At 44.0% G+C, this 144,179-nt stretch overlaps 3 protein-coding genes and 1 pseudogene across 6 annotated transcripts; 2 read left to right on the plus strand and 2 right to left on the minus strand.

Annotated features, from left to right (window-relative positions):
* Positions 1–291: 291 nt before the first annotated feature.
* BICRAL (BICRA like chromatin remodeling complex associated protein) lies at positions 292–79,579 on the minus strand. 4 transcript variants are annotated; one of them, XM_047102541.1, is made up of 12 exons: positions 79,564–79,579; positions 39,690–39,735; positions 37,901–37,949; positions 37,744–37,812; positions 33,493–35,172; positions 16,040–16,145; positions 15,083–15,183; positions 13,282–13,343; positions 12,365–12,510; positions 10,958–11,052; positions 8,587–8,689; positions 292–4,166 (listed from the first exon to the last, which is right to left on the minus strand). In XM_047102541.1, exons 2-12 carry the CDS (start codon positions 39,728–39,730, stop codon positions 3,403–3,405), a joined length of 3,216 nt encoding a protein of 1,071 aa, XP_046958497.1. In that variant the 5' UTR covers positions 39,731–39,735; positions 79,564–79,579; the 3' UTR covers positions 292–3,402. The 4 variants fall into 4 exon arrangements, with proteins under 4 accessions (XP_046958497.1, XP_046958496.1, XP_046958495.1 ...); XM_047102540.1 differs by lacking the exon at positions 79,564–79,579 and adding an exon at positions 40,594–41,659; XM_047102539.1 differs by lacking the exons at positions 39,690–39,735; positions 79,564–79,579 and having other exon boundaries at positions 37,901–38,124.
* Positions 50,766–52,969, minus strand: LOC124528750 (60S ribosomal protein L36a-like; annotated as a pseudogene).
* Positions 79,580–109,376: 29,797 nt separating the features above from the next.
* TBCC (tubulin folding cofactor C) lies at positions 109,377–112,095 on the plus strand. The gene has a single exon (XM_047102616.1). The coding sequence runs from the start codon at positions 109,909–109,911 to the stop codon at positions 110,941–110,943; it is 1,035 nt and encodes a 344-aa protein (XP_046958572.1). The 5' UTR covers positions 109,377–109,908; the 3' UTR covers positions 110,944–112,095.
* A 14,801-nt stretch (positions 112,096–126,896) lies between these two features.
* Positions 126,897–144,017, plus strand: PRPH2 (peripherin 2). Its single transcript, XM_047101351.1, has 3 exons — positions 126,897–127,477; positions 140,594–140,840; positions 143,741–144,017. Exons 1-3 carry the CDS (start codon positions 126,897–126,899, stop codon positions 143,951–143,953), a joined length of 1,041 nt encoding a protein of 346 aa, XP_046957307.1. The 3' UTR covers positions 143,954–144,017.
* The last annotated feature ends 162 nt before the right edge of the window (positions 144,018–144,179 follow it).

A 144,179-nucleotide genomic window follows, 5' to 3' on the forward strand; every position in this document is an offset into this window, starting at 1 on the left:
CCATTTTTACTTCCTTCCTAAAGGTCCCACGTGACATCCTTAAGGACCCACGTGACAAGAATAGGGCTGGAGGCCCGACAAGTACATGACTAAACTTTCTCACCGACCAACTCTGTTGAATCTGGAACTGTTTGGAAAGGCCAGTCAATGAAAACCCTATCCCCTCACTAGTTAGGCTCCTGTTTGGGAACAGTAAATCTATTTCAGTAGAACTCCTACTGAACGCTTACTTACCTTTTTCTTCTGGGAAAAGAGCCATTCCTATTTGCAAAATCAAGACAATCACAGTTGCGCGTTTTCCCAAATCTTTGGCTGTATTGCAATGGTTGTTTCATTTTGTAATCTCCAACTAAACATTTCCTAACCATGGATTAACAATATAGTTACTGACTGGTTTCTTTTAACAGTATTTATCCAACATAACAAAATAAACTGCGATTTGTTATACTTTTTTTTACAAAACATTTTATAAATATTTTTACAAAATGTATACAAAGCAATTTCAAGTGAGACATACTATACAAATGAAGGTATTTAAGCAAATAAAGCCCACACCACACTGACAGTGAGTGACGCATCCTCTATAAGTCAAGTCAGTCTGTAAGGCCTCCCTAATCTAACAAAATCTACTAAATTCTTCAGAGCTAAAATAGTTCTTTTTCGTAATTGCCAGTTTAAAATTTGCTTTATCTTTAGGCAGTACTTAAGGACACAAAATCAAATGCTTAATAACAAATGCACACTTTTCCACAACAGAAAAAAAAAAAAAAAGATGATTTTTTGTTACTGAGTACAAGTAGTTCTAAAAAATTAACCTTGACTAATGAACCTGAACAACTCAAAGCTGGCCGTCCGAGGCGGAGCCCTCTGGCCCTTAGCCAGAGGGGGCTCCACATGCGAGTTATGACCCATGTGCGCAAAACCTAATCACAGGAGTAAAATACATTTCGTAATCTTCATTTGTCATTATCTAGAATCTTTCCTCCATAGAAAGTAAACTTACATACAAGGACACAAAAATTTACAAGTTTCATTTTGGTAAATTAGGCTCTCCATTTGCTAGACAAGTGTTAGGGCTCAAAAGACCCTTTGAGATGGTATACAGAAAGGCTGGGATTGGGGTAGCAGGACAGGATGGGGAAGAAAGGGAGGTGATGAATGTACATGAAGCTTATCTTTTAAGAATTCCACTGATTGGCAATAATTAACGTAACTCATCAGTAGCCTACGTGAAGGCTTCCGGGTAGAAAGTTCCACCATGAGAAGAATTTGATTAGAAGGGACCACCTTTAAGTCTTGCTAGGAATGAGGGGAGCATGAGTCCTAAGAGAAGAAGAGCCTATAAAATCATGGGGTTCAGGGCAGGGTGTTACCCCAGGCGGCCCAAACAGAAAGTTCCAACTGGCAATACCAACTTATCCTTCTAATATGTTACAATACAGGAAAAAAGGGGAAATCTGCAATTTGGACGTTGGCACAAATAAGGAAAAAATGGGAACCCTAAAATGGCCCAGATTTTCCAAGTTCTATTGGCCGGCGGGTGGGGGTGGGGAGAAGGAACTTCGCTTTTATGAAGGCTGGCTGGCTGAGAGAGGTTTCTTTGAGTGCAGGGACAGAGGGGCAGGGAGAGAGTCTGGGTCTTCCGTTGCCGTGTTTTCCAATAATCAGAAGCCTTCCTTTCCAACGCAGGCCAATCTGGAAAAGAAGCGCCCAACATGATGACAATGGGGTCATCCCCATTCTGGCAACAGCCAGAAACAGGTGCTGGCAACGCGTCAGAGTGGAGACCAGTGGGTGCAACCCCTCAAGCCAGAGAGATCAACAGGATAAATGAGAGAGTGCGTGCACATGGGAGGAAGAATGGGTGGGTCCACACTGTCACCAGAATGACCTGATCTCAATAGCTCAGATACATGCACGCGCACGTGGGGCAGAGTGCATACGAAATACCGTTATGTCACTTTCCCAATGACAGGAGAGAAGGGCTGGTTACAATGACACTGGGAATGAAGGTAACAGCCGAGATGGGATGAACTGGGGCACAAACACAAGGAAGGAAAACGGGGAAAGCTCCCTGAAAAGAAATATAAATAAATAAAGCAGTAAGTCATGTTCACTAATAGGAACACGGGCCACACACAGACCGTGACAGGGCATGTCCTTTGGCTCTCAAGTGGGAATCCCGTGTCTCAGCTCTTTTCTTTCAGTGGGGGGCTGGCTGGTAACTTTGGTTTGTCTGTGTTTTGGTAATGATTGCTGCCGGGGGGTGACTACTGTTCTCAGACAAGAAGCATAAACAAGGCCAAAGTCCCCTTAGAGTTTAAACTGAAGTATTACAACACAGTTTTCAAATAAAAGTGCTTTGGACGCTTGGCTATTTGTGGGAGAGGGTGCGGAGAGGTTAAATGAAAGGAAACCCAGCAACAAAAACGTACAGCATACGTTGACTATATCCAATTACAAAATGCAAAACGCTTGTTTTTTTCTCAATAGTTAACATATATATGCTTTTACATATATACATAGTATACTCCTCAAGGCTCTCTCCCGGCCTCCCCTGTACACTGTGCCACTTAACTGGTTTCCATTTTCCTTTATTTCAGCCTGGTGAAAATTTTCTCAAGTCGTGCCGTTGCAACTAAGAACAGAGCATTCCCTAGATGAAACTCAACACGCGTATGCCGAAAAGCATGAGGTTTTGCTCCAGGAGCATCGGAAAAGCACTCAGACGATGAACAAGGAAGCCCTGCGAATGCCCTGCTTGTGTGCTACTGGCTGCTTCCTCGGGGCTGTGGGGTCCCTGGCGGAGCAGCCGGCAACTTACTGCTCAGAGGTGGCCCGGGGCGGGGCGTGGGGGGTGGGGTGGGGGGGACAACCGTGCGGTCTCCCCTCCAACAACAACAACAAACCCAAAACAACGAAATTTGGAGATGCAGTGGGACATTCTTTCACAAAGTAGCTTCTATCAGTCCTGTTTGATTTTCTTTAATAAGTCTGTTCTTTTCAAATGACTTAATGATTGTCAGAATTTTACCGAGGGCCAAGTGTACTGTGATCTCAGTGAGTTATGGTGTTTTTTTTTTTTAAAAAAAAAATAGTAATAATAAAACAAGTAAACAAACACACAAAGAAAATGACTATAAGCACTTTCGTAACACTTGAAATGTGTAGGGCCTATCAGACTGCTTTCTAACAAGGATTAATTTCACGAAAGGATCTCCCTGTAACCACCACGAGTATTGCTCTTAAACAAAGAATGGGATTGAAGATCAGAAAGAATAACCTGTGATGAAAGGTCAAGCAGGCTGGAGACAGGAGAACACTTCCATTTGCTTTTGCCAGGAAAGAATGTAACTTGTCCGGGGCGGGGTGTCGGGGCGGGGTGGGGGAGGGCTGCTGCTATTAACACTCTAAGATACTATTTACAGCTGCTTCTAAAATGGAGTCGGTTTCTACAATGCCTTCACTGTGGTCCGGGATGAACTTTTCCAGGCAGTTTTCCTGCGAAGCCATTGGAGAAAAGTTGGGGAAATCTAACTCAACAGAGCCGCTAACCGTGGGGTCACTCTGGGGCTGCCGCCCAGCCTTTTTGAGTTCCAAGATGTTCTTAAATGTTGTTTCTAAACTCTTAGTGAGCTGGAGGTCTGGCTGGGGCTCGCCCGACCCTTTCATGATGTCTGTGTGTAAAACTTCATTCTTTGGAGAATTCCTCAGAGTTTTGTCCTGGAAGGAATTGTTACACGTCATCTCCAAGTGAGAATCTACTAGGATGCTTGAGAGTTTGCTCTCAGTACCGTGATCTGGTCTGGATGAGGTTTTCCGGTGCCCTTCGGGGCCGGGAGAGCACTCGCTGGCCTTCGTGGACTCTCTCCGGCTTGTTTTCTCTTCGGATGCACTCCGGTACTGTGCTAAGCCCACTTTGTCAAATTTCAGTGCTCTGCCGAGGCATTCAGTTTTTTTAGAAACGTTTCCTTCTGCGGAGACCACGATGTGATTAGGCACTAGATGAAACTGGTCATGATTCGTCGGTTCTCGGCTTTGGGCCTTGGCTGTCAGGTGCAGAGAGCTGGGCGCTTTACTGCCATGCTGGTCACTCCGGCCAAACTGTGTCTCATGAGCAGCTTTATCAGGTTTGAAGGAACAACAGAAATCAGCCTGAAAACCCTCTGGGAACGGGAGCAAAAAAGAACACTATTGAGTGAATGAGACAGGAAGAACTATATGGCAGACCCCCAGTGGGTCAAGTGCAAATCCAGCCGAGCCTAGCAAACCAATCTTTCATGTCCAGGAACACGCAGAAGCACCGCACTTGAGGGGGCTTCCTGTGAAAGTAACCATGGCTTCCAGACAAGAAGCTTAAACCTCTTTGAAAAAGTAGCTGCTTGGTGGGTGACAAATGGGAAAACCAAACAGGCAAAACCTCCACTTTGTCTTGATATCTTAGTGTTCTCTCTCTCTCTCTCTTTTTAAAGTTTATTTACTTATGTATGTAAGTAATCTCTATACCCAACTTGGGGCTCAAACTCACAACCCCAAGATCAAGAGTGTTCTGATCCAGCCAGGCACCCCTCTTAGTGTTATCTTTAGCTAGTTTTTTAATTACTGCTCTGAAATAGTCTGAAAACAGAAATTAGATGCTAGTATCAGCTTGGTTTCTCCCTTGGAGCAGAGGGCTGTGGAATGAGGCTTTAGGGCAGGGTGGGAGTAGATAGAACTACTTCTGTCTTTGGGTGATGGCATTTCGGTCCCTATAGACACATGTAAGGGGACCTGGAGTTATAGCTGCACTTTGCCAGGACCACAAAACAAATGGTCAACACATTTCCAAAATGACACCTGCTTGGAAGGACAATGATGTATGGAAGAACCAGGTCTATGAGTAAGCATTGGACTGTGCCAGCCTTGAAAAGCCCAGGATGACACGAGAAATTTATGAGGATTTAGGAGGTTGAGGGCACGGAAGCAGACTGCTGTTACAGAAGAGGAGAAAAAGTGAAATAGGGCTTTAATGACATCTGTAGAATCAAAATGTGAATTTCTTCATCAAATCACAAAATACGAGATGTAGGGGATACAGGCTTGAAATGTACAAAGAAGACTCCAGGGGTGCCTGGTGGCTCACCTGATGGAGCGTCCAACTTTGATTTTGGCTCAGGTCATGATCCTAGGGTCGTGGGATTGAGCCCCGTGCTGTGTGTGAAGCCTGCTTAAGATTCTCTCTTTCTCTCCCTCTTCCCCTCTCCCCTGCTTGCACTCTCTCTTTCTCTCTAAAAAAGTTTAAAAATAATATTTAAAAGGAAGACTCCAGGGGCGCCTGGGTGGCTCAGTCGGTTAAGCATTGACTTTGGCTCAGGTCATGATCTCACAGTTTGTGAGTTCGAGCCCTACATCAGGCTCTGTGCTGACAGCTCGGAGCCTGGAGCCTGCTTCGGATTCTGTGTCTCCTTCTCTCTCTGCCCCTCCCCTGCTTGTGCTCTGTCTCTTTCTCTCTCTCTCAAAAATAAATAAACATTAAAAATAAATAAATAAATAAAAAAAGAAGACTCCATCCGACAAACACTGGCTGTGCAGGCACAATACAGAGGGGGGTGAAGGTGACACGCAGGTCTGGGGGGCTGTGACAAAGTAGGAAGATTTATCCATAAGCCCAACTTATCAAAAGGCAATAGGAGATTTCAAGTTCTAAGAAAAAGAGATAGAATTATATCCTACATCATTCTTTTCCTTTTTGGAAAGATTTGAGGATTCTCCTAAGTACACAGCATTTCTTTCAGACGCTCCCTTCAGACTGAGTGTAAGGATCATTTATTCTCTTTAGAAATTTCATGAGCCACATCAGACACAAGGCAGAACCTTAATCTTTAACAACTGGAAAAGAAGTTAGAGGAATGGAAATAAAGCCACTGGAAAATAATAGTCCAACAGTAGGGGAATGGAGTAGCTAAATTCTCAAATTAAAGTTACAAAAAATTTATTAGATATTATTTTGAAGACTCTAGCAAATGATAAGGACTTCAGATATGTTAAATGGAAGCCAATTAGAATAACAAAATCATATTTAGCATATGACATATGGTTATAACTATACATAAATGATGCATGCAAATAGGAACCGGAGCTGGAAGGAAACTTGGAGAAATAAAAACTTTTCTTCTATAGGATGGTGCAAGTATGGGTAAAATTTATATTCCATGAACTGTGATAATGATATTTGATTTAAAACATTTCAGGAGCGCCTGGGTGGCTCAGTCGGTTGGGCGCCCGACTTCAGTTCAGGTCACCATCTCACAGTTCATGGGTTCGGGCCCCGCGTCGGGCTCTGTGCTGACAGCTCAGAGCCTGGAGCCTGCTTCAGATTCTGTGTCTCCCTCTCTCTCTGCCCCTCTCCTGCTTGCACTCTGTCTCTCTGTCTCCCCAAAATAAAAAAAAACATTAAATAAAAAAAAAAAAACATTTTAGAGCCCAGGGGCACCTGAGTGGCTCAGTCTGTTAAGTGTCCAACTTCAGCTCAGGTTGTGATCTCACAGTTCATGAGTTCGAGACCCACATCGGGCTCTGTGCTGACAGCTCAGAGCCTGGGGCCTACTCTGGGATCTGTGTCTCCCTCTCTCTCTGCCCCCCTTCCCCTTGCACTCTCTCTCAAAAATAAACATTAAAAAAATTAAAAAAATTTTTTTTAGAGGCCAGAGAAAAGGAGGATTCTTATTTATTTGGAGGATTCTTTTTTTTGTTTGTTTTCCTAAGATTTTATTCTTAAGTAATTTCCACACCCAACATGGGGCTTGAACTCACAACACTGAGATCAAGAGTCACGCTCCACTGACTGAGCCAGCCAGGCGCCCTGGGAGGATTCATTTTTATTTTGTTAAGAAAACTTTTTTTAAATGTTTATTTTTGAGAGAGAGAGTGAGAGAGTGCAAGCACATGCGAGCTGAGGTGGGGCAGGGACAGAGAGGGACAGAAGATCCAAAGCGGGCTCCATGTTGACAGCAGAGAGCCCCATGTGGGGTTCCAACTCATGCACAGTGAGATCATGACCTGAGCTGAAGTCAGACGCTCAACCAACCAAGCCACCCAGGTGCCCCGGGAGGATTCATTTTTAAAAGGCAGATTGTGGGTCAAATCTAATGGCATTCTGTAGGGACCAAGGGCAGGCCACCCCAATAACACAATGGCATACTGATTATTTTGGATTAAAACTACTTAAAAAAACAGCTTGTACAAGGATACTCTGACCCTCCTTGGCTCCCTGAGAGCAGGAAATAAATCCCCCATGTGAAAGGTGCCCTCCCTGTACCAAGAGGCAGAGAGATATCCTCATCACCAGAAACATGGAATTCAGGGCCAAGAAGGATGTATGAACAACCCTTGTTACTTTTCACTAATTTACCACTCCAGTCCAAATTCTGTTTTGAATTCCTTACTAAGTGAAGTCCCAGAGTTAAGTCTCTTTATCGTATCAATTCCTCAGAGATTTATTGTCTCTTTGTCTAAAAAGTAGAAAAACTGCCTGCCTTGGTTACTCTTTGAGTCTCAACTTCATTATTGGACCTTTGTACACATATAATAAAACTTTTTTGGGGGCGCCTGGGTGGCTCAGTCAGTTGAGCCTCTGACTTTGGCTCAGGTCATGATCTCACAGTTGGAGGCCCGCGTTGGGCTCTGTACTGACAGCCAGGAGCCTGGAGCCTGCTTCGGATGCTATGTCTCCTTCTCTCTCTGCCCCTCCCCACTTTGTGCTCTGTTTCTCAAAAATAAATGTTAAAAAAAAAAAAAATAAAACTTTTGTTTCCTCCTATTAATAGGTCTTATGTAAATTTAATTCTTAGCCCAGCTAGAAAAACTTTGGACAGAGGGAAATTTCTTCCTCCCCTTCAACGAAATTAGTGGGAAACTGACAGAGTGAGAGAAAGGTACTTAAATGGAGCATCTCAATTTACAAGCTTGTGGGCAGGGACCCTACAATGCCTTGCAAATAGTAAGACAACTCAGTAATTTGCTGAGGCTTAAATGCTTTGGGGAAGGCTTCTGACTTAATTTTGTTCTCAAAAACTAGAAAAAGAATGAGAATTTTACATTTATAATGGGGGAAAATAATCACGTAACAAATGTCAAATTCCAGGTTGGATTTTCTAGGCTATAGGCCTTCTTAGAGTATGCCTACACTGCTCTCATTCTGTTTTTTTTTCTCCCCAGAATTCATTTTATTTATTGTATTGTTATTATATAATATTTTAAAGTTTAAAAAATTTTTAAAGTTTAAATTAATTTATTTTGAGAGAGAGGGAGGGTAAGCAGGGGAGGGGCAGAGAGAGAGGGAGGGAGAGAGAGAATCCCAAGCAGGCTCCACACTGTAAACTTGGACCCTGATGTGGGGCTTGAACTCAGGAACCATGAGATGATGACCGGAGGTGAAATCAAGAGTTGGGTGCTTAACCACTGAGCCACCCAGGCATCCCCTCCAGAATTCATTTTGTACCTTCAGGTTTTGTAACCAGAGGTGGTTCAGACAGACTCCCCAAAGGCCCATGGCCCGGACCCCATAAGTCCGTCCGTCTCCTCTACTTTCCCTCTGATGTTTCTTACCAGGGTCTACAAGTGCCAGACGCTTGTCTCGGGACAGAGAAGCTCTTTCCTCCTGGTTGAACATTCTATCGATCATCACCATCTCAGCAGAGGGATTGATCCGCTAAAAACGAGAGAGTCCGGTCATTTCAGATGCCTTTTAACAAGTGCAAACATCCCACTGTGTCTTTGAAACAAACGAAGCAACCAGACATGAGGATTTGGTGTTTAGGTTCTAGTCATGTGCCATTTAGTCATATTTTTTTAAAGAAATCTTTTTCTTTAAATGTTTATTTATTTATTTTGAGAGAGAGAGAGAGTGCACGCACATGCGAGCTCAGGGGGACGGGGTGGGGAGGGCAGAGAGAGATGAGAGAGAGAATGCCTAGCAGGGCTCCGTGCTAACAGCACGGGGCTAGATCCCATGAATTATGAGGTCATGACCTGAGCCAAAATCAAGAGTCAGACACTTAACTGCCTGAGCCACCCAGGTGCACCTCTGTTTAGTCACATTTATCTTTATCATGTAGGAATGCATTTTTTAAAATTGTATTTTGGGGGAAAAGGTGATTTTCACATTGATACAAAATTCAAAAGGTACTAAAGAGGATGTGAAAAATAAGCCTGCCTTCTTGGCTTTCCCTGCCTTTCCCTGGGGGCACCTGCACCTACCAGTGTTACTAGACTCTTCTAGACTGATTTTATGCACACACGTGCATTGACATTCTTCTTTATTTCTGCACACAAATGGTAGCAACTACACACATTGTTCTGTATCTTTCTTATTTCCTTCTCTGCTTACTAATATGTTAAAAGTCTTTTCATTGCATGACCTTTTTTTTAAATAGAAGATAATTTGACCAAATAGGTGGGCCTTTCCTCAAAAATGGTACTCTTTTTTGACATCTCAGCATTTTGTTTCTGAAATGGTCGTTAAAATGAGAACAACTATTTCAGGCTTTGGAGGCACAAATTTAAGTAAATATAAGTAAGTAAATATATATATATATTAAAAAAATTTTTTTTAACGTTTATTAATTTTTGAGAGAGAGACAGAGTGCAAGCAAGGGTGGGGCAGAGAGAGAGGGAAACAGAATCCGAAACAGGCTTCGGGCTCCAATCTGTCAGTACAGAGCCTGACGCAGGGCTCGAACCCACGAACTGTGAGGTCATGATCTGAGCCAAAGTTGGACACTTAACCCCCCCAGGCGCCCCAATGTGTGTGTGTGTGTGTGTGTGTGTGTGTGTATACATATATATACATATATATATATGTATACACACACATATGTACATATATATACACACACATATACGTACATATATATGTATATATATGTATGTATATGTGTGTATATATATATATATATACACACACACACATAGTTAAGTAAACATAAACACACATGTATTTACACTGTACTGTCTATGTGCATAATGTAGTTCAACTAAGTTCCCAAGGGACATTTTCAAAGTTGATTTTAAATTTAAGACTGCTTGTAAGAGGCCAATTTATAGGTTAAGGCTGATACGATTTTAGAATTGTTTCTAAAATCTCAGAAGAGGTTTGGTCTTTCTACCATTTCCTGAGGCATCTTACATTTTTCTCTAATTAACGGATGCTTTAAAACTAATTTTAGTGTCTATTTAGGGAGATGAAAAGACTCTGGAATTAGACAATAGTGATTGTTGCACAACCCTACAAATATACTGAAAACCATCAAGTTGTACATTTATATTTATTTTTGTCCACAATTATGTTTTTTACTAGGCTTCATGTCCAGCATGGAGCCCAGCATGAGGCTTGAACTCAAGACTGTCAGGTCAAGACCTGAACTGAGATCAAGTGTCGGACGCTAAACTGACTGAGCCACCCAGGCGCCCCCAAGGTGTACGTTTTTAAATCGTGCAGGGATTTTATGGCATGTTCATGATCACTCCGTTAAAAACAAGATAAAACCAATTTTAACATCTGTTGTCACCTTGTCTTTTCAGATGTCACTCTGAACAACCTTCGCCACATCTCTGGGCTGGTGAGAGGTGGCTGGCAGCATCAGAGTGTGGATGGCGGCTGGGGGGTGCCCAGCCAGACCAGATGGTCCCGGTCTACCTTCTAGCTCTGTTCGTTACTCTGCAAGCTCACTGGCTGTGGAATGTTAGGCAAATGACTTAGCCAAAGCACTGGTTTCCTCGTTTGGGGCCAGGAAAGCCACAGCACTCACTAGGTGGGATCGCGCGTGGAAAGCGCACCAGATGCCAAGTGCTGTAGTATCTGTGCCTTTTAAACTATGCTGGGAAAATGTAATTCCCTGAGGTTTTTTTCTCTCTGAATTAGTAGCTGTGACCTGTAGAGTTTTAAAAAAACAACTATGCGTGGTAGCAGCATTTTTACCATGGCATCTTCTAGAAGCAGGCATCTGTATTTGTTAAGCATCGCTTGGGTCCTTTTTAGGAGCTGAGTGGCAACTGTTTCAAATTCATTGTCGACTTAAAAAAAAAAAAAAAAAGGAGAGAAAGAGAGAAAATGGTAAGACAGTGCAAATCACCACTAGGGCTTTTCTTTCTTAGGCCCGAAATGCATTACTCTTCCATTGCTCAAACCTGTCTTGTCTGTGACAGTTTTCTCTTCCTAGATTAGCTTTCCTTGTTTAAACAAGCTTCTGCGCTGCTTGTCTCATGGTCCATTGTTACTTGATCAAGCAAGTCATTTCAATACTAGCTTATGTTAACTTAAATCAGGAAGCCAAAAGCATAACGCTTTTAACATCACCTATAAAGGAAAACCACGTAACACAGATGTGCAATAAATATCAATGAACAGAGAATGATCTGCTGGTCTAGGTGGCCGTACCCCCTCTCCCTTCAATGGTATGAAAGACGAAAACAGTTGAAACAACGCAGTCCTGCTGTCTGGGGTGGGCCGACTGGTTTTTATGTGAGGACACAAACTAGTTCATGATATCCTGCAGGTCATGGTGCAGTGGCTCTGGCCTTGCCTGCTGGTCTCCAAAGGTTTCACATTTTCTAATCACTCCGAGTCTTCACATCCCTGTATAATGCGGGATCTGGACCCTATTCCCGGGAACTCCCAGGGAAGCTCCCAGGGGACTGACAGGGACACCACTATACTCAGATCAGAGACCCCAGCCAGGGAAGCAAGACCAGTGGCAGCCGAGGGAGGGCTTCAAGCAGTGGAAGGGAACTACCAGAGTCCAGGCTTGGGGACGGTGGTGGGAAGGGTGGCGGGGAGGGCGGGTCCAACTCCGTTGTGCATCTGTGAGAGGCATCGGAATGGCGGGGTTCCAGGTTGGTAATGGGGCTCCCAGCCTTAATCTTTCTTGCCAGTTTCTTGACATACAGCAATGCCCTAGACTCACTTTGGAATTCTTCAAGGAATGCTTGTGAGGGCTAAAGTATCTCTCTAATTCATAAAACTGGTAGTAGCAGCTAAGGGTATGCAATCTGCCTCAATACAAGAAATCACTGGCTAGAGTACCTGCTTCCGAGCCATCCCGCCTGCAGCCAGTAGTCCAGACAATGCTTTGGACTCACTGCCCCCAAATCTGTCAATAAAATACTCTGACATCTGCATATCCCTTCACAGAATATTGAGAAGAGTAAGTCACATAACCCTGAACATGGACTGGGAGATTGAGTAAATTGGGAACAAGTTAGGTCTGTGATTAAAAACACTAACGTGCCTACTGTCTGGGAGCTACGTGGCTCTCGCTCTTCTGTGGGGCATCCATAGGATGGTGTCTGGTGTCACAGTGGCACTCTGGGGTTACAGCCTGTTTACCTTTCTTCAAGTCTTCCTCAGTGGGCATGGAGCCCTGGCACACGTGGTAGGAGAGTAGCCTCTGCACCGCATCACTTAGTGATCGGAACTGACTTTTATCAGGTGTCACAGCGTGGGCTTGGTCCCTCTGTAACTGCTGGAGAATGCTTTAAAAGAGAAATTGCCCATGTCAGTGGAGATCCATGGTAGGAAACCTAATTGCGATTTGCATGCAAAGAAATTAAGACCTACAGGAATGTTATTATTCACAGTATGGCAGCTCTGTTTTTTTACTTCATAGGCATTTACCAAACCATGCTTCTCCTCAGAGACCCTTCAGCCAATCGAAGGGTATGTGGCATGCTGGAAAGACCAAGAACTATTCTTCTTAAGAACAAAAGAGCCAACAGTAGACTCAAACTATATATGATACGCAGCTGACCCTTCAGCAACATGGGAGGCTGGGGGCACTGACTCCCCGCAGAGTCAGAAACCCACAGAGAACTTGACTTTCCTCAAACTTTACTAATGGCCTCCTGTGGACTGGAAGCCTTACTGATTACACAGTCCACTAATATATAGTTTTTATATTATATGCATTATACAGAGAAAAGAAAACGTTATTAAGAAAATCGTAAGGAACAGAAAATACATCGATAGAAAATACATTTTCTGTATTTATCAGAAAAAAATCTGCGTATAAGCGGACCTGCACAGTTCAAATCTGTGATGTTCAAGGGTCACTGCATTTATAGGTCCTAATAGAAACAAACTATAGGAAGTTATTTTCAAAGTACATTAAAAAATATTATATACATTACATACACACACACACACACACACACATATACATTATAACCTGACTTCTGTTGTATATTTATTGAAGGTTAGGAACCTAGAGAAATGATCAAAATGAGTCATTTCCAAGGGTCACTTACAAAGCTCCTTTAGTTAGTTGTTTTGTAGCAGGCCGCTTTTGTCCTCCTGAATGACTATCCACCTAAAGACAAAACATACCTCTTATTACTCCCTTTTGTAGAAACAATAAGCAGAATGTAGTTACATAAAGTTATGTTACAGATATTTTCAATTCCCTATCCAGAGCATATTCTTTTTTAAATTTTTTAAGTTTATTCATTTATTTTGAGAGAGAGAGAGAGAGAGAGCGCACAAGCATGAGAGATGGAGAGAGAATCCCAAGCAGGCTGTGCACTGTCAGCACAGAGCCAACGTGGGGCTTGAACTCACAGACCGTGAGATCATGACCTGAGCTGAAATCAAGAGCTGGATGCTTAACCAACTGAGCCACCCAAACACCCCTTTGTTTCGATTTTAACTAAAAACCTTTGTTTTAATTTTTTATTTTACAGAGAAAGAGTGTGTGAGTTGGGGAGAGGGGCAGAGGGAGAGACAGAGTCTTAAGCAGACTCCATGTTCAGTGCAGAGCCCGATGTGGGACTCAATCCCAACACCCTAGGATCATGACCTGAGCTGAAATCAAGAGTCTAACGCTCAACTGCCTGAGCCACCAGGTGCCCCTCAAGTACATATTCTAAGAATGGGGACTGTACGCTGCTAAAAAAATAAAACAAGCCAGTCCACAGACCCATGTAGCAAAGTCACACCGTGTCAAGATTATGGAAAGCTGTACTATCAGTTCCCTGGAAGGGATTGTATTTAAAGCCTGAATCTCCAACTCTATAAATGCATCATTAGATTTTTGAAGTATATTTGTGGGTACCAACTCCATGAACATCTGAAAATCCATTAGCTATTACAGTCAAGGTGTGTGATTTAGTAGGGAGTTTCTCTCTTTTTTTCCTTTAAGTAAACTACACCCCAACATGGGCTCAAACTTATGACCCTAGATCAAGAGTCGTATGCTCCACTGACTGAGCCAGCCAGGTGCCTTTCTTATGTCAATGTTAAGGGAACAAACATGACTTATGTCAGAATCTGAGAATTGAACCAGATCCTTCACGGAGTATTCCAGGCGGGCCCAGACTATAACAAGTTTCATTAAACTATGAATTGGGGTTTGATTGAGAAGAAACTAAGGGCTCAGCAAGCTGAAAAGAAAAATATTTTTCCTTCCTTTTTAGATCAGTGGTTGGGTTAAAAGACCACAGAAACGGACTATTTCATATATTCCTGGTTGCTACAGCAGAAAAATAAAAAACTCTTGGTATAACTAAGAGGAACAGATCTACTTCAGTTATGATAATGAGTGATACCACTGAATAGTAAACTACATGTTTTTAGTGCCTACCATGTATCGGCTACTAGTATATTATTATGATTATCATTATTGTTTTAATGTTTATTTTTGAGAGAAGGAGAACGCGAGCGGGGAAGGGGCAGAGAGAGGGGGACAGAGGATCCGAGGGTCCCCATTGACAGCAGTGAGCCCAGTGCGGGGCTCGAACTCAAACTGTGAGATCATGACCTGAGCCAAAGTCGGATGCTCAACCGACTGAGCCGCCCAGGAGCCCCAGCTTCCAGTCTATTATTAATTCATGAGGAAATGACAGTGCTGTAATGTGAGAAATAGAAGAGACACATAAATCCCATAAACATTAACAGAAATCAGCCTGGCCTGTCGGGAAGATCTTCAGTGAGCAAGCATACTTTTGTGTGTAGATGATACCAGGCGGCAACCACCAAGCTGGAGATGACACAACTACATTTCCTCACAATTATGCTCAACCTTAGGAAGAAGCTATGCAAATTGTCCTCTACCTGCACAGCTGGCTGGCCAGGAGATGATCCAACTACCTTTTCCTGCTGTGGCTGTGCGGTTCCTAAGGACACCGGTATAACTTTGCTTCCAGAATCCTGCCCTATTAGAATGAACACATAAGACAACAGAAACAGTCAATCGGGCCCCTTATATCACCCCTAGAGGCCAATGGATGTGGGTTACTGAATGTTCTGAGAAGGATTTCTTTATCACGAATGCTTGCTCTGAGGACGGTACATTTATCTACAGAAGCCCTAGCGGCAGATGTCAGGATTAGTAAAGCCTACGTGGTAATAAATAGAAAGTAGATACATAAATCAATGGGAATAAATAAAAGCTGCCAGTGCTACAGTTTCGAATTATCGAAGGTCTGAGGAACAGGCCTCGAGCCAGTCACTACGGCAGTATTACTGGACAGCCAGCCAGGATTACAACACCCCAAAATGCTCACGAACGATGTAAGGGATGGGAGGCCCAAGCAGGAGGCTGATTACAAGTGTTCCTGCTTTTGTCTTTTTCAGTATTTACTGAGCAGTGCAGGTATTCAAAGCTTTAGAAGGCACGGAAGACATAGCCCACAATATTTTTAGTCTTGGCGGGGGGGGGAGGATTCCAAATATATATAAATAAAGTGACATGAGGATAGTTACAGAGTCCCTTGTGCCATAGGACACTGGATTTTGTTGTTTCCAAGCGGCACATTTCCCCCCAAATTAAGTGCATCATAATTTAATTAGAAGTGTGTTTTGTTTTTCTTTCTTAGTAGTGTATAAAATGAAAGTGGGGATTGCAACATGGTTTATCATTCGGGGGGAAAGGAGGCAGAAGGAACGGTCAGGGTGGGGAGGAGGCTGAATGGGAAGGGCTACATGCAGGGTGAGGATGGGAAGAGAGTGTCCTCTGGATTTGGGGAGACAGGGGACGGCTGAGGGGAGATTACTGTGAAGGCTCCTGACCTGGCAGTGCGGTGTTCAGGAGGCCAGGGATCTGTGCTTGCCTCAGGCCATCTGTGGTCTTGGAAGCGGATATGGGGGAAGTCTGATTCAAACCTTTTTTCTGAGCCTGCGAAAAATATTGCCAAGAGGAAAAGTTAATTTCGTGACTAAAGGCTGTAACAGATTCCTCAAAACACCAATTAGGCCAGTTAATGCCTACCCGGCATCACCGTCAGGTTAGATTACAAAACAAAAGCAGAGTTTTCCGTCACTCTCCCACCACGCTGGGAGGACCGCCAGCAGCGCCCTTTAAAACGCTACAGGCAAGCCGAATTTTCTCAGTGCCATTCACGGGGATGCTGAGTTGATGCCAGACTGCTTTCTTGCCCCGGGACTGTGGTGCCCAGACACAAAGGCAGAGCCAGAAGCTCACTTTCTATCCGCGGTAATTTTCTAGCCTGCAGGGACAATGATCCCAACTACCAGAACCTATGGGGGCGGGGTGCTGCACGGACTCTGAGCACCTGGTCAGGGCCCAAGTGCCAGCCCCAAACCTACTGCGAGCACGCACTGCTGTGTAGATGATCTAGAGTACGTGCCACCCCTGCCACCGGTATGGCTCCCGTTCGCATCATGTCAACATCAGGTGTAACTGGGAAATGTAAATTCAACTGAATATTAGCCTGAGGAAAATATTATTCGGAAAACTAATCTGATGTTTTAAATGGGTGAGTGCTTCTTTTCTATAAATGAGGACATGAACTGGATGAAGTTTAGGGACTGACAAGTTCCTTTTAGCTCCCAAAAGATCTGTTATCTCTATGATCCATTTAAAGGAAGATGATAAAGGGCTTTTAAATTACTCTCAATTTTTAACCTTCTGTGTCATTACTGCTTCATAGTGCAATAAGTTTTCAGAGTTTTTTCTTCAGTTTTATATTTTCTATTCTATCAGTGGATTGAGAATTTAGTGCAGCCATCCCCACAGGGGACTCAAACTATGACCTTGGCCTGATTAAAATGTTCCCACCAAACATTCATATGTGGGCACTCACACAGTCTTTAGCAATGCCTGACCATTGGCCAAGTAAGTTCATGCTGATATTTCTATTCTAAGCGATCAATTATCTATTTGGTTCTCTCTTCTAATATAAAAATGGAGAGGGATTTCTTTTTAGAGCTATACATCCTTTCTGTGTCCTTAATGTTTATTTATTTATTTTTGGGAGACAGAGAGAGAGAGAGAGGGGGGGGGGGAGGGAGGGAGGGAAGGAGGGGCAGAGAGAGAGGGGGAGAGAGAGAGAGAGAGAGGGAGGGAGGGAGGGAAGGAGGGGCAGAGAGAGAGGGGGAGAGAGAGAGAGAGAGAGAGAGAGAGAGAGAGAATCCCAAGCAGGCTCTGCACTGTCAGTGCAGAGCCCAACACAGGGCTTGAACTCACGAACACTGAGATCATGACCTGAGCTGAAGTCAGATGCTTAACTGACTGAGCCACCCAGGTGCCCTGAGAGGGATGTGACATCACCCCAGAAGGAAGAGGTCACTACAAAGTTGGAAACGGTCACCTTGCTCATCCTTCCATTAGCAGGGAAGGTCAGACCTACACCATTCTACACAGACAGCTAATACATTTTTAGTAACAAAACCGGAGGGGAAATTTTCCAGTGTTCACAGCATTTCACCTAGAACATAACTCTGCTCTCCTAGTGTTGGTAGCTGTCCACACGGAGGACACGGGGAGGTCTGGGGAAAACGGTGAGCACCCTCTCAGATATTTCCAGGGGATGAACACTAAGGGCCACCTTGAATAAAAAACAAACCGATAAAAGTTGGGAAAATATGGCTTCACAGGGCAAAGCTATATACTACGTGGAACTCTGAACTAACCAGACCACCAAGAATAGATGGATCAGAGTGAATATGTTCCTGTGACCGCAGTCCTTACGGTAGTGCTGTTAATACACAGTTTTGGAATTTTTCCCAATGTGCCTAGTTCGCACAAAACAGAAGAATGTCAGTCATCCTTACTGCTTTAGAGTATACAACTTTTTTTTTTTTTTTAATAAAAGTGGCATTACCCAGCCTGATCTTCCACCTTACTTATCAGACATGACCTAAAATGATTCACAGGTACTAAACAGATGAACAAAACAAAATTCCTACAGCAGCACCTGGGCGGCTCAGTGGGTTAAACATCTGACTCTTGACTTCCGCTCAGGTCCTGATCTCATGGTTCGTGAGATCGAGCCCTGCGTCGGGCTCTGCACTGGCAGCTTGGAGCCTGCTTGGGATTCTCTCTTTCTGCCCCTCCTCTGCTCATGTGCTCTCTCTCAAAATAAATAAATACACATTAAAAAATAAACAAACAACCCCCCTGCATACATAAGCGATAAAACTATACAGCAAAGCAAGAAAGAGATCACCAGGAAAGTCAGGAGAAGGGCTGTGGTTCGGAAGGCATATAGAGGGGGCTGGTTTCTGGGGCTACTTGGCAATATTCTATTTCTTGAGTGGTTACGTGGATGGGAATTTGCTTTTGAATTCTTTGTTAACTGTTTGATCATGTCTTCCACATTTTTTTTCTAAATGTTTGCTCTTTCACAACACAGAAGAGTGAAAGGGAAAAAACCCCAGAACAACCTCATGTCCAAGCCTGAAAATGTAAGTACCGTTATGTCTAAAAACAAGGAAACTGGGGCGCCTGGGTGGCTCAGTCGGTTAAGTGGCCGACTTCGGCTCAGGTCATGATCTCGCGGTCCGTGAGTTCGAGCCCCGCGTCGGGCTCTGTGCTGACAGCTCAGAGCCTGGAGCCTGTTTCAGATTCTGTGTCTCCCTCTCTCTGACCCTCCACCGTTCATGCTCTGTCTCTCTCTGTCTCAAAAATAAATAAACGTTAAAAAAAAAAAATTAAAAAAAAAAAACCAAAAACAAGGAAACTGTCTGAAGGGGACCCTCTCGTTTGAGCACATGTTGGAGTGTTTTGTAGTCCCCTTGCCCACCTGTGTGGGTGCCAAGCATTGGCATCAGTGCGTTTTCATCTTACCCCTGCCTGTGTCCTCAAGTACGCCTTCCCTCGGGAGGAGGACGGTCACTCCAGTTGTCCCACTGTGGGGTAACTGCACAGGTTGGGCTGGGGCGGGTAGGGCCAGGGTGGTGTTAGAGTCAGAATGCATGGGGGGAGCCTGGCCTGGACCCTGCAGTGGCATAACCTCAGTCTAGCTGGTCTGTATGTTCGGAAAGCTCCGTGCCTTAGGGACCACTCTTTCTCCAGAAGTTCGCCGCTCGCTCCCAGTCTATATATTTTCAGGGCTGGACTTTGGTCTGTCTGGGTCACTGCTGTATTCCCGGCACCAGAACGGGGCCGGCACCACAGTGAGCGCACAGCAAACAGTTATTCAGTAAACTGTGTGAATGAATTCCACTGCAGTGTATGTCACGGGGGTCCGTCCCTCCTCCCAGCCCACCCCCCAACCCCTCAGGATCCATCACCTCTCTCCTGTTCCCCAAAACTTCAGGTTGCCCACAACTGACCATCTTTTCCAGAAGTGAAATTTACCACCTGTCCTGTTTCCTGAACTCTTAGAGAAGCCTTGCTCTTTAAATACATTTTCTTGACAAACAGACTGTTTAAGGATACTTTGTTGAGAACTTGGCTCTAAGAAATCTGCTAACATCAGTATACATTTTAATGCTTTAGATCCTATGGATTATCTTTGATATCATGTAAACATACAAAGAACCCCAACAAATCAAAATATTTGATATGTCAACCTCCCCTTCTGGGGTGTACTTTGAGAGAAACCAATTACAACCTAGCAAGACAATATTCACCTAACAACAGGCATTTACTGAATGAGGGAGACCACTGGGGGGCTCTGTCCAGCCACACTCCCCTCTGGGAATTGTCCTATTGCCACAGAAACGGGTTGGAGCCAGGAAGGTTGGAGAAGACACAAAGGTGTGTTACCTGCCAGAGGCATTGAGGGTTAAACTTCAGGAAAGGAAGGAGCACTTTTTCTCCCATCTAAAAGTGCCAAGCTTGGGGCCCCTGGGTGGCTTAGTTGGTTGAGCGCCCAACTCTTTTGATATGGGCTCAGGTCATGATTCCAGGGTTGTGGGATTGAGCCCCATGTCGATCCCATGCTCAGCATGGAGCCTGCTTAAGATTCTTTCTCTCTCCCTCTGCCCCTCCCTGCTCTTTCTGTAATAAACATTTTAAAAATAAAATAAAAGTGCCAATCCTGCCAATGGAGCAGTTTATCCACCCAGAGGGGTACCTTTTTCTATTTTGGCTCAGAGGGGCACTTTTTCTTAATTTGAACAAAGGTCCCGTATACAGCAGTAGAGTTCCTGTATGGTCACTTCGTGTCACCCATGGCCCTGCTCCTCTGGCTATGGCTTACTGAGCCACAGTGGGTCATTAAGCTTCTGCTGGGAATTTTGAGCGGTGGTGGGGAATGGATACCCAAAGGCAGTGGCTCTCAAATGCAGGTTTATAGACTAGCTGCATCAAGACCACCTGGGGAGCTTCTGAAATACCAAGTTTCTGGGTTCTAGCCACAAGATGAATTTAAAATTCTTCTCTGTCAAAAATAAATAAACGTTAAAAAAAAAAAAAGGGGCGCCTGGGTGGCTCAGTCGGTTAAGCGTCCGACTTCGGCTCAGGTCACGATCTCACAGTTCGTGAGTTCGAGCCCCACGTCGGGCTCTGTGCTGACAGCTCAGAGCCTGGAGCCTGTTTCCGATTCTGTGTCTCCCTCTCTCTCTCTGTCCCTCCCCCGTTCATGCTCTGTCTCTCTCTGTCTCAAAAATAAATAAACGTTAAAAAAAAAAAAGAATTTAAAGTTCTTTTATTTATTTATTTATTTATTTATTTAATGTTTATTCATTTTTGAGAGAGAGAGACACAGAGGATGAGTGGGGAGGGGCAGAGAGAGAGAGGGAGACACAGAAGCCGAAGCAGGCTCCAGGCTCCGAGCTGTCAGCACAGAGCCCGACACGGGGCTTGAACCCACAAACCGTGAGATCATGACCTGAGCCAAAGCTGGACGCTCAAGTGACTGAGCCACCCAGGCGCCCCAGGAATTTAAAATTCCAAAAAGCTCTCCACTTGATTCTTATGCACTGCTAAGTTTTGGAAACCACTGCATTTGCATAGGAAGCCGGCCTGAGGTGGCCATTTTGGTGGAGAAGAGTGAGAGAGAACAATGAAGGACAGATAAAAGGCCACGCTATCTTGAACAGGCTGAGGGAACAGCAGAAAGCCTGATTTCTGACCTTATAAGGAGCTGCACTGGACTTCCTGAACGTTCTCCTTTTTTGCTAAATGTGTTAGGGCGAGATTGTTTGTTTTTTAGAAAAATTTTTAATGTTTTTAATGAGAGAGAGAGAGAGAGACAGTGCTTGAGCGGGGGAGGGGTAGAGAGAGGTGGGGAGACACAGAATCCGAAGCAGGCTCCAAGCTGTCAGCACAGAGCCCGACGCGGGGCTCGAACCCACAAACCGTGAGATCATGACCTGAACCGAAGTCGGACGCTCGACCCACTGAGCCACCCAGGCGTACGGTGAGTTCCTGAGAGTTGCAACCCAAAGTACCTCGATGAAGGCACCTGGGCGTCGGCTGTGTACAGGGCACCATGATCAACCACAGAGAAGGCGGCCGAAGGACACCAACACGGTCTCTGACCTCTGGGAAGTTCACCATCCAGAACTAACCCAGGCCTACCCCAACACGGCTCATCAGCATACTGTAATTATGGCCTCTATCCTCACCTGGGCCCTCACGCCTGTGTGGTCCTTTCTTTCTCCCAGCCAGCACCTTTGCTCATTTTCCACTGAACGCTATTTCACTGTCTTCAAACCCGTAAGCCAGGTGCAAATGCGTTCAACTCTACCACCACAGCCACACCCTTCCCTGCACCCCCACTCGACCTTTCCTTGCTTCTGTTGTTACAATGGCACAGGCATCCCTCCTCTTTTCTACAAAGAATCCCACCAGTGCCCTGGAATTCATGTCCATCTCCTTCCCAACCAGCTTTGAGAAAAAAAGCTCAAGCCTTCCCCGTATCCTAAAAAACGAATTCCCTCGGCCCTACATCCTGCAGCTATCAGTTACCTTCATTTTTCTGAATGTTGTGTGTGCTCATGACCACACCTTCCAGTCTCTCCCTGGTCTACTTCAATCTTTCTGGCTTCCACACCTGACACTCCATGGAAACAAGTCTTACCAAGGTCAGCAGCTGCCTCCTCATTGCTAAAGCTGTCAGAAACATCCCAATCCTTACCTCCACTGGCTTCTCAAGTGATGCTTCACTCTGTGGACCTCTGTCCTCCTGCCTGTAACATTCTCTTTTCTTAGCGTCCAGAATGCTGGACCCTATTGGTTCCTCCTCTCTGGAACCTTCTGAGTCTCATCTGTGGACTCTTCTTTCTCCTAATCTCCTAAGTAGCAAGGTGCCATGGGGTTCTCTTCTGGCCACTTTTTCTTTATTCACACACTCACCCTGATCCATTTCATCCATTTCTACCACTTCAGTTACAATGGATATGGTGGTCAGTCTCATTTGCGTCCACATTTTGGTCCTGTGCTTTGGTAGCTGTTTATCATACACTTTGGTTGTCCTACAGGTTTTCAGGCTTGGCAAACATACCCTACACTGAACTCATAATTTCCCTTCAAACCACAACTCCTTCTCATGCTCTCTATCTCAGTGAACCTGGTGTCACTGTCCAGAGTATCATTTTTATCTCTCCGCTATAGCCAGTCAATCAGAAGGTCTAACCTAATTGTCTTCAAACCACTCCATTCCCACAATCTCTAGTGCCACCAGGCTAGTGTAGGTCTTCAGTATTTCATGCTTAGATTATGACACCAGTTCCTTAACATGCCAGATCAAGGTCCTGTATGATTTGGTCCTTGCTTACCTTTCCTGCCTACATCTGCTGTATCTCATCTGAACTTGCTTTGCTGTCTCCTCAGTATCATGGTCTCTTCTCTCCCTAGGCTTTTGCACTGCTGTTCCCACTGCTGGAACATTCTTCACTCAGGCCCTTGCTACCTGGGTAACTCTTCTTTCCCTTAGTAGGTCTCCGTCAGAAGTCACTATCTCAAGGAAACCTTCCCCAACCATCCCATCTGGGTTAGAGGTGTCTTTCTTGAGCCTGGAGCTCTGATTACTTATTTTTTTTTTTTTTTTTTTATGAAAGAGAAAGACAGAGCATAAGCAGGGGAGGAGCAGAGAGAGAGGGAGACACAGAATCCAAAGCAGGCTCCAGGCTCTGGGCTGTCAGCACAGAGCCAACGTGGGGCTTGAGCTCATGAACAGTGAGATCATGGCCTGAACTGAAGTTGGACACTCAACCAACTGAGCCACCCAGGCAGTCTGGTAGACTGGTAATCTGGTATATTACTTCTACCGGAGTGTCTAAAACAGTGCTCTGTGGCTGTCAGCTTATCTGTCTGCCTCCTGCTCTGCAACTGACTGGTGTAGCCCTGGGAGGTTCTAAAATACTGTTGAAGGCAGGAATGAAGGAAGGAAGGGAGGAAGGAAGGAAGGAAACATTTAACACAGTAAGTGATTATGCACCTGTTGAGCAGTATGAACGAAAAGTGCAGAGAAGAGATCTGGGGACACTGGAAAAAGGCTTCACTCTTTTAGAGGCTTTGGGTGGAGGCCTGAAGGACAGGATGCATTTCTACCTGTTAGGAAAGCGTGTGTAATGAATGCCCATGTCAGTAAAGACATGGGGCTCACAATGAGTCTGGCCAGTCAGGGAGGTGGGGAGGAGGGGTCAGCCTCACTAAAATGGAGGGTTTTCGACTAGAGAAGCTTAACTAATGGCCAGGGGGTTGTATTTTCTCCCGTGGCGATGGGGAGTCTCAGGTCACCAAGCAAATGTTTTAGGAAGATTACTGTGGTGGAAATCTGCCTTTAGGAAGAGGCAGAAGGCAAATCAATCACCCAGATAATTGCTACATTTGTCCACATATTAGGGTCAGATTGGGCCTTGGAAATCATCTAAACTCAGTGGTTCTCCACCCTGGTTGCTCTTTAGAATCACTTGGGGAGCTTTTGAAAAATGCTGATGCTTAGAGTCCTTTCTCCAGACCGTTTAAATCAGAATTTATGGAGGAGAGGCCCGGGCATCCATATTTTTAAAAAGCTCCCCAGGTGATTTGATCGCATAGCTAGGGTTCCTCATTTTAGAGAAGAGAAAATTAGGGCTCAGAGAGTTTAAGACGCAAACTTAGTTCACAAAACCCATCCCTGGCAGAGAAGGACCTACAAGCAAGCTCTGACTGCTAATCCAACTCTTGTTTTCCCCATTACATTGCAGTCCCTCTTAAAGTCTAGTTCAGGGCAAGGATGCAGAAAAGGAGAGAAACAGAAAAGAGTACAGTATAGCCAGCTAGCAGGTACAGTCTGCTTCGCTAAGCAATTTGGCCATGCTCTGAACCTCTATCTCCTAGACTGTGAAGTGGAAACAGTATCTACTTGTAGCCCCAAAGTAAGGATTAGCAGTAATATGGATAGCCCCTGGCATGTACCAGTTGTCAACAATATGATCGTTATTTTTGTTACTATTGGAAAGAATAGATGTGAGACTTTCAAAGACCAATCTGTAGGATTTAGTCATTAAAAGTATAGAAGGAGAGGAAAAAACACCTAGATTTTGAAGTCTGGGTGTCTGAAAATCCAGTGGTTTCACAGTAAGGTTGTCAGGCTGAGCTGGAGGGAAAGGAAAGCAGGGAGGGGCAGGGAGGGATGGGGGGGGGGGCTGGGTGGTCACTATGGCAACCAACACCTGCAAGCATGGTGGGTGCTGCCCTGGAAGAATTTACAAGCTACTAAATCTGGTAGTGATCTGCAGAGATTTGGACTTAAATTAACATGTTTACTTGTGTTTGGCAGGTTAAACTGTTGTAAACTGCCTCCTTTAATCACTGACTTTTTTTTTTAAATTTTTTTTAATGTTTATTTATTTTTGAGACAGAGAGAGACAGAACATGAACGGGGGAGGGGCAGAGAGAGAGGGAGACACAGAATCGGAAGCAGGCTCCAGGCTCCGAGCCATCAGCCAAGAGCCCGATGCGGGGCTCGAACTCACGGACTGCGAGATCGTGAGCTGAGCTGAAGTCGGACGCTCAACCGACTGAGCCACCCAGGCGCCCCGAATCACTGACTTTTGAATATTAATCTGTTTACAAGAAAGTTTAAATCCTGTAAATTATTCTCTGCATTCAGGGATTTCAGTTGACAGGACTCTTTGGAGAAATGGCTGATTCTAGGTCTGACGTAATAGGTTTAGGTAATAGGAAGACATGCCCACAGCGTCTTGGGCCACGAAATTCTCAAAGTAGATGCGGCCGTGTCAAAAGTATAGAAGCCGTCTTTAGCAGGCCTCCACTGACCACATTTGGGACATTTTAGGCATCAAAAAGAAAAACAATGAAAGCAACAGAATGCAACATTAACCACAAAAAGAATGCATGATCTTTTAGAGACAGGCACTAAACTACCACAGATGAACTTCTATGTCTGGATTAGCCTCACAATGATGTTGGGCAGGGGGTGGGGGAATTTAGCTGGGGATGGATGAACAAGCACAGCCATGAGTTGGTAAGCACTGAAGCTAATTGTGCACAGGGGCTCACTGCACTATTTTGTTTACTTTTGTTCATGTTTAAAATCCCCCATAATAAAATGTTTAAAAATGAAAGCAACTCCCCCCGCCCCAGACAAACTGAGTTCATAGTGTTATTCAGAAAAAGAGAGACAGAGAGAGAAGGAAAGAAAAAGCTCTTCTTTCTGGAAAAGTCCCAGCCAATAACTATAGATAGGAGAATACCATTAGAAAATCCCCATTTTGCAACCACCGATGTAATTAATATTCCGGTGAGGCTCAGAGTCTCAAATCACTGGATGAGAGACTGGGAAAGAGGATAGTCACAAGGTCCCAAAGCACCATCCTGGAGATCATTTCTGCTTTACAAAGGGAAAAAATGTACCTTTGAATACCTGGAGGAGAAAAAACCTAGCAGAAGCCACCTTAGCCAAGTGATCACACCAATAATAGGACAGCTCAACATTCTGTGTCTTGCCGAAACTGTTTAGCTTGACTCTGATCGTGAAGTCACAATCAGAGACCTCCACACTAAGGCCACTCTACAAGACAAATGATCTGGGTTGCTGTGGACTAGAGATGTGACAACAGATGATGTCAGTGCTCTCTGGATTCTGGAATGAAACACTGTTGTAAAGGAAATTATTGGGTCAACTGGAAAAAATCTGATACAACTGCAGTGTATTAATGTTAACTTTTTTGGTTGTGATATTGTGGCTGTGTTGAAGGCGGCCTTTTGTTCTTATTAAATAGCTGGTGAAGTATTCAGGGGTAAGGGGTCATGACATTTGAAACTTATTTCAAGATGGTTCAGAGACAAAAGTGTGTGTGTGTGTGTGTGTGTGTGTGTGTGTGTGTGTGTATGTGGGTGGTTGTGGGTGTGTGTGAGTGTGTATGTAGAGACAGAGAAACACAAGACACATACAGGTGAAGCAAATGTTGCAAAATATAAACAACAGATGAATCTAGGTGAATGGGTTCACTGTACTCTTCCAAGTTTTCTGTGGGTTTGGGAAGTTTTCACAATACAAAAGGCGGGGTGGGGACTTAAGTTCACTCTACAAGAAACTGGTTACATTGGTTGCCTGCAGGGAACTGGATGGCTGGGGGACAGAAGGAGGGAAATTTTCACTACAGTATATACCTTTCTGTACTTTTTGGATTTTAAACCAAATACATGTATTTTCTATGCCAAAACCAAATAAAATTTATATTTAGAAACTTACTCCTCTGTAGAGTTAACTCTTACAGGATCAAAACTTGCTGAATTAAATTTCCCTAAATAGACAAACATGGAAGGTCCCTGGGAATGGTGTTGTTATTGTTGTTGCTGTTTTTAATATTTATTTATTTAAGTAATTTCTACACCCAACGTGGGGCTCGAACTGACGACCCTGAGATTGAGAGTTGCATGCTCTTCTGACTGAGTCAGCCAGGCGCCCCGGTGTTTTTGTTTATTACAACATTCTATAAAGTAATTTATACAGAAATTTTACACGGAAATTGTAAAGTAAAAAAGAGAGTCACTGTTAAGTGTTCCTGGATGTTCTGGGGGTTTAAAATTGAGACAACACCTCAACATTACTTTTCTAACTATGCGGTCTCCAAGGCTGTGTCCTCCTTACTCCAATACGCCTGATGCAACTGACCTAGTTCCCAATACTTTTTGGCATTAAAGGTCACAAAAAATTACTCTGGAGCTGCCAGTGGAGGCTTCTTGTTACCTCTGGATAACTGAAACTTTTGGGACTCAGACAGACTTTTTTTTTCCTTATCAAGGCATTATTTGTTACACAGGGGTTAAAGAGAGATCATGCCGTAGCTGATTACATATCATTAATAACAGCAAACATAAAACAGATCAACACATACTGATATGAAAACAATCCTCAAGTTATGGAATTAAGTAAAAACACCCATGCCGTGTTGCAGAGTTAAGCAGACGTCTGCAGTTATTTGTGCCCGTCCGTATGCGTAGAGGCTCTCTCAGGGAGAATACAGAGAAAGAACCTAGACGCGGTGGCAGGCTTTCGGAGAGGAACTTGGGAACTGGCAGGAACACTTACTTTTCACTCTCAACTCTCTTGGAACTGTTTTTAAGTTTTTACCAGTTGCACATTTTACTTATTTTTTTTTTTAAACATTTATTCATTTTTGAGAGACAGAGAGAGACAGAGCGTGAGTGGGGGAGGAGCAGAGAGAGAGGGAGACACAGAATCTGAGGCAGGCTCCAGGCTCTGAGCTGTCAGCACAGAGTCTGATGTGGGGCTCGAACTCATGAACTGTGTGTGAGATCATGACCTGAGCCGAAGTCGGATGCTTAACCAACTGAGCCACCCAGATGCCCTGCACATTTTACTTATTTTTAAAAATGCATAAATGTTTTGATAAATGCTGTCCAGATATCATGTCTCCTGTGTGGTGCAAGTTTTTAAAACTAGAAGAAAGTGAGAATAATCTATAAATCCACTATCCAGAGAACTGCTGTTAATGTTCTATTGTATTTCTTTCTAATGAAATTTCTGGGTGTTTTATAAGCAAGAGTGTTTTCTGTTTTCTAATTCAACATACTGTCTCTCCCCATCATTTTTCTAAGAGTGAAAACAAATTATTTATTCAATCTTATACATTTATTTAAAAAAAATGTTTTTAAGTAAGCTCTACACCCATGTGGGGCTTTAACTAATGACCCTGAGATCAAGTTTCGTATGCTCTACTGACTGAGCTAGCCAGGTGCCCCTCTTTATTATACATTTAAATGCACGTTTTAAATATTTTAAATTTAAATGTACACTTAAAAGATTATTTTGTAAGTCTTTCCCCAAATCTTTAAGTTATTTTTTGAAAATATTTTATTTTTTTAAAGATTTTCTTTTTTGGGGGGCGCCTGGGTGGCTCAGTCGGTTAAGCATTCAACTTTGGCTCCGGTCAAGATCTGATGGTCCATGGGTTCAAGCTCCGCATCGGGCTCTGGGCTGACAGCTCAGAGCCTGGAGCCTGTTTCAAAATCTGTGTGCCTCCTCCTTTCTGTTCCTCCCCCACTCAAGCTCTGTCTCTCTCTCTCTCTCAAAAATAAATAAACATTAAAAAAATTTTTTTAAAAAGATTTTTTCTTTTTTTTAAAGCAATCTCTACACCCAATGTGGGGCTCAAATCTACAACCCTGAGATCAAGAGTCACAAACTCCACCAACTAAACCAGGCAGGTTCCCCTCAGAAACATTTTAAATAGCTGCATAGTTTTCATCACAGCCAATCATTCTTCTATTATTAGACATTTTTTATTTTATTTTTATTTATTTTTGAGAGAGAGACAACACAAGCAGGGGAGGGGCAGAGGTGGGGGGATAGAGGATCCAAAGCTGACTCTATGCTGACTGCAGGAAGCTCGATGTGGGGCTCGAACTCACGAACCCCGAGATCATGACCTGAGCTGAAGTCGGACTCTTAACTGACTGAGCCACCCAGGTACCCCTAGACATTTGGGTTTTAAGAAAACTTTTTAGCAACCAAAGTATAGAAGAGTATCTACAGCATGATATACTTGAATAAGAAGGGAAGGGTGGCGGGCACCTGGGTGGCTCAGTTGGTTGAGTGTCTGACTTTGGCTCAGGTCATGATCTCCCAGTTGGTGAGTTTGAGCCCCACATCAGGCTTGTTGCTGTCAGTGTAGAGCCTGCTTTGGATCCTCTGTCTCCCTCTCTCTGCCCCTCCCTTGCTTGCACTCTCTCTCTCTCAAAAATAAATAAAAACATTAAAAAAAAGGAAGGGAAATTAGACCTAACACATTACATATATCAGCTCATTTGTGTAAAAATAAATGTAGGATAAATAACTAGAAACGAATGAGATCAGTGAATACAGAGGGGGCCGAGAACTGGCAGGAGAGGATGGAGGGGTGGGAGAAGGGTGGAGTGAGGTGCTCAAGGTATACTTTCTGCAGAGCCCTGACTTTTGGGGCCATGCTAATGGGTCACACTTTCAAAAGAAATGAAATAGATATAATCAATAAGGGTGGTGGGGAAAGACTCCTACAATTAATAAGCAGGACTATATTTCAAATGAATAGCATAACTACACCAAGGGAGGAGGGAAAAGCACTAACCCAACTAATTTTAGAACACAGTATTTTGACCATATGCCTTTAGGCTAAAGACAGAACTGTAGACTGATGCTGAAGTCTCATTAGTAGGTTTGTTTTTTCACGGTGGTATGGTGTAGCAATTCTGAAACCATTTTCTGTGTACTCTAGGATTGAGCAAATAGATATACCTATATCTATATATCTGTATCTATATACCTATATCGATATATCTGTATCTATATATCTATATCGATCTATCTATATATCTATATCTATATATCTATATCTATATATCTATATATCTGTATCTGTATCTATATATCTGTATAGATATGTCTATACCTATATATACCTATATATCTATATAGATATATTGTGGAGTTGCCTTTCTCACTGTTAGAAAAGAGGAAACATGGGAGATGTTTGGAAATGGAAAAGAAAGAGAATTGAATAATGAACCCAGTGGTCCCGGATTAGAATAGGAAGTATCAATAGGAGCTCATTGCTTTTAATACAGATTGATATATAAATAGCTACAGATTTTGGGGGTGTGTAAATATATATAAGTCCCAGGTCAGTAGCAATGAACGTGTAGTGCTCAGGTCATAGTTTCTAAATACTGCTCTCCACTAGAAGGAATGAGGCTCCTTAAATAAATGATTGGTTCCAGGGCAGAGTCAGGAAAATAAAAGATAAACACGGAACATCTTGTTTTGCCAGAAATTAAAGAAAGTGCTCAAGGCACAATGGAAATGTGTCAGAAGGACCAGCAGCCAATTTGGAGGGGTGCCCAGTGGCCATCAAAGTAACTTGAGCATCAAGATAAGTGACTACAACAATTTATAACCCCCTGAGTAAAATAAGAACCTCTGAGTCCATACTGATATAAACAAACATGTAAGTAAAAGAGGAAAAGGAAATGCTTTCTTAGAGAAGAATGCCAACAATTAATGTAGAACATATGATGGAATCAGAAAATCTCTATTTAGTGGCTATCACAGCAATAGCAGATTCCATAATAATGGATTTGATCAGGAATTATCAATGGAAACTTAACGTATGTGCAAGTTTGATGAGTGACTGGATACGGACATGGTGTCAAAGTATCTCCTAGAAGAAACTTATTAAGAAGCATCGGACACCATCTTAAGCAAGCGTTCAAAGTTTACACCACCGGGAATGGGACAAATCCACATGATGATGATGTATCATTTCTGCGGCAGTCCTATCAAAAATGTATGACCTGGATCTAATCATGAGGAAACGGCAGAGAAATGTGAATTGAGGGACATTCTACATAAAAATTGGTTTGTACTCTTCAAAAATATCAGGGTCATGAAGGACCAAAAAAGATGGAGGAAATGTTCCAGATTTAAAGACATGATGACACAATTAGACAGTGACCCGGAACCATAAAAACAAAACAATATAAGTTTTCCCCCTTTCGCCATAATGGGCATTCTTGGGAAAATCAACTAAATCTGGATAAGGTCTGTAGATTAGGTAAAAATGCTGTACTAATGCTAATTTCCTGGTTTTGATAACTGTACTACCTATGGTTATGTGGGAAAATGTTTCCATTTTTTTCTTTCTTTTTTCTAAAATATTTATTTATTTTTGAGAGAGAGTGTGTGAGTGGGGGAGGAGCAGAGAGCGAGGCCGACACAGAATCTGAAGCAGGCTCCAGGCTCTGAGCTGTCAGCATAGAGCCCGACGCAGGGCTCAAACTCACCAACTGTGAGATCATGACCTGAGCTGAAGTCGGACGCTTAACCGACTGAGCCACCCGGGCATCCCAAATGTTTCCGTTTTTAGACTGAAGTCCAAAGTATTTAGGGCTAAAGAGGCATCGTGCCTACAATTTACTCTCAAAATTGTGTGTGTGTGTGTGTGTGTGTGTGTGTGTGTGTGTATGGGGGGGGGCAAGGGGAGAGAGAGAGGAGGATAAAACAAATGTAAAAAGTTAACATTTGGGGAATCTTGGTGAAGGGTATATGACAATTCTTTATACTCTTCTTGCAACTTTGACTTTTCTAGAAGTCTGACATTATTTCAAAACACACCCACGCACAACCTCTGACACTGAAAGTAATACACTGAATGTCCTTGATCATAAATAATCTTTGTTTCCCTAGGACTCTTAGTGGAATGACTAAGTCAAAGGTATACAGTTTGAAAACTATCGATGTACCCAGCACGGAGAGGTTTTTGAGTACATCTAAATATGGAGGAGGGGCGCCTGGGTGGCTCAGTCGGTTAAGCGTCCGACGTCGGCTCAGGTCTGATCTCACTGTTCGTGAGTTTGAGCCCCACATCGGACACTGTGTTGATAGCTTAGAGTGTGGAGCCTGCTTCGGATTCTGTTTCCCTCTCTCTCTGACCCTCTCCTGCTCATGCTCTGTCTCTCTCTCTCTCAAACATAAATAAACATTAATAAATAAATAAATAAACATGGAGGAGCAAGGCAGTGGAAATGGAGGACGAAACAGGGTCAACCACAGAGGTGAAGGCGGGGTGTGGAGCTGGAACTACGGACAGTGCTCAGGATGAGCGTGAATTAGAAGCTAGAGGAGGAATTCAAGGATCCACAGACAGGGGTTCAGGACCAAAGCTGATGACATTTGAGACGATTTTTAGAAACATAATCCTTCTGTGGGTTTACCAACTGCCCATGGTAATTTTGGATCCCTCCCTCTGTATACATCCCTCCCGTGCAGGGCAGTTACCCACTGATGAATCGTACTGAGTCCCTGAGCCTTTCTGACTGACACCCAAGAAGCAGTCACAACGTCTCCACCCAGTCCATAGCTACGTGACCTAGTGGCTTACTATATGATGTAAGTAAATAATCTACCATAAGCTTTCATTTTAAATGCCTGTCATACGTTTCATCAAGTATATGTATTAATTGGCTCTCATCGAGTATTTGCTATTTGCTGTTAGGGACTACGTTAAGTGCTTTGTGTGGATTATCTCATTTAATCCCCCCAATAACCCCATGGGAATATATGTCCATTTCGCTGATGAAGAAAATTAAGTCTAGAGAGGTAAGTTAAAGTAAGACTTGCTCTATGTCATAAAGCTTAGATTCAAATCCATAAGACTGACTCTAGAGCCCCACTCCAAACCACAATGCTATGATGGATGAAAAGTATTAATTAAGGGGGTGTCTGGGTGGCTCAGTCAGTTGAGTGTTCGACTCTTGATTTCGGCTCAGGTCATGATCCCAGGGTCGTGAGATTGAGCCCTGTGTCGGGCTCCTTGCTGAGTGTGGAGCCTGCTTAAGATTCTCTCTCTCCCTCTGTGCCTCCCCTCCCCCCTGCTCACACACACTCACTCTCTCTCTCTAAATTAAAAAAATAAAATAAAAAGTAAAAAACAAATCTTTCTAATTAGGAAGAAAAAAAGGCAATCAATCACAAGTTGAAAATTGTTAATGAAAAAAAGAATTGTTAGTGAGGGGCGCCTGGGTGGCTCAGTCGGTTAAGCTCAGTTCAGGTCATGATCTCACGCACAGTTTGTGAGTTCGAGCCTCACATCGGGTCCCTCGCTGATAGCGTGAAGCCTGCTTGGGATTCTGTCTCTCCTTCTCATTGCCCCTCTCCTGCTCTCTCTCTCTCAAAATAAATAAATAAACTTAAGAAAAAAAAAAAAGAGAGTTGTTAATGAATACATTGGGAGTTTAGGATGAAAATTATATTCTGTGAAATACACATTCCATTTTCCTTTTCTGGAATCATCCCAACATTTGTGCGATAAAGCAAATGTACCTGACAGAAGAACTGCTGCTGGGTTCCCGCTCCAGGGGTGTTACTGAAGGTGCTGGTAGATTTGGAAGAAGAAACTGGAAGACGATGAGACGCACTGACCGGTACTGGAGTCCTGTTTGGCTGGGTCAGCTGATCTCCCGTGAAGTTTGATCCTGATGCACCCGACTGAACCGCAGACCCAAGACTAGGATGGGCAGTGCTGGATGAGCTGACGACAGGGAACCGACTAGGTCCTGACATGTTGGTCACCGAGGGCATGGTGGTGAAGCCAGGTCTCCCTTGGGACACGCTGCTCTGCCCAGGTGACAGGTGTAATACGGTTGGTGACGCTTGCTGCAAGGGCATCTGTCCACCAACAATCTGAGGAGAGGCATGATTGACAATCACTGGGCTTCCAGAGGCGGCAAACGTTTGCCCAGACACCAACTGGACGGCGGCATTCTGGTTGTTCAGCATCTGTCCAGAATATGCTTGGTTGGTCCTGAGCATGTTGGAAGAGTTTCTGTTCAACATGACATGCTCTGAGGCCACTTGGCCGGAGATGAGCTGAGAAGGTTGAGTCTGAAGCAGTTGCCCATTTATGGTCTGGACATGATGTACCGAGTTGGAACTGACAGAAAGGCTTGTGGGTATGAGGAACTGACTTTGGGGTGTGTGAGGCTGGCCCATGGGAGAATGAATAACGATACTACCCCCAGCGCTGCTCACTGCCTGTGAGGTGACTGGTTTCCTTGTGTTCTGTTGGTTTACGATGTTCACAGACATGTGCGGACCAACTACGGAGCCCTGGGGTGAGCTGGCGGAGGCAAAGGAGATCCCTTGTTGAACGTGGTGCTGCTGTATTCCCAAATTGTTCACATTGTACGTATTCTGCTGACCCATCTGGATAGGCTTTGGCTGGATATTGATCGGGACTTTATTTGAATTTGGTGCAAGACCCCTCTGTATGATGATGTTATGCACAGGTAGAGACGTCTGAAAATTTGTGCTGTTAAATGGAACGGTAACAGGCTGTGCTACGGGACTGGAACTGGAGCTCCCAAACAAGGAGTTGCCATTGGGAGTCTGTCTGTGAACCAGGAGTCCTCCACTCACATTTGATGGGGCTTGCTGCCCGCTGCCCTTCAATATGATTTGAGATCCGTCTAGGTTATTAATAGTCATCATGGAGGGTTGATTACCAAATGAGCCAATTAGCTGTATCTGACCCGAACCGCTAATCTGACCGCTATTAGACAGATGTTGGCTGGGCACACTGATCCCCACGTGTTGCATAAAGCCATGTTGCACCCCCACCGTATTGCTTGCAAATGATGCTCCAACAGGCACGTGAGTCACCCCTATAGGCTGCAGCGTCTGACCTGAGTAATTCGAAACATTAGAAGCCTGAGTAAACGATGCTGATGAAGAAGGATGAAGCTGGGCTTGTGCAAACTGTTGGCTTGAACCTATACTGGCGTCCAAATATGCCTCTTCTGCCAATGTCTGTTCAGTGATATTGGCCTCCTGCAGGGATTTCTGAAGAATGTCGAAAGGTTGGTCCTCACTGAGATCGGGAAGAGGAGAAGACTCAAGTTCATCTTCAAGAAACTGAAGGCTACTTGAAAGTGGCAGTCCATCACTGGGCCCTTCTCCAAGCTGGTTGCTTACGGCTTTGAGGGATGACTTAGGATCAGCATTCTAAAAAACATACACAAGTATGTTACCTGGCATATCCAACCTTTGAAAGAAGCTCTTAAAACAACACAACACAAACCTCACTTTTGAATAGAATAAAGCCTAACAGGCACAGCTCTTCAAAGTGCTCAGCTTATTCTGATACTGAATTTCCTTCGTGATGACGTTTAACATTATTTCTGTAAGCGTACACATTCAGCGCTCTGGTAAATTAGTTCATAGAAAATAGATACATAACAGGATCATACTGATGACTACCTGGAGTTTAGCTCCATTTTTTCAGATACTGACAAAGGCTTTATTTTTCAGGACTGCTCCCAGTCCAGGGCTTGAGTGAGACTCGGCCCAGGGTGTGTAAGCATCCAAGAAATAGCCATGTCTAGTCCTTTGCACGACAGGAATCTAAGTGAATTTGGGGAGTTCTGGGTACTGTTCTGTTAGAGGTCCAGAAGGTATCCCATATTCAGCCCTGTCATTCCAGGCTTCTCAGAACATGTCTAGTTCTATCCCTACCACCCCAGGCAAGACCAGTCCAGACGAAAACAAGCTTCCCACACGAGTGAGCGGTCATTCGATTTCTTAGAAGGAATCCGCTTATTACGCCGCTTTCAAAACGATTTCAGTGTCCTATTCAAAAGTAAAAGTCCATCGACATTTTAGTCATCAAGCACCCACTTGTGTGTTAGTTTCTGTCCTTAAGGAATCCTTAGGAATGGGCATTCCAACTAGAGACAACACAGGCATATGAAGAGAAACGAACATGATAAATAAGACATACTCCACTGTCTACCAGTTTTTCTTGGGACATGTCAAAATTTATAAAAGAAAAGATACGGAATCCACAGGTAGGGATAACACAAATGTACTTCACACTACTGAACTTAAAAATGGTTAAGATGGTAAATTTCATAAGTATTTTAATGCCACTGAACATTTAAAAAAAAGATGAAGAAAAAAAATTAAAAACAGGTCAATGCAACCTTGCAAAAGTGTAGAGATTCTCATAGATGATGGGAAGAACTAGGTAGAAAACCGAAGACTAGATCATTTGACCCTCAACCCTCAACAGTTGAAGCAGGACCAATGCGGTAGGACTTGAGGAGTCCTCCGAAAGGAAATGGGGAAAGCAAATGAAAGCAAGGAGATGTTTTTTTTTTTGCGGAACAATATCTAGACAACAATGGATATCTCCTGAATGGTCATACACAGTTTAATGTTTTTACAATGTACAAATTAACAGGCCATAAGTTTAAACGGCCATCCTTGAAAAATATTTCTACTGAAAAAAAAAATTTCTACCTCACCTCCCATGATGTAATAGAAATTCCCAATAAATACATACTGGCAGTCTGAAAAGTCAGAAGTCATACTCACACGGAAGGGGGAGAGTTGGTAAATAAAAATCATTCACGTCAAGGGACAGGCTAAATATCTACCTTATGTGCTTAATGGCACCACATAAAATTATTACTCGTTCAGAATGAATTTCAAAAGTGCTACTGATTCACAAGCCTTACAGGAGATCAGTGTTGTAACTTCAAAGCCACCTGTAGCATGTGGATGTGTCATACATCCTATGATCTGACACACTCAAATACGTGAAAGAACTCTGCACTCCCAAGGGCTTTCTGAATACCATTCCATGTCATAGATGAAAGAAAATAAAGGCCCTGATGATAACTTAATCTTTATTGAGCACTGTACCAAGTAATTTCCCTGGACTAGTCAATTAATGTTAACCAACCTAAGAAGTAGTTCTGTTATTCTCCTGGTTTCATAAATAAGGAAACTGAACTCTATAGAGATTTAGTGACATATCCAAGGTGACAGGGCTAGGAGGTAGCAGAGTGAGGATTCACACTTGGGGCAGTCTGACTCTGGGCTACCATCCATGATGGAAGAAGGCACTTGATTAAGATAGGCTTGAATGTAGTCATCTGGACATAGTCTGTAGGCAGGACTTCCCTATCTCCCAGGTCAGGTTTCTTGTCTGGACACTCCTAGAGCTTGAGAATATGGAATACAGAATTGGTGATCTGAGGAAGAATCCTAGCTCTCCAATTCCTGGCTGTATAATTTTGAGCAAGTACTAAACTCTCTGTGCTTTAGTTTCCTCATCCATAAAATAGAGATCATAATAGAACCTACTTCTTGGAGTTATCACGTGGATTAATGAGGTTAATCATGCTAAACGGTTGGTGCCAAGAACATACTAAATGCTCAGTAATTTTCAGTCATTAATTTTTTTTCTCGTTTTAAGATGAAAATGTTTGGTAAGTAACGACAATGAAGAGTAATTTCTTTAAAGCTATGTAACAAGTCCCTAAACATCCTAATATGGCTTTCTTAGGTTATAAGTCAGGAAAATGGCAAAGTAAATCTCATATAGTTTATCTTAATTGACTAAGTTAAAAGGAGACAATGTCAGCACCATTCGGTAGATTTCCTTCCATGCCAATTATAAGAGACAAGGTAATAACTCCCATCAGGATCCCAAGGCGATTAAAGCCTCCAGACACAAGGCAGCAAGGAGGGAGAAACACTTGACCACTGAATTCAGCTTCCAATACTCACACTGGAGTTGGCGAAAATTGAATTTGAATTGGCTGCAGAATATCCTGTGCTAGTTGAGTCATCATTGCTCTGCAAAGGTACAAATTCAATAAGGTGATTACTTTAACTGTAAAGAAGGAACAAAATTTATATCTGTGATGTTCTAAGTATTACTTACAGATTTATTACTAGGTCCGTGTAGAAAATAGTTCAATGCTTGTGGGTCTCTGGAAAACAACAACAAGGAAAGGAAATCAGCAAATAAATACATAACCTGTATTTAGGATTCATTCTCACTAGGGTCAAAAGAAAATGACATAGCCTGAGTAAAATTCTCTCCCTGTTTTTAAACGATTTTATTAGTTTTTTTGTTTTGTGGGTGTTTTTTTTTTTTTAGTTTATTTATTTATTTATTTGGAGAGAGAGAGAGAGAGGCAGTGAGAGTGAGAGAGAGAGAGAGAGAGAGAGAGAGAGAGAGAGAGAGAATCCCAAGCAGGCTCCATGCTATCAGCACAGAGCCTGATGTGGGGCTCAATCTCATGAACCATGAGATCATGGCCTGAGCCAAAATCAAGGAGTTGGATGCTTAACTGACTGAACCACCAAGGCGCCCCTATTAGTTTTTTGGTTTTATTATTGATTTTCCTGATGTTGTTCCATTTCCTATTATCACTTATTTCTGTCTCTGGGATTTGTTAGAAAGTAAATTTAATAAAGGATAACCTAAGTATGAACCCTATCATATCCAAATATCTTTGTTAATCTATGTTGATTATTTATTTATTTATTTATTTATTTATTTATTTATTTATTTAAATGTTTATTTATTTTTGAGAGAGAGAGAGAGAGAGAGCATGCACGTGAGAGCCAGGGAGGGGCAGAGAGAGACAGAGATCTGAAGTGGGATCTGTGCAGACAGCAGAGAGCCTAATGCAAGGCTTGAATTTGCAACCTGTGAGATCATAACCTGAGCTGAAGTCGGATGCTTAACCAACTGAGCCACCCAGGTGCCCCTTGATTTTTATTTTAAAAACCCACCCAGCTTTTTTATTTTTATTTTTTTTAATATGAAATTTATTGTCAAATTGGTTTCCATACAACTCCCAGTGATCATCCCAACAGGTGCCCTCCTCAATGCCCATCACTGACTTTCCCCTCCCTCCCACCCCCCATCAACCCTCAATTTATTCTCAGGTGTTTTTTAATTTTTTTTTTTTTTACATTTATTTATTTCTGAGAGACAGAGAGAGACAGAGCACAAATAGGGGAGGGGCAGAGAGACAGGGAGACACAGAATCCGAAGCAGGCTCCAGGCTCTGAGCCATCAGCACAGAGCCCAACACAGGGCTCGAACTCATGAACCATGAAATCATGACCTGAGCTGAAGTCAGACGCTCAACCCTGAGCCACCCAGGCGCCCCTACTCTCAGTTTTTAAGAGTCTCTTATGGTTTGCCTCCTTCCCTCTCTAACTTTTTTTTCCCCTTCCCCTCCCCCATGGTCTTCTGTTAAGTTTCTCAGGATCCACATAAAAGTGAAAACATATGGTATCTGTCTTTCTCTGTATGACTTATTTCACTTAGCATAACACTCGCCAGTTCCATCCACGTTGCTACAAAAGGCCATATTTCATTCTTTCTCATTGCTAAGTAGTATTCCATTGTATATATAAACCACAACTTCTTTATCCATTCATCAGTTGATGGACATTTAGGCTCTTTCCATAATTTGGCTCTTGTTGAAAGTGCTGCTATAAACACTGGGGTATAAGTTTAAATTTTAGGTAATCTACTCCCAATGTAGGGCTTGAACTCATGCCCCTGAGATCAAGAGTCACACGCTCCAGTGACTGAGGCAGCCAGGTGCCCCCAAAACCCACCCAGTTTTAATATGCTAGCTTGGTAGGTTGTTTTAGTACGGCAAACCTTACACATCTGATTCACCCTGGTTCTGGAATGAGCATCTTACCCAATAAGATCAAGGAGACACGAGTCGTCGTCATCATCCATGACAACTACACAAAAGGAATAAGAGAACGCTGGTTAGAAAGCAGATTAAAGCCAGTCGCGCCAACGCCACACAAAAATACACTCTATACTTTCCTAAATAACTGTGTAATTCATGGAAGCTTTTTCTTTAACTGCTTGTTTTTAATGGGAGTTTTTTTTTTTTTTTAATTTTGTGGTTATTCAAGAGACTAAATATTCAATTTAAGTTGTTTTTATTGAACACAAATCCTTAACTTACAAGTCAAAAAGGAATCTAGATAAATCAAAGATAGTTGGCGGCAATCCTTCCCACACAGATTCCCCAAAGGGACCGTAAACCAGGAACAGGAACTTCCTCAAAACATATCGTGCAAAAGGGGAGAAAATAGTATTTGTTTTAGAGAAAAATCTCATGCATCCAAGAGGTGTTTGAGTTTTATGACCGAGTGTTTCCAAACACGGTGAGCAATGTGGATTTCTTGCCATAGTTTGGCTCTCTTTACAGAAACAGAAAAGCCGGTTCTCCCTACTTTTCTGAGACAGAGGAGACACCATAGCTCCAGGCTGGACTGCTACAGGCTTTGGCTTTGGCTTTGCCCTGGAGGTCCCAGGTTCCTCCCCCAGGAGCAGCAGCAGCACCGCCAACCCTTCAATTCCAAACAATCTACATCCCATCACTGGAATCTTTAAAGTGGAAAATCTCAACCCTCAATTCACCCCCCGGCTCCCAGCCCCCAGCAAGCTCCCTCTCTCCCCAGCCACCGCCAGCATCAAGCTCAGCCAGCGCGGTGACTGTGCTCCGGGCTGAAATGGTAACAACCGGACAAATTCCAAGAGCAGTTCTCCCCCTTTCTCGTCCCTCCCCCGAGATCCGGTAAACTTACACTAGTGATCCGACACCTGGCAACACTGCTTCGCACCCATTTCGAGCCATGCGTGGAATAATTTACATCACGGAATGCCGGGGCCAAGAGTTCTGGAGCAGTTGGAAAGGGCAGTTGTGAACGGCAGTTGGACGGAGGAATGAAATCCTGAAGAGATGCCCAGAAGAGGGACACGCCCGAAGAAGGCAGAAGGGATCATTTCTACTCAGTGTTTTTTCCTTGGTTAAAACTGCCATCTCCTCTCCAGCTCCCCCAGACCTCCCATCCTCTCAGTCACGAGGCCAGACAAGTACAAAACTGGCTCCTGCCACATGGAAGGAAACTTGCTCTCCCCAGGAAGGGTCTGGAAGGGGTAAGTATCCCCCAATGTGAGACCTTCCCACAGGGGGGGGATTTGTTCAGGTGCTGAATGGCCTGGGGGTGACGAGCAGGCGTCTGAGTGGAACTCTGGTGGAGAGGCGAGATGGTGGGTGACACAGGAGGAAGAAGAGGGGGAAGGCCGATCCAAGGGTAACATCCAGGCTAAAGTGTGAAAAGGGTGGCAGGCAAGGTGAAATGTGCTTTGAGGCCTCAGATGTGGAGTTACTTAGGAACATGCTAGCAAGACCAGACTTCTGAGAAGTGAAAATGCCACAGCTAGGAAAAGCAGGAAAACGATCATTAAATAGATACAGAGAAATCTGTGGGAAGCCTCCCTTAAATCCTGATATTTTATGTGGTAGAACTGCATCAGCCACAGCTCATTACTGGGCCATGAGCTCGTCTCCCAGACATCACAATCACGTGGAATGAATTAGGCAATTAGGACATATCATGAAGCCTATAAAGTGGATATGATTTATTATTATTTATAGTGTCCGTAGTTTCTGGAACAAACTAATGAAAATGTAAGGGAAAAATAGCCTATACCACAACAACCTTTCCCAACTATCCCAGCTTCCCTCACGACTTCACACCTGTACACGTTCCTCTAGCGGAAGAGACACCCAAAGGTTAACAAACTGAGAAAGGATGTCAGCGCCGGTCACTCTACCAAGGTGTCACCACCACTGGGACTTTCAAGCACTGAGAACATCTGCTACCCCAAAGTTCAAAGTGACCAGCTACTCCTTGAGTGGCGTAAACAAGAGAACACTTACACAACTTTGGATGAAAGTAAAAGCCATTGTGCATCCTCCCCTATCAAACTGAAGGGGCTGCTCCAACACTTGACAGAATGCTCCCTGGGGACATCTGTCCTAGTCAGTGGCATCCATCCAACCACACAAGCCTCTGTCGCTAGCCCCCTGTGGGTAGAACTCCACGAGCCTATTTTATAGTCAGGGGTACCCGGAGAATTCCACTTTTTAAAGGGCCATCCTCTTTTCTGACTTTAAAGAGTTTCAAATTAAAAGAGATGACTCTTATCGCTATGTCCCCAGCTCTGCACACTGCCAAAGCACAGTCATCCCACGTCTAACCCAGTAGTTCCTTTCCCCAGGAGGACACATGGTCCACCAAAGGCAATTTCCCAAAGGAGAGGTGTAGAAATTGACAATTCTAGTGTGGGAAGACAACCTGAGGATCAGAAACTAATGTCTCCAAGGTAAAGAGTTTAGTTTTCTTTGGATAGGTAGGCTCCCCCTTTCCTTCTGGACTCTTGCTGAGGCTCTTTCCTCCGTAAAGTAACAACCCTGGAATCACTAGGTGAAATTTAGAACGCTCTGTGAAAGAGAAGTCCCCCTAGGTCAATGGTTAAAAACTACTTCTTGGCCCAACACACTTGAGGGAGACACACTCCCCTCAGTAACAGCAGCTGATGACAGGAGGATTTGTCACAGAGGGAAGGGGACTGTCTTACAGAATCCTGACAGGCATCCCAACAGGTCAGAAATCACTGCCTCAGACACCTGATTACACTCTTTTTATGTTTTTAAGTTTATTTTTATTTAGTCATTTTGAGGGGGGGGCGGAGAATGTGTGCATGTGTACAAACACGGGAGGGGCAGAGAGAAGGAGAGAGAGAATCCCAAGCAGGCTCTGCACGGTCAGCACAGAACCCGACCTGGGGCTTGAACTCACAGACCGTGAGGTTATCACCTGAGCCGAAATCAAGATTTGGCCACTTAACTGACTGAGCCACCCAGGTGCTCCGGATTACCACTCTTAAAAAAATTAAAGCTAGTATTAAAATTGTCCTTATCGGAATCAACACTTTGAATAGTGGCTTTTAATCAAGAGGACACAGTATAAAAGTGATATTTTAAATCAATGGGGGAAAGGTGTTAGCTGTATGGAGAAAAGATCGGAGATCCATAATTACATTTTATACAAAAATAAATTCTAGATGGATCAAACAAATAGGGGCAGAGAGGGGAGGAGAAGCTTAAAGTACTGAAGAATACATGGGAGAAATAGTTTTTTTGTAATCTTAGAGTAGGGAAAGTCTGTCACAAGATACAGAAGTATAAAAGAAAAGATTGACAAATTTGACATCAGATTTTTAAATTCTGCATGATAAAGGAAAAAAGTAAACAAAGTCAAAGACTAAAAAAACCCAAAAAAACATTAAGTGGAAAAAATACTTCCAGTTCATATCACAAAGGGCTTTTCTCCCTAATACACAAATACCTTCTATAAACACAACAACAACAAAAGAAAAACAGGGACACTTGGGTGGCTCAGTCAGTTGAGCATCCAACTCTTGATTTCAGTTCAGATCATGATCTCACGGTCGTGAGACTGAGCTCCGTGTCTGTCTCCTTACGGAACATGGAGCCTACTTAAGATTCTCTCTTCCCCTAAAAAAAACAAAAAAACAAAACAAAACAAAAAGACAGCTACCCTGCAGAAAATCAAACATGAACCATCAGTTCACTAAAAAAGGAAAGTAGCCCCTAAACATATAAAAATAATCAACCTCTCTTTGAACATGAGAAATATAAATTAAAATTTCAATGAGATACTACGACTTATCAGACTGGTAAAGATAAAAGTTTGGTAAAGGACCATGATGGTGAGGAAGTGGGGAAACAGCAACTTTTATGCTTTGCCAGTAGAGTGTAAACTCCATAACCTCTAGGGAGAATAATTTAGCAATAGCTTTCAAAATTTTAGGTGCACAAATTATTCTACTTGGCAAATATTTTCAGGTATTTGTCCTACAGGTATTTTTTGCACGTGTGTAAGAATATCCAGTGCAGCGTTCTTGGTTTTAGCAAAAGACTGCAAAGACCTAGATGTCACAGGTATGGGGTTTCTTTTTGGGATGATGAAAATGTTCTGGAATTAAATCACTGAACTGTACCACCCAGGTGCCCCTGCCTGGTACATTTTTATTGGATGCCAGACATTGTTAATTTTGTGTTATTGAGTGCTGGATAGTTTTGGATCCCTGCAGATATTTTTGAACTTTGTCTAGGACAAAATTAAGTTCTTATTAAATCATTTGATCGTCTTGAGGCTTGCTTTTAAGGTCTGTCAATCCTTAGGGCTAGTTTTGCCCTATCCTGAGGCAGTACCCTTCACTTGATGGCGTACCTTGTTGATGTCTCATGGATTGCAAGGATTTTCGCGCTCTCACAGGTGGGAACACAAACCATTTTCTGCCCTGTGTGAGCTCTAAGCGTTGTTTCCTCTGATCCTTTTGGGTGGTTCTCTCCCAGGACTTGGGTAGTTGTCCCTCAGCCCCCATGGACTGACCAGTCATCAGCTGAGGACTCAGGCGTTTTCTGTCTGGGTAGCACTCTCCTCTCCGGTACTGTGCCTTGTGTTTGAGCCACTTTCCCCTTCCAACCACATCAGTTCATCCCTGGAAGATGATCAGACTCCATCTGGGGTCCCCTTCCCTACGCTGTGGACTGGCAACTCTCTCCAGACAGTAAGCTGGAACAATTACAAATACGGCTCACCTCATCCGTTTTCCATTTCTCAGGAGTTGCTCTCCATGCTGCCTGATTTCCCATGTCTCAAAACCACTGTTTAATATATTTTATCCTATTTTTAACTTTTTTTAACGCAGGAAAGTAAATTCAGTCCCAGTTTCTCCATCTCAGCCCTACAACGGCTATTTTTAAGGTTTTGAAAAAAAAATCACGTTAGGAGGTAACGACAGTTTATTTGAATTCATTAGTACAAATGATAAGTCAGAGTATATTGAGGAGGGGGGAAGAGGAAACTAAATCAATCGTACAGTTTTATCCCATGCCTCCTTTTGTTTTCTACCCTGCAGAATAGCTTAGGGAAGGAGGAAAGCTGCTTCTTTAATCTGTATCTTTAATAAAATTGGTCACTATTCATTATTCATTTAGTAAACATTTAGCACCTACTATGTGCCAGGTACTGTATTAAGGCTAGGAATATCAAATGAGCATGCCATAAAATGTAATAATAAATGTAAGCACACTTAAAGTTAATAAATGATGATTTATTTATTAAATAAATTAAAAATAATAAATGTAAGCACACTTAATATTTTTGTAGGACTGTAAAAGCAATGCTGAAAAGTGAATGACTATGTTTTAGCGAACAATTTTCCAATGAGTGTCATGATCAAAAAGTTATGCCATAAAATAACCATTTACCCAGGGCAAGTAGCTTGTTTATGTCAATTAAGATATAAAATATTATTTTTTGGTGCACCTGGGTGTCTCAGTTAGTTAAGTGGCCGACTTCAGCTCAGGTCATGATCTCATGGTCTGTGGGTTCAAGCCCTGCATCAGGTTCTGTGCTGACAGCTCAGTCTGAAGCCTGTTTCCAATTCTGTGTTTCCCTCTTTCTCTGCCCCTTGCCTGCTTGCTCTCTGTCTCTCCCTCAAAAATAATAAACATTAAAAAATTTTATAAAGTATTCTTTTTTTTTTTAGTGTTTCTTTAATTTTGACACACACACACACACACACACACACACACACACACACACACACAGTGCAAGCAGGGAAGGGACAGAGGGAGATGTAGAATCTGAAGCAGGCTCCAGGCTCTTAGCTGTCAGCACAGAGCCTGATGCAGGGCTTAAACCCACAAGCTGTGAGATCGGGACCTGAGCCAAAGTAGAATGCCTAACTGACTGAGCCAACCAGGCGCCCCCCTCTCTTTTTTTTTTTTAAAGCCTATTTATTTATTTTGAGAGAGAGAGAGCGCGCGAGAGAGTGCGAGCTAGTAGGGGAGATGCAGGCAGACAGGGAGAGAGAGAATCCCAAGCAGGCTCCGCACTGTCAGCACAGAGCCAGACGTGGGACTCGATCCCACAGACTGGCAGGTCATGACCTGAGCCAAAAATCAAGAGTTGTATGCTTAACTGACAGGGGTGAGCTGCCCAGGCGCCCCTAAAGTATTCTCTTTGTACTCCTTTTACTATATTGTAATAGTTATGGGCTATTAAATTTTGTAATTGCAAGACAGTGTGAAACTTTCTGCCATGGTTTCCGATTTTAAGGCACCCACTTTCTTTTGGAAGGGAGACATTCAATAATTTATCACAATGCAATGTGAGAAGTGCTGAGAGTTTTGGCAGGGATTCTTAAGCTTCTTCAGGTGAAGCTCCTGGGCTTTTTTGTGAAATAATATGACATTTTACTAGAAAAGAAAACATGACTGTATTTTCACAATTATACTCATTTGCAATACAAAGAAGCAATCAAACTCAACACAATGGGCTCTGAGTTTTTCAGTTATTATTCAACAAAGAACTTCCTTCATTTTGATGTCTTCTAGCAGCAATGAAGAGAAGACAGAAAAGACTAAGAAATATTATTAGAAGAACTTGGGGATTAAAAAATTCCTCCATCAGAAAAGATGACCATTAAGTAGGCAGTATTGGGCCCTGGTTCACCTCATGAAATGTAGAATTTGAAGGCTTTAAAAAGCTGCTTTAATTCCTATTTAGAATGAGGCAGGATGGAAATAAACCTCATATTTAAGAAACCCAGCCAGCTAAACAATGTGCCCTAAGGTGGGGGGAAAGAGTGGCCGACCTCAGGGGGTCAGGGCAAAGTCTGGCAAGGTTTACAGAGCAAGGGACATATCGGGGAGAACACTGAATTTGGAAGGCAAAGGGCTTGTTTTGGATACCTGACATTAACTAACTGTGTGATTACCGACAAGCTCCAATCTCTCAGGGCCCATTTGTCCACCCCTAAATGAAGTTAATAGCCACAGCTATGATTTTTAAACTTTGTTCCCTGGTGACCTAGGATTCTCCAAGGTGTCCAGGAGCTTTCTTGGAGGCCTAAATATTGGTGGTGGAGACACTGATGTTCCACTTCTCCCCCTTCAATTCTTATTTAGCTAGGAGAAAACACGTTTGAAAACCTTTTAACTTCTCCAACTCCTAGAATGCAGTGGTTTTTGTGTGTTGTGAAAGAATGACCATCAAGAGTGGTCAATCTGAAAATGAAAACCCAAGGATCATGGGGAGCCTGGGTGGCTCAGTTGGTTACGCGTCCGACTTCGGCTTAGGTCATGATCTCACGGTTCGTGAGTTTGAGCCCCACGTCGGGCTCTGTGCTGACAGCTCGGAGCCTGGAGCCTGCTTTGGATTCTGTGTCTCCCTCTTTCTCTGCCCCTCCCCTGCTCATGCTTGCGCGCACGCGCGCGCGCGCGCGCTCTCTCTCTCTCTCTCTCTCTCTCTGTCAAAAATAAATAAACACTAAAAAAAAAAAAAAAAGAAAACCCAAGGATCCATAAAAATCAAGAATCATGATTATTTTAGCAACAGAATAGTGATATTGTTTAATAAACACATCAAACTTCTTTAAGATAAATTCCAACACAGTGATAATAACCTTAAGATTACTGACTATAAAATCATTAACCACACAAATCAGTGTTTCTCAAGCTAGTGTCTGAGAAAATAACCTTGGGTGATCTGAGATCTCAAGTGTGAGAAACATTAACAGATTCTAAAATTGTCCAGAAATATATACACTGGAGAACTTCGGGGCTCAGAAAAATTGTGCTAACCGTGTTTACTAACGGCCTCTCAAAATTTCAAGATCCACTTAAGAATCCACAGACAGAAGACCTGTATACACATTGACTGATGCAGAGATGGTCCCAGGGAAAAGCTTTCCAGGCCTCTCTTTGTCATATTCTTTCAGTCTCAGCTGCCAATTTTGCACCAGGCTGGGGGCCCAGATCCCAACAAAGGAGGTTATCAAAAGAGCGTTGGCTGAGTCCCAAAAGTCTTTGCTGCATCTAGATTCAGAGCTGAGGTGGTTCAAGAGATACCAAACTCAGAAAATAACAAAGCCCTCCAGCAATGAGGGGTGCTCTGAACTCATACTGCATAGCTTGTAGGAGTGTTAAGTTATGGCTCAATTACAGTGGATTAACACACTAGACTGACTTCAAACTTAAATGTTACTAATAGACTATCACCTAGAAATTAACAGCATAAGACAATATCATAGAGCTATCCTCAAAAGCAGGGATCTTGTCATATTCATCTTCATATTCCCAGCAAAGAGCACATAAACAGGTATAAGAAACACTAAATAAATATTCATTCAGGGTTTAAATATAGTGTAGCTGCATTTTATGCAAAGACTGTGTTCCCAAAGACCTCGCATGATTAAAAACGCATGTAATACTAGTCAAAAAAAATTTTTTAATCTTTATTTATTTTTGAGAGAGAGAGGAAGCGGGGGAGCAACAGAGAGAGGAGACACAGGGTCCAAAGCAGGCTCCAGGCTCTGAACTGTCAGTACAGAGCCTGACACAGGACTCGAACTCACGATCTGTGAGTTCATGACCTGAGCTGAAGTCGGATGCTCTACTGACTGAGCAGCTCAAGCACCCCAACATAATTCTAGTTTAATTCTAACAAACTGACAAATTCCTAGAGAATACCAACATTGAAATTTTGTAATTCCTGGTGGGACTTACAGATATATTACATTCTGTTAAGATTTTTTAGATAGAATAATGAAATTGGGGTTATATTTAAAAAAATCATCCTTTAGAGATCCATATTGAAGCAGGTGTGAGTTCAATTACTATGATGTCTAGGATTTGCTTCAAAATAATATAGACTAAAGTTGGTTATTATTCTTTTTTCATGTTTATTTATTTTTCAGAGAGAGAAAGAGAATGAGCAGGAGAGGAGCAGAGAGAGAGGGAGACACAGAAGCTGAAGCAGGCTCCAGGCTCTGAGCTGTCAGCGGACAGCCCGATGTGGGGCTCAAACCCATGGACCATGAGATCATGACCTGAGCTGAAGTCGGATGCTCAACTGACTGAGCCACCCAGGCGCCCCTAAAGTTGGTTACTGAAAACATTGTGGGGTACCTAGGTGGCTCAGTTGGTTGTGTCCGACTCTTGATTTCGACTTTTGATGGTCTCACAATTGATGGGTTCGAGCCCCATGTCAGACTCCATGCTGAAGGTGAGGAGCCTGCTTGCTCCCTCTCTCTGCCCTTCCCTCTCCCCTCAAAATAAACAAACATTAAAAAAAAAACAACCAATGGAGTCCTCGTACACTAAAACTAACATAACGCCATATGTTAACTACATTGGAATTAAAATTTTTAAAAGACATACGAAAAAAAACCGAAAAGGAAATATAGTACACCAAAAAAAAAAAAAAAAAAAAAAATCAAACGTGGAATCCTGTTGCTCCAGCTCCCGCAGAGATTCACCAGTAATTGGGGGTTACTATGGAGTTTTCTCCTTGACCCTCTGAGGTTGGTCACTCTTTCCCTCATATTATAACACATACTCAGGCAAATTTCAGGCAACCTGGGGAACCTGTCCCCAACTACAGTCAGGTAGGACCTGCAAACAAGGGCCTCTGGTCAGCTCAGAGACACAAATTGAGGCTGCTTACTCTCCAAACTCAGAGAAAGGGTTCAGTTTTTTGGTAGTTTGACTGAAGGGAAATGCTGTAGGTGAAATCTTACTTGGGAGCATATGACTTAAACCACTTTCAGTATCATTCCTTCCACTCCTTCCCATCAAATACAGGTAATTCCTGTATTTCTCCATACCTCTCTATCCCGTATTTACTCATTTACATTGGAATGTCAGCTCTATCAGGGCAGAGGTTTGCATCTATTCCCCAGTGAACCTCAGCATCCAGAATAGCACCTGGCATACGTATTACAAAGCCTCAATAGACTTTTTCTTTCTTACCCCTGGCTTTATTGACATATAGTGGACAAATAAGACAGTATAGGTTTATGGTATACAGTGTGATGATTTGATACATGTGTATATTGTGAAATGATGACCACAATAAGGTTAGTTAATATCTCCATCACCTCACATACTTGCCAATTTTTTTGTGTGGTAAGAATATTTAAAATCTACTCTCAACAAATTTCAAGTATATAATACACTGCAGTCATCATGCTATGCATGAGATCCCTCAAACTTATTCATCTTATTTTTTCTAAGTTTATTTATTTATTTTGAGGGAGAGAGAGAGAGAGAGAGAGAGAAGAATAGAGAGAGAATCCCAAGCAGGCTCCACACTACCAGCGCAGAGCCCAATGCGGAGCTCGAGCTCATGAACTGCGAGATCATGACCTGAGCCTAAATCAAGAGTTGGTTGCTCAACCAACTGAGCCATCCAGGCACTCCCTTCCCCCGACCCCCCCTTTTTAAAGAACTTATTCATCTTATAACAGGAAGTTTGTGCCCTTTGACCAACATCTCCCCATTTCCTAAACCCAGCCTCTGGCAACCAATCACCAACTGAGTATGCTTCTGCAAGTTCAACTTTTTTACATTCTACATATAAGTGAGATCATATAGTATTTGTCTATGTTTGTGTGACTTATTTCACTTAGTTTATGCTATGCTTTCAATGTTCATCCATGCTGTCACAAATGGCAGGGTGTCTTTCTTTCTTATGGTTGAACAATATTCCAGTGTAGGTATATGGGCATGTGTGTGTATAAAACAACTTCTTTATGGATGTATCCATCGGCAGATACTTAGGTTGTTTCCATATCTTGGCTATTGTGAATAATGGTGCTGTGAACAGGGGGTGCAGATATCTCTTTGGGACAGTGATTTCATTTCCTTCAGCTATATATCTGAAAGTGGGATTACTGGCTCATATGGTGGCTCTATTTTTAATTTTTTTAGTAACCTGCATACTGTTTTCCATATTGGCTGCACCAATTTACATTTCCACCAACAGTGCACTAGGGTTCCATTTTGTCCACATCCTTGCTGACATCTCTTGTTTTTTTTTTGCCATTCTAGCAGGTGTGAAGTGATATCTCCTTGTTGTTAGTGAACATTTTTTGAAATGAACCTATCATCCTTTCCAGTATGTTGGCCACAAGATGGCAAAAGCTCCAACAGGATCAGGCACCCCAGGCCCTTCTCGTTGAAACCTACTTTAGTTTTCCAAGAAAGTGTATTTTTTTGAAGACCAGGTTATTCCTATGGGAGAACAATCTAAAGTGGAAAATAATTCTACTTAAGCCTAGAATGCACAATGGGGCTGAAGTCATTTCCTGCTCTTCCCCTATATGCTATTCTAGCCAAACTGCCACTCTCCTGCCCCCAAACACAACGTGCACTCCCCCCACCCTTGTCCAGGTGACAATTTTCTTACCTGGAATGCTCTTCCTGGTAGCTTGAACCTCTGCGAATCCTTCTCTGACAACCTTAGGATTCTCTACCTAGAATTCTAAAAGCAACCACCATGTCTTTCGACACTGATCAGACATTACTCTCTGTGATTATCCTCGCTACGCCTATCTTCTATTCTCAACTAAAGCACAGCCCAAATTTAAGTAAAAAGAGTCTACAGTGCTTTGAGAAGACTGATGAAGAGCAGCTAAGACACCCATCCCGAAGCTGAGCAACTTTTAGACTGCGTCGTGTTTTTTGGCATCAGTGAACTGGAAACACTGGCTCATTACAGTAGATTCTAGCCGCTTTTTTTTTAAGCATAAATTTCCCCACAAAGGGAATTTTATTGAGGGCACTAGTTTACCTGCCTCTCAAAAGACCAACTGCAACCAAATGAAGGGAACATAACCTCAAGGTTTTATTGTCTTCATGATGTAGCAAAATAAGAAGCTTAGAACTGGATCCCTTGGCCCTTTCTCTTATCTCCTCCCTGTTCAAAATGCTTGCATCTCTTCATAGCCAGCATTCTCTTAGATCTGGGTTGGGTTCAACACATCCAAGCCTCCGCACAATCTTCTTTTGTAGTTTGAGCCTTTTTCTGGAAAATCGGCTTAGTTTGCCCACTGTAGCCACTGTTTCCTGTCATAACGCCACTTTCCCTGGGCATAAAGAGGATCTTTGCCTTTCTTGTACTGGGTCATTTTGTGGGGTTGGTGCTCACCCCACTTCTTGCAGAAAGTGTGGTGGGTTTTAGGAACGTTCACCATGGCTGCAAGAACGCTACTGGCACGGAAAGAAAAAGCTCTAGCCTCATTTTGAATCCCTGCCCACCCTACCCTCCCTGTAATGAAGGGACCCTTGGTTCTTTGCCATCTTGACCATGTCCCCCAAACGATCACATCACTTTTTAAATTCTTTCGCTTTGCACTTATCTTTTTGAGAAGACAGACCTTCCTACCCACCTCCAAGTGGCCAACTGACAATGCCTGCCTATTTTTTAAGGCTTTGAGTAAAATTATACTATTTTTTTTAAACCCCCAAGCAAAATTAATTGTTTACTTATTTGTATCCCCAGAGCACATCTGACATGTTACTAGCATCTGACAGGTGTGTTGACAAAACTTTGTTTTTCTGGTCCCCTTGTTAATTTACAAGTTCCATGAAAGCTGGGGCAGTTTCTTTCCATCTTTGTATTATCTGAGTTTTGGACAATGCCTGATATAAACGTGTCTAGTAAATGTCTTTTACTTTATTGAATAACTTTACTAAGATTTTGGTCTAAAAAACTAACTTTTCGACGGGTGATGTCAGTTCCTTATTATTTAGTTGCCAAAAATATACAGCTAGGCTACCCATGAGCACTTTCTCGCATCACAAAGCACAGGATTTGGGATGCAGTGTGGAGCATCCAATGTCCAGGATCTACTGGCTTATGCTGGGCCCTTACGTGTCTAGACAGCCATTCCTGCTGCGTAGAAAAAGTCATGAGAAGTCAACTGACTCCCCATCTCTGCTCCAGATCAGATGACTCAATCTCTGAGGCATAAGGAAGTGTCATTTTTTAAGATTCATAGGACAAAAGGATTGTGTATCCTTCCATAATAATCTATTTAGTATTAAATAAACTTCCCTAAAACAGGGATTTGTGTACTAAACATAAACAGAATAATTCCTTGGAGTTCCCAAATTTTTAGCACAGTCATTTATTATATTAATAATAGTTGTGTTCCTTAAAAGACTCACAAGTAAAAGTCTAAGTTGAAGAGTTTCTGGCACAGCCTTGCATGGCTTTTGAGAGTACCAACACTAGACCTTACAGGGAAGAAAAACAACTCAATAATATGGGGAAAAAACAGATGCCCTGCCAAAAAATGTTGTTATAATTTACTATGTTTTAAAAGAGATTGAACATTTTAACGACTATGGAAAATAATATACAGGAAATTATTGAGAAATGATACAAAGAAATGCTGCTAGGGGCGTCTGGGTGGCTCAGTCAGTTAAGCGTCCCACTTGTGATTTTGGCTCAGGTCATGATCTCATGGTTCGTGGGATCAAGCCTGGGTCGGGAATCTCTCTCTCCCTCTCTCTCTGTGTCTCCTCCCCACCCCTGCTCACGTGCATGCTCAATCTCTCAAAATAAACAAACATTAAAAAAAAAAAAAAGAAATGCTGCTAGCCTGATTGCTATTAAATATTAAGTAAAGTGAAATTGAAACTATCTTTATGATAAATCACGATACTTCAGTATATAGAATAATACATATTAAAAAGATAAGTCAGTTCTCTTCAGTTATACTACTGTTTCAGTTAAAGAATTCTTGTATTTTACTTCCAAATAAAAGGCGAATTTCTGTTTTAATCATCGACTGCCACATTTATTACTTTCTTCCACTAAAAACAGTCATTTAGAGCCTTAGCTCCAACAACAAGCTGACTTAGCAAAAGGAAGCGATGCCAACATTGAAACTAACCACCCAGAAAGACGAACGAGTATCAACCAAAAACACGTTAGCAAAAATTTCAGGAACAGGCATTAAAAAGGAGAAGAGCCAAAGGTAAGTCTTACTTACATCCTCAGATTCTCTGTCTCTCTGTCTCTCTCTCTGCCCCTCCCCTGCTTGTGCACGCACTCTCTCTCTCCCTCTCTTTCTCAAGATAAATAAACTTAAATTTTTTTTAAAGTTTTATTTATGTAAGTAATTTCTATGCCCAATGTGGGGCTCAAACTCATGACCCTGAGATCAAGAGTCGCATGCTCTTCCCACTGAGCCAGCCAGGCACCCATCTTTCAGAGAACAGCTTAAAGAAATAAAAGTAAAAGCCCTACCAATGTGACTTTTTCTACTTTTAATAACAACGGGTATTACTGTGCAGTACCAGTCACAACAATAGTAAAAAAGACTGCTTTTTGCATTCCAATCCTACAGTCAAGAATTCACTGAAATACAGCATGGTAATAATTAAGCTATTAAAAAGTAAAAACTGCTGAATCTTTTTCTGTATTTCCTCAAAATAATAGGATGCCATTGTTATCCATTAGTGTAGTTTGTAGGTACTGTTGTCCCTATGTGTGGAACTGCTTTTAAAAGATACTTTGAAACGGTAGTAATTATAAGCAAAAAATATTTTTTATTAGCATTCTGGTTAAAGTTATTTTGCAAACTCTTGAGTCTCACTGCTCTCTCTCAATGAGTAACATTCAAAATATTTTGGTTTTATGGTATGTTCCAAGAAAAACAAGCCCTATAAAAACAGCTAACAATATTTAACAAACAAAATTCCATTTTACGAAGTCAATGATGTTAACCAAGGAAGAGATGTCCAGGGTCCCCTTTAGTAAAAGTAGATTCACAAGGACGACGTGTACACAAAATAAATTTTTTAAGGGGAAGAAAATGAGAGAAATTTTTTTAAACTTAAAAATGATTTAAGGGGCAACTGGCTGGCTCAGTCGGCAGAGCATGAGACTCTTGATCTCAGGGTTGTGAGTTCAAGCCCCATGCTGGGTGTGGAGCCTACTTAAAAAAAAACAAAACCCAAAATGAACAAATATTTTTAAAGAAGGATTTAAGAAAGAATATGAAGAAATATACTGTATTACTCCAAGCAAAATTTCAGTTTCTACAAAAACTTTTAGAGGCTGAATTAGGGGCGCGTTGGTGGCTCAGTCAGTTAAGGTGTCTGACTTCAGCTCAGGTCATGATCTCCTGGTTCCTTAGTTTGAGCCCCACATAGGGCTCTCTGTTGTCAGAGCAGATCCTGCTCTAGGATCCTCTGTCTCCCTCTCTCTCTGCCCTTCCCCCACTCATGCTCTCCCTCCCTCTCTCAAAAATAAACATTACAAAAATAATTTTTTTAAGAAGCTAAATTAATCTCATTTTTCTACACTCCATTTAAAAGACATAAACTTCCATCTAATGTAAATTCTTTTATAAACCCTAAGAAATGCCATGTGAAGGGAATTTATATTTGTACTTATTTCTATCAAAAGACTACAAGGAACAGAGTTTCAGTTGGAGAAGATGAGAAAGTTCTGGAGAAGGATGGTGGGGATGGCTGCACAACAGTGTGAATGTACTTAATGCCACAGAACTATACGTGAAATGGTTAAAATGGAAAATTTTATGTTATGAAAAAAATTTTTGAAATAAAAAATAACAATAAATAATAAAGCATCCATGAATATTCTAAAAAAAACAAGGCCATAACTAGTGGTCCACAACCAGTTGTAGATCTATCATCAAAAAATCTTTTTAAAAAAAAAATGTTTATTTATTTTTGAGAGAGAGACAGAGCATGAGTGGGAGAGGGGCAGAGAGAGGAAGAGACAGAATCCAAAGCAGGCTCCAGGCTCCGAGCTGTCAGCACAGAGCCTGACATGGGGCTCGAACTCACGAACAGTGAGATCATGACCTGAGCCGAAGTCTGACACTTAAATCTCACTGAAGGGAGATGAAGGACCCAGGGCTCATCGGCTAAAGTTAACCCTAGAAGCAGTGGTGTGAAAGAAGTTGAGGCACTTCACCCCACAACTACTGACAGGTACCAGATATGGCTGTGGGAGGAAATCCCCCAAAGGAGGGAGGAGGTTTCTTGACCCTTTGTGGGCCTTTTGGCTGTCTGGTGAAGGCTATGGATCCCTTGCCAGAGTAATACTTCAAAGTTCATAATATATGTAGGACTTTAAAAAAAAAATGCATTCATTTAAAAAATAAAAATAAAAAACACATTTATAAAAATATTTAAAAATTGTGATACAGTTATATATGTGATTCTTCATCAACGCATTCTTACAAGATTTAGTGGTGAGTCTAGTAACTACTACCTTTTGGAAGATCGTAATTTTTTCAGGTATTTGCAAATGTAATGGGACAAAAAAATATTTCTAATAGTAACAAATTCCCAGGCATTGTTAATTCATGGTTTGGGCTGCCTTCATTCATAGATTTAGGAAATGATACATTTCAACTGGAGTCTAATGAAAGTAACATGCAATGTTCTTCATATCCAAGTTCAGGGTCTCCCCTCCCCACACTTCTATCCACAGATCCTTTAGGGGTCGGTCCATAGAGCCTGTGCACTGCTAGGGCCCAGGGCACTCGTTCAACATGTGAAGTGAATAAACTCAATGCAGTAACAAAACACAGTGGGATTCTAAACATCTGAATATCATCCACAAGCTATTTTTATACTTGCTAAGCACAGTCTGGTCATTTCTAAACACTGTTTGATGTAATTTTTGCAAAGACGTTGAAGGTGCTGCCAGATACACAGGATGGTAGCAGCAAGCTGGCAATTCCAACTGTGCAGAAAGGACACTCTCCAGCATCACCAAAGTTATCAAAAAATTCCCTGAGTAAGGAAGTCAAGTAAAGCTAATATTTTGTATGCTTAGTGGAGAGCAACAGAAACACATTTTACAACTTACAAGCACAAGACTGCAGTGGAAAAGCTCATCAAAATTCTCAACCTTGGACCAGTGTAAAACACAAAGGCAAATTTCATGATAAACATGCAACCGTCTTTTCTGGTAAGCTTCGTCAAAATCCATATCTTCATTCTCCCGAACATCCGAAGTGGAAAACAGTTACATAAATAAATCACGTACTTTTCTAGTTTTTATATGAGTGCTTAGAATTGAATGGACCTCTGAATTAACACCCTTTTGTGTACTCACCTTTTTTTTTTTTTTAATAGAGGGAGAGCTCGAGTGGGGGAGAGGGGCAGAGGGAGAGAGAGCGAGAATCTTAAGCGGGCTCCATGCTCAGCTCGGAGCCCAAAGTGGGGCTCAACCCCACAACCCTGGGGTCATGACCTGAGCCAAAATCAAGAGTCAGAAGCTCAACCAACTGAGCCACCCAGGTGCCTCAAAATATATGTATATTCTTTTTTTTTTTTTTTTTTTTTGGAGAGAGAGAGTGCTTGTGAGTAAAAGTGGGGGAGAGGTAAGAGAGAGAGGGAGAGAGAATCCTAAGAGGTTCCATGCCCAGTGTGGAGCCCAACGTGGGGCTCAAACCCACAACCATGAGATCACAACCTGAGCTGAAATCAAGGATCAGATGCTCAACCAACTGCACCATCCAGGCACCCCTTACTCACTTCTGGGCTATTCTACTATAGATTACTGTACCCTCAAATAAGGGAGTCAAGTAACTTATGGACGGCCTCCAGTGGTCTAAGAACAAAATACTAAATTTATTTTTAAGGCCAACTCACTGTGCGTTTTTTTCTTTAATTTAAAACCACTTCATTCTCAAAGTAGCAGTCACATGTACCAGAATTGAGTGATGTTAGGGGAAACTGTATAACTGATTTAGAACACAGTCCCATCTTCTAAGACATTGGTGCCTACAATACAACCCTTTTCCTTAGGGAAAACATAAAAACTTTTCATTTGGCTTGACCCTATCTTATATTACTTTTGGGTTATTTAAAATAGGACAGACCTGGGGTGTCTGGGGGGCTCAGTCGGTTAGGTGTCCGACTTTGGCCCAGGTCATGATCCCACGCTTCATGAGTTCGAGCCCCGCCGTTGGGCTCTGTGCTGACAGCTCGGAGCCTGGAGTCTGCTTCGGATTCTGTGTCTTCCTCTCTCTCTGTCCCTCCCCTGCTTGCACCCTTTCTCTCAGTCTCCCAAAAATAAATATTAAAACAATTTTTTTTAATAATAAAAAATAAAATAGGGCAGACCCGCCCGAATAGACATTTTTCCAAAGAAGACATATGGATGGTCAACGGACACATGGAAAGATGCTCAACATCACTCATCACCAGGGAAATGCAAATCATAATCACAATGAGATATTACTCCACACAAGTCAGAATGCTGGCATCAAAAAAGACAAGAAATAATAAGTGTTGGCAAGGTGGAAAAAAGGGAACCCTCACAAACTGTTTGTAGGAATGTGAATTGGTACAACCACTAAGAAAAACAGTATGCAGGTTCCTCAAAAAAGTAAAAATAGAAATACCATATGATCCAGTAATTCCACTACTGGGTATTTACCTAAAGAAAATGAAAACACTAATTGGAAAAGATATATGCACCCCTATGTGTATTTCAACAATATCTGCAATGGCCAAGATAAGGAAGCAACCTAAGTGCTCACTGATAGATGAAGATGTGAGATATATATATATACACACACATATATATACACACACACATATATATATACACACATATGTATATATATGTGTGTGTGTATATACACATATATACACACACATATATATACATACATATATATATACATACACATATATGTATATACATATATATGTATATATATGTGTGTGTATATATATATATGTGTATATATATATATATATTATTTTTGAGAGATCAAGAATCAGAGCATGAGCAGGGGAAGGGCAGAGAGAGAGGGAGTCACAGAATCTGAAGCAGGCTCCAGGCTCTAAAATGTCAGCACAGAGCCCAACGCAGGGTTCAAACCCACGAACCATGAGATCATGACCTGAGCCAAAGTCAGACGCTTAACCGACTGAGCCATCCAGGCGCCCCAAAGATGTGATATATAAACACACACACACAACACACACACTGGAATATTACTCAGCCATAAAAGAATTAAAAAAGAGATCCTGCCATTTGTGACAACATGGATGGACCTAGAGGGTATTATGCTAAGTGAAACACATCAGACAAAGAAAAATATATGATTTCACTTATATGTGGAATCTAAAAAAAACAAACAATAAACCAGAAACAGATCCATGAATACAGAGAACAAAGTGGTGGCTGCCAGAGGGGCAGGGGTTGGGTGGAAAGACAAAATGTGTGAAGGAGGGTGGGAGACATAAGCTTCCAGATTATATAATGAATAAGTCATGGGGGGTAAAATATACAGCATAGGGAATATAGTCAATGGTACTGTGATAGTGTTAGATGGTGACAAATAGTAGCTAAGCTGTGGTGGGCATAGCATAATGAATAGAGTTGTGGAATCACGACGTTGTACACCTGCAACATTGTGTATCAATTATACGTCAATTAAAAAAGGTAAGATAGACCCGTAGTTCTATTCTTGACATTATTCAGTATCATTCTTTTGGACAAATTAGAATAATTTTTTCCTTGAGGATGCAAGCTGGTGCAGCCACTCTGGAAAGCAGTTTGGAGGTTCCTCAAAAAACTAAAAATAGAACTACCCTACGACCCAGCAATTGCACTACTAGGCATTTATCCACGGGATACAGGTGTGCTGTTTCAAAGGGACACATGCACCCCAATGTTTACAGCAGCACTATCGACAATAGCCAAAGTATGGAAAGAGCCCAAATGTCCATCAACGGATGAATGGATAAAGAAGATGTGGTTGGTATACACACACACACACACACACACACACACACACACACACACACAATGGAGTATTACTCGGCAATCAAAAAGAATGAAATCTTGCCATTTGCAACTACGTGGATGGAACTGGAGGGTATTATGCCAAGTGAAATTAAAGAAAGACAAATATCATATGACTTCATTCATATGAGGACTTTAAGGGACAAAACAGATGAACATAAGGGAAGGGAAACAAAAAGAATATAAAAATGGAGGGGGACAAAACAGAAGAGACTCATAAATATGGAGAACAAACTGAGGGTTACGGGAGGGGTTGTGGGAGGGGGGATGGGCTAAATGGGTAAGGGGCACTAAGGAATCTACTCCTGAAATCACTGTTGCACTAGATGCTAATTTGGATGTAAATTAAAAAAAAAAAATTAAAAAAAAGACACAAATTAACTTGCCCAAGATTAAAAAAAAAAAAGAATAATTTTTTCTTGCTTCATTATGTCTTCAAAGTCGTGCCTAAAGAACACCCTACTTCCCTCTCTAAATATTTAAATTATTAGATTTTGCCTCACTGAGTAAAATTATTCCCCTATGAAGATTTGTCATTATTTAACTTTTCCTTAAACTTTTTTTTTATTATTATTATTTTTTAACATTTATTTATTTTTCAGACAGGGAGAGACAGAGCATGAACGGGGGAGGGTCAGAGAGAGAGGAAGACACAGAATCTGAAACAAGCTCCAGGCTCCGAGCTGTCAGCACAGAGCCCGACGCGGGGCTCGAACTCACAGACGGCCAGATCATGACCTGAGCCGAAGTCGGACGCTTAACCGACTGAGCCACCCAGGCGCCCTGACTTTTCCTTAAACTTCTAATGATAGTTTGCAACTTTTGTTAAAGATTCCCTTAACATCCATATGTTTTTTCTTGAAGAAAGCACGTTAAGGTAGCATGATATATTAAGCAGTACCATTATAATTACTATACTAATAATAATGAGCACTGGATTCAACGATTACTTATTTATTAGGTAAGTCTGTCCTGCAGGGCTAAACAAACATAATAATATGTCCCAGCTTGCGAGTAGCTGGTAATCTTATTAGAAAGGCAAGAGCTACATCTGAAATAATTTTCCAAATTACAGAAAGCATTATCAATAACCAAGAAAATAAACATACTAGCATGGGTATTTACAGTAAAATTAAGTCCCTTTTATTATTAGTTGATATACCAAGACACATGAGATAATAAAAACTGTAATAGCAGCTAACATTTACTACTGGCCTTCCCTCTGCTAGCATTTGACACAGTTCTAACCCTTCTAACACAGTCCTGCCAGGTACGCACTATTATCTCTATTTTTACAGAGAATATAAGATGCTTGCCCAACACTGCAGAGTTTGTAAGTAGCAAGACAGAGGTTTGAACTCAAATCTCTAATTCCCAAGAGATACTGCTTCTCATCTCTGTGGGTGGAAACATGATTTTTGGAAGGTTCAATTTCTAGAAATGTTTCCCATACCAAAAGATAGCAGTCGAGAATCTTAACATTTTCTCCCACGGCAAAAAAACCTCACTATTCCATCAATGAAAATTCTACAATTAAAAAAAAATTTTCATATATATATACAGTATATGTATATATACAATTTCATATATATACTGCAAATACCCATGTATGTGTATTTATATATACACATACACAGACTTCCTGGTAATTCATCATGCATATCAGACCTCTTGTTTTTTAAAAGTCAATGTTTCATATGTTACCATTGCCACAGAGCCCTCCTTTCTTACCCAACTCCACCCCCAACACCTATTAATTCCTGGAAGGTCTAGAAGAGCTCAGCTATCAAACAGAAATATGAGTCACAAGTGAGAGCCACATATGATTTAAAATTTACTAGTAGCCATATTTTTAAGTATAATTAATTTTAATATATTTAGTCCATAATATCAAAAAATATTTTGACTAAATGGAAAATATTAATATAAATACATTAATAAAATATTTTAATTTTTAACCATTCAACATGTAATTAATACAAAACAAATTAGACATTCTACATCATTTTTTTCAAAGTCTTTAAATCTTAGAGTACATCACAACTGGTGCCAGTCATGGCTCAAGGGTTAGTAGCCATATATGGCTAGTGGTCACCATATTGGACAGTCCCAATCTACAGACTTCTGTAGAATTTAGTTAAGGTAAAACACTTGCTCACAGGGCCATTTTCCCCTTGTTAGCTCTTGTGGATAGCCACAAAGTGGAACTTTTAAGAACAGCTATAGTGATAGGAATAATATTTACCCTAATTATTTACATAGGGTTTCCTAGAGGTTTTGCCAATTTTTTTTTATGCAAGAGGTGAAGGGAAGGGAGTTGCCACAGCCCTTATTTTCACCAGAATATAACCCTGCCCACCATACATACATGTGCAGATTTAATTTGAAACAGGAAAAAAGTTGATCATTAAATATCAGTTCCAAAGATAACCCTAGTCTAGCCATTGAGCTGAAGTAATCCTAATCTTCTAAGAAACAAAGTTAAATTTTACATGCTTCTCACATATTTAAATACCTTAATATATGTTTCTAAAAATAAGTTATTTCTGGCTCAGTGCGTAGAGCATGCAACTCTTGATCTCAGGGGTTGTGAGTTCAAGCCCCACGTAGAGCTTACTAAAAAAATAAGTAAAATAAAAAGAAGTTATTTCTTTCTGTTTGTGTCAAATGACCATAATTATTACATGGGGAAAAAAATCCAAAAATTATTTGAGAATAAAAGCAAGCAATTTGCTAAAAGGAAACTAAAGCTGATGCTGAGAGCTTCTGGATCAGGTATCCTCACAGAAGCCTCACATCTGGCTCACATGCCCATTTTTATAAACCAGGAACCAAGACTTGCTCTTGGCCCGTGGTTCTCTAGCACCTGGGAGGTTGTTAAAAGTGTGAATTCTTGGGCCCATTCCAGACCTACTGGATCGGGAACCCAGGGGGTGTTAAGCCATCTGGGTAATTCTAATGCACACTCAAGTTTGAGAACCACTAGATCAACATGGAACTGGTACTTAAACCATCTGTTTAACTCCAAAAGTTGTGTACTTTTTAGAAGTTTTTTGTTTTTGTTCCTGGTGGGAAGGGGTTGGGAATATCTGCGTGTGTGTGTGTGTGTGTGTGTGTAGTAAAATACACATAACATAAAATTTACCATGTTAACTATTTAAAAAATATTTTTTAATGTTTCTATTTATTTTTGAGACAGAGACAGACAGAGCATGAGCAGGGGAGGGACAGAGAGAGGGGGGAGACACAGAATCCGAAGCAGGCTCCAGGCTCTGAGCTGTCAGCACGGAGCCTGATGTGGGGCTCGAACTCACGGAGTGTGAGATCATGACCTGAGCTGAAGTCGGACGCTCAACCGACTGAGCCACTCAGGCGCCTCCCGCATGTTAACTATTTTTAAGTGTATCGTTCAGTAGTATCAAGTCCATTCACATTGTTGTGCAACCATCTCCACCACCCATCTCCAGAAGTCTTCACCTGGAAAACCAGAAACTCTGTCACCCATTTGACACTAATTCTTCATTCTGCTTTCCCTCCAGCCCCAGGCAACCACCACTGTACTCTCTGTCCCTATGAATTAGACTCCTCTAGGCATCTCATAAAAATGGAATCTAGAAGTAGAATCTAATTTCACTCAACCCCTACAGCCGCAGAAAAGTTTGGAAAGTACAGAAATTTCTAAAGAGGAAAATGAAAATCACTTATGATACCACTGCCTAGAGGTGACTGCTAGGGACTGAACTGTTGTCTCTCGCCAAGCTGGTGTTTGAAACCCTAACCCCCTGTATGACTGTGTTTGGAGACAGGGTCTTTACGAGGTAACTGAGGTTAAATGTGGTCATAATGGTAGGGCCTTAATCTGATAAGGCTGGTGTTTTTATAAGAGGAAGAGATACTGGAGCTCCCATGAAGGCGCAGTGAGAAAACAGCAGTCTGCAAGCCAGGGAGAGGGCCCTGCCTAGCGATCAAATTGGCCGGCACCCAGATAGATGCTGGACTACCCAGCCTCCAGGACTGTGAGAAAATAAACTTCGGTTGTTTAAGCCACCCATCAGCCTATGGTATTTTGTTACAGGCTCTGGAGCTGACTAATGCCGTGGAACATGATTTTTCAGTCTTTTTCTTTAGTACATTTTTATTTCTTAGGTATATTTTTATACTTAAATGAAATCAAAGCCCATATGCCTTTTTTCACTTTCCCAGCATTTTCTAAATCTTGTGTTCTGCAGAATTGTGTTCAGCAGGACCTTAATTTTTGGAAACTGGGTTTTAAAGTGACGTCAGGTTTCTGCTGCTAAATTCTCAGAGGATATTCTATACTAAACTGGGAATGTCAAGATGGGCATCTGTTAGATTTGATCTCTAAATGTCTGGGGAGGGAAGGAGGAAATTCTGTATTATATCTCCTGCTGTTCTGATCAAAGTATACTACTGGACAACTAATAGGAATTTCAAGGGGGCAATGCCCAGTTTTGGAAGGAAATACTGGCTGACAGGAGCAATTCACTTCAGGCAAAATGTTCATTTCATTTCCTAAAGGAACCATTCATTCACTGATTGTTAGCAGATTAGTCTAATGAAACACTGCTTTAATATTACTTTTTATAATAACTTTTACTATTTTTTCAATTTTTAAAAGTTTATTTAGAGAGAGAGAGGCAGAGAAGGAGAGAAAGAATCCCAAGCAGCCTCCATGCTGTCAGTGAAGAGCCCTGCGTGGGGCTCAATCTCATGAACTGTGAGATCATGACCTGAGCCGAAACTGTCTGACGCTTAACTGACTGAGCCACCCAGGCAGGCGCCCCTATAATAATTTTAAAAAGCAGTGATAGCTGACACCCAAATGGGTTAGGCACTATATAAATCTTTATACGATGATCTCACTTTATCCTTACAAACTTCCTCTGAAAGGTAAATTCTCAATCCAGAGGGAGAAACTGGGCACATTCCCTCAGAGAGGTTATATAATTTACTCAAGACAGCATAGAAAGGGGGCCCCTGGGTGGCTCAGCCGGTTAAGCGACTTTGGCTCAGGTGAACTCGCCTGTGAGTTCAAGCCCCGAGTCGGACTCTGTGCTGACAGCTCAGAGCCTGGAGCCTGCTTAGAATTCTGTGTCTCCCTCTCTGCCCCTCCCCCACTCATTCTCTGTCTTCCTCTCTCTCTCTCTCTGTCAAACATAAATAAACATTAAAAAAGAAAAAAAAAAGTACAGAAAGGAGAAGAGCAAGGGTTGGAACTCCAATCTGTCTGGTTCCAAAGCTATTATTTATCACAATAGTCTTTTCTTTTTAGGTCTTGTTTGAAAACCTTTATGGTTTTGAATATGTAAAGGAAAAATTCATCTACTTTGACCTTGCATTTAGTGCCTTTCACAAACTGATCCCAAAGTCCCTTCCCAGCCATCCTTTTTTTTTCTTTTACAGACTTCTAACTCCATCAGAGAACTTTCCTGTCCTGCCCCTTTCTTACACTCCTCACCTAATTTAGTTCTTTCCCACCTAAATTTCTCTGCTTATGCCATCTTTTCATGGTCAACAAATCCCTTTAGGCTCCTATTTCCTATCTGTAAACCTTGACTGCTCGTTCTTATGCTCCACATCCATCAAGAAAGCCCCTTGGTTATACTTCCAAAATAGGTCCAGAATCCTCCACTGTCTACGTCCACTGTCACCCCCCTAATACAAACCATCATCATATCCCATCTGGTCTCTCTGCTTTCACTCTTTTACTCCCTCCAATCTATTCTCATCCCAACCTCCTGAGTAATCCTTTTAAAACATAAGCCAAAACCCTCCAATGAATCCTCATTTTCCTCACTATAAAAAACAAAATCCTTTTCTGTGCTCAGCTGTGAAAACCTGCAATGCCTTACATGATGGCTTTCCCTGTCTCCACCCCTCACCCCCAATTCTATCCTTTGCTGACTTGCCATGCCTTGAACTCACCAGGCATGCTCATGTCTCGGCCCTTTGCACTGGCTGCTCTCTGCCTGGAATGCTGTGCCTTCAGATATCCTCAGGCTTGCCCCTTACTTCCTTCAAGTTTCTGCTCAGTTGATCATGACCTACCATGACCACCTTCCCATCCCCCAGCACTCTACACTTTCCTTAACTTGCTTTATCCCCGCCTCCCCGCCCCCCCCCCCCATTACTTACTACAGTGCTTATCTAGGTTTATTGTCTGTTTTCCCACCAGAGCAGGGCCTTGGTCCTTTGCTCATTGAGGGATCTGGGAGTCTAGAATGGCACCTGGCACAAATTAGATGCTCAGTTGATTGCTGAATGAATGAATGGATGGATGTTCTCACACACTTTAATCAAAGGCTCTCTTTTGCTCTCACTTGTGCTACTCACTTGGTACTTACCATATACTGTTGTGTATTTTTCTGGGTGCCCCTATTATCCAACTAGCTATATTATGTATTCCCATAACCTCCAAGTGCTCTGTACAAAATTAGCATTTAACAAATATTTGATGATGAAATATCAGTGTAGTGCCTTTTTCTTTCACAGTAGACAGTAATATTTTTAAAAATATTCATTTTTGACATTCTGCTTAGAAAAGAAACACTCTAGAAGGAAATTTTAGAAGAAAAATTTAGAACATATAATTTTTAATTAATTTAATTTTTTTAAATGTTTATTTATTGTTGAGAAAGAGAGAGAGAGAGCACACAGGCACAAGTGGGGGAGGGGCAGAGACAGAGAGGGAGACACGGAATCGGAAACCGGCTCCAGGCTCTGAGCTGTCAGCACAGAGAACCCGATGGGGGACCCGAACTCAGGAACAGCGAGATAATGACTTGAGCTAAAGTCAGACGTTCAACTGACTAAGCCACCCAGGCGCCCCTAAATTAATTTTAAAAGGATTAAGTATTTTCTACACACACACACACACACACACACACACACACACCCCAAATCCATGTCATGCTCTGAAAAGAAAATATTTGCTTAGTGACTTTCATCTTTCATGGCATCTTATAACCTGAAGACATTCTTGAGAGTCAAGCACAAGGTAATGTTTTGATAGTTAGGTAATATGAAACACAGAACATATTTAAAAAAATTTTTTTTAACGTTTATTTATTTTTGAGACAGAGAGAGACAGAGCATGAACGGGGGAGGGTCAGAGAGAGGGAGACACAATCTAAAACAGGCTACAGGCTCTGAGCTGTCAGCACAGAGCCCGACGCGGGGCTCGAACTCACAGACCGCGAAATCATGACCCGAGCTGAAGCCGCTTAACTGACTGAGCCACCCAGGCGCCCCCAGAACATATTTTAAATGATAGTTACGAGTTGGGAATTTATGCAACATGTGACAAAAATAAAAGGTTAATGTCATGTAGGTTTTATGTCACAATTTTTGATCTAATAATAGAAAGTTCTAGCTGGGGGGTATTTAACTCATGAAGAAAATGCATTTTAAAAAACAACTTACCTATATTCACATTATGCAGGTATTTAAAGTGTTCATTTACATGAACATTTGAGCCTATCTCTCTATATTGTGCATCTTGTGTTGCATATCCAACGTGTGTACTTCTGAAAAACAGTTTAGACAGCTTTCTAAATAAGCTGCAGACAGGCGCCTGTGTGGCTCAGTCGGTTAAGCATCTGACTTCGGCTCAGGTCATGATCTCCCAGTTGGTGGTTTTAAGCCTCACGTCAGGCTCTGTGCTGGCAGCTCAGAGCCCGGAGCCTGCTTCGGATTCTGTGTCTCTCTCTCTGCCCCTCCGCTGCTCACACTCTGTCTGTCTCTCTCAAAAATAAACAAATATTTAAAAAATTAAATTAGCTGCAGATTTTTTCCTCACCTTGACTGCTGCACATGCATAACTTCCTCCATGAGGATTGAAGGGGAAGCTCTGTAAACAGACTCCTGCACGACTTAGGGTAAGTTCTTAATCGATTATTTGTCTAATTTAACCGTAAAACTTTAATATGACCATGTAAATGAAAAAAACATGTACAGTAATATATTAGTACTCAGAAGATACCATCTCAAAAAGAGAAGCACATTTTCTTTGGTAAGTATTTGGTATTTTCCATGGCATAATGTCCACTTTACATTGCTAAGTATGTAAAGGTCCTCCCCACCCCTTTTTTTCAAACAGCATGGTTACCCAAATTTCATTTCTCTTTGTATTATTCTCTCTGGACATTTACTTTCAGATTGTTTTATCTACATGATATATGCTGTAACAGAAAATAATATGCTGTGACATATGAAGTCAGACAAACATGTAAAACAGTAAAACAAAAAAGCCATCTTGAGGTCTATGGATAAAAGCAGCCCCAAACATATCTAGTAAATATTAATCTTTTAAGTGTGATCACACCCAGAGAAAAGGGCTTGGCTTCCATGGAGCTCTCCAATCCTAAGATTCTCACAGATCTGGTGAATCAGAATACAGATAGGAAGAATAAAGCGACCTATTTCTAAATATATTTCTTTGCACTTCTAGGAAATGCCAGAGTTAAATCTAAATATAGCAGCATGCATTTTTATTTTAAATCCTGGAAGAAATACTTCCAAATCAAAACCACATGAAAATAACTTTTACGCTCAATAATCAGGAGGAAAAAAAATGTGATTTTTTTTTGTGTGTGGGTAATAGTTGTCTATACATGGAAAGAGTTACTTCTAAGTTTTAAGACAGTTCTCACATGAAAAGAAAATCCTAGTATTCTACTTCCCAGGTTATGTCTAGTTTAAAAAACTAAAATTTTCTCTAGTTTAAAAAACTGAAGTTTTCTAACTTTCATTGCCGTGAATTTTAACTTTGTAACAACTTTGACAAACACAAAGATTTTTAAATTTAATCTCTCAAAATGGCATCCAGGTTTCTCCAGTTCTGTTTATGGAGAAATGATTTTTTTTAAGATTTTATTTTTAAGTAATCTCTACACCCAATGTGGGACTCAAACTCATGACCCTGAGATGACTGAGCCAGCCAGGTGCCCTGAGAAATGATTTCTGAAAAAAAAAAATTATAAACTACCCTATTTTATATTCACAAAACTATCAGTTATACTGCACTGAAACTAAGCTTATTCAACAACTATGACTTTTTTTTTTTTTTTAAATTCAGAGGAAATGCTTAGGGCTTGAAAACTTATTGCTAAAAATACACTGATGGGGGTGGCCATAACATTGTAAAATATTTTCTAAGGAGCACTAAAAACTCTAAACTAAAAACTGAAGAAACCAGATAAGCTGAATTATCTTTTTAAAAAGTACAAGGAGGGGCGGCCTGGGTGGCTCAGTCCATGAAGCATCTGACTTTGGTTTCGGCTCAGGTCGTGATTTCACAGTTAGTGAGATCGAGCCCCACGATGGGCTCTGTGAGGAGTAGTGCCTGCTTGGGATTTCTCCCTCTCTCCCTCTCTCTCTCTGCCTCTACCCCACTCATGATCCCTCTCTCTCTCTCTCTAAATAAATAAACGTTAAAAAAAAAGTTCAAAAGGGGTCATTTTGAAATATACTGCAAGCAACTTTTATGGGTGGTTGATTCTAATACGTACAATAGCAGCCTTATTACTCCTTAGTTATGGTCAAAATATTTACGGACCACATAACAAATTTTGAGATTCTCTCCAGCGTGACACTTACCACAAGATGTTGAAATTCTTCATCTCCCCAACTTAGGCTTACCACTAATAAGCAGTGATAAGAGTTGGTTCTCAATGGGCAAAGGAGGAAAATTCAAGTTAGTTCTTGCAGCCTTGCATGAAGAACTCATGTGCTACCTCAGAGTGTTCAGTAAGCAGCATGCGGCTCAAGAGCTGTAGATCTCAGCCCTGGTGAACTCAAGAACCCACAGGGCGAGTGTTTCACGATCTTTTACTCCTGTTGCCTATCAGGGCTAAGCCTTTTGGAACAGTCAAAAAGGAAATAAAAATTCCTTTTGACATGTTATCTTACTGGCCACACTTAGTAAATGTGCCTTATGTTGAACCTTACAGTATGGCCTCTTTAAAAGAATGTTTCCTTAAAGTGAATCACACTTTGAACATTTCATTTTTTAATGTTTATTTTTGAGGGAGACAGAGCATGAGTGGGGGAGGGGCAGAGAGAGGGAGAGAGAGAGACAGAATCCGAAGCAGACTCCAGGCTCTGAGCTGTCAGCACAGAGCCTGATGGAGGCTTGAACCCACAAACTGTGAGATCATGACCTGAGCTGAAGCCGGATGCTCAACCGACTGAGCCACCCAGGTGCTCCTGAACATTTTAAGTACTTCCACCCCAAATCTGTACTTCTAATTACTGTGCTTGTATTGACATTCTAAGCACGGGTACAACTCGAGCTGCACCGTATCATGCTTAATTAAGGTCCTAAGTGTTCTCTTTCCCAATTAGGATTTTTTTTAAGTGAAAGATATGATTCATAATCTCTGATTGCTACCAAATATAGAGCTAAAACGGTCCCCATGTTTGACTCACCTTACTGTGCAAATAAAAACCTAGTTATCTGCAGAAGGGGCAGAATAAGAGCTCTGACCTAGAATTGATCACCATAAGAGATTCTGGTGTTTTTGGTCGCAGTTTTTATTTATCACCAAAAACACTACTTTTCCCTAGTCCTTCTACTGAAATCAAGGTCATCCAATTTTAATATATTAAAATGTTCAGTAGGCAGTCATCTGTCAATTAAATCTATACACGGGCTTAATACTGATGGCAAAATGTATGATGCATGGGTCTACAGTATACATTCAAAACCCAGCTCTGACCCTTAGTAATGGAACCTTGGGTAAGTTATCTATCCTTTGTAAACCTCAGTTTCATTATCTCTACAGACAAAACCTACCTCCAGGGTTACTATGAGAATTTAATAATATTAAAACATCAGGGCCGGAAATAATGTTAAGGTTTAACAAATATTATTTCTCTTTCCCCCCTATTTTCTTCCTTGTGAAAATGTTCCAACTACAGGTGAGGACAGAAAACATAATTTCTGATGATACAAGGAAGCATCCTGGATTTTGGTTGAACTGAGATAAGCCTTTGCTAGAAAGACAATACTTTTCATACCTCATTCCCTCACATTTTCACATTCACCCTTTTTATTTCAGGTAATAGAAGTGTTTAATGTGTTTGCAAGACAGCCAAAGAACCCACAAAACCAGAAAATGTTCAATTTTACAACTTTATTAAAAATTTATCATCAAGTCACAACCATATGAATTAAAGTTGATAAAGATTAAGGGGAAGGGGAACCTGGATTTAAGATCTAGTACAGTGAGGTCTCAGGATCTTTTCCTGATTGGATGCAATGTGAGGTGAGGAAAAAAAAATAGATCAAAGCCCCCATAGCCGCTTCCCCCCCAAGACCTCTTTCTTCTACTTTCCCATACAACATGCGGACAGCCCCGGAACTCTCCTGAACTGCACTACAAACGGGCAAGCCGTCCCCAGCAGAGACACATCCTGGGCTCCAACTTCCACAAAGTGAGGTACACTTACAAGGTCTCCATGTTAGGGCTTTCCTTTAAAGTCCACAACCCATTCCTTTCCTGTCAGCTCTCCCACTTCTCCACACTAATTGAACAACCCTTCCCCCTCACTGTATTTTCCACTTCTACTATAGATCATATTGACCACGGAGAGATGGATCTCCTATGTTAGCTTAATTCACATTGCCTCATTATAGTCAAGTCCCATTTCTGGTACCCCCCCCATCTGATACATTCCACAAATTGACTCCTTTTCTCCTTAAACTCCGAGCCTTTTGCCTCCACCCCTAACAAATGACCTTGCTATCTTTCCAGTGGAGACCACAGACATCTATTTTGAATCTTATCATCTACCCCATTCTTTTTCTCGAATTTCACCTTACTATTACTTATTCTGTAGGCAGGTTGAGGAACACAGGACCTTATGAGAAGGTGAATGAACGTCACTCAAAGAATGCAGAAAGGCGTGGTTGAAGGGAGTGCCATTTGGTTTTGTCTGAATCTTTAAAAAATGATTTTCCCGGGGCACCTGGGTGGCTCAGTCGGTTAAGCATCCGACTTCAGCTCAGGTCGTGATCTCACGGTTTTTGAGTTTGAGCCCCGAGTCAGGCTCTGTGCTGATAGCTCGGAGCCTGGAGCCTGCTTTGGATTCTGTGTCTCCCCCTTTCTGCCCCTCCCATGCTCACACTCTCTCAATAATAAACGTTAAAAATTTAAAAAAAAATGATTTTCCCAATACTTCCTTTCTCCTTCCTCAGCCCATAATCTGCTTTTTCTCATCACCCACAGAGATCAGAATGTATAAGGCACTGTTGATCTCAACCAATCTCAAAAACCTTTCCTTTTGGTTCCTATCATTTTACTCTACCTGGACTGTCAAACATTTTAGTCAACAAATGTTTACCAAATGCCTGGCTTCTCTGGTTTTTAAAAGAATGTTTATTTATTTATTTTGAGAGAGAGACACAGCAGCATACAGGCAGAGAGAGAGAAAGAGAGAATCCCAAGCAGGCTCCACACTGTCAGCACAGAGCCCAATGAGGGGCTCAATCCCACGAACCCGTGAGATCAGGACGTGAGTTGAAATCAAGAAGGGGACACTCGACTGCCTGAGCCACCCAGGCACCCCATGCCAGGCTTGTTTTAAATGCTATGCTGAAGGGTTAGAATAAGTCAGTGAACAGGTTAAGAAAAAATTTAAAATTTCTTGGTCCCACTCCAGAATCTCTAGGTGACTATTTTGCACACTCAAGTTTGGGACCATGATAAAGTGGAGATACTCTCCTTAAGCCCCGGTAATTTCAGATACAATTTTTAAAGCTACTGTCTTCCATAGAAAATACAGTATTTTAGGAGCACCTGGGTGGCTCAATCGGTTAAACATCGGACTTTGGCTCACATCATGGATGCTTTGTGGGTTCAAGACCCTCGTCGGGCTCTGTGCTGACAGCTCAGAGCCTGGAGCCTGTTTTGGATTCTGTGTCTCCCTCTCTCTGCCCCTCCCCCACTCACACTCTGTCTCTCTCTCAAATATAAACAAACATTAAAAAAAAAAAATGCAGTACTTTGCAAATAGTCCAAGGCAGTGTGCAAGTAACATCTGCAGTTCCACAAATGTTTAGATGTTATTTTTATTGCGGTAAAATACATGATGTACTGTCTTTAAGTGTCCAGCTCAGTGGCCTTCTGCCCATTCACACTGCTGTGCCATTGCAGCTATTATCCAACTCCAGGATTTTTCATCAACCCACCTTTAAATTCTTTCCCCATTAACTCATTTTTTATTAACCAAGAACAAGTCTCATGGTTAACTTCATGGCCCCCACCCCCATTCTCTTCTCTTGCTTTCCTACCCAGCTAACATTCCAAGGTTCATTTTAATTGTCCCCTGAAACCACCTTTAAGTCCTAGTTTCTCTCTGCTGCCACATGTGGGGGTGGGGGATGGGGTAGGGTGTAAAACTCCAGTCCCGGTCAAACCAATCCCCTGCCTGCTCTTGGCTTCCCTTGTTAACAGCTGGATATTGCTGGCAGAAAACTACACAACTGGATGGACCGGTTTCACTTCAAATTCAGAGGCGAGGCACAGCCGGGCAGTCCTGTGTGCAGCAATCCTACCCGCTTCCCAGGGACTTAGTTCACAATCCTGCTGTCCAAGGTGAGGCATCCTTCTCACCTCAGACCATGCACACCCCTTCTTCCTCATTGCTGGTCTTGACTCAGACTTCACTGAGAACACAGATCATAAAGCCGTGTATTCCATCCCCAATTTATAAGCGTCTTTGCGCTGTGCCCATATTCTCTGCCTCCTCTCCTGCCACTCTGCAAGTCGTCTTAACTCCTGTCAAAGGCAAACCCTCTTGTGTTTTGAATAGCTTCTCACCTTCTCAAGAATTCTGCTCCTTTGGTAGTCTTATCTCTCTTCTGTTAGTCACTCCCTCCCTCTTAAATATTCCCATTAGTCTATTTAAAAATGCTCTTCCATTCCCCACCATTTAAAAAGAAGCACTTCTTCAACCCTACCTCCCTCTCCAGCCACTGCTGTGCTGTCGCTCTCCAGACTTTACAGCAAAACTTCTCCAAAAGGCGGGCTACGGTCACCCCATCCCATCCTCAGTGCATTCTGATTTGGCTTCCATCCCCATATGCCACTGAAACTCCTTGTCAAACAGCCACCTCAATGTTGACAAATCCAAGCGGTCATTTCTCTATCCTCAGTGCTCTCAGGAGAATTTGGCAGAGAAGACCATTCTCTCTCTCTTGAAAAGAATAATCCATTCTTCCCATTTAATGGCCCTCTCAGTCTCTTTTGTCCAACCTTCAGCCACTGGAAGCGTTTTAGGGTTCGATGTTAAGACTTCTATGATGACAAATGATCTCAACTAGTTCCATGACATACTGTTCGTATGCTAGTGACTCCCACAATTTATGTCCACTCCCATCAGCTCAATTTGAATATTCACTGCCTACTTGACCTTCCATTTGGAGGTCTTGCAAGTATTTCAAAAACATAACAGGTCCCACACAGAACTCGTTACCCACCCTTCCTACCTGTTCCTCTTCCAATCTTCTCCAACCAGCAAATGGCACCATCGGCCACCAAAGCTTAGGCTAGAAACTTGAAGGCCTCCTTGATTCCTCCGTCTCTACAGATAACTCATTAAGCCAATACTTCTGATTCCACCTTCAAAATACATCTGAATCCCACCATCTACCCTGCACTATCCCCACTGCCACTGTGTTTGCCTAAGATACCATCAGTCTTGAGCCGGCTACTGCAATAGCCTCCCTGTCTACTTCCCCTCTTGCTCCATACAGCAGCAGTGATCTTTGAAAACAAAAACAGCAGCTCAGTCGTTAAGCATCTGACTCCGGTTCAGGTCATGATCTCACGGTTTGTGAGTTCAAGTCCCACATCAGTTGGGCTGGAGCCCTGCATTGGATGAGCCCCACTTCTCTCTCTGCCCCTCGTTCACTTGCACCCTCTCTCTCTAAAACAAAAACAAAAACAAACCCACCAAATAATAACAACCACTGTCCCAATGAAAGCCCTTCAATAGATTGTTATTTTGAATAAAACAAAACCCCAAACTCCTGGTACAGCCGAATACAGGAGGCCCTAGAAGATCTCTCAACTCTTATTTCATTCTCCTCTTGCTTCTCTCTAACACCCATGCCCTTCTGGGCCTTCCAGGTCTTTGCACTTTGTTCACAGGTTAGGACTGTCTCCCCAGCTTCCACACAGCGAGTAGTACAAGCTCATGTTTCAAGCCTCAGCTCAAGTATCACTCTCTAAAGGGATGCCCCTTGACTCTCACTAGCCAAAACAGTCATTCCCCACAACACATTCTTATAGATCTACCAGCTTAACTTTTTACTGTTTTTCTAATCTCCAATTATCATGACTATTTGTGTTTAACTTACTTCCTGTCTTCCCCACTATACTCTAAATTCCATGAGGGCAGAGATTTTGTCTGCCTTGAATCCCACTAAAGACCACTTTAATTTTTTAAGTTAACTAATTTATTTTAAAAGTAATGCACCCAATGTGGGGCTTGAACTCACAACCCTGGAATCAAGAGTCATATGTTCTACTGACTGAGCCAGCCAGGCACCCCCCACTAAAGGCTACTTTAAAATGAAGAAGCTGGGGCGCCTGGGTGGCTCAGTCGGTTGAGCGCTGACTTCAGTTCAGGTCATGATCTCACGGTTCGTGAGTTCGAGCCCCACGTCGGGCTCTGTGCTGACAGCTCAGAGCCTGGAGCCTGCTTTGGATTCTGTGTCTTCCTCTCTCTCTGCCCCTCCCCTGCTCATGCTCTGTCTCTCTCTCTGCCAAAAATAAATAGACATTAAAAAAAAAAAAAATAAAATAAAATAAAATAAAATGAAGAAGCTAGTCCGGCACCTGGGTGGCTCAGTCGATTCGTTGAGCGTCCAACTCTTGATTTCGGCTCAGGACATGATTTCATGGTTTGTGGGTTTGAGTGGGATTCCCTGTCTCCCTCTCTCTCTCTCTGCCTCTCCCCTGCACATACTCTACCTCTCACAAAATAAATATTAAAAAAAATAAAATAAAATGAAGATGCTCCTCCTCCTCTCTGAGCAGGTTTATTTTAGATTTCTTCTCCTTTCAAGCTTTACTGGGTTTTAGTCAAAGAATATAATTACTTTGGCATTTACCATGAAACACAAAGGGAGAAAAAGCACACTGGACATTCAAAGCCTAGACCTCCACCCGCCCACTAGTCTAGACTGGACACGGACTGCACACAGGTGCTTAAGAGTCGCTCCTTATAAAAACGTTCAAATGTGTAAGGAGAGAGAAATGTGCGCATAAGATAACATAATTTTGACATCTGCATCACAAAAGTTTTTAACCATTCCCCCTAGCAGTTATTAAACACAACAGTGACTAAAGAAATAAAGAAAGGAAAGCACAGAACAAGTACACATGGCTCTTGCTCCAGAGAAGTTAATGATTTTTATCGCTTAGTTTCCTCCCGTTTTGGCCAGGTCAGCTATTCATCACCTGCTCTGGATGTTTCTTCCTGACCTTCAGTGTCCTGAAAGCCTCCTCTGTTCTTAAAAGGTCTCATGTTTAGAGTCACTTCACCATCCCACTTCCCAAAACCCAAAAGATATCCTCCGAATTCAAAATTCTGAAAAGAATCCTTTCCCCCAAGGATTTATTTCTAGGTCCCTCCCCCACCCCCGAATCTTTTCTACCCTATTCCTCATTTCTATATCAATCCTAGATTCAATTCTATTTTTGTTGCACAGCTGTCTGGACTAAACTAGATGGCCCAGCTAGACCTGGAAGCCTGTATGTTATATAACTTTTCAGCAGAAGGAGATACACATTTGAAAATATACTGAGATTTTAAAGTCTTAGAATACCTAAACCTTCTTTCTGTAAGAAAAGGTTCAATAATTTGATAAGTGGCAGCTAGAGGAGAAAAAAGAACGAGCAATAAAACTGTGTTGAAACTCAAAGCGATATGGGCCTCACGTTTCCATTCAAAAAAGAGCCAGCAGCACAGCACGCGGTATATAGTATAGCGATATTCCAAATGCTTATCTGTGTCACAGTGGAATCACCTGGACAGCTGTCGACTAACACAGACTCCTACATATTTGCTGGGTGGGCCGGAATTTCAAAATTGGGCGTTAGGGACAGCAGGAAGTTGAAAGTCAGAAGCTTAAAACTGAGATTGTGTAACACATCAGATGTTTTGGGGAAACCAACAGTAACAGAAAAACCCTACTGGCCCTAACAAATCACGGGGGGCAAAGGTGAGGTTACAAATCTGTATTTAAACATATCTCGCTCCAGTTGCTTTTGAAACTCGGATTTGGACACCATGTGTGTAAAGCCAAGAACATGGCTTTTGGGACCCAATGTCAATTCTACCACTTAAAACCGTGAGACCAAGAACAATTTGTGTATCTGGGTGATCATCTGGTATAAAGAGATAATCAAATCAACACTGCAGGGCTGATATAAATAAGAATTAAATAAAGGACCAGACACACACATGGAGTAGTGTTCAATATATGGTAAGGTCTTATTAAAGGGGATAAACCGGCCACTATATAGACTGTTTATAAACACAAGGACGCACTTACTGGTGCCCCATGTTACTTTTATCCACTAGAAATTACTTACTTTCCATCTCTGTGGACTCCTAGGGAGATGAGAGCTTTAGACTTTTTTCCTCCTCCCAATAATCTTTTCAGTAACAAAAACAGTTAAAACCCACACGCATCTCTTAATACAGACCTACGACACGACAGATAAATACTTAAATGAATGATTTTAAGGCAACACTCTGGGGAGTCAGAGAACTGAGAAGCCTTATTATATCGATGAGAAAGAGATGACCCAAAACGGTGCGGGGTGGGTTTGTTTTTGTTTTTGAAAGGGAAAGAAAAAAAAAAAAGTCTAAGCGTTTCAAAGAGAGTTTAATTTTTCGGATCAGAGTTCTGAGAACTGTTTTAAATCACTACCATTTGGAATGATTAAAATGAAAGCCAACAAGATGTTTCAAATCACTGGAACCCATAACCTTTTCACAGTCTGACTACATAAATGTCTCTCCAGGACTGTTTTAAAATAAAGCAACTAAAGAAATAAAACTAACGTAGGGTGCCAATCGAGAACCGAGTCACTAGAAGGCAGACACTGTCCTCGACTCTTTCTTCCTGCAATTTTGTTACCTGGTTTGACTCTACTCTTCAAAACTAACTGGAAGAGGATGAAGGAAAAGCCTCCATGCCCTGCCCTGCCCTCGGCCAGGCCAGGGAAGACAAAGCCGTGCAGTTTTAGGCCCAAGAAGAGCTAACGAGAAGCCCCCCCTCCCCTCCAAATTTGACCGGAGGGGGTCTGCGGGCTCAGAGAGGGAGCCCGCCGGCCGCAAGGTCCGACCCCAAGCCCACTTCTTCCCTCCAACACAAGTGCTAAGGAGCAGGACGCCGCCGGCCCCGGTCCCTTCCCGCTCCGGGCCGGCCTCCTCATCTTTTGGGTCCGGGGGCACGGGGAAGGCCAAGGCTAGGCGGCCCCGGCCTCGGCTCCGGCCCCATTTGCAGAATTCTGCACCCCAAGCGTGGCTCCCCGTCGCCCTCGCCCTCCCGGCGCCCGGGCCCGAGAAGCGTCCGCGAAGGGCGCCGCCCGCGCCGCCAGGGAAGATGGCGCCCGCGGAGCAACTGCGCCACCAGCCCTGGCGACGGGCCAGGCCCAGCGCCATCTTAGCGCCTTCCAGCCGCAGCCCACCCCCCCCCTTCAAGATCCCGCATTCGGGGCGACTCGGGGGGCGCGAACCGCGTCGGGCCCGCGCGCTCTCGGCCAAAACAGTGCCGCCACAGCCTCTCGTCTCTTCGGTCCGGCCGCGCGGGCCCGACAGAAAGTGCCTGGGTGGGCCTCGGGTCCTCGGCGCGGCGCGAGGGCTGGTCCGGCCCGGCCGCGGGTCCTCGGCGGAGCTCCGGAGCCAGGCGGCGAGGCGACCGGGAAGAGCCAGTCCCGCCGGCGGTCGCGCGCGCAGGACCGGGCCCCGGCTGGGACCGGCGGCCGGCTCCGAGCTCTCGCCGCGGCCGCCCGCAGAAGCGGAGGGAAGAAGCAGCCAGGGTGAAAAAGGAACCCGGTCCCTGCCGCCGCCTCCCTCCCCACCCTCTCCCCTCCCCCTCCCGAGACGCGGGGTCCATTTTGCCGAGAAGAAAGAAAATGCGATTCACACCCAAGAGCTTCCGAGAGAGAAAAGAAATGAGGGGGGGAAAACCGAGGGGAGGAGATTGGAAAAGCTTATTTTTCTTCCTCGCCCGCCGTCACTCCTGGCCCTCCCTGCCCCCTGCTCGCGGCCTCGCCGCGCCGTCCTCCCCACGGCGAGCCCGCTCCCTCCTTCCCGGCTCCCGGCGGCTCCGGGGGGCGGAAAACACACTCACACTCGCGCACACAACTAATTTTAAACCGGCTCAATCAATGAGTCATTAAAAGGCTTCCCTCCCCTCTCCTCCCCACCACCAACCGCCACGCCACCCCCCTTCCCAGGCTCTCTCCCTCTCCCCGCTCCAGAAATTTGCATCCGCGGAAAAGGAAAAAAAAAAAAAAAGGCGCCGGGCCCCCACCCCGCCGAGGCACCCCCAGCCCAGCCCCGCCGCCCCCTGCCCGCCCGCGCCCCCGCCCGAGACACTGAACTTGGTCTTCCCGGGGCCCGGGCGGCGCTGGGAAAGGCATAAACACTCGATTCCCCTTTTCTCCGTGTCCATTAAACATCCACCCACCACCACCATCACCCACCCACAAACCCACCCCCCCCAAAAAAAAACACAGCCTTAGCCAATAGCTCTCTGGGCTGAAACCTAATATCCTGGTTTTGGCAACTCGGTGTTTAATTTGCTCCTCTTTCTTTTCTGTCTGTCTGGAGATAGATCTCCAGCCCCCCCTCCCTCGCTTTCCCCCTCCCCGAAGGAAAGAGGCAGAGGAAGGAGGTTGTGTGTGTTTTTTTTTTCTCCTTGAAATTTTTATCACAAAATTATAATACACTCAAAGGGAAACTCACCGTCATGAAAAAGCAGTGCCTTGTCAACGGGGTTTCTGCGCCATCGCACCAGGGGCGGCGGCGGCGGCGGCGGCGGCGGGCGCGGGGCGCGGGGCGCGGGCGCGGGAGCTCCCGGCCGAGCGGCGCCGGCCACACGCGCTCCGCTCTCTCTCTCGCTCACCCCCGCGCCGGGCGGCGGGCGCCCGCTCCCCGCGCCCGCCCGGCCTTCATGCTCTGCGCCCGGGCAAACCGCTCGCCTGCTCGTCTACCTCCAAACTTCGGTTCTCGCCTAGCAAAAAATGTGGAGATTAGGGGTTTTTTAATTAAAAAAAAAATTTTTTTTTTTTCCAAAATCAAGCTCCCAAGCTGTCAATTCCTGTTTCCTTTGGGATTCTTTTTAACTTCAGAAATGTATTGGTTTATTCAAGAAACAGGTTTATTTGGCTTTTTTTTTTTTTTTTTTTTTTTAAGATCTACAAGATGCGTGCTATTCTTTGCAGGCGCCCTGCACACACACACACACACACACACACACACACACACACACCAGTTTTAGCTCGACGGGGGAGGAGGGCGCTGGGGGGTTAAAAACAAAACCCACAATATTTGTCTAGAACTCTGATTAGAACCAGTAAATACTTTTTTTTTGCATATACCTTTTTTAAAACTAAAACAACACTTTTACTTAGTTATTTGGCAAATAACTGATTCATTCTAACTTTTAAATGTACTAGGCTTTCCTTTGCAACACCCTCTCTTCCCATTCCGGAATGCTGTGAAACCTTATCTGTGATATCTGTAAGTCAACATTAAAAAGAAACAAAACACAACACAACTTTAGCGGCCAAGATGAAGGTCAGGAGCTGATTAAGTCACTCTCAAAACATCCAGTTCCTACTGCCTTCTCTTTATGTAGATATCCTTTATTACTACATTTGTGGAATTTTCATTAAATGATTCCCAGTCTTAAAAAGGGAGCTACCCACTCTTTTAACACTCTTTGGTGCAAGTATAATTACCACCCGTTTTTAATCTCAAATCTCAAACTGTTGAGACGTCTCCATAAACCATCTAGCCTTCAGAGCGTTTATGTAAATGTTAATTATGATAGTGTAGATTGGGAAGGGGTGCCTTTGTGTCTAGGTTAATTATATTTACCTTTCCTGTAAATGCCCACAAAAATACAGTGGGGGTCTCGTTCTCTTTTAAATAAACATCAAGGGCAGGTAAACGATGGATTGGACGAGAATGTGATTTGGATTTTTAAAAACTCCATATGTAAGCCCCAGAAATGTTCCAAATTATTTTAAGTTAGTTTGTAATACATAGAGCAGTGGGAGTCCTGCGGATAAACAGAATATTCAGACCCATGTCCCCCAGATATTTGGTGAGTTTCAAATAACAATTATCTCTAGATTTAAATTAAGGGAAACTGTTTAGTTTCTATACCCCCTTAGAATTAAAAAACATAACACTAGTGCACCTTGCTTGCTTTTATAAGGATACTGTAACTAACCTATATTGCACAAGATAAAAATGTAAAGGTTGGCATACAATGTTGTCATATTCAAGATACAAAATCTTTTTAAAAAACAAACCACATCTTGCCCTAGTAACTGCTGTTCTGTCATTCACAATGTATGCTTTGTATTTGGACATGCCTTAAAAATATATTCAGTGATTTAGTATCACATAGTATCACCGAGGTGTTTTCTCAGAAAATGTGCTTCACATTCAGTCAGGGCCTTCCTGGAACAGTAGTCTTTGCATAAATTAGCATATTTCTCTACACTTGACAGTTGGACCAACCAGTTTTCTAATTGGCTTGGGAAATTTTTAAACATGTTTTAAAGTGCCCTTGGATTGGCTGGAATTTAATTATAATACCCATTTCGAAGAATTACATTTCAAAAGAGTTCATGGATTATTCATGGCAATTAGGGCCTACCAAGCAAGTTCTACAGCTGTTGCTCTACAGTTCCAATGAAATATTAATGGATTTCAGGAAGCTATTCTCCCGAGTCACCCAAAACCCCAAAGAAACACAACTTTGACTTTAAAAGATCGCCAAACAGAACTGAATTTATATACTTATAAAGAGTATGGGGCATTGCAGGATTTTTAAAGAATGTCCAAAGTATAAGAGCACCGACATTTCCTGAGAGCCTACTAAGTACCACCTACATACTTATATACATTATTGGCTAAACCTTCACACAAGCCTGTAGAGTAAGGTTTAATTGTCCTGATTTTGCAGCTAAGGCTCCCAATGATTTCAGTAATTTGCCTGGGGTCATCAATCTAATAAGGGCTGGTGGGGGACCCCAAGTCAGGTTGATGCTAAAACTCCCCCCTCTTCAAGGCCTGAAAAAGGATCTTGGGAACAAACACCCCTTCCTGTTTTAAACAGAGTTCAACACTGTGGCATAGGCAGAGGGGACAGCCCTCTAATTTGTGACAACATACTTTGAGAATGCCAGCTGTCAAATCTAATTTTAAATTTTGGGGTGTGTTGCAAAATCCCAGAACAGCAGTGGGGAGAATCTCAGATTCGCCAGATCACCACCAAAATGGACATCGTTAAATAATACAACAAAATAAAAAACTTTATTTTTTCCCATGTGATTAAAAAAATTTTTTTTAAATAAGGGATATGCCTTTATACATAAAATTTTAAACTGTGGTTTATATCAACAGGATTTTGGTATCCGAATGTACGATTTGGAAGCTTTTTAAGAGGAAAGTTCTTAGAGTGGCTTGACTATATACAAATCACTTTAACAGTACTGCCTGCAAAGTATGTACAATTTAAATGGTCATTCCTGTGATTCCCATCTCTGTGTGTGATTTAGAAAGAAGGGCAAGTGGACATAGGAAAAAAAAAAAGGAAGAAATTAAATTATAATTGAAGTGTTCTAGCATGTGTTTGTGCCTCCAAATACACGTCATAAAGAAAGACTCCATGTCCGCATAATACAAGGTGAAATACATGTCGTTGTTGTTGTTTGTATTTTCTCTCCAAATGCTCCCCTTGGTTAGTGGGCCATTCTCAGAAGGGGAAGAGTGCAAATGCTGAGAGTAAGTAGCAATATGCATGACCAGATGTGTCCTGATCACAGAAATACCAAAATGTATCAGATGAGTTAGTGCTCTATAAAGTGTTTGTGAAATAAAAATTTTTAAATGGTCAATGTGTATAAATAAGGCGTATACCTTTATTTGTACCTCTAGAAGTACTTATATTCTGGGGCTTAAGCACGTTGGCTCTGTACTCAGGCTGACCTGGGTTCAGATTCTACCTTTGTCACATCCGAGGTATGTGGCTCTGGGCAACTCACTTCACCATTCAGAGCCTCTACTTCCTCATCTATAAAATGGAACAATTATAATCATGTCTGAGAGTTATTTTAGGGATTCAGGAACTAGTGCATGCAAAATGTTTAGCATGGTAGCTGAAAGGTATGAGAGGTCACAATATTTAGCTAATACCATGTTGCCTTATTTTAATTATGTATCAGTGATTTATTTTAGTACGTACCATGTAATTTCCCAACGGCCATCTCCTATGATTCAACCTAATCTCTCTCTCTCATGTTCCTTCCTGGACGGGGAGCTCCTCAAGGGCTTACTATTCTCTGAAGGCCTAGCAGAGTACTTTGTACGTAGTTAGCTCACAATCAGTACTTGTGGGATAAAAGAAAAACAGCCCAGTCTACAAGATGCATTAGAACACATGAAATCAATCTATAACTAGAGACCTATATATCAAGGGAGTGCAGTAAGTCTCCTAGAACCACATAAAACCACTGCCCAATGGATCACAGGCAGAAGAAGCCAATGGTTCTTCCTCTCCCTCCTCCCACTCCCCACCACTCTCAAGAGTTAGAGCTCTATCACCGCCACTTTTTAGCCAAGTGATCTCTTTGCCTACTTTTTAAACTTCTCCTACCTTTGTTTCTTCATCTGTAACATGAAGGTAACATACCTATATCTCAGGTTGGTGGAGGGACAGTTAAATGATGTCAGGTGTACAAAATCCTTGCTTTAGAACCGGATATGTAGTGGGGCGCCTGGGTGGCTCAGTGGTTAAGCATCCGGCTTGGCTCCTGATTTTGGCGTAGGTCATGATCTCATGGTGCTTGAGATCGAGCCCCGTGCCAGGCTCTGCACTGACAGCTCAGAGCCTTCTTGGGATTTTGTCTCCCCCTCTCTCTACCCCTTCCCCGCTCATGCATGTGCATGCACTGTCTCAAAATAAATAAACTTTGGAAAAGAACCTGATATATAGTAATATCCAATAATAGTTACCATTATTCTTGTGACTGTTAATACTATCATTAGAAGTAATGTGGAACTGTTTTCAAAGCAATCCCAAACAAGCAATTTATTGGATTACAACTGTTTTCAAAACCTTGCCTACATTATTTGATACATGAATATAAACACTTTAAATCATCTTTGTAGAGACTAAGGCTATTCTAGTCATGACATATTTCAAGCTGGTTATTTTCCTTGACAGATTTTAAAAAGTCTGAACTCCTACAAGCTTCTAGTACAAGGATAAGGAGTATAACAGAACTGTAAAAAAAAAAAAAAAGGCATTCAGCACTCCCACTGGCCTTGCTGTCTTACACATCTAGCCTGCTTCCCCACAGAGTATGTGAGGGGGAGGACAGTCATCAGGTTAAGGAGGACATCACACGTGGCTGGAAGGCATGGCTGGGATGTGTCAGTCACCAACTCCCCAGCCTCTCTGGTGCTCTGCCAGCACTCCTAACCTCTCCTAAACAGAGCATTCTTTCCCCACCACCAGGCCCAGGAGGATGGTGAACCAGAGAGGCAGTAGAAGAGGAGTCTCATAGGCTTTAAGTTGCTGCTTTAAAGCACCCTCAGTGGGGCACCTGGGTGGCTCAGTCAGGTCACGATCTCACAGTTCGTGAGTTCCAGCCCTGCGTCTGGCTCTGTGCTGACAGCTCAGAGCCTGGAGCCTGCTTCGGATTCTGTGTCTCCCTTTCTCTCTGTCCCTCCCCCCCCCCACCAAATAAATAAGTGTTAAAAAAAATTAAAGCGCCCTCAGAATTTGATGAGAAAGTCAGCCTCTAAGATAGAGGGAGTGTAGACACTGTAACCTCCACAAAGTATTTTGATTACTGAAGAGTCACATTCTTATTTGAGCGCAGCAAAGTTAATCAGGCATTTTTAGAGCCCACATGCAACACTCTGCAAACCATACAATTCTCTCTCGCCTAAATCTTTTATTATTTATTTATTTATTTATTTTAAAGTTTATTTCTTTATTTTGAGAGACAGAGAGAGAGAGAGAGAGAGCATGAGCAGAGGGGCAGAGAAGGAGAGAGAGAGAGAATCCCAAGCAGGCTCCGTGCTCTCAGCACGGAGCCCAATGTGGGGCTTGAACTCACGAACCATGAGATTGTGACCTGAGCTGAAATCAAGAGTCGGTCGCTTAACCAACTGAGCCACCCAGGCACCCCTCGCCTAAATCTTTTAAATACTGCTTCCATTCTCCAGGTATTTTGATACCCTGAGCAAAGGCGTAAGTACTTTTACACCTGCAAACGTGTATACATCCCTCACTGTAAATCATACCGGTCAACCAGCAGTTGGGCGTGTATGTATCAGTCCCTTGTGAGTTAGATTAACTTGAGTCCGCTCTAAGACAATCAGAAGGTTGTTCAGAGACAGGCAATCAGAGCAAAGGACGGATATGCTCTGAAGGTATAGTTCACATGGGGCATGGTGAAAACTGAATTGTCCCTGCCCTGCCATGGGCACAAACCAAAACTCCAGTAATCCTCTCCCCTTCTGAATGTGGTCTCTCTAGTCTCTGTGTTCATAGACCAACCCCCTAGATATTTTAGGATTATTTACGATTCCTTCTCATTCTCTTACTTCCCTTAGCTCATGCAACCCACCTCCAAAATCTCCCTCAAATGCAGCCCTTCTTCTCCAACTGCCTTCACCTCACTTCAGGTCCTCATCTCTGTCTCGCTTGGCCTCCCCATGTTACTTCCTTCCATTCAACCTTCTATCTAAATTACTACAAAAATCACCTCTGCAAACCTAGCACTGGTTTCGTCACACCCCCATCAGCACCTCACTGCCCAGGGAAGCGTATTAGAAATACAGATTCCCAAGGCCAAACCCATTACCAGAGACTTGGAATTTCTGGGGAGGGCTGGGGTGTCAACATTTATATTGTCAAGTGGTCCATTAGTTACTCCACCTGCCTCCCAGAAGCACCTGCAGCCTCTCGTCTCCCAGGACCCTGCAGTGCAGTCATGGGGAACATCCTGCCCCAGAACAGACTTGCCCAGTGTGGGCGTATACTTTTTCCTCTGTAAGGAATGCCCTTCCTCTTTGGGGGCACGTCCACCATTCTCCAAAGACCAGCTCAAATGCCACCTCCTCTGGGGGTGACTTCTTCCATCCCCTACAAGCAGTGGCTTTCAAACATCTGTGCCTGACACTCCGAAGAAATAGATCTCACATTACCATGCAATAAATATGTAACTAAAACAAAGGTTTTGGGAAAAAATATCTAAATTTACCATGGAGGATGCAGCTTGATACACAGTGGATCCCTGAACCACAAGGGTTTGAAGAGCATGCACGGGTCTACCGATATGCAGATTGTTTTATTGTACAGCACTGTAAATGTGTTTTCTCTTCCTGATGAATCTCTTTCCTTCCTTCCTTCCTTTTCTTTCCTTTCTTTCATTTTATTTTTAAGTAATCTCTACACCCAACATGGGGCTTGACCTAACAACCCCAAGATCAGATCAAGAGTCACATGCTCTACAGACTGAGCCAGATGGGTGCCCCTCTTTCATATGAATTTTTTTTGTTATTATTATTATTTTTTAGAGAGAGAATGTGAGCAGAGGAGAGAGAGAGAGAGAGGAATCTTTAAAAAATTTTTTTAATGTTTATTTATTTTTGAGAGAGAAAGACAGAGCATGAGCAGGGGAGGAGCAGAGAGAGGGAGACACAGGATTCAGAGCAGGCTCCAGGCTCTGAGCTGTCAGCACAAGCCTGACGGAGGCTTGAACCTACAAACTGTGAGATCATGACCCGAGCTGAAGTTGGACGCTCAACCGACTGAGCCACACAGGTACCCACTTTTTTTTTTAAGTTTATTTTATTTTGATAGAGTCAGAGTTAGCGGGGGACGGGCAGAGGCAGGAGGGGGCGGAGGATCCCAAGCAGGCTCAGGGCAAAGACAGCACAGAGCTGGATGCAGGGCTTGAACCTGAGAACTGCCAGATCATGACCTGATCCGAAGTTCGACACTTAACCGACTGAGCCACCCCGGCACCCCCCTTGTAGATTTCTTTATAAGATTTTCTTTTCTCTAGCTTACTTTACTGTCAGAATACAGCACGGTAAGGGGCCCCTGGGTGGCTATCGGATAAGCGGCCCACTTCTGCTCAGGTCACAATCTCACTGGTTCATGAGTTCGAGCCCTATATCGATCGGGGTCTCTGATGTCTGCACAGAGCCCTCTTTGGATCCTCAGTCTCTCGGGGCGCCTGGGTGGTGCAGTCGGTTAAGCGTCCGACTTCAGCCAGGTCACGATCTCGCGGTCCGTGAGTTCGAGCCCCACGTCGGGCTCTGGGCTGATGGCTCAGAGCCTGGAGCCTGTTTCCGATTCTGTGTCTCCCTCTCTCTGCCCCTCCCCCGTTCATGCTCTGTCTCTCTCTGTCCCAAAAATAAATAAACGTTGAAAAAAAAAATTAAAAAAAAAATGTTTAATAATGTCCTGGGGCGCCTAGGTGGCTCAGTCGGTTAAGCATCCGACTTCAGCCAGGTCACGATCTCGCGGTCCGTGAGTTCGAGCCCCGCGTCAGGCTCTGGGCTGATGGCTCAGAGCCTGGAGCCTGTTTCTGATTCTGTGTCTCCCTCTCTCTCTGCCCCTCCCCCGTTCACGCTCTGTCTCTCTCTGTCCCAAAAATAAATAAACGTGGATCCTCAGTCTCTCTCTCTCTCTCCCCTCACCCCCACCCCCCACTTGCTCTCTCTCTCTCTCTCTCAAAAATAAACATTAAAAAAAAAACACCTTAAAAGAATACAGCACGTAATACATATAACATACCAAGTATGTGTTAATTGGCCGTTTATGTTATCAGCAAGGCTTCCCATCAACAGTATGCTGTTAGTGGCTACGTTCTGGGGGGAATCAGAAGTTATGCATGGATTTTTGACTACACACTGAAGAGTGTGGGGGAACTGGTGCCCCTAACCCCTATGTTGTCAACTGCATTTCAGTCTAGTCTCTTTTAGAAATGTTATTAGCTACCAGGGCGCCTGGGTGGCTCGGTCAGTTAAGCCTCCAACTTCAGCTCAGGACATGATCTCACACTTCGTGGGTTCGTGCCCCGCATTGGGCTCTGTGCTGACAGCTCAGAGCCCGGAGCATGCTTCAGATTCTGTGTCAGTCACTCTCTCTGCTCCCCCCCACCCCCCGCCCTCTCTCTCTCTCTCTCTCTCTCCCAAAGATGAATAAACATTAAAAAAATTTTTTTTTAGAAATGCTATTAGCTACCTTGTAAATGGATTTCATGATCTACTAATAGAGGTGACCCTCATTTGAAAAATATTGCTGGGAGTAAATGACTCCCTTCTCTCTGCACGCAATACATACCTCTATTATTCTACTTCTCATATTCTACAGTAATAATCTGTTTACGGTCTGTCTTCACCCCTCACTTCCCTCCCCCAAATATGCACACACCATAACCAAGTCAACATATCCTTGGGCAGTTACAGCCGTTGACAAATGCAGAAATGAGAATACTGGAGAAGGAATAATTTAATTACTTTTGCTTATGTCTTTTTTTTTTTTTTTTTTTTCTGGTTATGGCTCACAGAATGGTCTATCAGCATCTCCCAAGAGGCTGGACCTAGGCATCTTACTGGCATCAACCCTTAAGTCAAAAGAAAACAGCCACTGTGTTTCAGTAGAATTTAACCAAGGTGTAGATTCTTTTTCCCCCTCAAAAAAATAAAAACCACGTAAAGGCAAAACCAACCAGAAAATATTTTGTCAGGTTGCTACCCTGCCAAGATAGTGTAAATGTGGGCAAACAAATCTCTTTCTTAGATACTTAGAAGAAAATATTCAAAAACCTCAAAACCCTCCTTCCATACCACTTCAGAAAGGAAACCCTCCCCACCCCACCCCCGCCCCCACCCCGCAGGGCGGGTGCAGATAGAGAGATCTTTCTATCTGTGCTGCCTGAAGCTCCATTTCTCACCAGGCTGTCCCTATCAACACAAACAAATGAAAAAAGCATCTATTAAAAAAAAAAAAAGAAAGAAAGAGACCTGAGCAGCTAAAATGAACCGCGGCAATGAACCCCAGCGGCAAGTTCCGGTGCAACTTGTACCTGAGATGGACGCGCGGGCGAGACTGTGGCCCCCAGGGGGAGGGATCCTGTTTCTGCAAGCATGCGGCTCCATCAACAGGAAACCCACGTGCGCGACACCCTCCACCTGCACATCGCTCATTTGCAACATCATCATTTGTGTGATGCTAATTTGCTCCATGTCTTTCTACCTAAACATACTTTGGAGAGACTCCATGAAAATACATTGTAGACTCCGGGGCTGGCCCTAGAGCCGGATGGATAGTTACCAAGTGAAATGCTCTAGGGGCCAGAGGAGGGAGCGGGCAATTCTATCCAAGAAGAGAGGGGAAGAGGAGACACTTTAAAGCCTGGTTTTAAAGGATGAGTAAGAGCTCTCTAAATAGGAGAGAACTCCAGGGAGAGGAACTTTATGCTGGGGGGCTTTGTAGCTCATGGCAGGGAGTCTGGACGACTTTTCAGCCTGTTGCTTTCCACACTGCAGGTCACAATTCAATAGGTTGTAGAATTCATGAGATTGTGACTCGCTTTCAGAAAAAAATGAAACAGCCTGGAATCGAAAATACCTGAATATATCACAGGTAGCGAGGTAAACTTTTTTGTGAAATTTGTTTTCATTATAAATGCATCTATTATATGTGTTGGTTTGTGATAAAAAATAAATACGACATGAGAGTACAATGTACAGCATAGGAATATAGTTAATAATATGTAACAACTTTCTACGAGGACAGATGGTAGCTGGATTTACCCTGGTGATCGCTTCATAATGTATATAAATGGTGAATCACTGTGTTGTGCACCTGAAACTAATATAATACCATATGTCAACTACACTTCAATTAAAAATATATACAGTAAAACCTTGGGTTGCGAGTATCCTGTTCTGCGAGTGTTCCGCAAGACGAGCAAACATTTCTAGTAAGTTTTAACTTGATAAATGAGCGAGGTCTTGCAATACGATTCGTACGTGACAGCGAACATCACATGATCACAACTGAGCCAATGGTTCTTGAAATTCACGTTGATATACGAGTGCTTTGGATTACAAAGCATGTTTCCAGAATGAATTGTGCTCACGAACCAAGGTTTTACTGTGTATATTTCTTCTTGTGGCGATGATTAAAATTTCTCATTATTATTATTTTTATTGCAGTATAGTTGACACGGTGTTACATTAATTTTAGGTGTACAACACAGTGATTTAACAACCCTGTATGTTATGCTATGCTCACCACAAGTGTAGCTCCTACCTCACCATACAATGCTCTTATGGTGACCATTGACTGTATTCCCTATGCTGTGTCCTTCATCCCTGTGACTTATTCTTTCCATAACTGGAAGCCTGTATCTCCCATTCTTCTTCACCCATTTTGCCCATCCCTCCGTCCCCTTCCCCTCTGGCAACCCCCAGTTTGTTCTCTGTATTTATGGTTGTGTTTCTGTTTTTTGTTTCTTCATTTGTTTTGTTTTTTAGATTCCACTCATAAGTGAAATCATATGGTATTTTGTCTACCTACAGAAAAAAAAAAGTATTTGTTACTGTGGTGGTGATTAAAATCGAAAACAAAAACAAAACCTGTTTAGGCAAAAAGGGGACCCACTTGAGGATGGTTTCAATAAGAGACTGATATGAACAGATTTGAATTTTATGAGGATAAGTATGCTGGCAGTGTGAAAGATGACTGGACAGCGGGGAGAGCTCAGGGGACACGTGGTGGTCTGTTTTTCTAAGGCTTCCCCACACTAGACAGAGAGCCCCTCATGGATAGAAACTCTGTGTCACACAGCTCTGAATTCCTAGCACCTGGCACACAAGTAGATACTGAATAAATGTCTGTTGACTGAGTGTGGTAACTAATCTTCAAGATGTCCCCAGGTAGACTCACCTCTTAGTATTCTCACCTTTATGCACCCCGCCCACCTGTACCACGGTGACCAACAGAATAGGGCAGAAGTGATTGTTTACCACTTCTGAGGTGAGAATATAAAGGCGGCAGCTTCTATCTGAGGTGCTCTCTCTGGATCACACATTCTGGGGGAAGCCAGCTGCCATGTCCTAAGGACACTCAGTCTATGGAGAGACCCACATGGCCAGGAACTGGGGTCTCTAGCCAACAGTCAGTGAGGCACCAAGGCTTTCTGCCTATTGTGTAGGTAGATCATCTCCCAGCCCACCCTTCATGTTACTGCAACCCCAGAGACCAGCTTGACTACAACCTCATGAGAGACCCTGAGGCAGAAACTCCCAGCTAAATGGTTCCCGGGGGTTCACTGGGATATAATAAATGCTTGTTGTTTTAAACTGCTAAATTTTGGGGGGTCCTGGCTGACTCAGTTGGCAGAGCATGTGACTCTTGATTGTGGGGTTGAGTCTGAGCCCCATATTGGGTGTACAGATTACTTAAAAAATTTTTTAAAAATTGTTAAATTTTGAGGTATTTTGTTATACGGCAATAGACAACTAATACACAGAGTTATTCATAAAGTCTGGCAGAGCTGAACATTAATACCAGAAATGCTAGAGTTATCCATTATTTACCATCATTTTGTTTTTTTGTCAAAGAATCTATCACATCACATCTTCAGCCTAACTAGATTGGGGAAAGACCCAGGACCAAACCTGGACCAATCGGATCCTCTCTGCTTGTATTAATAGTTGGGACACAGAAACTGACTCAGCTGTGGGGAACAGACTACATGGCTGGAAAGACTAAGGGTCAAGGCCACCATTTTGGAGCAATTGTAATGGGGCCCATGCAAGGGGATGGGAATAGGAAGGTCGGTGTGTCAGGGAGAAGAAGAGATTCTCACTGGGTGTGGAGGGAGGGAAGAGGGCTGGAGAAAGTGCCTGATGATATTCTTTCTTCATTTTTTTAAATGTTTATTTATTTTGAGAGAGAGAGAGAGAGAGAGAGAGAGAGAGAGTGTGTGTGTGTGTGTGTGTGTGTGTGTGCGTGCAAGCTGGGGAGGAGCAGAGAGAGAGAATCCCAAGCAGGTTCCGTGCTGTTATCACAGAGCATGAACCATGAGATTGTGACCTGAGCCGAAAAGAAGAGTCAGATGCTTAAACGACTGAGCCCCCCAGGCACCCCTGCCTGATGATATTCTAAGCCCCACGAGACCTGGTTGCCTTTCTAGCATTTGGGTTAGAAGACTTTCCTTCCTTATAATTATTCCTCATTTTCCTTGTGCGCCTATGCGTGAGTTTCCTTTTTTGCAACCCAAAAGATCCCTGACAGGCTACCCACCAGCCTCTCTGCAGTGCTGGCCAGGAGAGCAGTGCCTCCAGCTGCAGCAGGCCAAGTATCTCTCCAGAGAAGGGTAACAACCCGCTGGAGACTGAGCTTTATTATTATTACTATACAAGAACTGCTATAGATTGAGTGAAAGGTCATTGCAGACCATCCAGCTCCTTTCGCCTTACCTCCATTTTCACCAAGTAATCCTTTGATTATTAATGTACTTCAATTTTAAAAGGTGTGCTCTGGCCAGCTGACCTAACCACTCCAGTGCCTGGGTAGGCTCGCGCCCATTATAAATTCACAGGTTGGCTGTGGAGTACAAATCATTCTTGAGTACCCTCCACTGCATTTCCACTGGCTGCGGTCAAGCCCCGTCACTCACCCAACGAACCATTGCAGTGGCCTCTGGCAGGTAATCTCCCCTGCTCCAATCCATTCTCATCAACCTCTCTTCCTAAAACACAAAGCAGATGCCTCGCTACCTGCTCAAAACCTCCGAAGGGGCCCCAGTGACTTCGGGATGATGAAGGTGGGCTTCAGCCCATCATCCACCACATCCCTCTACCTTCCCTCCGACTACTCTCCACTCTTGCCACGTGGTGTTACTCCAAGCTCCTCAAATACTGCCGGTGCCTCTCCGGCTCTGCTCATGTTCTTGCCATGGCCCGGCACCCTTCCATCTTTCCTTTGTACTTCCATGGAACTTCCTCTCTCCTTTGTAACACACACTGCAGTTGACTTGACTTATAATTAGTTGTCCTCATGTCCATCCCTTGGTCATGAGCCTCAAGGAGGCAAGGACTATGCTTTGGTCAATTAAGAAAAAAATTTTTTTAATGTTTATTTACATTTGAGAGAAGGAGACAGAGCATGAGCGGGGGAGGGGCAGAGAGAGAGAGGGAGACACAGAACCCGAAGCAGGCTCCAGGCTCCGAGCTGTCAGCACACAGCCCGATGCGGGGCTCAAACCCACTAGCTGTGAGATCACGACCTGGGCCAAAGTTAGACAATTAATGGATTGAGCAGCTCAGCCGCCCCGTTTTGTTCATTTTTTTTTTTAATTTTTTTTTTTTTCCAACATTTATTTTATTTTTAAGACAGAGAGAGACAGAGCATGAACGGGGGAGGGGCAGAGAGAGAGGGAGACACAGAATCAGAAACAGGCTCCAGGCTCTGAGCCATCAGCCCAGAGCCTGACGCGGGGCTCGAACTCCCGGACCGCGAGATCGTGACCTGGCTGAAGTCGGACGCTTAACCGACTGCGCCACCCAGGCGCCCCATCGTTTTGTTCATTTTTATACACACCCTCATCCCAGGGCCAACTATAGCATCTTGCGTCAATATATTATAGGAACATTTACTAAGTGTTTGCTGTTATTGGGGTGCCTGGGTGGCTCAGTCCATCAAGAGTTAAGGGTCGGTTAAGGTCCTGCTTCGGATCCTGTCTCCCTCGCTCCCTGCCCCTCCCTTACTAGTGCTCACGCTCTCCCTCTCTCTCTCTCTCTCAAAAATAAATAAACATTTAAAATGAAAAAATAATGTCCTGTGTTACTGTATCAAGGTGCCTGGCTGGCGTTGGAGGCAGGAGGCACTCAACACATGGCCACAGGTGGTTGGGGCGGTAGGGACAAGTCCTCCCTGGACCTAATCAATTTAGGTGAGGCGCCCACTCAGCCTCTGCATATGTAGAGCTGAGAAAGCAGAGGTGGACTCCTGGTGACATCTAAGGTACAGCATGACTGAATCTCAGCCCAACTTTTTTTTTTTTTTAATTTTTTAAAATGTTTTTATTTATTTTTGAGACAGAGAGAGACAGAGCATGAGCAAGGGAGGAGCAGAGAGAGAGGGGGAGACACAGACTGGGAAGCAGGCTCTAGGCTCTGAGCTGTCAGCACAGAGCCCGACGCGGGGCTCGAACTCACAAACCTTGAGATCGTGACCTGAGCCAAAGTCGGACGCTTAACCGACTGAGCCACCCAGGTGCCCCCCCCTTTTTTTTTTTTAATAAAAAAGGAGGCACAATTTCTCATATCCTGATAAACCAACATGCTTCTCTCCTCTTCCTCTCTTTCCCCCTGCCTACGTTCCAACCGTGACTCACAGGCACATTACGGAATGCCAGCTTCAGGTCAACCAATACTGGAGAATGGGCAGTTACCCGGTTTATGTGTTTTCGAGGAAGGGCACGTGAGTCAACCCAGGAGTGACTTTATTGCAATGCTCTCAAAAGAGTCAGCATCTACATGTGAAGGTCCTGATTTCTCCACTGACGATCCCTGTCCTGTCCCCAAATGCTCCTCTCCCCTCCGGAGTGGCGGGAAGGCCTCAACTCTCAGCCAACCCGAGACACGCAACACAGAATCCTAAAGAGCGTAACGACTTCAGGTACTATCCGAGAGCTTTACACACTCGTTCCCAAAGCAATCGATCCAGAAGCGCCGGCCAGTAAGCAGAAACCAAACAAAACCTATACACAAAACATACAATCTCTCCTCTTTTTAAACAAACATGAAAATTTCCACACATGAAGTTTCTATCTTTTAGAGGCTATACAGGAAATGAATACTGACTGGCTTAACCCCCCAGGTTCTAAAGAGGCAGGAAAGCATATGGCACAGCTTCCTCCCGAGACCTCCGGGGAATGACCAGCTTGTAGAACACAAGGATACCTGCAGCAGCTGTGGCTTTCTGGGCACCCACACCTTTGTCAAGAAGCTGTCTTTCTTGACATGTCTTCACATCACAAGCTTCTCCTTTCACTTCATGGTCATTGTTCAGATGGAAACACCCCTTATTACCTGAAGGGAGTTATGCTCTTAAAAACAAAGACTAGAGGGGCGCCTGGGTGGCTCAGTGAGTTAAGCATCTGACTTCAGCTCACATCGTGATCTCACAGTTTGTGGGTTCAAGCCCCGTGTCGGGCTCTGGGCTGACAGCTCGGAGCCTGGAGCCTGCTTCGGATTCTGTGTCTTTCTCTCTCTCAAAAATAAATAAACATTAAAAAATCTTTTTAAAAAATAATAAAACAATAGAAAAAATGGAGATGAAGGGCAGGGGGCGGGGCTCACTCATGAGCGAAATCACTATCTCCCTACCCATAGACCTCCTAGGATGTACTCAGATTTGTGCCTCGGCAAATTTCGAGTTACTACATGGCAGGGACCCCTGGGTTCCCTTCCAGAGAGTAGAATTCACAACTGTTAGAGCCACAAACCCTCACGCTGTAGCCTGTTACATATGCACATTCCTAAACTTTATATGCCATTGGTCCCTCATCCAAATCTTTCACTTTTTATGAGCAAACCTTCAGTATTTTTACAAATGAAAGGAGGAGAAAAGTATGTGCAGCACAAACAGGTCCCCACTTGACAAGACGTTCCGCAGGAAATTAGCTCAGCACCCATATTTCCTTATTGCCATCACTTGATAATGACACAAAAAAATGTCCCTTCATCCTTGCCAATGAATGCTTTTGAACACCATAATGTCAAGGCGTCATTCACAAAACCATTTTTTTCAAACTTTTTTGACTATAACCTATAAAAAGAAATACATTTTATCTGGCAAGTCATGTATATGTATACATAAAACATATATACATAATAGAAACCCGTTTATGCAACACAATGCATTCTGACATCTTGTTTCTTTTGCCTTGTTTTTAAAGATTTTATTAAAAACGTTTTTTAAGTTTATTTATTCTGAGAGACAGAGAAAGCATGGGGGAAGGGGGAAAGAGAGAGAGAGAGAGAGATTGAGAGAATCCCAACCAGGCTCTGTGCTTCCTAGCACAGAGACTGATGTGGGGCTCAATCCTGTAAACTGTGAGATCATGACCTGAGCCAAAATCAAGAGTCAGAGGCTTAACCAACTGAGCCACCCAGGTGCCCCTAAAGATTTTATTTTTAAGTAATCTCTACACCCAATGTGGGGCTCAAACTGATAACCCTGAGATCAAGAGTTGCATGGTCTACCGAGTGAGTCAGCTAGGCAGCCTTCTTTTGCCATTTTTTAAAAAAATGTAGACCGCCATCTACTAAATGGATTTCATGACCTTATTGGGTTGGAACTTATGTCTTAATATAGTAGTTTGTAGCATTTCCCAGCAAAGTGGCATTTTACAGCAAATCATTAAGTCCTACTTAAGACCTTAAAAGTTCTAGGCAGAAGAGTTTTAGAGGAGTAATTTTTTTGTTTCTTATTTAACTTTCGACTGCCAGGATACTTTAAAAGCATTTGATCTTAATAAATGAGCGTTGCAACAAAAGCCTTTAAATTATCTCAAAACCTTGTGGGTCACTATTCCCTTCACACTGAAGAAGAAAGAAACGAAAGTAGAAAAGGTACCCCCACCACGTCCGCCCCCCTCAATCTGTATTAAAAACTCAGATCTGGGGGCGCCTGGGTGGCGCAGTCGGTAAAGCGTCCGACTTCAGCCAGGTCACGATCTCGCGGTCCGTGAGTTCGAGCCCCGCGTCAGGCTCTGGGCTGATGGCTCGGAGCCTGGAGCCTGTTTCCGATTCTGTGTCTCCCTCTCTCTCTGCCCCTTGCCCGTTCATGCTCTGTCTCTCTCTCCGTCCCAAAAATAAATAAACGTTGAAAAAAAAAATTTAAAAACTCAGATCTGTTTGGGAGTTAAAATTCAGCAATATCTTTTAAAAGAATCTTAAAACTGAGGGGCCTGGGTGGCTCAGTTGGTTAAGTATTGGACTCTTGATAGTGGCTCTGGTCATGATCTCAAGGTTCCTGAGATAGAGCCCTGTGTCAGGTCTGTGCTGACAGTATGAAGCCTGCTTGAGATTCTCTCTCTCTCTCTCTCTCTCTGCCCCTCCATGAGTGCATACACTCTCTCTCTCAAAATAAAGAAGTAAGCAAAACAACAACAAAAAAATGAATCTTAAAGTTGCTGTTGCTTCAAATTATTACCCTCCTGGCAAGGTTACCATGGAGATCAAATGAGATAATATAAGGGAAGTACCTGATGGCTCCTCCCTATCATTCAGGTTCCTGGGTTATCCTCTCTTGGATATGTCTCATCTCTGCATGACCAGGAGGCTCATTCACTTGCTGAGCACCTGCCCTGCTGGGCATTAGAGAACAGAGTCCCTCAAGGAGTTTACTGGCTCCATCAATGAAAATAAATATCATTAAAAACTAGGGTTCTATGCAAACTGGTGCAGCCACTCTGGGAAACAGTATGGAGATTCCTCAAAAAGTTAAAAATAGAACTACCCTACAATCCAGCAATCACGCTGCTAGATATTTACCGAAAGAGCACAAAAATACGAATTCAAAGGGATATATGCACCCTGACGTTTATAGCAGCATTATTTACAATAGCCAAATTATGGAAACAGCCCAAGTTGCCATTGACTGATGAAGGGATGAAGAAGATGAGGTATATATACAACGGAATATGTATGATTCAGCCGTAAAAAGAACGAAATCTTGGCATTTGCAGTGACATGGATGGAGCCAGAGAGTGCAATGCTGAGTCAGTTAGAAAAAGACAAATACCATGTCATTTCACTCATATGCGGAAATTCAGAAACAAACGAATGAGTAAAGGGACAAAAAAAGAAGAGAGAGAGGCAAACCAAGAAACAGACCCTTCACGACAGAGAACAAACTGATGGTTACCAGAGGGGGGGTGGGCAGGGGGATGGGTAAAGTAAGTGATGGGGATTAAAGCTCATCACTTGTTGTGATGAGCACCAGGTGTGGTATGAATTGTTGAATCACTATATTGTACACCTGAAATGAATGTTACACTGTATGTTAACTAACTGGAATTTAAATAAAAACATTATAGGGGCGCCTGGGTGGCTCAGTCGGTTAAGTATCCGACTTCAGCTCAGGTCACGATCTCGCGGTCGGTGAGTTCGAGCCCCTCGTCGGACTCTGGGCTGATGGCTCGGAGCCTGGAGCCTGCTTCCGATTCTGTGTCTCCCTTTCTCTCTCTCTGCTCCTCCCCCGTTCATGCTCTGTCTCTCTCTGTCTCAAAAATAAATAAACGTTAAAAAAAAAATAAAAAATAAATAAAAACATTATATACACTCCCTGTAAGGTGAGGTAAGATTAGATCAGTGGTTTCCCCAAAGTAAAGATTTCAGGTAGGCGATCATAAAAGAAATACTTAAAAAACAGAAAGAGAGAGAAAAAAATGCTATGATCTCTCAGTATAGTTCTTCAAACTGAATTAATTGTCATAAAAAAAAAAATCACGGCGTATCCTTATTTTTTTCTTAAACTATAAGCTAGCTTTTTGTCCTGGTTTTAAAGGGTCCAGCAGACCTTGTCCGGCTCCCTCTTTCTAGATTTCTCTGGTTTTCTTTTGCAACACTATTTGCATGCAAAATCTGCCTAAATATGCCCCAGAATTGCAGAAAGGCTGGACATTAAAGGGCCCTTTTTTTTTTAATTTTATTTATTTTTTTTTTTTTTAATTTTTTTTTTCAACGTTTATTTATTTTTGGGACAGAGAGAGACAGAGCATGAACGGGGGAGGGGCAGAGAGAGAGACACACACACAGAATCGGAAACAGGCTCCAGGCTCTGAGCCATCAGCCCAGAGCCCGATGTGGGGCTCGAACTCACGGACCACGAGATCGTGACCTGGCTGAAGTCGGACGCTTAACCGACTGCGCCACCCAGGTGCCCCTAAAGGGCCCTTTCTGAGAAGGTCACATGCACATAGCACATTCTGGTCCCACCACTTGTCTAGAGGGCTGGGAAGTAGGTGCTAAGGAACAAAGGTCAGCAACCGGAAGGCAGAAAGGAACCTGGCAATTGTCAGGGGCCTACTACAGGCCTGGCCCAATGCTTGGTACTTTTTCCACACATTATTTTATTACTTCATTTCACATCACGACAATCCTGGGAGAAATAGATCTTTCTTTCCCCCCACTTTACCGTTGGGGGAAATTGAGCTCAGAGAGGTTACGTACCATGCTCAACGTCACACAACTAGTAATCAGAATTTAAACTCGGATCTGTCTACTTTTTACCATCACCCCACTTTACTGACAGGAAGAGACATAAGAGAAAGAACAGATGCAGGGAAGCTTTAAAAGATTTACATGCCTTTGCCACAAAAGGAATTCGAAATTATATTCAAAAGACAATTTTTTCCCCAAATTTTTATTTAAATTTTAGTTAGTTAAGGGGCGCCTGGGTGGCTCAGTCGGTGAAGCGGCCGACTTCGGCTCAGGTCATGATCTCGTGGTTTGTGAGTTCGAGCCCCGCGTCGGGCTTTGTGCTGACAGCTCAGAGCCTGGAGCCTGTTTCAGATTCCGTGTCTCCCTCTCTCTGACCCTCCCCCATTCATGCTCTGTCTCTCTCTGTCTCAAAAATAAATAAACGTTAAAAAAAAAATTAAAAAAAAATAAAAATAAATTTTAGTTAGTTAACATATAGTGTAATATTGGTTTCAGGAGTAGAATTTAGTGATTCATCATTTACACAGAACACCCAATGCTCATCACAACAAGTACCCTCCTTTTTTCTTTTTTTTTTTTAAGTTTATTTATTTATTTTGAGAAAGAGACAGAGCATGAGTGGGGGAGGGATAGAGAGACAGAGGGAGAGAGAGAATCCCAAGCAGGCTCCACACCGTCAGCACAGAGCCTGATGCCAGGCTGGAAGTCACAAACTGTGAGATCATGACATGAGCTGAAATCAGGAGTCGGATGCTTAACCGACTGAGCCACCCCGGCGCCCCAACAAGTGCCCTTCTTAATACCCCATCCTGCATTTATTAAAAGACAATTTAGATAGCTGATTATATGTCTCTCTATTTTATAGTCAACAGTTTTGGTGCTTCTAACTCAGCCTCTTTACTGATCAGCTCAGCAAATACCCTCTTTTGCCCCTGGACTCTGTCTGTCCCTTACCCTAGAAATGAGAACCAGAAGCCCCTGACCCACTTCTAATCACAGTCCTAGGAGAACTCCTGTTTCTGACCCAGCTCTTCAGCCATCAACTCATCTATTTAACATCTATTTATCGTGCACTTCCTGCGCTCTGGGCACTGTGCTACTCAGACAGCACGGAATAAAACACTTCTGTGCTTGGAGAAGCCCAAGCTGTAGAATACATATCTGTAAATAGATACTGACTTTACAACCTGATAAACATTCATCCAGAGCCAATGGAAGGAATAATCCTGATAGGCTTCCTGGAAGAGGTGTGTAAAATAGGTCTCGTAGGAGGCGAGTGCTGTCAAATAGAGATTAAGCATAGGATCACAGGCAGCAGGACAAGAAAGCAAGCAGCAGGTCGCAAATGGACGTACCAGCTCTTTCCAAACACGATCTTCCCTGGTTCACTGTCTCTTGTACTAGGATCACCATGGACCCAGCTCCTCAAGCCAGTACCTTCCACAATTCTCTGCCCTCCTTTATCCCTTACTTCCAGTGAGTCAGAGTCCTGTGTAGTCTCTTAAATCTCTCACACATTACCCCTTCCTTCTCTGTCCTCACCCATCACCATACTCCTGTATCTCTACTTCTCCTGGGCTCCTACAACAGCCTCCAAACTCATACTGTTACTTTCGCTCCAAGTGAATCTATTCCACACAGAGCATCCAGCCTGATCCTTTGTTAAAGAAAAAAAAGAAAGAAAAAGAATCTGATTCTGCCATTACCCTGCTGAAATCCTTCACCAGTTCCCAGTGCTTTCAAGATTAAGCCAAAACCGCCTGACGGGATTTACAAGACCCTTGGCGGTCTGGCCCCTGCTCACTACTCTAACCTCAACTCTGATCTCCACTTCCGGCTTCCATGGGCCACAGGTCCCCTAACTCGGTGGCTTACAACCCTGGCTGCCCACTGGAACCACATGGGGAGCTTCAAAAAATACCAGTGTATGGAGTGCCTGGGTGGCTCAGTCGGTTAAGCCTCGACATCAGCTCAGGTCACGATCTCAGGGCTCGTGGGTTCAAGCCCCCGCGTCGGGCTCTGGGCTGATAGCTCAGAGCCTGGAGCCTGCTTTGGGTTCCATGTCTCCCTCTCTCTCTGTCCCTCCCCAGCTCGCACTCTATCTCTTTAGAAATAAATCAACATTAAAAAAAAAAAGAAAAAAAACAGTGGCCAGGTCTCACTCCCAGGGGTTATGACTGAACTATTCATGGGAAGGCCGTGGGCATCAGGATTTTGTAAAGCCTTCCATAGGTACTAATGGGCAACCAGGGTTGAGGACGTTGCTCTTTTTCTCACGTCCAGGTTTGTTACACATGCCCTGTCTCTGTTTAGAGGCACTGGAGCTCTTCTAGCTTGCTGGCCATCAAGCCAGGGACTTCCTGTCTTTTTCACTGCTGTATTCCTAGTACCTAGAACGGTGCCCAGATCATAGTTGGCGCTCTATGAGTATCTGCGGAAAGGCATGCACGAGTGACTGCTTTCTCCCTTCTCCTGGCTGGAGATCACTCATTTTGCAGGATGCAGCTGCGATTTACTAAAAGACATCCCTCCACCCCATTCCCCTGGTCTGGGTTAGGTTACTGTGTGTGATCTGAGTACGCCCAAGATTTCCCGTTTTAGTATGTATCACCCGACATTGTCTGTGTCCCTCGTTTAGGCTGTAAGTTCCAAGGGAGCCGTGTGTGTGTGTTAAGCACCTAGCAAAGGGCCAAGCCTACGGTCGGTGGTGATTAAGTAAGTGCGGCAGGTACAAATGGAAGCAGCGGGCATGGTGTGTAGGTGTCCTGGCAGGGTCTGGTGTGGCTGGAGTAAAGGCAACGGTGGGAGACGTGGCTGGGGAGGTACAGGGCTCGGAAGCCCACTGACGCGCTGTCAGTACAATCGGGTGTGGTATCATGATCAGATGGGTGGTGTTAAAAAGCTTGGACCCAGGAACCAGGCTGACCCACTTTGAATCTTAGCTCTGCCACTTAGTAGCTCTTGGTCCCGAGGAAGTCACTGTCGCTTCTTCAGTTATCCATCCATTAAATGGGGATAACAATAGTACCTACATCACGGGCATGTTTCAACTGAATGAGGTAATACATGCAGGTGTGCAGCCATCACCTGGCACACGGTAAATGCCATGTAAGATTTAACAGAACGACTTATATATTTATACATACACACACACACAGCATGGTGGGTCGTCTGCAAAGACGGCTGCCAATCCCTTCCACCTGAGTGACTGCTGTTCCACCCTTCAAGAGGCGGAGTCTGTTTCTCCTCCTGTTGAATTGCGCTGGCCTTGTGATTTGCTTTGACCCCATGACTGCACTGGAAGTGACACGGTACCAATTCCGGTCCGAGCCTTAAGAGGCTCGTGGCATCTGCCTGTGCTCCCTTGGAAGCCAGCCAGCACGCAAAGCTTAAGCTCGAACTACCGCGTGCTAAGAGACCAAGCGTGAGAGAGAGGCCGAGCAGTGAGTTGCACCAGGCGACAGCCAGCACCAAGGCCCCAGACTTGGGAGTGAGGCAGTCTTGGGGCCTCCAGCCCCAGCTGAGCCCACAGAACTGTGAAAAATAATAAATTACTGTTAAGCCGGTGAGTTTGGGGATGGTCATGCAGCAAAATAGGATTGAAACTTACACACAGAAGAAAAAGGACACCACTGGGGCAATAAGGACTTCATTTTAGGCCATCTACTTAAGATGAGGTATTTTGGATAGAAGACAGTTACAAGGATAGTAAATGGTTACATGGCAATATCTAGAAAGGTACTGGCAGTTCAGGGTTGGGTTCAGGAGAGAGGTGGAGGAGGAGGTAAGCATCAGAGAGGTGGTCAGCACATGGACAGCAGGCCAAGGAGATGGTAAGCTGGTCAAGGAGGTGAGATGAGTGAGAAGAGGGGTACTGGGAGAGAAGCCTGGCTCAGTCGGTCTGACTCTTGATTTCAGCTGAGGTCAAGATCTCACTGTCCTTGAGAGATCCAGCCCCGCCTCTGGCTCCATGCTGCACTGGGCGTGGAGCCTGCTTGGGATTCTCTCTGTTTCTCTCTCTCTCTCTCTCTCTGTCTCTCTCTCTGTCTCTCTCTCAGTCTGTCAGGGAGACAAGAAGCAGCAGTGATCTGGGGTGGACAGGGGACTAAGACAGAACCAGGGAGCCGTGCTTCAAGAAGGGGTATTCGAGTGCTTTGAGCTACAAACAGCAATGGATTTGAAGGTAGGAGGGAGGTGGGCACTCTCACTTTCAAATAAAGTGGCAGAGGCAGAAGTCGTAGGGGAAGGGGCTGAGGAGGGAAGGATAGCTGAGAAACTAGTCATAGCAAATGTAGATTATGCTTTTAAAAGTCAGGGGGTGGAGGGATGGGTGAAGATGCTCAAAGGGTACAAACTTCCAGGTATAAGATGGGTAAGTTCTGGAGACGTGATGTACAGCATGCTGATTATAGTTAATTGTATCATCTATTGAAAGTTGCTATGAGAGTAGATCTTTTGTTTTTATTATTTAAAAATTTTAAAATGTTTATTCATTTTTTGAGAGAAGGAGAGTGCGTGTGCACGGCGGGGGCTGGGGGAGTAGGAGGGAGACACAGAATCCGAAGCAGGCTCCAAGCTCTGAGCTGTCAGCACAGAGCCCGATGTGGCGCTCAAACCCACCCAACTGTGAGATCGTGACCTGAGCAGAAGTCAGACGCTTAATTGACTAAGTCACCCAGGCGCCTCGAGAGTAGATTTTAAAAGTTCTCACCAGGGGCGCCTGGGTGGCTCAGTCGGTTAAGCGGCCGACTTCAGCTCAGGTCACGATCTCGCGGTCCGTGAGTTTGAGCCCCGCGTCGGGCTCTGTGCTGACAGCTCAGAGCCTGGAGCCTGTTTCGGATTCTGTGTCTCCCTCTCTCTGACCCTCCCCCATTCATGCTCTCTCTGTCTCAAAAATAAATAAACGTTAAAAAAAAAAATTAAAAAAAAAAAGTTCTCACCAGACACATACAGAAAAGGTAACTATGTGAGGTGATAGATATGTTAACTAAACTTATTGTGGTTATCACTTTGCAATATATATCTCAAACCATCACGTTGTATATCTTAAATTCACACGGTGTTATTTATCAAATTATATGTCAATAAAGCTGGGGGGGGGATAAACCTAATTACCTATTACTCCCCCAATTTTGTTTCTTTTCTAGACAGAGAGAAAGAAGGGGAGGGGCAGAGAGAAAGAAGGGGAGGGGCAGAGAGAGAGAGGGATAGAGAGAATCCCAAGCAGGCTCCAAGCTGTCAGCGCAGAGCCCAATGCGGGTTTCGAACTCAAGAACCTCAAGAACCATGAGATCATCACCTGAGCTATTTGGACACTTAACTGAGCCACACAGGCGCCCCTCACTGCCTACTTTTACAGAGAACCCAGAAATCATCTGACTCATCTGCCAATTACCAAACATACAAATTTCCCTATAGCTGCACCCTCCCTGCTGATGTGGCATGTTTAAACTGCAGTTTAGGAGGTAGTGGGTGGCTTAGTCCGTCTGACTCTTGATTTCAGCTCAAGATCTCACTGTCTTTGAGAGACTGAGCCCACCTCTGGCTCCATGCTGCGCTGGGCATGGAGCCTGCTTGGGATTCTCTCCCCCCCTGCCCTCCCCCACCCCCCCACCCCCCCCACCCCTCCCTTGCTCATGCTCTCTCTCTCAAAATAAATACATAAACCTTACAAAAGAAAAAACGCTGCAGTTTAATGTAGGGGGCCTTGATCAGCATTTTTGAAAGGCAGTAAGTAGAATAGAAAATAGTATCTATTGCACACAGTAAGAGTATTTACTGTTTCTTAAAGCTTCTGTTTCAGTTACCATGTATCTGTGACTGTGGGTTGAGGTCAAAAAGTTTGTGTATGTTGGGAAACATGCACAATAAAAAGTTAAAACAGCCTGGCAATAGAGAATCTGCCCCAGCTCTCTATCTAGGGCTGATCCTTGCACCTGTGCTTTGGCTCCGACAGCCCCCACTCCCCACCCCAGCCTCCCTTTCCCCAACGCCCCCAGCCCCCCTTCCCCCTGCCCCCACCAGCCTTTTCAGGATCCTTGTATTATGAACCTATGTTTTCTCTGTAAAAAAAAACACCTCACTGGCTTCCTCCCAACCCCCAGCTAGTGACCCTTCCCCCTCACGGTCAAACTTCTCCAAAGACTTATCTTTGTCTCACTAGCTCGGTTACGGCGTTCCATCCCTGCTCACACTCGTGTGGTATGCCTCCTGCCCACAGCAGTCCTCTGGCACAGCTCTCCACAAAGTCACCAGTGACTCCATGAGCCCATACATCTAGAAGACACTTTCCAGTGTTCACTCACTTCTCCTTATCGATTCCTGGTCACCCTTCCAGCCTCAGCTCAACCCCCAAGGAAGCCTTCACCGACCTCCCCAGCAAGGTCAAACCTCCCCCTGGAGGCACTCACTGTTCCTCTTTTCCTCTGTAACACTGTCACTGTTACAATTTTACATATTTGTGCCATTATCTGCCCAGGTTAGGCCTCCCCAAGAGGAAAGAGGCTATGCCTGTCTTTATTCACCTTGGCAGCCTGAGGGCCTCCCTGGGCTCAGTGGGGGAGGGGTGGGGCACAGTAAGTGCTTCATAAATTGATGCTGGCTTAATGAACGGTGCCAGCCTCTGGGCTAGGCATTAGATGCACAATGATGAAAATAGTTCCAGAAAGAGAAGGGTTTTGAAGAGCATATGAGAGCCAGGGGCAAAGGTGGAAGGAAGGGGCCTGCTCCTGTCCTGCTTCCCAGACCAACGTGGTGTCTTTTCAAGGACAGCACATGCCTTCACGCGGTCATCTTTCATGGTCCGGAAAGTTGGAAAATTTGCCTAACATTTGACACTTGCATGGAGAGCTCTTTAATGAGTGCTTTATATCCAATAGTCAACGTCTGCTGAAAGATACCGCCTCTTTTGGAACTGAGCTACCAGAAAACGGCCTGGAACTGTTTATTTGCCTGGTATCTCTCATCTACACAGGGTCTCTGATAAACTCCACAGAACAGCAAAAGGACTTACTCCTGGCTGCCTAGACACCCAAAAACTGTCTTCTGTACTGAGATACTTTCATTTCCTGCAGCATAAATACATAAACATTCACTTTATGACATTACAAGATCAAATGAATACGACAAATACTTAACATCTAACACAGTATGGAGACATAACCAGCAAAATCCAGACTTGGGAAACTCTACTGAACTAATAATAATCAGGCTTTTCTAACAAAACAATTGGTAGGGGGGCAGGATTTAAAAGTGATTAAAAGTGATTTAAGGAACATATCAGCTAGACACATTATATGGAACTTTTTTGGCTCCTTATTCAATAAATAAGTTAAAATGGGGAAATTATAGGATAATCAAGGAAATATGAATATAGACTGGAACTCTGATGATAAGGAAATATCACTACTTTTTTGGAGTGTGGTGATATGCGGTTATGGTTTTTTTAAATTATTTTTGAAAATGTTTTATTTATTTTTGAGAGACAGACAGAGTATGAGCAGGGGAGGCGCAGAGGGAGAGGGAGACACAGAATCCGAAGCAGGCTCCAGGCTCTGAGCTGTCAGCACAGAGCCCGACGCGGGGCTCGAAGCCACGAACCATGAGATCATGACCTGAGCTGACGTTAGACATTTAACCGACTGAGCCACCCAGGCACCCCATATGTGGTTATGTCTTAAAAAGGTAGGGGCGCCTGAGTGGCTCAGTCGCTTTAAGCATCTGACTCTCGACTTCAGCTCAGGCCACGATCTCACTGTTCACGAGATGAAGCCCCGCATTGGGTTCCACACTGCATGGAATTCTCTCTGCCTAGGATTCTCTCTCCCTCTGTCTCTGCCCCTCCCTGTGCACACTCTCTTTCACTCTCTCAAAATAAATAAGTAAACTTTGAAAAGGTAGTCCTCATCATTTTGAGAGACATATTGAAATATTTATAGATTATGAAATATGAAATAATATAATGTTTGGGATTTGCTGTAAAATAATCAGGGTGATGGGGTGTGTAAGTGGTCAGAGATTCAGAAGAAATCGGACTGTCAGTTGGTAATTGTTGAAGCTTGGGTGATACATACACATCACCTCTACTGTCCCCTTTCCTATGCTTGAAAATTTCAGGATCTTCTTATAAAGTAAATCTAACAAATAGAACCACAAACCATAAATTTTTGTTAAATAATTTTTAAAGTCTGTAATACCTTAGAATTCTTTCAAGATGTCTAGAAGAGGGGTAGTACTTGATTCACAAACTCCTGAAGGTTATGAAAGTAGGATTCAGAACTCTCAAGCTGCTTGCCTTTTGCCACATTTCACATCGTTGTAATACATCACCCTCTTTCCTTCCACTCAACAGGCACTTACCTCCTAGGAGCTGGGATCCATTTCAAGGATGCACACTGAATTGTCTGCCCTCAAATGTCAGAAAAAAGACACAAATACAGTCCGGCACTGCTGGCAGTTTTATAACCCTCCTATTGCTTTTGAACATAGAAACGTAGCTTTATATTCATGTTCTGACCACCTACCTACCTTGGCTTGCAGCTGTGCTGGGGTATGTAAAGAACAGTCAAGCCAATCCTTCATGATGACCACACCACTGACCACTGTCCATTCCCACGCAGGCCCAACATCGGTCTTTGAAACTGCCTCCAACAACCTGTCCCTTTTTGTCCTTTACCTCTTCTCATAAAAGTTTGAACTGCCCAACTTAAAATATTCAAAAACTTCCAAAGTCTCTTGGCCTCTATGCCAAAACCTGTTTGGGGGCAGAAATGAAGCTCTTGGGAAGGCTTAATGACATTCAATTCCACCTCTGATACAGACACTAACGACCACCCATAGTCCACTATGGCTAATGCAGAAATGTTGCCTCACTGCACCTGCAGCTCCAGTAAACCTCGGTTGGCTCCAAACTTGAGTGGGACAGATTCAATTGCTGAAAAACTTAAGGGAGGCAAGTCAGGTTTTTGTTTTGGGGGTCGTTCCCCCTAGCAAAATAAATCTTCTTTAAACCTTCCTTGGTTAAATCAACTTTTCATAAAATGACGCAGCTATTGTACGCCTCCGTATGGCTTAGACAAGTTAACCAGCTATATTTCTTTCACCAGCCTCATAACCAAACCACACAAAAAGCCTCGTCTAGTCTGCACATGAAAACAAAGCGAACGAAAACGAAGAATACATACTACAAGCGTTAAGCACAGGATTTTTTCAGCACCCCGGTTCCCATCTGCTGCACACACAAACACCCGGGACCCCCACCCCTATCCCCCGGGACGCACAATTTGCCCAACAGTGCGATGTGTGCTTGCTTTCAGTGGAAAAATAAGGGAATTTACGTGTGTTTTGCTGTTTTAAGTGGGAACGGAAAGAGGAGAGTGGGGCGTGAAAAACTGGAAATAAGTCGTAATTCTCTCGTTTCCTCCCATCTTTCTATGCATCAAAATGCAGGTGTATCAGTGAATTTTCAACGGACAGTTTCTTGGGCAAATACCCCAATTAGCAACGATGGGAGGCTGCGAACGAGGGTGGAGATCAGGGTGAAACCGAAGCCTGGCAAGGCGGGCGCGGTCAAAGGCGCGCCCTGCGCTCCCCGGGCTGCCCCGAGCACGCGAGGTTGCCGTGCGCCCGCAGCCCGCGGCGTCCCGGCTCTCAGCCGGCCGGTGGCCCTGCGTTTTGCTAGTGACTGCGCCGGCTTGGCTGCCCACTCACACCTCCGGCTGATCCCGACTTTAGGCTAGGCTCATTCACTTCCGGTGACAAATCCCTCCCACCACCCTAGAAATAATGTAACATTTCCCCCAACGCTTTCCTAAAGACCGACGGTCCCACGGGAGAGCAGCAGAACCCCGGGCTCGGGTCTCACCCCCGCGCGGCCAGCGGCGCGCAGCTGCAGAGCGACTGACCTCGAAGGGGGGGAGGACGTGGGAGGAAGAGGAAGGGGGTGTGGAATCTCACCCTCCCCCGCCCCCACCCCTCCGACTGCAGCAATTGGCCAAAAAAATAGTAATCCGTTTTTAGACTGCCCCTGGGCCCCCGGAACCCGGTTGCAGTGAGAAACCCAGTCTCTCCCATCCCAGTGCCCCTCGCCTACTCCCGCCCCCGTAAGTGCCTGCGGGAATCCAGGAGACCCAGGCCACGCGGAACTGCAGCGGCTGAGGGGGGGAAGGCGGGTAGAATGAGGGTTTGGGGGCGGCAGGAATGGGTTGGGGGAGGGGGTGGTGGAAGGGAAAAGAAAAAACCAGAGGCATGCAAGCGGCTCCCTAGCCAGCTGTTCCAGCTGCCGCTTCCTCCGACGCGGGCCGGGCGGTGCAATATTCCACCCCCCCCTCCATCTTTCTCACCACTACCTGTCCCCCCACCCACCATACGCACACATTCCCCCCACCAGTAGCGGATCTCCGGCCTGTAAGGGGGTAGTAGGGAGGAGCTGGGGGGAGGGGGAGGCCTGCGAGTTTCTAACCTTGTTCTTATAAACAAACCCACATGTGCAGCTGCCGCTGCTGCAACTCACCCCACAATCCCGGATATAAGTCCTGCCCCTTTAAGAGGAAAAAAAGCTTCCCCCTCCTGTCTCCCACCCCACCCATCCACAAGGACCTTTGTCTCCCCACCCCCCTTGTCAATCGGCCCCGCCTCATGTCCCCGCCCTCTCCGACGCGGAGGAGCCAATGGGCTAAGAAAATAAGGCCGGGGCTGACGTAAGCATGTCCGGCCAATCACAGGACGCGTTGGTGGGAGGCCTCTCGCAGGGCGCGCCAGGAGGAAGCAAGGCAAGGAGAAAGGAAGCTTGAAGTCAAGATGGAGACTGCTAGTTGCTCCGCCGCGGCGGCGAATGGGGCCGTGGGGTCGCAGCGGGACCGGAGCCTGGTGCCTGAGCGGCTTCAGAGACGAGAGCAAGAGCGTCAACTGGAGGTGGAAAGGCGGAAGCAAAAGCGGCAGAACCAGGAGGTGGAGGAGGAGAAGAGCGACTTTTTCGCTGCCGCCTTCGCTCGGGAGCGAGCGGCCGTGGAAGAGCTTCTGGAGGGCGGAGAATCCATGGAGCGGCTGGAGGAGGCGGCCGCTCGGCTCCAGGGCCTGCAGAAACTTGTCAACGACTCGGTTTTGTTCCTGGCCGCCTACGACCTGCGGCAGGGACAGGAGGCGCTGACGCGGCTACAGACGACCCTGGCCGAGCGGCGCCAGGAGCTGCAGCCCAAGAAGCGTTTCGCTTTCAAGACCCGGAGGAAGGACGCTGCTTCGGCCGCCAAAGTAGACTCCGCTCCTGGAGCCCCGGCGGCGGAAGGCATCCTGGCCTCCCCGCCGCCCTTGAAGGAGGAGGGAGGCATCGGCTCCAGCTGGGTCTTCGGCTTCTCCAACGTGGAGTCCCAAGTCTTGGAGAAGAGGGCAGAGGAGCTGCACCAGCGTGACGTTCTTTTGACCGAACTGAGCAAATGCACAGTCAGACTGTATGGCAATCCCAACACCCTGCGGCTGGCCAAAGCCCGAAGTTGCACGGTGCTCTGCGGCCCAGTGTCCACCTCTGTGTTCCTGGAGGACTGCAGTGATTGCGTGCTGGCCGTGGCCTGCCAACAGCTGCGCGTACACACTACGAGAGACACCCGCATCTTCTTGCAGGTGACCAGCAGGGCCATCGTGGAAGACTGTAGCGGGATCCAGTTCGCCCCTTATACCTGGAGCTACCCGGGTATCGACAAGGACTTCGAGGGCTCTGGTTTAGATAGGAGCAAAAATAACTGGAACGACGTCGACGATTTTAACTGGCTGGCCCGGGATATGGCCTCCCCAAACTGGAGTATTCTTCCTGAAGAAGAGCGAATGGTCCAGTGGGACTAAGCAGTTGTCACTATATTCTTCACTCCTACCAAATACTTCCCATGTGGGACCGACTCCTGCTACTGGGATCTCAAAGTTTACTTACTGTTATCACGCTTTGTATGTTTTCGGTATTTTCAGCCTTGAGATTGTGTTAGGCTCCTACTTGTGATTTCCGTTAAATTCACAACAGGCCTAACACTTTGAAGCATTTTTGCTCTTTTGGTAATGTGTAGTAGCTTTAATTAATTGACTATGATAGTTTGAAACAGAGGTAAAGAGTGTCCGTGTATGTTGGTTATTAATGCTTTGTGTATTTAAAACTTACTGCATGATGAAGTAGACCCTCAATAAATACTTAATAAATGAATTTGTAGGGCTCTAGTAGGAGGCAGTTAATGTGGAAGGATGTTATCAAACCTGAAAACACTAGCCCTTGAGAGCTCTTGACTTGAAACTTTCACTTCCATAGGTATTACTCAGCAGGGCGGTGGAAGGACTCTGGTCTTCAGGTACACATTAGCTTGGGCTTCCGGAATCCAGCTACTCATCGACTTGTTTGGATCCAAAGTTTTGACATTGACCCCAGGAGACTCATGAGGCTTACCAACTGTGAAACCAAAATAATTATAGCTACCAAATTTTTTGTTCACTTAAAAGGTTGTAGACACTATTCTAAGCACCTGACTCATGTAAACACGACGTTTAGCCCAGAAAATCTTAGGTAGGTTCTGTGAACACCATTTTTCAAGTGAGGTAGGTGAGTTGCCAGAGTCACACAGCTCAAGGGGACTGGGAAACCAGGTGGTCTGGCTCCAGAGCCCACCTTCTCAGCCCCTGGAACATACTGATTTTGAATAGCGTTAGTTGAGTTGGAAAGAGAGCTTTCCGGAGTCATTAAAGAGGGCAAGTTGCTTTTCCTAAATTCTCAGGAATAAATGTTACATATCTTCACACAGAAACGTATAGCCGAGTCTTAATTTTTTCCACTCAAATTTTGCTGTGATTGGGTACTATTATAAATTTGGTTTTTGCTCTATGTTCTCACCCATATTCTTAAATGGAAAGTTCTAAGAGTTTCGAAAAGCTTTTTGGGGTCTAGTGCCTTGTATCTGTAGACATGATTTGAATTTAATAATGACCATAAGTATTAAAGTGCTTATCGTACCTTAAGTATATGTTTAATATTTATATGTTCTGGCTTGTTCCAAAAAAGGACTTAAGGTGGCTTTTTGGATGTGTGAAATGTAACAAGATAACAAATGAGAAGGAGAAACAAGGGTAGAGTCAATGAGGCAGAAATGAAGCCAGTAAAAAAATGTGGCCTGCCAAGCTCTATTCTTTAGATGGAGGTGAAACCAGAATTTTTTTCCCCCCTCCGCTATTAGCTGACTTGAAACAGAATCCTAATCAGTTTCACAGTTTGCAACATCTCCAAAGAGGAGAGATTTAAAAAATCTATTGCTCAGGAGAATTAATGCTGGTAAGAAAAAGACAACATGTCATGAAATTCTCAAACATATCTTCACATTAGAAAGAAACAGGGACTAGGAAAACTATGCTCCTAAAGACTGATAGTTTAACACCAGGTGCCCTTCAGGAAAAGCCATGCTTCTGGCACTAACGGGCTTGCGATTCATTTTTGTGGACTGCACTTTTAAAGGACCGTTAACTAGTTGCATCTAAAAAAAATCCATGCAGTTTGTAATAGATAATAAAATCACAAAATCATGGCAGTTTGAGCCATAGTTAATGCTAACTAATCTCAGCTGGGCTTTCCTGTATCTTTTCGAAGTTCTCTCTTTCCGACTTCCATAGCCTTGCTCCACACTGTTTCTCTTGCATTGTCCCCCGTCATTGTGATTCTGGTGACTTACAGCCCTTACTTGAGAGATGCCCAGGATTTTGCTGTTAGCTTCTTTGTGTCCATGCTCTCTAGAGCCTCAACTCTCAACATACGTGGACAGTTCTGTCAGTGGGTTCATCAGCCTTTCAAATTCATATATTCTTAAAATCTCCATTTTCACTTCTTTCCTTCCCAAGTTCTGTTACTTCTTTTAATGATGTCGCCATTCTCCAGGCATTTGATGCTTACTAGGGCCCAGCAGGTAAAGTCAATGAGTAAGGCGGTTGGGAGAAAGTCAATAGGGAATGGGGGACCGGTGACTTGGAAGATAAATTTAGGCATTTTAAAAACATTTGACAAGCCAAGCAAAACTTTTTTGCAGTCTGCATCTGGTCCTTGAGCTGGCCAGTTTGTAACATCAGACTTCCAGATCACGTCCATTCTATGCTTAGCAGATCTTGCCTGTTCTTCTTGTCCTCTCCAGTCTTTATGCCATTTCAGAAAGTTAGACTTTATTGTTTTCCCTAAACTTAAACTATGATGATTTCCTTAACTTTATTTGTTTATTTTGAGAGAGATAGAGACTGGGCAAGCGGGGGATGGGTGCAGAGAGGGAGGGAGAGAGAGAATCCCAAGCAGGCTCTGCATTGATAAGACACGAAATTCAAACTCACGAACCATGAGATCATGACCTAAGTCAAAATCAAGAGTTGGTCGCTTAATCAGCTGGGCCATCCAGGCGCCTTGGTTGTTTGTTTGTTTGTTTGTTTTGACAAAAGAAAAAAATGATAGTCACACCTCTGAATTAAAAGCATTAATTAGGGGGTGCCTGGCTGGCTCAGTCACTAGAGCATGGTGACTCTTGATCTTGGGTGGTGAGTTCAATCCTAATGCTGGGTGTACAGATTACTTTTTATTTTTAGAAAGATTTTTAAGTTTATTTATTTTTGAGAAAGAAAGCAAGAGCATAAAGGAGGGCAGGGGCAGAGAGAGGGAGAGAGAATCCCAAGCAAGCTCCGTGCTGTCAGCACAAAGCCTGATGCAGGGCTCAAACCCACAAACCGTGAGGTCATGACCTGAGCCAAAATCAAGAGTCAGACACTTAACTAGCTAAGCTACCCAGGTGCCCTGAGATTACTTTTCAGAAAAGCATTAATTAGAGTTATTTTAGTAAGTTTTTTATTAAGCAAACTTAATGGTCATTACAATGAGAGCATATTGCACCAGTAAGTGTAAATACCATATATTTTCGTTAAAACCAACTCTAGGAAAGCAATAAAACTACACATTAGTTAAGCAATCAGAGTTTATTAAATTTCATTTATGATTGGCTTTGTAGACATAATTTAGTACAGTATTCCATCGTATCACTTCAGTCTCAACCCCTCTTAAATGAATAAGAGAAATGGCCAATATACATATAAATTCTAACGCTCAAGTTCTGATTGCAATGCAGAAGTTATTATTGCCAAAAAAGTTTTATTTGTATTAGGAAATGCACTAAAGCAGGACAATAAAAAGATTCAGCTTTGTAGGGTAATGTTACACGGTAATACAATGTGTTAGAAACAACATGCAATTACTCTAGTATCACAGAGGTTAAATTACATTGCATTAAATTAAAAAGTCTCATCACCAACTCAAAAACTTCATCACATTATTTGACTATTTTTCTTCTCCTATGAAGAAAATAACTTGGACACTGCAAGTAAGATGAGGGGAAATGAAGGGTCAATTATTTACCCAGCTTTAAGTTTCAAGAGGTGCAGGGGCAACATGACCGAAAGCCATGTTCAATTCAACTGAGCACATATTCGAGCATCTACTATGCACCTGTTCAGCACTGGGCACTAAGAATACCATGGTAAACAAGCACGTGGTCTTCCTTTCTCAAGTGTACAGTCCAGATGAAGGTCAAATGAACGAAAGAACAATCACGATAGAGAAATTCCAAGGACCCTGGTGGGGTAGTGCCCTATAACCTCTCCAGTTTAGAAGAGACCTGAAGTGGGGTGCCTGGGTGGCTCAGTCGGCTGGGCGGCTGACTTCGGCTCAGGTCATAATCTCACAGCTCGTGAGTTCCAGCCCCGCGTCGGGCTCTGTGCTGACAGCTCAGAGCCTGGAGCCTGCTTTGGATTCTGTGTCTTCCTCTCTCTCTGCCCCTCCCCCACTCACACTCTGTCTCTCTCTCCTTCAAAAATAAATAAACATTAAAAAAAATTAAAAAGAAAAGACAAGACCTGAAGTAAGGCATTTGTATCAACCACCCATCCAGGGTTTGAATTCCCTGACATCTCTGCCCACCACCTACTTGCATTAGCAACAGTCACAGAAGGAAGCAGTTACTGTTCAAAGGCCTGCCTTCCAAGTTTGCAGATACTATTTACTCTGAACTTTAAGAACTGACAAGACCAAGCAAGACAATTCGAGTCCATTTACCTACCTGGTAAACAAGCTCAACATTCTGCTCAGGAATTCAAATGTTCTATTATAAAGTGTTTTTTAGTCGAATGCCTTTCAGTTGTGTGTTATTTCACCAAGGAAGCTATTCATGGTCTGGTTTTTAGAACTGATATTAAAACCTAGATACTTTATGCAGGGGTACAAAAAGATTAGAATAAAAAGTAAATCTTCCTCCTTCCTTTGACCCCAGCCATACAGTTCTCATCAAAAAGCAACCGTCCTGTACTGGTTTCCTTTGTTCTTCTGGTCTTTGCATTTACAAACTTTAGTGTAAGATATCCTTTTATCCTCCCACCCAAATAGAAGCATATTGTGTATAGTATTAGACACCTTACCTTTGTCACTAACGTTATATTTGGAGATCTTCCATGTGAGTACATATAGAGCCATTTCATTCTCTTTAACTGCTGCATAGTGTCCCCTTCCATGGACTGTGCCATACTTGCTGACCAGTCCCTAATTGATGGGCATTTACGTTGTTCCAGTCTTCAGCCATTGGGAAAATGCTACAACGAATAGCCTTCTACATAAATTAAAAAAAAAAAATTTTTTTTAACGTTTATTTATTTTTGAGACAGAGAGAGACAGAGCATGAACGGGGGAGGGGCAGAGGAAGAGGGAGACACAGAATTGGAAGCAGGCTCCAGGCTCTGAGCCATCAGCCCAGAGCCCAGAGCCCGACGCGGGCTTGAACTTACGGACCGCGAGATCGTGACCTGAGCTGAAGTCAGACGCTTAACTGACTGAGCCACGCAGGTGCCCCAATAAATTATTTAGCCTGTGTGCAGTATTACCTGTAGGCTAAGTACCTAGAAGAGGAATTACTGGCTCAGTAGGTTACGAACATTTATAACATTGACAGATATGATCACGTTGCCTTCCAAAGAGGTGTTATCAGTTTATGCCCTCACTGGAGATATCTGAGAGTGCTATTCCTCCACACCCTTATCAACATGCTGCGCTGTCACATCTTTGGTGCTCGGCCAATCTGATAATTACAAAAGGTTACCTTCCTGTAATAGCAGTTGTAATCGTCTCCTAACTCATCTCCCCATCTCCGATTGCTAAACGCTTCTCCTGGTCTAAACCCCCCTGAGGTTCCCATTGCCTGGAAGACAGGCCTCTTCACCACCGCTCCCAGCCTACTGCGCCTACGTGATGTTTCGCTGTTTCATCACACGCGCTTCATGCTCCAACTAGTCTGAACTAATACCCATTAATCAAACACACCGTATCAATCAGGGAACTGGCAGGAAACAGATGGCACGCTCAAAATGGATAATTTGAGAAGAGCTTACTTACATCAGGAGCTGTGTACACAGCTGTGGGTAGAGTTTAGAAATAGTAAGAGACGGGGCAATACCTGTTATCACTCATTCTTATGGCTGAAGGCACAAAACTGTCACCTGGACCCGGAGAGAGACAGCACTACCTGATAGGAGCTGCGACCTTTGGTGGAGGGATGGGGGCTACTACGGGAATGAAAAAAATGCCACTGTCTTCTGTTGGTGCCTTTCATTGGCTGAGGCCAACTGGAAACTGCAGGGCAAGGAAGTCTGTTGGTACAGTCCACATCAGTCATCTGCCAGGACACAAGAACAGGGTGGAGGAAAGTGAAGAATGGATTTGGAGGAACAAATGGAAGAAACTCAGTACATAACACCTGCCATACTTCCTGGCCTTTTCTCAAGCAGTTCTCACACTTGAGTCCAGGTACAGTTGCCAAAATTATGCACAAGCCAAATGTCACCTCCTTTGGGAAGGCTTTCGGGATTTCCTCAGTTTCTTTGAAAAAGAATCAGGGTATTTGGAGATGATAGAGAAAAAAAGAAAAGCGAATGAGATAATCTCTGAGGTCAAGCTGTTGCATTCTCTGTGAGGCACAACTTTTAAGGGAAAGAAAGATTTGAAGGAGGTGGGAAGTGTAGGCCAATTCAGCCAACATCCACGTGATGGCAAAACTTCAGAATGCATGTCAGCATAATTAGATACAGAGAATCCAGTATGTCTCCAAGTCAAGAAGTGATTTCAGCAAAATCACTGTCTCTTTGGAAACGTTCAAGAAAAGATGAGATATCAGAGGAGAAACTTCTCAGAAAGACCAAAGAATGACTTCTACAAGAAAAGAACAGGGTGGTGCACCTGGCTGGCTGAGTCAGTGGAGCATGTGACTCTTGATGTTGGGGTCATGAGTTCATGTTGGGCATAGAGCTTAAGTAAAAAAAAGAAAAAGAAAGAAAAAGAAAGAAAGAAAGAAAGAAAGAAAAGAAAGAAAGAGGAAGGAAGGAAGGAAGGAGGGAGGGAAGGAAGGAAGGAAGGAAGGAAGGAAGGAAGGAAGGAAGGAAGGGAAAAAAAGAAAAAATAAATGAACAGGGGAAGCTTCCAATGCTAACATAAAAGTACCAAAGATTGGGGCATCTGGGTGGCTCAGTCGGTTCAGCGTCTGATTCTTGATTTCAGTTCAGGTCATGATCTCACTGTTCATGAGTTCGAGCCCTGCATGGGACTCTGCACTGATAGTGTGGAGTCTCTCTCTGCTTGGGATTCTCTCTCTGCTTCTCTCTCACAAAAATAAACAAATTTTAAAAAGTAAATAAATAAAAATAAAAGAACCAAAGGCTTACACAAAGGTCAGCCCTAGTCTTTGATGAGGAAATGGAGGGAGGAGAGAGGGGCATTCATGTACATCTCATCAGTACTGGAAAGTTCTCAGAAACATGACAGGAATGTTGAATGAGTTTCAAGGTCCTTGAGCAATGAGAATGCTTATGGACATGTACCAGGAACATTCCATTGAAGCTGTGGTTTAAGAACCCTTAGTAGATCCAGTTCGTGCACAAAATTTCCCCCAAAGGAACAGTAACAATTTACCTTTTTTGGCTGCATACATATTTAGTTTATGTTTGTTATATATTTGCAGCCTACTTGATTTTCATTTCTCGTCATCTTTAACTTTGGTATTTTTATGGTATTAACTGTGTTTCCTGCATTTGGAAACACAAGTTATAACACAACATCTCTAGGAAAGATGCGTTAGACTTGAAGTGGCCTGATGACATGTGACTGACAATAAGGAATCCACTAACGGTTCAGTCCAGCAGCACCTACGTGACTGATACGTCCCCGAGGGGGCTTTATAAAAAGTGCTGCTTGTTATTATTCATATCGGAAAATTTTTCCTAAGAGCACTTTCTATTATTTTTTTGAGAGAGAGCGAGAGCGAGTGCACGAACGAGCATGAGCGGGGGAAGGACAGATTCCACGCTGAGCGTGGGGCTCAATCTCATGACCCTAGGATCAAGACTGGAACCGAAATCAAGAGTCGGACGCTTAACCAACTGAGCCACCCAGGTGCCCCTCTATTATTTTAAGTAATAATAGTGTAACAGAGGGGGCCACTGACCACCTATATCTCTTGGACTTTTTATTGTGCCCCAGCAGGGCTATTGCAGGCTACTGGCGATATTTGGTGCCGGAAGGCTCTGGTTCCCAAGACTGTCCAAAGCCATCGTGCTGTCTTGTGTGGTGGGCCAAAAGAGCCAAAGAATTACTCCCTCGAAGCAGCCCTCAATAAAAGCTGGCCAGGAGTTAGGGAATAAACAAACACCTGGGCTCCCTCAGTGCACACGGGATAACTCGGAGGTGCTTCCTTTCGGATAGTCCCTCTGTGGCAGCTGGCCTGAGAGCACACTCTTTCTTGGCTGCCTTCCCTCCTGTATCACTTCTTCCCTCCCAATTGGTGTCACTTGAACTTCCCAAATTAACTACTTTCTCGCAGCTCCTTGTCTTAGGGCGGTGTTTCTCCACTTTTCTTTTATTATCATCCCCTTAAGGAAACATTTCAGACATTTTTATTTAATCACCTATGTAATCCCTGTCTATGTAATTTTAAGACCACAGATATACTACTGTATATTTGTGTGCTGGGCTTTATTATTTATTATGTATATCTGTGCTTTATCCATAAAGAGTATGGTTCTTTTTGCCCTTGAATTGCTTATAGAAGAAGAAAGTCTGAAGATTAATGAGCTAAGCATCTAGTTCAAGAAGTTAGAAAAACAAGGGGCGCTTGGGTGCTCAGTTGGTGAAGCGTCCAACTCTTGGTTTGGGCTCAGGTCGTGATCTCATGGTTTGTGAGTTTGAGCCCCACATCAGGCTCTGTGCTAACAGTGTGGAGCCTACTTGGGATTCTCTCTCTCTCTCTCTCTCTCTCTCTCTCTCTCTCTCCCTCTCTGTCCCTCCTCCATTCACTCTCTCTATGTCTCTCTCAAAAATAAATAAACTTAAAAAAAAAGAAGTTAGAAAAAGAATAGCAGAAATTGAAGAAAGGAAATACAGATAAGAGGCAAAATCAATGACATAAACACAATACAGAGATTGAAAAACCAACAAATAGCCTTATCAGCTGATTCTTTGAAAAAATTAATAAAACTAACCAACCTCTGGCTTACTGGGTCAAGAAATAAGAGAGAAGGCAAATATAAACCACAGAAGAAACCAAGGTGCTGCACATATTAGAAAGATAATGAGGAGATACAGTGAAGACTTTTCTGCCAATAATTTCAAATCTAGATGAAATGAATACGCTTCTTGAAAAATTTGCCACAGAAGAAACAGAAAAACTGAGCAGTTCCATAACTATTCAAAAATTGGAGCCATAATTGAAACTTTCCCACAAATAGAACATCAGCCCCAGGGGTTTTGACAGTAAATTCTATCAAACATGTAAGGAAGAAGTAGTATCATCCTGGCACAAACTCATCCAGAATATAGGAAAAGAAGGAATTTACCCCCATTCCATGGTATGAGTCTGCATAACCTTGAAACTCAAGTCAGACATGAAGTTTGTGAGAAGGGAAAATTATAGGCCAATCTAACTCAAATATATTTGTGAAGATTATAACATTATAGCAGTAGACCAAATCCAGAAGTATATAAGATGATAATGTACTAGGGTTTATTCTAGAAAGACAAGGCTAGTCTGATCTGATTTAATTTAGAAAAAGGACTGATTTAATTTATCACATTAAGAGATTAAGGGAAACATTCAGACAATTATCTCAGTTGAGGTAGAATAGCCTCCTATAAAAGTCAGCATCAAATTATGAGAACGCACTTTTGGCAAAGTAGAAATAGAAGGGAACTTCCTTAACTTGTTAAGGGTACCTGCTAAAACCTATAGCAGCCGTGATACTTAATGGTGAATCATTTAGAAGTTAAGATCAAGATCAAAAGAAGGATCCCTGTTGTCATCATCTCTATTCAAATTGTACTGAAAATCTTAGTTGTTGGAGTAAAACAAAGGATTTAAAAAAAATTTTTTTTTTAATTTTTTTTTCAACGTTTTTATTTATTTTTGGGACAGAGAGAGACAGAGCATGAACGGGGGAGGGGCAGAGAGAGAGGGAGACACAGAATCGGAAACAGGCTCCAGGCTCCGAGCCATCAGCCCAGAGCCTGACGCGGGGCTCGAACTCACGGACCCCGAGATCGTGACCCGGACCGCGAGATCGTGACCTGGCTGAAGTTGGAGGCCTAACCGACTGCGCCACCCAGGCGCCCCTAAAAAAATTTTTTTATGTTTATTTATTTTTGAGAGAGAGAGTGCGTGTGCTCTAGTGGGGGAGGGGCAGAGAGAGAGGGAGAGACAGAATCTGAAGCAGACTCCAGGCTCTCAGCTGTCAGCACAGAGCCCAATGTGGGGCTCCAACTCAGGAACTAGGAGGGAGATCATGACCTGAGCCGGAGTCAGATACTTAACCAATTGAGCCACCCAGGCACCCCCAGTTATGAGGATTTTAAAGGATGTGGCAAAAGTTACTTTCGTGGGTTATATGGTCACACGCATAAAAACTCCAAAATAAGCAACAGAGAAATTATTAGTGGTAATAAGAGCATGACATTTTAAATATTTTTTAAGTTCATTTATTTGTTTTGAGAGAGACAGAGAGTGCAAGTGGGGGAGGGGCAGAGAGAGAGAGGGAGAGAGAGAATCCCAAGTAGGCTATATACTGTCAGCACAGAGCCCCACGTGGGGCTCAGTCTCTTGAAACTGTGAGATCATGACTGGAACCAAAACCAAGAATTGGGTGCTTAACCAACTGACCCACCCGGGTGCCTCAAGAGCATAGCATTTAAAAAAAAAATTTTTTTTTAACGTTTATTTATTTTTGAGATAGAGAGAGACAGAGCATGAACGGGGGAGGGGCAGAGAGAGAGAGGGAGACACAGAACCGGAAGCAGGCTCCAGGCTCTGAGCCATCAGCCCAGAGCCCAGAGCCCGACGCGGGCTTGAACTCACGGACCGCGAGATCATGACCTGAGCTGAAGTCAGACGCTTAACCGACTGAGCCACCCAGGCGCCCCAAGAGCATAACATTTTTATACATCAGTTATAAGCAGGCAAGATATTATTGATGAAAAAAGAAAAGGTGTGTGTGTTGCCCTTTATCAGATATGAAGACTTATTTAATTAAAAAGTATGATGAAAACATAAGAATAAATAAAACAATTGATGGGACAGAAGAGAGAAGTCAAAAATACATCTGTGCATATATGGAAACCTAATTTAGGACTGGGCAGTGCAGACTGTTGGGGAAAGGACAGACTATTTCATAAATGGTGTGCTGGGATTATCCACAGGGAAGAAAATTAAATCATATCCCTTCATCATACCACACACACACATCTATTCCAAAAATGTTAAAATCTTATTATTATTTTTTTTGAGGGAGAGAGAGCTAGGGAGAGAGCAGGGGAGGGGGATGAGGGAGGGAGAGAGAGAATCTTAAGCAGCCTCCACCGTCAGCATGGAGCTCAACATGGGCTCAATCCCATGACTCTGCGATCATGACTTGAGCTGAAATCAAGAGTTGGACACTTAGGGGTGCCTGAGTGGCTCAGTCGGTTGAGCGTCTGACTTTGGCTCAGGTCACGATCTCACGGTTCGTGACTTCGAACGCTGTGTTGGGCTCTGGGCTGACACCTCAGAGCCTGGAGCCCGCTTCAGATTCTGTGTCTCCCTCTGTCTGCCCCTCCGCTGCTTGCACTCTGTCTCTTGCATTGTCTCAAAAATCAATAAACATTAAAAAAAAAAAAAAAAGAGTTGGACACTTAACTGACTGAGTCACCCAGGTGCCCTGAAAACATTAAAATCTTAAGAAGAGGGAAATGATTAACCCTCTAGAAGGCAATGGAGGATAATAGTATCTATGTAGGGTGCAAGGAATAATTTCTAAAACAAGCACTAACCACAAAGGAAAAAATTGGAAAATTCTACCATTAAGAACTTATGTGAAGGGTGCCTCTGTGGTTCAGTTGGTTAAGTGTCCAACTTTGGCTCAGGTTGTGAACTCGCGGTTTGTGGGTTTGGGCCCCACATTGGGCTCTGCTGTCGATGTGAAGCCTGCTTTGGATCCTGTGTCTCCCTCTCTCTCTGCCCCTCCCCTGCTCGTGCTCTCTCTCTCAAAAATAAACAAACATTAAAAAAAGATGAACACAACGGGGCGCCTGGGTGGCGCAGTCGGTTAAGCGTCCGACTTCAGCCAGGTCACGATCTCGCGGTCCGGGAGTTCGAGCCCCGCGTCAGGCTCTGGGCTGATGGCTCAGAGCCTGGAGCCTGTTTCCGATTCTGTGTCTCCCTCTCTCTCTGCCCCTCCCCCGTTCATGCTCTGTCTCTCTCTGTCCCAAAAATAAATAAACGTTGAAAAAAAAATTTATAAAAAAAGATGAACATTTAAAAAAAAGAACTTATGTGAAATTTTACTAATAAGAACTTATGATCTTCGAAAGATGACATAAAGAGAGCAAAAAGTCAAGTCGCAATTAGGAGAAAATCATTGTGACAGGTATAAATGCCCAATAAATATTATATAGAAAAATATAAGTAAGTTCCACAAGTCAATCAGAAAAGCACCAACAAGCCCAATCTGCCCATTTTTCATTGGGCTTGTTGGTGTTTTTGTGATTGACTTGTGGAACTTACTTATACTGGCAAATAATTTATGACAAGTTACGCAAACTCATTAGTAACCAGGGATATGCAAACGAAGGCCACAATTACAATCAGAGAAACAGAAGTTAAGAAGTCTGACTCAATAGTAAGAGGATGTGGCTCATATATTCACATCGGGAGAACAAATCAGCCCTGATTGCTTGAGGAAACCACTTTGGCATCACTGTGTTAAGGTGAGGATTCACACCCCCTCCTCTTCAACAGTTCTCTTAGGGTTATACCCCAGAGAAGCTTTGCTCAGCAGGAGACATGTACAAAATGTTCTAAGCAGCTCTGTTCATAAAAGCAACACAAGAAAAAAAAAGCCCCACTAAAAATCACCCATATATCTACCGACAGGAGAATGGTTCATATGTGGTATGATCTATATATGCAAACAGGCTACACTTATATGCAGCAACATGTATGATTCTTTAAAACAATTTTTGAAATGTTTTATTTATTTTAGAGAGAGAGAGAGAGAGCACTAGTGGGAGAGGAGTAGAGAAAGAAGGAGACACAGAATCTGCACTTGATCTTAGCCAAAAGGCCGAGAAGCGATAGGAGACACAGAATCTGAAGCAGGCTCCAGGCTCTGAGCTGTCAGCACAGAGCCCGACATGGGGCTCGACCTCAGGAACAACGAGATCATGACCTAGGCCAAAGTTGGACGCTTAACCAACTGAGCCACCCAGGTGCCCCACCAACGACATTTCTAATGTCCGTTTTTTCTCTTTGTTCCTTTCTAGACAATGGCCCACTCTAGCTGGAGAGGGGAAATCTCCCCTTTTCCAAACAATGAAGTCATTCTATTTTTGGCCACCAGGGGGCATCCACAGACTAGCCCAGGGCTCCACTCTGCCCCTCCTCACGCTGTACAACTGATCAATTGAGGAGAAAGAGGCCCTTGGCTAATAGGGTTATCCCAGGGAGAACTATTTTTATATTTTTGTCTCTTGTTTCTACATTAATTTTTTTCTTCCTCTCCTTCCCTCTGATTTCTCTTGTCCACATGCGTGCTGTGTGCTGGAAAGGAGTTCCCTGAGATCGTTTCACTGTCACCCACACCCTTTTTCTCTCAGGACAGGCGTCTTCAGATTCTGTGTGTGTGACGCCTGAGTCCGGTCATGCTTCTGGTTGTCTGAACATTCTCTTTTGGGGGAAAAAAACCTCCAAAAACAAAGCCAAACTCCGGAAACTGCAGTACATTCTTTTCAATGTTTCCGATGGTGAAGTGTTGAAATTCCTTGGAGAGGCAAAGCTTGTTTAGAAGCCAAGTCTTGGTTATTAGAAGAGTGATCACTCCGGATAATGTTGTTTTCAATCCAAAATGTGGTGTGACAATAAAACAATAAGACTAATTTTCCTGTGTGTCTTAGAACCTGGCCTTGGCCACTCCCAAAATAGAGTTCAAACTTGAGTGGAACAATGGAATAGCTGTTTTGTTCTCAGGTGACTGAGCTGGAGGGAAAAAAACGTACGTCTTTATAGCTTTGTTCCGTATCTCCTCTCTCTGGAGAAATACTCGTTTGATTCTTAGTAATTTGGAGATCTTAAAGAGGAGCATGCAAATAGTGGATATAGTGGATCCAATTTTCCCCACATAAGGGAAGAAAGGAGGTTCCAGGTGGGAGAGCTGAGCCACTTACTACCCTGAGCTGATGGGCAGCATGGTATTAGGTGGGCACAAATTTGAGGACAGAGTTGGTTTGTTCTTAAAACTCCTTGTGCTTATGCATAGACTCTTTGAGAAGGGGCAGTGCTGAGTCATCAGGAATGTGTATTTTAGATTTTAATGGAGATAGATAAATTACGCTCCAAAAAGTCACAGCCTAAAACAGCCCCAAAACCACCTGATTAAAAAGTGGGCAAAAGTCCTGGGCCAGACACCTCACCAAAGAAGGCATATAAACATATGAAAAGATGCTCCGCATCATATGTTATCAGGGAAATGCAAATTAAAGCCACAGTGAGATGCCAAAAATCCAGAATGCTAACACCCAAAATGCTGGCGAGGTCGTGAAGCAACGGGAACTCTCCTCCATTGCTGGTAGGTATGCAAAATGGTACAGCCACTTTGGAGGATAATGTGGCAGTTTCTTACAAAGCTAAACATACTCTCACCATATGACCCAGCAATTGTACTCTTAGATATTTACCCGAATGAGTTTAAAAGTTCTGTCCACAGAAAAACCCACATACAAGGATTTATAGCAGTGTTTTATTTATAATTGCCCAAAATTGGAAGCAACCAAGATGCCCTTAAATAGGTGAATGGATAAACTGTGGTACATCCATATTAGTGGAATATTATTCAGCAATTAACAGAAATGAGCCATCAAGCCACAAAAAAGACATGAAGAGACACCAAGTGCATACTGCTAAGGGAAATAAATCAGTCTGAAAGGCTATGATTCCAATTATATGACATTCTGGAAAAGGTAACACTGTAGAGCCTGGCTGCCCAGAGTTGGGCAGGGAGGAAAGAAGGAAGGAATAGGTGAAACATGAGATGGTTAAGAGCAGCGAAATTTTCCTGTCCGATTCTATATGATCTGATAATAGTGGATGTGTGACATTATGCATTTGGCAAAGCTCGCAGAATTTAAAACACAACAAGCAAGACCTAATGTAAACTATGGGCTTTAGTTAATAATAACAATAATACCAATATTGGTTCATTAGTTGTAACAAATGTACCACACAGATGCAACATGATAATTCTAGGGAAAACCGGTTGTGGGAAAGGAGTTTATGGGAATTCTCTGTACTTTCTTTTCAATTTTTTTCCAATGAAAAAATTTTTAATGTTTATTTGTTTTTGAGAGAGAGAGAGAGAGAGAGAGAGCATGCGAGGAGGGGAGGGGCAGAGAGAGAGGGAGAGACAGAATCCGAAGTAGGCTCCAGGCTCTGAGCCATCAGCACAGAGCCCGACGCGGGGCTCGAACTCACGGACCGCGAGATCATGACCTGAGCCAAAGTCGGATGCTTAACCGACTGAGCCACCCAGGTGCGTTGTGGGGGTTTTAAAAAAACAAACGCTTACTAATTTTTTATTTTTTTACGTGTTGTAAATGTTTTCTTACAATCATTTCTTTTTCAACTAGGATGACAATGTCTTTTGTCTCATAGAAAGTTTCAGATTTGAAGGCGTTTGGCCTGGAAATGGGCTTCTGGGGAGACCCGTGATCTGAGCCAGACCTCAGGGAGAGCCCATTCCCCTGGCCTGTCTTGTTTCTGTTCCTGATTCTTCATGTTGAACCCAGAGCTCTCTGCTCCGGGGCGTTCGTGGAGGCTCCTTCTGGCCATGTTCTGAAACTAGCACGGCTTTATCTAATGGGATGAAGCTGGCTAAAGAGATTAGCGTGAGGTCTTGTGGACCCCACTTTTAATCTGCAGCGTTCAGGCTCTCCCTCCTTGGCTGGGAAGGACGCTGCCGCAACACCGCGGAGACTGGCCCCTTCATGAGCGACTCTGAGACCCCTGTTACCACTACTGAGTTAACGGGGGTCCCGGGCTAAGGGGCTCAACATGGGCAGCTCCCGGAGCAGCTCCCTGAAGCGTGGGCCACCTGCTCCCTTCCCAAGGCCCTGAATCTTCAGCCCCCGGGCTCACTAAGGTCAGGAGTGGTTGCTGTGTCCTGGGAAGCTGCCTAGACTGCACCCAGCAAGTATGGCGCTGCTGAAAGTCAAATTTGACCAGAAGAAGCGGGTCAAGTTGGCCCAAGGGCTCTGGCTCATGAACTGGCTCTCCGTGTTGGCTGGCATCGTCATCTTCAGCCTAGGGCTGTTCCTTAAGATCGAGCTGCGGAAGAGGAGTGATGTGATGAATAATTCAGAGAGCCATTTTGTGCCCAACTCCTTGATAGGGATGGGGGTGCTGTCCTGCGTCTTCAACTCTCTGGCTGGCAAGATCTGCTATGACGCCCTGGACCCCTCCAAGTATGCCAAGTGGAAGCCCTGGCTGAAGTCGTATCTGGTCGTCTGTGTCCTCTTCAACATTGTCCTCTTCCTGGTGGCCCTCTGCTGCTTCCTAATGCGGGGCTCCCTGGAGAGCACCCTGGCCCAGGGGCTCAAGAATGGCATGAAGTACTACCGAGACACAGACACCCCCGGCCGGTGTTTCATGAAGAAGACCATCGACCTGCTACAGATCGAGTTCAAATGCTGCGGCAACAATGGCTTTCGAGACTGGTTTGAGATTCAGTGGATCAGCAATCGTTACCTGGACTTCTCCTCCAAAGAAGTCAAAGAGTGAGTGCTCTCCAGTCCTGGGGTCAGAGCTGGCTGGGGACTCGGAGGCCCATGGGGTGCTGTGTGTGCACGACTTAGTACTGTGTGTGTGAGGCTGGATTCAGCTGGCCCATATGAAATTGCCGATACGCTAACATTTTTGACCTATAAAGATGGCGGTATCATACACTCAACCTAATGTCCGGCTAAGGTGGGAGGAAGGTGTCAAGTTATATAAGTTGCTTGGACAGGAGTCTCCAGGGAGGAAGCCCCAGCCAGGCATGTGTGTCTACTTCATACCGTAGGGATGAGGCACTCATAGATGACATCTACTGAGACGTTATTTGGCTTTTTTGTCTTGTTCACTCGATGTTGATGGGTTCAGTCCCAGAAGCTTAAATTCCCTGGTGAGTTCCCTTGTTTTCCAACCTTCTGACACCAGCATCTACTCTCAAGGTGTTCGTCCTTGGGTGTGGTGGCAAGAGCAGAGGACAGGGAAGTCAGCAAGTCTACGCTGTAGGCTTGGCTGTATAATTTGGCTGTAAATTAGCTTGTGATCTTGGGTGAGTGGCTTGCCACTCTGGATTCTTGCTTGCCCGTTTAAAAAAAAAAATTTTTTTTTAGTGTTTATTTACTTTTGAGAGAGACAGACAGAGAGACAAAGCAGGAGAGGGGGAGTGACAGAGAGAGAAGGAGACACGGAATCCTGAGCTCTCAGCACAGAGCCCGATGTGGGGCTTGAACCCACAAACCACGAGATCATGACCCGAGCTGAAGTTGGACGCCTAACCGACTGAGCCAACCAGGCGCTCCATTCCTTGCCCATCTTTAAAATGAAGGTATTGGAATAATTTTTTAAATTAATTTATTTTTTTAGTAATCTCTATACCTAACCTGGGGCTCAAACTCACGATCAAGAGTCCCGTGCTTCTCCAACTGAGCCGGCCAGGCACCCCTGGAATAGATAATCTTGGAGGTCACCTCCTAGCTCTGTCTAGAGTCTGGCATACAGCAAGTGCTTATTAAATGCCTGCTGGTGTTTACTTCTTGAATCATGATAGTGTGAGGCGATAAAGTTTCTAAAGTATTTGTGGTGTGTGTAAAAATAAAATCCTGAAGTGTGATGTAGGGAGGTACTGGTGAGGAACAGAGAAACTCATCCTTTGTGCTGGAGGTAATAGCGGCTCACTCCGGCACACTGTTCTTCCCAAGAGACTCGCCGTTGTGGGTCTCAGGTCATTTTCTAGGGAAAGGGCAGCCGGTCCTGAGACACTGGCTTTTCTTTTACCTCTTCTTTCCATCCCGCTCAACCCCTTCCCTGGCTGAGGCGAGGGGTCCAAATGGTTTTCCTGAGTAAGGCGGGCGAGTCCAAGGGAACTTGCATGCAGGGTGCTGGGCACACTAACAGCAGGGCATGGCCGGAGCCCGGACAACACCCACGAAGCCCAGATGGCTAGCTTAGCTGCACCTCACATGCAAGGGAAGTCAGATTGAAGGTCATTGCTTGGGATTCTATTTTTTCCGTGGGTGAGGATTACTGTTACAAATCCCTAATTAAGGAGAAGCTTATAAATGGCTCTGCCCTTCCGAGGTGACGGGCCTGCAGGGACGGCACAAGGTGGCATGATTTGCACAAGCTGTCCCAGGAGGGATGAGCAGAATTCCTGGGGATGGGGGTGGGAGAGGAGGAGAAGCTGAAGGTACAAACAGCCTTTGTGAGCAAATAAGAAAGAGCTGTCATTTTTTTCCTGTCATGTTCCTTGATTGCCTTCTGCACCGATTTGTCATTGGAGAGACTTACAGAATCTCTCCGTAATCCCCAAATCTCCTTTTGTCCCAGAGCAGAGAAATTCTCCAGGTTGCTCTACTCTCAGTGGTTGGCAGGTCTAAATTTTCAGTCAAACCGTAAGCTTGATCAGAACCACCTCCATGCAGGGTAGCTGGCTGGCTCAGTCGGAGCATGAGACTATCTCAGGGTGTAAGTTTGAGTCCCATGTTGAGTACAGAGATTACTTAAAAATAAAATCTTACAAACTGAAAGCAAAAAAAAAAAAAAAAACCCCAAAACAAAACCCCCCACCTCCATGCTTCATACCAACTTGTTGGAGTGAAACTATCTTAACTCCAGTGACCTGAACAGTTTCTCTGTTACACAAGAAAATATGGTGACAACATTAAGAGAAAGGAAAACAGGAAAAGGAATTCAAGCCAGGTTCTCACCCACAAAAAAGAAAATGGCTTTCATTTTTCCACATTCCTGTTCAGTCACGTGAACATTTACATAATATATACTGTAACCATGGTATAAATACAACTGAGCACCCCATTTGGTAATCTTATAATATAGTATTTGCATAATGTCCAAAACAATTATGCCCCCCCCCACCTCCCCAGCTTTGTTTAAATATAATTGACAAATAACATTGTGTACGGTCAAGGTGCAGAAGGCATTAATTTGATACACTTATATTACCACCCTACCATTAGCTAAGACTTGCATTACAGCACATAATTGCCATTGCTTTCTTGCGGCGAGAACATTCAAGGTCCACTCTCTTAGCGACTTTCAAGTACATAATACAGTATTGTTTTTTTTTTATTTTATTTTTTAAAACACATCCAGGGGCGCCTGGGTGGCGCAGTCGGTTAAGCGTCCGACTTCAGCCAGGTCACGATCTCGCGGTCCGGGAGTTCGAGCCCCGCGTCAGGCTCTGGGCTGATGGCTCAGAGCCTGGAGCCTGTTTCCGATTCTGTGTCTCCCTCTCTCTCTGCCCCTCCCCCGTTCATGCTCTGTCTCTGTCCCAAAAATAAAATAAAAAAACGTTGAAAAAAAAAAATTTAAAAAAAAAAAAAAAAAAAAAAAAAAAAAACACATCCAAATTAGTTGGCATCTAGTTCAACAACGATTTCAGGAGCAGATTCCTTAGTGCCCCTTACCCATTCAGCCCATCTCCCCTCCCACAACCCCTCCAGTAACCCTCTGTTTTTTTCTCCATATTTATAAATCTCTTCTGTTTTGTCCCCCTCCCTGTTTTTATATTCTTTTTGTTTCCCTTCCCTTATGTTCATCTGTTTTATCTCTTAAAGTCCTCATATGAGTGAAGTCGTATGATTTTTGTCACTAATTTCACTTAGCATCATATCCTCCAGTCCCATCCATGTAGTTGTAAATGGCAAGATTTCATTCTTTTTGATTGCTGAGGAATACTCCATTGTATATATATACCGACCACATCTTCTTTGTCCATTCATCCGTTTATGGACATTTGGGCTCTTTCCATACTTTGGCTATTGTTGATAGTGCTGCTATAAACATGGGGTGCATGTGTCCCTTTGAAACAGCACACCTGTATCCCTTGGATAAATGCCTAGTAGTGCAATTGCTGGGTTGTAGGGTAGTTCTATTTTTAGTTTTTTTCCATACTGTTTTCCAGAGTGGCTGCCCCAGCTTGCATTCCCACATAATACGGTATTGTTAACTATGATCCCCAGGCCGTACATGAGATCCCCACAACTTACTCACCTTATAACTGGAAGTTTGTAACCTTTGACCAACCTCTTCCCTTCCCTCTCCCTGCCCTCAGTGACCGCCATGCTAGCCTCTGTTTCTAGATATTTGGCTTTTCAGATTTTACATGCAAGTGATGTCATCCAGGACTTGTCTAAAATGACCATGTTTAATTGGTGCATCATATTATGCTCAGGGAGGCCCTTAGGTTGTTCTTCTTTGCTTCTATTAGAATACCAGTGTAAGCTTCTTTTGAGGCTTTTGCTCCTCTGTCTCTCTCCTACTTCCCTTAGGCTAAGCTTCCGGGAAGAAACTGTATCTTGGTTTTAACTTGCCACAAAGCTGGTCTCAAGACACAATGGTAGACCTGAAATGCCTCACCTACAGTCACACTCCTGTGCTGCTGAGGGTACAGCCTGATAGGGTCACTGTTGCAGAGAGAGGACCACCTCACTGTGTCCCACAGACTCTCACATTAATGACAGTGGGCAACACCTGTAAGCGAGGGCAGGCTCCTCGGGGCTGTGTCTAGAAAGCTTCATGGGGCTGGATCTGCCTGAGGGTCAGCGCTGGCACAACCTTTATCTGTTGGTGGGAAGAAGGAAGGAAGAAATGAATGAGACAACGTGGAGAGGCACTTTTTCCCTCCCTTTCCCTGGACGCTCAAATTGTTTCCTGTTCTTATCTTCACTGCTTTACTTAGGAGGATTATTAAGTTTACCGGACAAAGCTGACTCCCCAAATCCTCCCCTGAACCATATAAAGTGTATTTATTTCTTTTTTTGAGAGGCCAGGCATTGAGAAGTGGTAAGCATTTACCTTTTTCTGGCTTTTCTCAGCAGCACCCTCAGGGCGAGGATCCAGGAGCAGCAGAAGCAAAGAGAAGCAGGGGTGGGGCCTAGCAGGAGGGCAGGTTGAGGGAGTTGGGTCATCTTCCACCAAGATTTTTTTTTTTAATGTTTATTTGTTTTTGAGAGGGAGAGAGAGCATGAGCAGGGGAGGGGCAGAGAAAGAGAGGGAGACAGAATCTGAAGCAGGCTCCAGGCTCTGAGCTGTCAGCACAGAGCCCGATGCGGGGCTCGAATCCACAAACGGCAAGATCATGACCTGAGCTGAAGCTGGTCGCTCAACCAACTGAGCAACCCAGGCGCCCCTTCCACCAAGATTTTTTAAAAGGAATGCTTCATCTTTTTCTCTTTTTCCTTTCACCACCAAGTTCAGAGAGGCCAACAAAGAGGCTGGGGTGGGCCTCAGTCTCCTGGTTGACCCTGAGGACTCTGGGAGGCGATCCCAGGAGCAGTGAGCTGGCCAGAGGGCGGGAAGTCTGCAGAAAATGCACCGAGATCCTCCAGTGACACTGGTCCTGCGCGTGGGCAGTGCCTAGTGCCCATGACTTCTGGTCCTTCCTGCAGGCTGTGGGGGATCTCTTCCCATTTCACACCATGTACACCTCGCTGGACTGGGCTACAGGGAACATTTCCAGTCCAGCTCCTGAGAGCAGGGCTGGGTTCCTGCCCACAGGGCTCCCTAGGACCTCCTTAGGTATGCCCCCCACTACTGGTCCCCCAGGAAACTGAGCACGGAGCTTGTGGTCCCGACAAGCATGGAGGGGTGGCTGGTTTTTGGAGACTTCTCAAGGGAATCTTTAAGATCAAGGGCTGTTTCCTGAAGGCTCCTGATCTAAACAATATCAATTGAAGGCTTTTTATAAGAATTGACAATCGGGGCGCCTGGGTGGCTTGGTCGGTTAAGCGTCCGACTTCGGCTCAGGTCATGATCTTGCGGTCCGTGAGTTCAAGCCCCGCGTCGGGCTCTGTGCTGACAGCTCAGAGCCTGGAGCCTGTTTCAGATTCTGTGTCTCCCTCTCTCTCTGCCCCTCCCCTGTTCATGCTCTGTCTCTCTCTGTCTCAAAAATAAATAAACGTTAAAAAAAAATTAAAAAAAAAAAAAAAGAAAAAAAAAAAGAATTGACAATCTCCCCACCCCTCACCCCTCCAGTGGTCCCAGGTTCAAAAAGCCCAGTGGCCATCTCCCACCCCCCTATTCTGCCCCCTATCACTATATTGCCAGGTCCCACATTTATTCTGCACAAAACCCCTCTCTGGGGCGTTTGTAATTTTTGCAGGTATTATCTCTATTTGATAGATAAAAGATCTGAGCCTCAGGTTAGATCTCACGGTAGGAAGCGGTGGGGGGGGTACACTTTTACAAACTAGCCTTATTGAGATATTCACATTCCTTACAACTCACTCATTTAAAGTGGATGATTCAATGGTTTTTGGCCTCTTCACAGAGCTGTGCCACTAGTCAATGCCACAGTCCACTTTAAAATGTGCTCATCACATGGCAGGGAAACCCTGTACCTTCCAGCTTTCACTCCCTAGCTTCCATGGCCCTGCTCTATAATCTCCTCTCTGTCTCTATAGACCTCCCTCTCCTGGACATCTCATTTGAATGAAATCATAGAATATTGGTCCTTTTGGGCTTGGCCTTAAAAAAATTTTTTTTAATGTTTATTTTTGAAAGAGAGAGAGGCAGAGAGAGAGGGAGAGAGAATCCAAAGCAGACTCCAAACTCAGCCATCAGCACAGATCCTGACATGGGGCTTGAACCCACGAACCGTGAGATCATGACCTGAGCCGAAGTCAGAAGCTTCACCGACTGAGCCACCCAGGCGGCCCCAGGCTTGGCTTCTTTGACTTGGTATAACGTTTTCCAAGTTCAACCAGGTTGCCACATTTGTTAGAACTTCCTTCCTTTCCATGACAAAGAATCTCCCACTGTACGGAGTGCCAGGTTCTAATTCTGTTCCTCCCACTCTGCTGTGCTGCTTTGCAGCGATGTTAAAGTCACCTTGTACAGTTTCCTTGCTAAATGAATCTATGCCCTAACTGACCGAAACTTCGAATTCTCCAGGCCACTTTTGGGGTGGCGCCTCATTGTCCCCTCTCACCCCTTCTTGTCCTTCATGTTGTCCTCCTCCAGAGGGACACTGGAAGGTGTGGGCAGAGATGCTTGAGAAACTTCTGTGGATCATGACTAGATTCCAGTGCTTCTGTGCCAGGGTCTCAGAAAATCACGAGGTAGCCGCATAGGAACCAGAGATCCCGCCCAGGCTCCCCACGGCCTTGGGCATGCGAGGCTGGGCTCTGCTCTGCCTTCTGTGTTTACTTTCTCACCGGCTCCGGCCTGGTGCTTCTGGGGGTGGGGAGATGCTCTGTTATAACTGGGGGAGGCCCTCGGAGGGAGGAGCAGAGTCCAGGGATGCGGCCTCCCTCAGCGACTGAATCTTCTTCAGAGCAAGTTATCGAGACACAGGTTTGGAGTTCTCAGCCAGCGCTTCTTTTGTTTTATTGCATTTCAACTTTTATCATGGAAACTTTCAAGCATTCACAAAAGCGGAGAGATTATCCTGAATTTCCATGTACACCTTTCCTAGCTTCAACAAATATGCACATTTTCGCTTTCTTGTTTCGTCTATATCCCCCTTCCAAAGACACATTATCCCCTCTGAGTATCTTTTTTTTTTTTAATTATTACTGATTCATTTTTTTAAATGTTTATTTTATTTTTTTAATGTGTATTTATTTTTGAGAGACAGAGAGAGAGAGAGAGAGAGAGAGAGCAGAGGAGGGGCAGAGTGAGGGAGACACAGAATCCGAAGCAGGCTCCAGGCTCCGAGCTGTCAGCACAGAGCCTGACGTGGGACTCGAACTCATGAACCACGAGATCATGACCGAAGCTGAAGTCAGATGCTTAACCGACTGAGCCACCCAGGTGCCCCTTAAATGTTTATTTTTGAGAGAGAGACAGAGAGAGAGAGAGACAGAGACAGAGAGAGAGAGAGAGAGAGAGAGACGGAGCATGAACAGAGGAGGGGCAGAGAAAGACAGAGACACAGAATCCCAAGCAGGCTCCAGGCTCTGAGCTATCAGCACAGAGCCTGATACGGGGCTCAAATTCACGAACTGTGAGATCATGACTTGAGTCGAAGTCAGACGCCCAACCGACTGAGCCCTCCAGGCGCCTCTACCCTCTGAGTATCTTAAAGCAAATCCCGACCTTCATTTCCTTTCACCTATAAATACTTTAGGAGGCATTTCTAACAGGTACAGAGGGTTTGCTTGTTTTTTGCTTTTTTGTTTTTGTTTGATATAAGCACAATAGTAATCATGCCCAACAAAACCAGCAGCAATCTCATCTAATATCTGGTCTGTTCAACTTTCTCTTATTGTTTCAAAGTATCTTTCACAGTTGATTTGTTCAAATCAGGATCCAAACCAAGTCCACACTTTGCATTTGGTTCTCTGATCTCTTTCATCTCCTTTTCTCTGTAACAGTTACTGTCCAGCCATGTGAGTACTGGAGGAACTGGGCCACTTGTTCTGAAGAGTTCGTTCCTCACATTCTGGATTGAGCAGTTGCAGCCAAGTGGTGTCATCTAACTTGTTCTTCAGTCCCCTGTGTTTCCCCCATAAGCCAATAGTCAGGGCTGAGGTGTGCTTGGATTCAGGTTTGGTTTTGGCAAGAACACTTCCTAGGGTGCCCTGTGTATATCTTACTGCATCACATGAGGAGGGACATGAAGTCTTCAGACAATTCCTTTCAAGGTCCCCATTGCTTTCTGGATAAGCAGAGCTTTAGTGTCTCGGGGTAAAAGGCCTTGGCACCAGAAACTGTCAGCCAGGAGGGCTTGGCCTCGAGCCCTCAGCCTGAGGGAGAAGCTGGCACCAAGCCCTCTCACTTTCTCATCCCACCCAGGGAACCTACAGGCTACAGGCTCCTTTCACTCTTCCTGAACAATTTATAGACATCTCAAGAAGACTAGACCTTGGCTAGGAGCTCCCTGAGGGCTGGACTGTGTCTCCCCTCAGCTTGAGGCTCTCCACAGGCAAGGCTGTGTCTCCCCTCAGACTGGGGCTCCCTGAGGCAGGGGTGTGTCTTCTCCTCAGGCTGGGGCTCCCTGAGGAGAAGACCCAAGTTAGCATGGGGGAGGCAGGCCTGGCTTCATGGAGGTTGTGGCTTCCCCGACCCCCAGCCTGAGATCTGTTGGAGTCCCGCAATTCTAGAAATAGCCCTCCCTCTCCCGTAGAAGAATCACCTTGTTTACTCAGTGCTTGTCCTGGTTCTAACCACAGATTAAGGCCCCACTCACCCTCTTAAGACAAAGCTCCTTAGGTGGTGAGCTGGCTATTTATATCAGAGTATTTCCCAGGCTACAAATCTTGCTCTGCTCAGGGCTCACCAGGGCTTGTAAGGGTCTTGATTAAGGTAGGACCTGTTTTGGATATAAAGTACTGTAGGTATTGAGGGAGGACACAAACAGGAGACACAGCCCTGCCCTCAGGGAGCCCCAGTCTCAGGTGGGAGACAACCCTGTTCTCAGGGAGCCTCAGTCTGAGGCAAGACAAGCCCTGACCTCAGGAATCCCCAGTCTGCAGGGGGCGGGGGGGGGCATTGTGGGGGGAGACACGGCTCTGCCTTAAGGAGACTAGCAAGGTGGCTTCCCCATTTGGGGGAGTGAGTGAGGTGAGGTGGGAAGATAAGTGGTCTCCAGAAGGCCAGCCTGCAGAGTGAGGGTAGCTCAGAGCCTCTCCTGGCCTCAGCCCACACAACTGCAGGCCTGGCCTTCACTTCAGATATACATGTACTATGTATGGGGCAAGTCTGTAGGCTTTACCCCAGCTTAGGGACACCTGAGAGTGCATAAGGAGAGAGAATGGTGGACAGGAAAGGGCTTCTGGGACAGGGAACAAGGGAGGGAATCACGCTTTCTCATGAAGTTTAAATAGAAAAGCCAACATACAGGAGAGAGACCTGTGAGGCTCTGAAGAAACTCTGATGGGAGGAGTGGGCAACTGCTGTGGGCTGGTCTTCCACTTCCTGTTTGGCTTTGGGTGAGGCCCCGCCCTGCCCTGCTCAGGGCACCACTTCTGCCTCCATAGAACAATCTGGTGGATTGCAAGGTCCTGCCCAGGTGGCTCTGTGTGGGGCCTTCTCTGAGGGCCTGTGTCAAGCACATTCCTCACACTGACTCATTTAAAGCTCCTCACGGCTGCCGAGAAGGGGCTGTAGTTATCCCCACCTCACACAGGTCCAGAGGATGAAGTCCCACAGATCAGAAATGTAGATTTGCGACTCAAAGGCTGGCTCCTCCCACTACACCCACTCCTCTCATGGGGACATTGGGAATGGCCCAGGTGGGATGTTGTGCTGCTGGGAGCAGGCCCAAGGGACAGCCTGCAGGTCAGGCAGAGGGACGAAGAGCATCTGAGCTCGGAGACCCCAGCCTCAAAGAGGCCTGCTGGGGCTGGTCATCGGTGGGAGACTACTGTCTGCTGAGGTGTCCAGGGACTACTGGCCTCTCAAGAGGGGGGCAGGAGACCCAAACTGACAGCCCTTCTGCTTCAGTCCTCCCACCCGGGACCACCTCGGGCCCCGCCGCCAGGTGCCGAGCGACGGGCTGCAGGGGGAGAGCAGAGTGGTTTCTGCTCCCACCGTGCTCTTGGTGCACTCAGTTGGGCTCAAGTAAGTACTTCAGTATCAACCACTTCAGCCAGTGACAAATGTCTGATACGGCCTCAGGCCAGGGGTGAGCTCTGCCCTCACAGACATGGTTGCTATCCTCACAGAAGGCTCTCAGAGCCTCTTCCTCACAGTTGGCAGAGACCCTGCCACCCGATCACAAGTGACTATTGCCCAGTGGTGGTGAATGGTCTGTTCCATTGCCACAGCTGTTGCTCGAGGGCACACGGAGCACATGTGAAGGCTCTCGTTCCTCCACCCTGCCCAGCCTCAGCCATGAGTTCACATTCACTGTGCACTTATTATGTGCCAGCCACTTTTCTAAGACCTTTTACACACATCCCTTCATATGATCCTCATGTCAACTCCATTTTACAGATGAGGGAGCTGAGGCCCAGAAAGGGTAAGGACCTTGTCCAGAGGGATGAGCTGGGAGTAAGTTCAGGTGTCCTGTGCACCCAGGACCACCCATTCTCTCGGCTGGGGTCCTGTCTAGGAAGTAGAGGTCAGGGACTGCAGACCATTGGAAATATGGTCACCATAACCCAGGTGAGGACTTTTCTGGAACCAAGGAGGCCACATTGTACAGAACCTTCCTAAAGTCCTAATCATACTGATCAACAGTTCACAGAAAAGGAACCACAAATGGCTCTTCGACATATCAGAAGATACTCAACTTCATTCGTAATGAGAGAAATGGCAATTGAGACAACCCTGAGATACTATTTTTTATCTCTCAGGTTGGCAAAGATCAAAAATCGAACCCGTGTGGGTACAGCATGAAGGGTACGTTCTCTTGTGCATGTCTGTTGGGCGTATGATTCTACAAACACCAGGGAGAAATATGGCAGGGATCTAGGGCAGTCACAGATGGATCCACACTTTGATGCAGGGATGCCCCCCTAGGAATTTACCCTCTAGATATAGCCACAATATGCACAATGTTTGAATTAACAGGAGATTGGGAAAGCCCTAAACATCTATCAGTAGGGAACTGACTAGTGCCCCAGGACCATCTGTGCAACGGCAATACCGTGTAGCTCATTAAAAACCTGGAGAATACTCTCTATTGATAAATACAAAAAATCTCTAAGATACTGCTAAGGGAAAAAAGAAAAGTTCAAGACAGGACATTATCATTTGGGTAAAAAACAAGAAGAAAAAGAACATTTGCAGAATCTGTGTTTGCTTATCAGGTATGAAGTCTTTTTAGAAGGACAGACAGTTGGCTACAGTTTGGGGGGATCTGGAGGCCAAGGGACAAGAATGAGTTGGAGATTAAACATGGACATTTAGAAGCTAAACACTGAAATTATCATTTCAATGAATGTTGAAAACAGTTTCTATTATTTATGTTTATTATTGAGGTATAGTTTACATGCAACATTAGTTTTCAGATACGACATAACGATTTGCTATTTGCATATATTGCAAAATGAGCCCCACCATGCATCTAGTTAACATCTATCACTATACCTAGGTACAGAATTTTTTTCTTGTGATAAGAAACTTTTAAGATTTATTCTCTTAGCAACTTTCAATACAGCATTATTAACTATAGTCATGATGCTGTGTATTACATCCCCAGGACTTTTGGCCACTTTCACCCATTCTGCCCATCTCCCACACCTGTCCTGGCAACCACAACTTTCTTTGGTTTGTTTTTAGATTCCACATGTAAGTGAGATCATATGGTATTTGTCTTTATTATTTCACTTAGCATAATGTACTCAAGATCCACCCACATTTTTGCAAATGGCAAGATTTCTTTTTATAGAGATGAATAATATTCCAGTGTGTGTGTGTGTGTGTGTGCACGTGCATGTGTGTATGTGTGTGTATGTACCAAAGTTTCTTTATCCATTCACCTATCAATGGACACTTAAGTAGTTACCATGTCTTGACTTTTGTAAATAATGCTACAATGAACACAGGGATGCATGTATCTTTTTGATTTAATGTTTTCTTTTTTCTTCTTCAAGATTTTATTTTTAAGTAATTTCTATACCCAATGTGGGGCTCGAACTCACAACCCCGAGATCAAGTGTCGCATGCTTCACTGACTGAGCCAGCCAGTGCCCCTGAGGTTAACGTTTTCATTTTTTTCAGATAGATACCCAGAATTGGAATTATAGTTTCTATTTTAAATAATTACATTTCTATTCTCATACATTCTACTCTCATGTTTGTAAAAGTCTGTGCAACTTAAAAAAACCTTGTGATTCAAGATAACATGCATACACTCAGGTGCACAAATCTTAAGTGTTCAGCTTGATGAATTCTGGTGCATAAAGACACCTGGGTAACCTCACTCAGGTCAGGTAGGACACACTCAGATGCCTGATGAGGATGGAGAGAACTTTCAGAGTAAAGATGTCTGCCCCTTTTGAATTCTGAACCCACATGAATGTATGGTGTGCCCTAACCAAATATATACTTACAAATGGAAGTGCAAAAGTAATACAGGCTGCAGCCTTCAGGTGAGTAAGGAGATCCCACCTGGCTAGGGGCAGAGTTCACTGTGGACAGCAAGCAAGTTGAGGGCAAGGACTGTAACTGTTTCCAGTCTCATTCCCTGTCCCTGCACAGGCCCTGGGCTACAGCAGGCCTTCTGGAAATATATACTGAACAGAACCCATCTGGCCAGAGGGAGCCTTGGTCCCTAGTGACTTTTTAGAGGTAAGGTTGCAGAGGGGCTGCGGGGCAAAGGCTGTTGGCCACGAATGCTAGGCAGTCCTGTTCCAGTCACCACCTGTCCTACCAGGCTGACATGGTTCCAAGAAATTGCTGCATGCAGAGGCCTGGCAGTACAAAGCGTGGTTGGATGCATTTCTGTATTCCTTATTTACTTGCTTCTTGGTTTATCATCTGTCTCAACCCTCAAGAACACAAACTCTAGGAAGTAGGGACATTGGTTCTCTAGCGTCATTTCTCCACCTTCAGCTTCTAGAACAGTGGCTGTCACATAGTAGGTGCCTTTATTATTTCATGAATGAATGAATGGATGGATGGATGAATGAATATTACAGCTTTTCAGAGCTGTGGGATGGGAGGAACTGGCCCCTGGTGAGAAGTCTGAGAAGCCCCTAATCTTTCTCCTCCAGTCGCATCAAGAGCAACGTGGATGGGCGATACCTGGTGGATGGAGTTCCCTTCAGCTGCTGCAACCCCAACTCGCCACGGCCCTGCATTCAATACCAGCTCACCAACAATTCGGCTCACTACAGCTACGACCACCAGACAGAGGAGCTCAACCTGTGGGTGCGTGGCTGCAGGGCCGCCCTGCTAAGCTACTACGGCAGCCTCATGAACTCCATGGGCGCCGTCACACTCCTCGTCTGGCTCTTTGAGGTAGGCTCTGGGCCAGCTGGGGGCGAGGGGAGTGGGGGTCACCTGCCCCTTTTGGATTTAATGGGTGGGGCCCAGCCTGGAGCGCTTGCCTCTCTCCTCAGAAGCAGCCCTCAGCCTTGCTGTGGGTCAGGCAGGCAGGCCTAAGTTTAAACCCCAGCACCTCTACTATTTTTTGTTTCTTTCCTATCACTCAAAAAATAATTGATAGAGGTGAAATTCACAGAACAGAAAATGAACCATCTTAAAGTGAGCAACGTAGTGGCATTTAGTACATTCACAATGTTGTACAACTACTACAACATCCGCTACCACCTCTATCTAGTTGTAAAACATTTCCATCACTCCCAAAGAGAAGCTCCTACCCATTAAGCAGCATACTTCCCGTCTCCCGCCCCCCTGCCTCCCACCCCTCCAGCCCCTGGAAACCATTAATCTGTGCTCCAGCTTTGTGGATTTATCCATCCTGGACAAAATTTTATATAAATGCCATCAAAATATGTGACCTTTTCTGTCTGCCTTCTTTCACTTTGCATGTTTTAGAGGTTCATCATGTGCCTTTGTTTTTTCAGTCTGGGGTCTTGGAAAGTTACTTAACATCTCTTTATATGGGACCGACAGCACTTAGCTTTGGGATTCCTGGGGGGGAACAGGGGGTGATATGTATTATGTCCAGGAAATGGGAGCTATTTGGATTTGTGCTTCTCTCAAGATTCTGGTAGCAATTTACCTGTTATTCTAACTATTTGTGGATTTATCTGATTTCACCTATAAGGCTTAATTCCTCTCTGTACAGAACTTGGGATGTAGCAAGATGTCATTCATTCATTTATCGGAGTTATTTCTTAAACACCTGAGTGCTGGGCGCTGTCCCGGGTGCTGATTGAGAGCAAGTGTGAGTGGTAAACCAAGGTGGTACAGAGGGTGACTCCGGGGCTCTGGCTTTCAGCTGGCAGCAGAAAATCCACTCCAAAATCCAGAAGTCCAAAACCAGAAATATCAGTGGGGAAAGTTTGCCCATTAGAGGAGATTCACTGAAAGTTTCCTTTAAGTAAGTCGCTCTCTTAGTGCTATGGAATTTAACATGTAGCTGTGCCCTGGGCTGAGATGACTACTTCTAACTCACCACATCACACTGCAGGTACTGTATTGTCTGGGGGTAGGCTGGCTGGGGAAGGGAGGGTTTCTTTTCATGTCAAGGCAAATGAATGACGTTTTACTGATTGTTGACTACTTGAGGCACAGTCTTGGGAATGAATGGGTAGAGCGAGGTGAGAAGCTTACTGCTGGAAGGTCAGAAGCTCATGTACCCTGAAAACCCATGAAAAGACTGAAAGGCTATCAGTGGGAAAACAGGGTTCCACTGGCTGCCTCTCAGTTTCCTCGCCTTTCCAGGAAGCTAGGTACTGTATGAGATGAGGACCAGCTCATCGTGAACAGGGAGTAAATGCTCTTGACTTTTAGCTGAGGCCTTCAGTTGGCAGAGCTGTGTGATGGGCATGAGGGTGGCTAAACTAAGATAGGGCTCTGGCTTGAGCCTTGCTCTCCTGGGCCTCACAATCCAGTTAGGAGGTGACATCTAACTCATGAACCAAAGGGAGGACCATGACCAAGTGCAAAATTCATAATGCAGCAGTAGACCTGCTTCAGGAAAGGAGAAGGGAATAGGAGTAGGAGTATGTACACCAGGAGGACGTCCTGGAGGAGGTAGTTTTTTTCACCATAAACATTATATTAAACTTTCAACGGACAATGACAATAACGAAAACCTAAAACACCAATCACTAATGTCATCCACCACTGCAATTATAAAGTGCTCCCATAGCATTCATTTAGTAGATGTTTACTGAAGCCCTACCACCACTGGGTGCTGTTCTATGGGCTGGGAGACTGAGTGAACAAGATGCATCGGGGGTGGACGGTCTCCATGAGCAGGCCTCGCCAGCTCAGAGTCTGTTATACCACGAAAGGAGAAATGTAAGAGAGTAAAGCGGGAATCTATGTAGAAACAAGGGGTAACACGATACATTGGAAAGATGCAAACAGTACTTACCACACTGATAACCAATTACAGCTGACACATCTATTCATCCTTACTGGGCACCACGTACAATGCTCTACACATCCTGACATGTCACAGCATGCACAAGAGGCAGGAGACACTCCATCTGAAAATTTGCAAACCACATGAGTAAACTGAGGTTTCTTACTCACATGGCTGGCTAAGTATCAGGACTGGGGTTTGAACCCAGGCATTTTGGCACCACAGCCTGCTACAGCGACTGCTAGTGAACAAACGCAAACAAATCACCCACTCATCCCCACACTAATCAAAATAGTAGAAGTAGAAGGAAACCACATATGATAATATTGCTTGCTGAAAAGGAGGTGACTTTTTAATTCTGTCTAGCAAATAGTTTACCCAGTACCTCATATGTGCCAAACAATGTGCTAGGAACGGGATGGGGGTGCAAGGAGGAGAAACCTAGGACTAATCCCCCCAGAACGGGTGCGACTGGAGAGAAAGAGGAGGCAGAATGAGTAGCAGGGTCACTCACCGAGGGCTGAAGCTGAATTGAAGGGGGAGCGTGGAGAGGAACAACGTTTAAGGCAAACAGCAAGAGGTAAAGGCTGGAGAGAAGAAAGTGTGGATGGGACCCAAAGAAGCCCAGGGTGGCCAGAAAGGGAGGAGAATAGGGCTGGAGATGAGGCTGGAGAAAAGACAGCTATTTTGAGCACCAGGCCAGGCTGGTGGGCAGGCCCTCACCAACCCAGACTCAACAGAGCCTGTCACACTCGAAGGGCCCCCGGGGTGAAGAGGCTGGTGGCTTCCAGGGTTTCCTGACAACCTCAGTCCCCACCTACTTCTCCCAGACCTCCTCTAAGTCTCTTCTCCCCACCAGGTGTCCATCACAATTGGCCTACGCTACCTGCACACAGCACTGGAAGGTGTGTCGAACCCCGAAGACCTTGAGTGCGAGAGTGAGGGCTGGCTTCTGGAAAAGAGCGTGTCGGAGACTTGGAAGGCCTTTCTGGAGAGCTTGAAAAAGCTGGGCAAGAGTAACCAGGTGGAAGCCGAGGGTGCAGACGCAGGCCAGGCCCCAGAGGCTGGCTGATGGCCCTGGGCCCCCTCCCCTCCTGAACACTGAGAAGTAGCGGACTCCAAGAAAGCGGATACCCCACTTATCCAATCTGAATCTCCCAAGGAGGGCAGCCATCTTACTACAGAGACTCTTTCTGATGGTGGGATTTAAAGTTTAGGGTCCCTAAAACCGTTTGGCAAACATTTGTTGAATGACTTAAAATATTAGTGAATGAGCCCCGGCTCAGGCCCACTACTTC

Source organism: Lynx rufus, unplaced genomic scaffold (assembly GCF_022079265.1).
Source record: "Lynx rufus isolate CCGP_SWC_20201006 ecotype Redwood Valley unplaced genomic scaffold, mLynRuf1.p SCAF_6, whole genome shotgun sequence".
Lineage (NCBI taxonomy): Eukaryota > Metazoa > Chordata > Mammalia > Carnivora > Felidae > Lynx > Lynx rufus.

Excerpts from the sequence above, each read along its gene's own strand:
- BICRAL (XM_047102539.1), bottom strand. The coding sequence starts at position 37,993 with ATGTATTTATTTGCTGATTTCCTTTCCTTGTTGTTGTTTTCCAGAGAC. Across the intron at positions 8,690-10,957 it reads TGCTTCTAGAAGATGCCATG|CGGATCAATCCCTCTGCTGA; the intron begins GTAAAAATGCTG and ends TCTCGTTTTTAG. Across the intron at positions 4,167-8,586 it reads TCTGGCACTTGTAGACCCTG|AGGGTTTTCAGGCTGATTTC; the intron begins GTAAGAAACATC and ends TCCCGTTCCCAG.
- TBCC (XM_047102616.1), top strand. The coding sequence starts at position 109,909 with ATGGAGACTGCTAGTTGCTCCGCCGCGGCGGCGAATGGGGCCGTGGGG.
- PRPH2 (XM_047101351.1), top strand. The coding sequence starts at position 126,897 with ATGGCGCTGCTGAAAGTCAAATTTGACCAGAAGAAGCGGGTCAAGTTG. Across the intron at positions 127,478-140,593 it reads TCCTCCAAAGAAGTCAAAGA|TCGCATCAAGAGCAACGTGG; the intron begins GTGAGTGCTCTC and ends TTTCTCCTCCAG. Across the intron at positions 140,841-143,740 it reads TCCTCGTCTGGCTCTTTGAG|GTGTCCATCACAATTGGCCT; the intron begins GTAGGCTCTGGG and ends TCTCCCCACCAG.